General features: G+C 43.6%; 6 protein-coding genes and 1 long non-coding RNA gene across 12 annotated transcripts; 4 read left to right on the forward strand and 3 right to left on the reverse strand.

Annotated features, from left to right (window-relative positions):
• The first annotated feature begins 15,397 nt into the window (after positions 1-15,397).
• Positions 15,398-24,585, forward strand: calm3a (calmodulin 3a (phosphorylase kinase, delta)). The gene is made up of 6 exons (XM_023813772.2): positions 15,398-15,967; positions 18,247-18,277; positions 19,192-19,335; positions 20,976-21,082; positions 21,756-21,891; positions 22,795-24,585. The coding sequence occupies exons 1-6, from the start codon at positions 15,965-15,967 to the stop codon at positions 22,821-22,823; spliced, it is 450 nt and encodes a 149-aa protein (XP_023669540.1). The 5' UTR covers positions 15,398-15,964; the 3' UTR covers positions 22,824-24,585.
• A 657-nt stretch (positions 24,586-25,242) lies between these two features.
• Positions 25,243-38,207, forward strand: LOC111844889 (uncharacterized). The gene is made up of 3 exons (XR_002838494.2): positions 25,243-25,657; positions 29,667-29,735; positions 36,905-38,207. It is a non-coding gene; the product is annotated as an uncharacterized lncRNA (long non-coding RNA).
• On the reverse strand, positions 30,766-55,892 carry ptgir (prostaglandin I2 receptor). Of its 2 annotated transcripts, XR_002838493.2 has the most exons (5): positions 55,601-55,892; positions 55,427-55,481; positions 54,377-55,268; positions 32,963-34,021; positions 30,766-32,455 (listed from the first exon to the last, which is right to left on the reverse strand). XR_002838493.2 is itself a non-coding variant. In XM_023813780.2 (4 exons), the coding sequence occupies exons 3-4, from the start codon at positions 55,196-55,198 to the stop codon at positions 33,743-33,745; spliced, it is 1,101 nt and encodes a 366-aa protein (XP_023669548.1). In that variant the 5' UTR covers positions 55,199-55,268; positions 55,427-55,481; positions 55,601-55,892; the 3' UTR covers positions 30,766-33,742. The 2 variants fall into 2 exon arrangements, 1 of the variants encoding a protein (XP_023669548.1); XM_023813780.2 differs by having other exon boundaries at positions 30,766-34,021.
• Positions 55,893-74,990: 19,098 nt separating this feature from the next.
• On the reverse strand, positions 74,991-83,411 carry LOC111844833 (4F2 cell-surface antigen heavy chain). Of its 3 annotated transcripts, XR_002838472.2 has the most exons (10): positions 83,230-83,411; positions 82,153-82,558; positions 79,983-80,147; positions 79,093-79,190; positions 78,560-78,637; positions 78,321-78,376; positions 77,778-77,973; positions 77,495-77,602; positions 77,302-77,389; positions 76,744-76,864 (listed from the first exon to the last, which is right to left on the reverse strand). XR_002838472.2 is itself a non-coding variant. In XM_023813673.2 (9 exons), the coding sequence occupies exons 1-9, from the start codon at positions 83,311-83,313 to the stop codon at positions 76,496-76,498; spliced, it is 1,560 nt and encodes a 519-aa protein (XP_023669441.1). In that variant the 5' UTR covers positions 83,314-83,411; the 3' UTR covers positions 74,991-76,495. The 3 variants fall into 3 exon arrangements, 2 of the variants coding, with proteins under 2 accessions (XP_023669441.1, XP_023669442.1); XM_023813673.2 differs by lacking the exon at positions 77,302-77,389 and having other exon boundaries at positions 74,991-76,864; XM_023813674.2 differs by lacking the exons at positions 77,302-77,389; positions 78,560-78,637 and having other exon boundaries at positions 74,991-76,864.
• An 846-nt stretch (positions 83,412-84,257) lies between these two features.
• On the reverse strand, positions 84,258-90,396 carry ppm1na (protein phosphatase, Mg2+/Mn2+ dependent, 1Na (putative)). The gene is made up of 6 exons (XM_072701606.1): positions 89,911-90,396; positions 88,525-89,096; positions 85,197-85,314; positions 84,923-85,037; positions 84,584-84,647; positions 84,258-84,287 (listed from the first exon to the last, which is right to left on the reverse strand). Exons 1-6 carry the CDS (start codon positions 90,353-90,355, stop codon positions 84,258-84,260), a joined length of 1,344 nt encoding a protein of 447 aa, XP_072557707.1. The 5' UTR covers positions 90,356-90,396.
• A 4,014-nt stretch (positions 90,397-94,410) lies between these two features.
• rtn2a (reticulon 2a) lies at positions 94,411-108,825 on the forward strand. 3 transcript variants are annotated; one of them, XM_072701425.1, is made up of 10 exons: positions 94,411-94,608; positions 95,825-95,878; positions 96,671-97,219; positions 99,602-99,811; positions 102,815-103,022; positions 103,613-103,751; positions 105,554-105,623; positions 106,097-106,143; positions 107,716-107,774; positions 108,724-108,825. In XM_072701425.1, exons 1-10 carry the CDS (start codon positions 94,578-94,580, stop codon positions 108,803-108,805), a joined length of 1,449 nt encoding a protein of 482 aa, XP_072557526.1. In that variant the 5' UTR covers positions 94,411-94,577; the 3' UTR covers positions 108,806-108,825. The 3 variants fall into 3 exon arrangements, with proteins under 3 accessions (XP_072557526.1, XP_072557527.1, XP_072557528.1); XM_072701426.1 differs by lacking the exons at positions 94,411-94,608; positions 95,825-95,878; positions 96,671-97,219 and adding an exon at positions 98,952-99,009; XM_072701427.1 differs by lacking the exons at positions 94,411-94,608; positions 95,825-95,878; positions 96,671-97,219; positions 99,602-99,811 and adding an exon at positions 100,676-100,793.
• Positions 108,826-113,428: 4,603 nt separating this feature from the next.
• On the forward strand, positions 113,429-120,343 carry rhoub (ras homolog family member Ub). Its single transcript, XM_023813782.2, has 3 exons — positions 113,429-113,882; positions 115,977-116,035; positions 118,107-120,343. The coding sequence occupies exons 1-3, from the start codon at positions 113,666-113,668 to the stop codon at positions 118,560-118,562; spliced, it is 732 nt and encodes a 243-aa protein (XP_023669550.1). The 5' UTR covers positions 113,429-113,665; the 3' UTR covers positions 118,563-120,343.
• The last annotated feature ends 579 nt before the right edge of the window (positions 120,344-120,922 follow it).

Below are 120,922 nucleotides of genomic sequence, written 5' to 3' on the forward strand. Positions count from 1 at the left end.
TTGGGAGTTACATTTAATGTTTTGTGCATCCGTTTAGAATCATGAGCAAAATTCCAGAAACATAAAAGAAGCGCAAGATCAAAGGCTTTAAATGCATAGCGCACACACAGAATTTATCTTTCTTCGCATATGCATTCTACAACTGAATTCCAGCTGAGTATTCATACAGATCAAAAGCTTTATGGAATAATGGTCTGCAGTGTGTGTTCAAATTATGTCTGTCTTTTATTTACTGAATGAGACGTTTGTTTTAAGGAACCTCCCAAAACTCTTAAGCGGTGCCTTTGTCTAATTCCGGTCGTCATCTCCCTAGAGATTCCCAGATGGCTGATTTCGTAACATGGGCTGGAAGGAAAATGATGCAACGTGCTGCAAGACTTCAGTCAGTTTCCAGCAGTTATCATCTGCCCACGATGGTTTCATAGGCAATTTTCTGAACACCTGTGTAACCTGTTTGTAAATAAACGTGCCTAGTTGTGGCCATATCGACCACACTGTGAACGTTCTTTTCAGTTTTCATCAACACAGTTCTCTTTCATTTTATTTTGCTGTTGACCTTCCCTTTCCTCCCCTTAAAAATATGTGCTGTTTTTTTCTTCCTTAATTTCATCTTGCACTGGTAAGAAGCTCTGGGTGAAAATGTTTATGAGACTGAAAATACACAGTACGCCTTGTGCAGCTGCAATACCAGAACACTCGGGAAAGGTCCAAAAGGCCTTTATTGGGGATAAACAAGACAGAGTCCAAATAACAAGGGGAGTCAAAAACAAACATCAGTCCGAGCCAAGTGTCCAGCTCCAGAGGGGAAACTGAAAGTGTAGTGGAGCTGGGTGCAGATGAGTCGAGGTGCCAGGAGTTTCCGATGACACACGGGGAGCAGCCACGAGGGAGGACCAGGGCTGGGATGGACGGGGGCAGGAGGGTTCAGGAGGGAGCAGGAAAAGTCGGGCGGATCGGAGCTGAAACAAATACACAGGAAGAAGTTGCTCGGAGATTGGATTAAGTTGCATTGGGCAGTGGTGGCTTAATGGTTAGGGTAGCGCACTTGTAATTGAAAGATTGTAGGTTTCATTTCTAGACATTTGAAGGAGCTTGTGTCAGTCTGCTGTGGCATAGTCAGCCTTTGAACGCAACCTTACAATGGTGCAACCACTGAATTCAGAATTTGGCCCCCAACCCTAACAACAGAAGTACAGAGGACAGTAAAAATCCTTGTATGTTGCTCTTGCCTCTCCACAAATGTCAAGGATACATCAGTCGCATCCTTGCCATAAAAGACCAATTCCATAATTCATTGCACCCCAAGTTCTTTCTTAGAAGGAATGTTTGCAAGATGGATCTCGTCAAGACCACAGGTATTCTTGGTATTAAGAAACACCCTTATTATCCGAGGAGACGCTAAATTTTAAAAGAATTCCCCTAGCCTTTGGACACCAGACTGTTATTGTTTCCCACCTATTTCTGTTTTTATTAATTTTGTCAATTAAAAATGCCATTCATCCCCATTCCATCCTTACGACTTTTTCTTTAATTCTTAATTTGAGCTGTTGATATTGAAGAAATTGATCTCTCCCCACCCCATATGCATAAGAGCATCGAATGACATAAATTGATTATTATGGAATAAGTGGTGGACATACTTACTTCATCTGCTGAAACTTGATAGCAGCTTCAATTAAAATATAGGTAATGAAGCATGTGAACTGGATTAAGTATTAGCAGCATTGGATTAACTAATGCTCACCATCCGTTGTCACATAACATCTTAAAATGTTACTAAAATCTGGATTTTCTGGTACAAAATTTATGGTACGGAAGGGAGTCTGATTTAAATGGTCACAAACATAAATGAAGGAGCAAATTGCGGCTTCCATTCTGAAGTAAGGGCATGATAAATTGTAACGACAGGGGGCCCACGGGTCAGGACACGGTTCTGTTTGTGCGACAGTGACATAACACGAATTTTGGGTTAAGTCAAAACACACCCTTTTTCAGATCTCTTTACAATGTCTAATTTCACTTCTCTCGTGATGGCTTTCCTCACTCATACGCCGTGTTACTGCGTATTCTTCCGCCGCGTGCACCCAAACTAGTTCACCCATGTACAGTAGTCTGTAAGTATGACGCTAACGGCGTAAGTGAGTGTCGTAAACTCGAAACGTCGTAAGTCGAAACGTCGTAACCCGAGGACCCCCTGTATATGAACTCACACAGATGATTTGTTTAATATGCTTTATAATAAAGATTATTTTAACAAGTACCCTCATTTCAACCCACTTCATTCTTGTTGCATGAGGTTATTGGTGTTTGGTTTCTAATCTTTATTTAAAGAGCTCCTGGTTTGTTTTCTGTAATTCAGCATAAACATGTCCCAGATTTCTCTGACAGGATATCTGCTTTCTCGTCTTTGAGCTCTCTGCTACTCTTCCTGTAAATAAATGCTTTATTATCCAGTCATTCTTGTATGTCTTTTTTTCTAGGTGTGATTTAGAGGAAAGTGGGTGGATTGACGTGTAGCGCACTAGCACTTTAAGCTACCAGTGAACCTGAACTTTGGTTTAACAGTTACCTACACTTCCAGAATTGCAATAAAAAAATCTGCCTGGGCCGATTGCTCCTGTAATGATGGCTGACAAAACACATTATTAAACAAAGAGTTTCCTGTCTTATGGTTTCTATGTTTTTTTTTTCATTGTGGTGTACTAGTGTAATGTGGGTTGCCAGCCTGTAGGGGCAGGTTATTATTGTTTTATGGGAATGTTAAAGGAACCCCAGCACAGTGCTTTTGGGTGCTAATGGTTGTTCTTCACTTCGCACAGCTGCAGTATAGATGAGGGTGTAGTACCACAGAGGACTGTGAGGGGGCAAGGAAACCACACTTTCGTTTTGTGGGGGGGCATGCCCCATCTATGTGCCATCCCTATAAAAAATGGGGTCACATTTCTCGTGCCTGTGGAATTTCATCGTGGTGGCAGCTAAAGACGAGGAGGGTTGTTTGCAGGGGAGAACAACACTTATTGTGTCCTTAAAAGGACCAACGCAGGCACCAAACACACAATGGGACCACCACTGTGACAACACTGCCCACCATGCTGGCTGTCCCGACCACTCCAACACCACATGGTGGACACACACACACAGGTGCTATTCACAACTATTAAACTTAAGACACATGACACAGTCCCCCCACAGTCCAAAGACATGCTGAGGCTAATTGGAGTTACTAAATTGCCCATAGGTGTGCATGTGTGAGTGAAAGGTGTGTGAGTGTGCCCTGCGATGGGCTGGCCCCCTGTCCAGGGTTGTTCCCTACCTCGTGCCCATTGCTTCCGGTATAGGCTCTGGACCCCCCGCAACCCGATAGGATAAAGCGGGTTGGAAAATGAATGAATGAATGAATGAATGAATGAATGTAGTACAATGTTCAAGGTCAGACTGGCCATCTGGAACACTGGGAGATTTCTGGCTCACCAGTGAGGTTTCCAAGCTGGCCAACCCGCCATGCGCACGCTTTGAAATTCACAAATAATGGCACAAGCATGTAGTACTGTAAATCAGTACAAGTGGCATGACCCAGCTTTGTGTGCATGCATACATCATAAAGAGCCCTTAGGGTGGTCCGGGGTCCGGGCTCTGTCCGTGCCTGCGTGGCCGGCCTCCCGGGGGGGGGTCGGCGCGTTGCCGCCTGTGGCTGTGGGGTTCCTGCCTCGTGCTCGCCGGTGGGGGGCGCCCGGTGCCTCCTTCCCTGCCTTCCTTGGGTGGGCGGGGGCCCGGGTACCTGGCCGCTGTGGGGCGGCTGGTTCCGTGACCCGTCGGGGCTTTCCCGGCCGTCTGGGGGCCCCGGGGCGGTGTTGTTGTGGCCTCGCACACACACTGGGAATCATTCCATGTTAACCTGCACACTCATACATACACTCACAACACACAAACATACACACATACACATATGCGTACACACACACATACACGTATGCGTACACACACACACATACACGTACATATGCACACGCACACATACACACACTTTCATATCAACACACATACACTTAGAATGCGCACACACGCAGACATGCGCGCACACACAAACACAAGAGAGTCTAGGGCTCTCTTCCCCTATTTTATCCCTCTTTCCCCTTATCTGGGTGTGTGTGTGTGAGAGTGTGTGAAAGTTGGTGTGTGGCTTCCACTCCCTCCTCTCAGATGCAGATACGGGTACGACGATATTTAGACAGTGTTCCTGGTGGTCTGCTTATGCATATATATTTATTTTCTTTCATTGGTATTAACGTATTTAATTCCAGAAGCAGATACTGGCACAAGCACATTCCCATGTCATAATGGTACCACTGGTTTCTTTGTGTGTATACTGTTTGTGTGTGTCCCTGGGTCTTATCTTTCAGATACAGCAGCTGGTGTGATGATACGGTGTAAAGCAGCAAGATGCAGAAGCTGTTCTCTTATTACTCTTTCCTTTTTGTTCTACTGTTTGTTATGTATTATTTCTCTTCCCTGTCTCTCTCTCTTTCTGACCCCCCTCCTTATTTTATTTTTATTATGTATTTATTCATTTTTCTACTTCCTGTCTCTCACCCCTTTCACTATCTCTTTCCCACTAACCCCCCCTGTCAGCTCCGGCTTTGTGGCGCATTGACATAAAAATGATTAATAAAGAGTATACCTCAAGTAACAAGAGGAGCTTAAATCCGAAGCTCCACTTGTTAAAATAAAAGTGTTGGCACAATAAGGCACCCAGACTAACATCCTGCTTGCTAAACTGCCAGACACGACAAGGGGGAAAAAAAATAAATAAAAATAAAGAGCCCTTAGCGAAACTTTCTCTTGGATTCCTGTGAGGTTATGAGGGCATCTGAATGTGTGTGAAGATCGCTGGCATGATCTCTTTCAGATCTGCTTATCTAATCTCAGCATGAAGACGTGGGTCTCTAAATCTGTTACGATCACGTGTGTTGCCTGAGCAAAAAAAAAAAAAAAAAAAAAGTCCACATAATCAGGGGATTGCATTTAAATGCTGAACGGTGGGTGTAATTTCATCCAGTTGTTGCCATCATAAGGTTGCTTTATTTGTCACATGCACAGATGTACAGGTACAACATGCAGTGAAATGAAATTTGTCCCGATCTACCCGACCATACACATACAAACATTACAGGGGTTAGACAGGTCAGGTAGACAGGGGATATAGAAAAACAGAAACAGAATTACATTAGGAAACACGAGGTGAATAAAAAAAACAGCCCCCATACTGTACTCCAATAGGGAATATAATGTAGGAACAGAAAAAAACACCTCAGCAACATAAGCACATGGTCACCACACCTAAGAACAGACTCGTGACTTGCAACAGGGGGGGGGAATGGGGAGTTGGAGGTAGTCCAGCATAGACAACAGCCATCCTGTCCGGCGCCAGTCAACTAAGTCAGCGCCAGTCACAGACCCGCCTGTCCACTCTGGGGGTATGAAGCGGCGAAGGCGTTGGATTGGGGGAGGGTGTCCTTTGTGGTTTGGGTAAAATGATTATTGTTGATGTTGGCATCACACGGGTGGGTGTAATATGCTGATTCCTAAATAAGTTTTTTTACCTTGTGCTGACAAGGAACTGGTCCTCAGGTGGAGCTGACGTGTCCCTGCATTTTTACTGGTTTAAAACAAGATGTGGCACAGACATGGTGCAGGCATAAAGAAGGCGATGACTCACCTTGGGTTCCATGAACATAAGGGGTTTACAAACAAAGTAACCCACCCCAAAAAGCAGAAAGAGAAAAGAAGAAAGAAGAGGGAGGGAGGGAGGGAGGGAGGGAGGGAGGGAGGGAGAAGAAGAAGAAAAAAAAAATGCAGGCACAGAGCATTACACCCATACAATAACATAGAATGACTCTCTGGGGAGAAAAGAAAGGAAGGAACTTAAAAACACAAACCAAACTGAGATAATGAGGATGCAGGAGTGAAGAATTAATAAGACAACCAATCAAATAGAACACAGTAACAAGCAGCAGGTGCAACTAATGGACAGGGATTATCACAGAACAAGAAAGGTTAACAGACAAACAGGAAAACACTAATCTAACACTAGGAAAAACACAAAAACAGTGGACCACATGTGGGAGAACTAAGACAGAAAAGTCAAACAAGAAACCCAAAACACATGAGGCTGGACCTACATAAACAAAGAGTTTGAACCAATGCCCAACAGCAGCTCAGTTATGCAGGAGTCTGCGAGTCGGCATCAACATACTGTTGGTGGAAAAGTGTTACTGGTGGCTCAGTTTTTCTATCACGTTGCAGATGTACGGCCTAAACTTAGATGGTTCATTACAGATATGGCAAACAATCCAAATGGGCTAACAGCTCGAATGCCACGGGGATAATCCAGAGACATTCCAAAGGCACGCCAGAGTGAAAAACAATTTACCGCCCATTTAAATGTGTTCCACTTCATCTGGAATTGGGTGTGGGTGTGTTACAGTCAATTCATAAGGTGGTGCCTGCTAAATAAATATATAACTACGTGATTTTTGACATGTGTGTAATGAGCAGGAGAAGATCATTCTCAGACTGGGAAATCAGAGAGCTTCTGTTTACATAAACATCTAAAAACAACCTACAGCAGTGCAAAATAAGACATGATACTTTTCCTACATAGTAACATTTTGTTCAGCATTGAATTTCTCCTATTGTAATCTTACCCTTTACCTTATGAACAGAATTTCTGTAGTGGCCTTGACAAGATCCTGCCGACTTTAAATTATTAGTTTAATTCCCTCCAAACAAGCTCGATGGGCCGAACGGCCTCCTCTTGTTTGTAACTTTCTTATGTTCTTTAAATTTTAAGGAAATCACAGTTACAGTTCATATCCAGTTGAATGATAATTAGTCATATGTACTGTATCACTTATACAGTAGATCTGGTCTGACACTCAGCATTTTGCTATTCGAGTTTCCAGAGACCCAAAGAGGCTAAAGAGTGCAGAAATTTCAAATTCCCAGGGGGAAATTCTTGTGAATTTAGCAGTAATGTCTCGTCCCAATCGTGCTGATCCTTCTGTGCCACGTTAACCTCATGTTGATTCCCAGTGTTTCACAGCTGTTTTCGATTGTCTGTATTAGTTCGATGTATTTAAGTCCACGTCAGAGTTTGTTTCCCTAGTCCTGTCATTGCAGTGTCGTGCAGTGTACTGTTGTATTGTTGTGCTGTGGTGCCGTGGCTTCCCCTGTTATGCCCTTGCGTTCTCCCATTAAACCCTTTTATTTAACCCCGTTCCTGCTCTCGTTCGCCTGTTTCCCTGGTCCGTGTCCTACGCCGTATGACAAGTATTGCATCTAAAGTGGTCACAAAATAATATTGATAGTCAGGTAAGCAACATGTTGCCCCGCTTCTTTCTGGGATAGACTCCAGGTGCATCCCTGATCATAATACATGTTTAGAAGATGGGTGAATGGATTTATAGTGTAAATTACAGTATTACACTATATTGACCCCAGTGTGAGCCAGCTACCCTTCCCTGATCACCCTCGCTTGTGTATGAGGTCATCGTGTTGAACTTTTCCTGTGCAATTAGTTAAACAGCTCAGTATGAGATATTTTGAGGTCACTCTAATTTCTCCCTGACAGTTTGATTAGCCTTCTGCCTGCTTTTTGGCTTGTCGATAAGCAGCCACGGAACTTCCCACGCACACACTTGATTCGGTGCAACCATATTACATCAATAGCCGAGCCAGATGTCATCGTGTGGGTGGGCTGGCAGAAAATCAGGTGGTCCAGTCCCCTATATAACAATTCACTCGGCAACAAAATCACACCAACTACCATTTTTAATCGGTTTTTAAATGACACGTTAGATTAAGATTAAATGAACAAAAAGAAACACACCCATCTGTAAGACACAATCGTTTTATGATACTGTATGGCTCGCTGTGAATGCTGAATGGGGGGGCCTAGGACCACCCAGCCCCAGCTGTGCCACCCCAGTATCACATTTGCCAATATCTGCTTAATTGGCAATTTTAGACATATCCAGTAACTTCTCAGAGCACAGCACTCAATAAGCTTAATTGTGTCACAGTGCAGAGAGCTGAAACACCATCACACTAAGGCTATAATTCCTAAGTTAAATACTTCTCATTTCATTTTTATCATGGTTCTCCTGGAGGACCCAGATTTAAAACTATCAGGCTATAAGCAAATATCTTTAAACCCCAGCCTGTGTTCCACAATACAGGGTTAGCTACTTATCCTTTCCTCATCCATCAGACAGTTACTCCGCGTATGCTGATAAGCTGTGCTGCGTAATGGCTTTGGCTGTCCTTTACAGCCATCATATGGATCTCAACTATGAGTGTGATGGTTTTGTTACCCTGACGTATTTCAACACCAGTATTATAATAAAACAGAACAAACAGTCACAACATAAACAGATCCAGATCATCAACCATTCCCCTCCCATACTGCAGGCAGCCAAAATCAGGGAAATGGGCTTATCTTTAATTGCCTTGGCCTGATATGAAGATAGGTACAGTAGAAGAATAACCAAAGTCTTCAGTGCACTTTAGAGCTAAATGAAGCAATGGGCAGAAAATAAGTTGTTGTGAAATTCAAATCCTTAGCTTGAGTGATGTCACCACTGGGACCTTGGGAAAGACCCGAACATCCGACTGCTTTGTGAACACTGCCTGATCAGCAATAATTGTACAAAAAAACAGTAGCTGAGTATATTATTGTAAATGCGTCACGCTAGAAGGACAGAAGTGCAGGACGCCAGGAATCGGCGAAATGCGGGGTTGAAGCAAAGTAGAAACAGACGAACAGGCAGCAATGAACGTTGACAATACGGAACAACATATGGAGGTAGAATTGTCAAAACATAATGAGCAGGAGAAGATAATTCTCAGACTGGGAAATCAGAGAGCTTCTGTTTACATAAACATCTAAAAACAACCTACAGCAGTGCAAGTTCTAAGCCATGCATGCTGTGGCAGTCACACAGTGATAACTGCGCTATGATGTCATCACTGCGTGCTGGTTGAGTTCTTATCCTGAAAATCCAACTTTAAACAATATTTGAGTTATTTCAAGATTTCAAGTATCGCTTTTCCTGCTTAGTTTGAAAGTGAAACCTTATGTAATTAAAGGAGAACAACACAAATAATACAGAAACAGGGGGGACATGATCCAGGTATATAAGATTCTAACGGGTCTGGATGCTGTTCATCCAAATGGCTACTTCAATATTAGTTTAAATACTAGAACTCGTAGCCAAAGGTGGAAATTAGCGGAAGAACATTTTAAGCTGAATTTGAGAAAACACTTCTTTACACAGCATGTAGTTAGAGTATGGAATAGTCTTCCTGTTCATGTAGCGGAAGCTAAAACCCTGGGTTCCTTTAAATCAGAGCTAGATAAGATTTTATCAACTCTGAGCTATTAGTTCTCTCCTAACGACCGTGATGAGCCGAATGGCCTCCTCTCGTTTGTAAATCTCTTATGTTCTTATGTTCTTAACAGAATCATCCAGTTTCACATTATCACAACTCCTTGCACAATTAAATTATTAAATTACATTCATGAAATAAATTACCTGTTTTCACTAAGCTTCTTCTCTCACACACAATATTTTGGTTAGATTAATACCAATTGTTTTAACAAAAGAGAGATTTTGAAGACATCTAGATTTAACTTAACACTTTATCAAGCACGGATATATTTCCCATGGGAACGTTACTAAACATAAATACATGAGTCTGCTCAGTCTGGGGACTCTGCCAAGAGTCGTGAATGTTCAATCAAACAGAGTTAAAACCCACATCCTCCGCGTCACTGTCGGCTTCAGCTGATGTGTCGGATGGGTGAGGGTCAGACTCACAGTGCGTCTGCTTTGCCTGTATTGCCAGCAGTTTCTCTGCTTAGCCTTTTGTGGATTCTTCTAGAATTTCGTATTACCGAAGACAGACCAGTTGCGTTCAGATACAGTGTCACGTCACAGGGAATGACGAGGGATTGTCAATCCACCGAGTGGTGCTACAACCCCATCTAGAGGATGAACCATAACAGAATGGTGTGGTGGGAGAAAGGATGAGGAGAAGACAAATTGATGGTGATCATTGATTATGCTGTGATCGTATACTTTGTGTTGTGGCTGCAACAATCCCGGTTCGTATCTGGGTCACGCAAACCTCAGCCAGTAAGTAGTTACTTTTGCGGGTCAGTGGTAGCCTAATGGTTAGGGAAATGCACTTGTTATCCAAAGATTGCTGGTTCAGATCCCTAACCTGTAAAGCGTCCCTGAGGTACCCTGAGGAAGGTACCACCCCCAAGCACTGCTCCACCAGGTGCTGAATTCGCTGCCCCCTGCTAGGTCATGATGTCAGGTATGGGTTAAATGCTGAGGACACATTTCGTTGCTGTGGTGCGTCAACTAATCACTTTCATTGTTTATGTCATGTTAATACGAGACAGACAATAAGACAGCAATGCCGACTGTGGTGGTGGGAATGTCATGGCTTTGTGCTGCTTTGCTGCATCAGCGCACCATCATATAATCCACTATGATTCATTATACCAGTGAGAGTTAGAGGATAATGTAAGACCGTCTGTCATGGCAACCTACCAATGACCCCATAGATTCCAGTAAATCCACTAGGGTTCTGGAAATGTCAAAGCCCAGATCCCATCAAGATTGCTCATTAAAATAAAATTAAAACATTAATATTGCACATCTGACATTACATTGAATTAAGAGTTTTTTCTTTGCTCCAAGAAGTTGCAGATGTCTTGTTGGATAGATAGATGAACACGGCTTCAGTTCTCAATCCTCTCCTCAGAGGCACAGCAGCAAGTCCGTGTATTTGTTACATTTCACATCCAGCTCAATTAATTAAAAGATTGAATTATTCAAATAACTCAACGAGGTGCTGATTAGCAGAGTATCAACATTTGCTAGTGGTCAAGTAAAAAAATATATGGGTATATTGCATGGGCGTCGCCACCATTAAATCTGAGGGGGAAGTGTCCCCCTCACATTTCATAATTATTCGCTTGGACCCCCCGCCCCCCCACATTTAACATAAAATATTGATTCACCCAGTGCTGTTTCTATTGATTCGTGAAAGAATCAATTCCAATTGATCGATATGAGAATACATATACGGCATCTAATTCATTAAAGAAATTCTGGGTGAGGGCCCCAGACCCCCCGCCAGTGTGTGTCCCCCCCCCCACATTCAAAATGCTTCTGACACCCCTGGTATATTGGATGGTTGCAGCAAATACTGGGGTGACTTTTCGTAATATTTTTTTAATGACCAAGCCAACGAATATTGAAGGATCATTTAAACATAATTTTCTTTAAGAGGGCTGTATGTTAAAAAAGGAAAATAGTTTACATGGGGTGTACTTACTTTTTCAGATGATTGTGTCTCACTGCTGTATGCAAAAGAATTCCACCTCGGATCAATAAAGTCGTCTTCTATGGCAAAAGCAGTATCAGAATGGTGGTTTTGTAAGGAGATGCGTCCATCTAGTGGAATATACGTTGAACTACACCTTTCATCCATCTTCTAACTGCTTATCTTATAAAAATATAAAGAGTCAGAAATCGTGGAGCCTACAGGGCACAGCCCAGTGGAAACCAACATGGCATGAAGAGGACATATAAGCCGGAAATAGGGGGACGGCGGACCCCCCCCTCCCCTCCATCCTATCACTCTTAGAGTCTGACCTACGCCCTCTACATCTTTCACCACGTCCTCAGTAATGTCACATGAACAGATATCTATTTAGGGCTGAATAATTTAGAGGAGGGCGGGGGGATCACTTTGTGATATTTATGAATTTTTCGATCGCCGTTTCTGCTATTTGACGCGTTTCTGTCCTGATACGCATCAAAACGGATACGACTTATCTGTCATTATGCATCTGTGCGTGACTGAAGCCAATTAGAATTCACATGCAGGGCGATACACCTAAGGAAGACTGTAGTCCTATATCAGACAAAATCATTTTATCATATGGATCAGTTCAGATTTCTTTTAGTTACGTTATGTTTAGTTGTGAAATAATGTTCATCTTTATTTTAAAAATATTTTTAAATCATTCTTACATTGCATCCTTTGACGATGTAATTATTGCATGTCTGCGGGAAAAGGTAACCCAACCGTAGGCAGGTAAGGTAACAGGACACCACTGGGTCACAGCTGCACAATTGTGTAATCTTATAGTCCAGGGCCAGTTCTCCCTGCAGTGGATCTATAGGGCATATCATGCTAGGCTACCTCACTTCCATGACTCTGGTGGCCTCATACTTTGAATGTATATCTATATTTAGATATAAAGCAATATGGGAAGAGTAAGGGTGTAACTTTGGTTTGAACATTAGGGTCTTCGGCCATTTAGACTATTGGAGGGGTTGTATTAGCCAGTTTTGATTACTAGCCCTCCCATAATTTGCGACCATGGAGAAGAGTAAGATTTGAATTTTCACATAAATGCTTGATACAAATTCTACCACCTCCCCCCAGTGATGGGAAAAACAAGTGTTTTATAACTTGTTGAATTGATTTTGAATGTTAACAGGCTTGGCACCCCTAAAGGTCCAAGCCGGTTCCCTGTCTTACAGAGGTACAGCTCGCAATGCTGTAAAGGAAATGTGCAGGATCACTGGAACCACTGTACACCATGTGTTGTGGGTGATTAGGGGCCCTAGTAATTCATCAGTGGTTCTGTAATTGCACATTTTATCATTTATCCACTGTCATTGATCGTCGGACTGCATTTGTAATTTTGGTAAATTCCCACAGTAGGTAAAACTGGGTGCACCTTGTAATCAATTAGATTATATGCAAATTATTTTCGCTTTCACAACAATATGGTATTTTTTGTAGCATAATTGATTTTTTCCCCCATAGATGTGATCATTGACCTGCTGTTGCTTTTAGTGGCAAAATATTCCTAATACATAGCATAGTTATTTTGCTATTTTAATAATAATTCGTATAGTGGTTAGTAATCCCAGCTGTTACTCAGGAGACTGGGGTTTGATTCCCAGACAGAATTTAGAATCTAGTGAATTTAGAATTTAGTGACAGGGAGGGGCCAGTGGGTTAGGCTACTGCGCCTAAGACTGGACAATCGGCAACTCAACTCTCCCAGATGACAGAGTGATTTCATGTTGGACCCTTGAGTAAGACCCCTAACCCACAATAGCTCTAGGGACTGTCTGACCTCGCTTTCTCAAAAAAAAAATGTATATTGCTTTAGATAAGAGTGTCTGTTAAAATAAATGCAATCCATAGTATTGACCAAGCATGTCACGATCATAATGTAACAAATACTCAGCGATTCTATAGATCTGTCTGAGAAACTCGTCATAGCTGTTGTTTTACCTTATTTATATGGCCCGGGTAGTGGCTTTAACTCTTTCTGTAGAAATTGAACGTTTTGAAAAATGTTAACATTTTAACATGTTAACATCTGCGAGCCTCCATATCCCCCAATCAATCTCAGTGTTGCACTGTCTGCTGATTTTAATAGTTGTCTTATTAGTTTCTTGCTTTCTTTGGAAGATGTTGTGTGGCTTTTTCCTCTACTGTGAAGCTCTTCAGCTCTGGCCCTCAATTCTAGATCCAGGCCTTCTTTTCAGTTCTCCCAGGTAATTAGTTTAATAAATACTGATTCTGATTGGCTGGAGGCTTCACACCTGGCTCACAGGAAAAGGAAGGCTGGAAAACCAGCAGGGCTCAGCCTTGAGGACCGGGATTTGGGTAGCCCTGCCCTACTCCTTACATTTGTAACTAGACATTCATTGGAAGATTGTAATTGTAATTGTAAATGCATTCTAAGTATTCTAATATTCACTTCACAATTTCCCTGTATTGCTCTTACATTTATTCATATTTAAATAAATCAACACCATATTTATCATCATTATTTCAAATTTATTTCATTTTCAAGCAACACAAACTCTCCAATATTTTTATGTTATTCTGGCACTGATTCAGTCATAACAGTAATCCGAGACTAAGATACAATGATTTGCCTTTTTAAAAAGCAAGCAATGCATAGTGGCATTCAGCATTAAAGGCCATAGTGACTAGATTACATCAGGGCAGTTATGAGGAAGAACACAGAGTTATATATCAGTAAAATTATTAAAGTTTATTGTTTATTTTATGATGATCTCACCTTTAACAATTTGCCATAACAAAGTTGCAACAAAATTTGCGTGAATTAAACAGACCAAACAGTCATATAAATTTTATAAGACAATTAAGGGAAATTTCTGCATGGACTGTCATCCTCTAGCTACCATAACACTTGCTATTAAAATCTAGGAAAAAAATCTTACTAGCAACTGTTTTCTGAGAAATATAGCAAACTATTGTGTTTAACATAAAATTAAGCAATAAAAGTCAGTGTCTTTAAATTATGTGAAAACTGTTCTTTAAGATTCTGAAAGTTTAACAGTGTGATTCCAACACTAAAGTCTTAACCTTGATTAATATACCATATAGAATGAAGAGGTAATTCATAGCACACAACAGTGAAGCAGGCTCCTTTATTAATAATATTTCATTGTTTAGCAGCAAACAGCTTAAAATATTACCTATTTATACATTTGCATGGCTTACTGGTGTAATTCGGGTTAAGTACCTATTTCATGGGTACAGTAGCAAAGCCCATCTGGGATTTGAATTGTGATCCTTCAAGTTGCCCACCCACAACCTTAATCACCATGCTACCCCACTGGCCCAAATGTGCTCAAACCTGTATGTGCTTATCTTGCAACATGGTGAGATAAAGTGTTTATTATGGAGTCTGCAAAACATACAATTTAATGCAATTCTAATATGTACTTTTACATTCACTGCATGTAAGGCCTCACCGGCAAATGTAAGAGTAAGCAAATCTTGCTTCCCACTTTGCAATGTAGAATGTATAGCATGTCAGTACACCCGCAGAGTAATCTTCTTTTTTAGAAATGTACATTTAACAGGTTATAATATTATTAATATTACTATTCGTTATTTAGTCATTAATCAACAATTTATTACATTTTATAGTCACATTCGTTAAATGTCGCTTACATTCGTTTTATCTAAAGCCCATCGTGTAAAAACAGAAAAACAATATAAAACAGCACACAAAATAAATATTAATACCATACAACTACTATAAAATCTTTCGTTTCAGTTTCCGTTTTTTTCCGCAATGGTTGAACCCAATTTGACGCATTGCAGGTAACAAGTAACCAATTACCACAGGCCTGTCTTTTTCCACACATTCTGAACCAATAAGATGCGGCGTTTCATTTCCACGGTTAAATTCGTTTATCTTTGTTTTTCTTGTAGGAACTTAACGCTGTTTTTCTTATAGTGTTTCGTTAAACAGCTCGCCGGCCACAATTAACGACAGCTGTATAAAAAAGGTTTTCCTTTTACCAGCGTTAATCTACAAGTAGTGCGCAGTGCCGCTCCGCAGTGTGTCCGCCGATACATACATCACACACGTGCGCTCTTGCAGCCTCCCCACACCGTTTTAGCGTAGGGGGGCTTTAGAACGACTCGCAGTTCAGCTACCGGCGGCCTTTTTGCGCAGTCTGCAAATAGTGCAGCCCGGCGTTCAGTTATTGCTGAGCAGCGCGGCTGCTGTCGAGACAATTTAAATAAAAGAGCTGCCGAAGTCGGTCGAGGCGTAAATAAAGTGCGGCGTTCTGGCGCACTTTCCGGGCTGCGGTTTATGAACGGACTCACTCGCGTGGGGTAAATGATGTCATCGAGCGGAGGGATATAGTACAAATGAGACTACACAGGTGGTGAGGACGACGCGACGTACGGCAGCTTTAGAGGAGCCGGTCCGCATCGGGTTTTTATGCTTCGCACCCATCTAAGGCAGCAATAGATTGCATTTCCTTCTCTTTACGCGCAAGGCTTACGAACACTCCGAAGCAACACAATGGTGAGTATACTGTATATTGGCGACGTCGTTTTTTTTGCTTGATTGTTAACTGTGTCAGGATTTTGCACCAACTATTCACCAACTGCACTGGTGCTACTGTATAAATACAGCCGATTTCGTATTGCTGCAAAAAAAACGACTTGCATTCACTATATTTGCAGTTAACAAATACTGACTGCCTAAGCAGTGTTTGACTTCAGTTACAGTATATTGCAGAAACGGTAGTTACGGGAAGCGTTTGCACGGACAGATTTTAATTATTTCCTTTTTCTGAGCGAGTGACGGGAGGATTGAATTAATCCACTGCACGCCTTATCTTATCCGGCCTGCATACTGGCAACTTGACCATGGCGAGAGATGGATCTAGTCGACACCCTGTTTTTCGAAGCTCGTTTGCAGGGTCCAGCTTGGCTGGAGCGGGATCGACTCGTCAGGCTTAAATCTGAAACCCATTTTTTCGTTTCTCGGGCGCTCATAATGCGTTGTTTTATTATATTCGCTTATTTGTTTTTGCATATTGAAGAAATATCAATACACCGGGGCATTTTATTGAATGCTGATTTTTAGGAGGGGCGCCAGTCCGGCGATGGCACCGCTGCTCACTACCCTTGCATGGCGGTACATGTAAAACGCATCCATTCAGGCAGCTATGTTAATGTGTAAAGCTCTTAGGCATCTTGCATATGTGGTGATACTTTTATATAATATCAGTCCTGCATGGTAAGTTGGAGGATGTGGGGTAGCGTGGAGGGGGCGTAACTAGCGTTAGTCAGTGGTGTTAAAAATAGGCAAAACCATGCCGCCAGCAACTGCCTTGCTGTCTGCCAATATGCATGTCGGACTACAGAGTTTGTAACCTGCACATTTGAAGTAGCCAGCTGTATATTGCACACACGACTGCTTTTTGGAAATATACGTTGTCGCTGAAGTTTTGATCGGGCAAAGCCATTTTTCCAAACGTGTTGCTTGACAGGGCTTGTTTCCTCGATGGCCGCGGTCTGCTTTGAGCAACAAGCGTCACCCCCACATCATATGACTAGAAATTGTTCCGCACTCGTTTGTCAACTTATCTTATCAGACGTGCGCGCACGGTGCCGTTGCATATTGCACCATAAAAATACGACTGTACTGCAGCTTGTTGTTCATGAATGATCCTCACCTCCCCAGTCCCACCCCCCCGTCACATACTCCAACCCCCCCCCTGCATTGAACCAAATCATGGTTGCTGCAGCAGGCTGACAGTCAAACCGCAGTGCACGCATACAAGAATAATACGGCTTATTAAGAAACGTCTGGCTGCTCAGACATCTTGGATTCTTTGTCACGTGCGCTGCTGCATTGTGCACTTTTTTTGCGCTGGATGTTGCTTTTCCTTTTCTGCGTGTTTTGGGGGGGGAGGTCCCTCTGGCAATCTGGCGCACTGTGCCATTGCAGTCTTGCAGTTTCTGGTTAGCCACCAGATTCTCTAGAAGGTTCAGGGTCAAGAACGCAGGCAGTGAATGGTGAGATGATGAACACACCAGCTGCACAAGCAGAGTATGCATTTTTTTTCTTCCCAAGGCTGAAGTCTTCAAACACGCTGTGGTGCCACTCTCATATGAGGCTTTTCACTGCATGCACTGGCGCGGATTTGTAAATTCTCATCTTTTGCTCTGTGCCGTGTTCCTTAGCGATGCATGAATGCAGCAAGCACGCCTCCTTCCTTTTGGAAGCGTCCAGCAAACATCTGCTTCGACTTGATGTTTGAGCCGTGCTTGCATTTTGGACAGGAAGGATTTCATTTTTCCTGGTTGTGTGTGTGTGTGTGTGTGTGTGTGTGTGTGTGTGTGGATGCTCATTCCTATGGAAATAAGACCTGCCAGAGATCACTGCGGTAGCCGTGTACCCACACGACAAACCTGCACTGGGCATCACATTTCTTCAGCAACCATGCAGTTAAAAAAAAGGTATCTTTCAAAATATGGCAGAATACGGCAATACTTTTTTTTTATTATTATTAAATTGTGCCACACTTACAGCCCTGTTAATGCCACGCTAATTATATTCCATGCGCCTGTTCCAGGATGTGAAGTATTTATACCCGTCCTTCAAAGCATTCCCTCTGTCTGAAGTGTGTGACTGCAGCACCCGCAGAGGAGATTTTGAGTGAAAGCTAGGGAGAAGTCCGCACGCTTCGGCTAGGAAGGCCAAACACCTCCGTACCATTCAGCGTGGCTCCTTCCTTGAAATCTGTCAGTCATACTCATCTATTGTTTTTTTCTGCTCCCCCCCCCAAACAGGCTGACCAGCTTACTGAAGAGCAGATTGCCGGTGAGTAAGTTATTGCATTCACGCTCACAATGTGTAAACACAGTTTTGGGTGCAGCCACCTGTCTGAAGTTTACAATGCTGGAGAAACGGAGGGGGGGGGGGGGGGGATTCAAGACTGAAAATAGCTCAAAGGTTAAAGGTTTCGATCAATTCAAAGGTTTACTAATGGAGACCTTTTCATATATGTATATGACATTCAGAGCATATTTCAGCTGTATATTCCTGCCTTCTGGGAGTTGAGAAGGTTCTTGAAAGTCCTCTGCTGCAGATCTGTGTAGATGACCACGTTCTCTCATTTCTGACTGCTATAGATGTGAGTTATCCCACCTCCTACTAGTTTAGTGGGCGTACAGTAGCGGCAGAATTCGCATGCGGCCCCAGTACGAACGGGCTGGGGAAGGTGTGTGGAAACTTCACAATGACGTTTGTTGTGTAATAGCGGCTGTCAGCAGTGCAGGTTCCTCAGTGGTGTCAGCATAGATGCTTATCTCCTGTTCCAGCGTTTGTAGCGTTTGTTTCTGTACTGAAGCAGTAATGCCTTTGAAGCTATTCTAGGATAGGATTTAAAAAATGCTGTCAAAGTTCATGTCGCCCTCTTTATTTTGAACTTATTCTGCATCGAAAATCAGGGTTATTTGGCTTTTATTAGTTTTGTCATTAGCTAATTTCCTTGGACGGACATGCTAAATTTATCGGTGAACCATTTTAGGTGCAAATCCCTGCTGAGTACGATTAAACAGACTATACTTTTTCTTGAAGTGAAATTAACGTAATCAAATGTTTCCGCTAATTTCGTAGAGTCATCCGGCATCATTTGGATGAAATGAGCGCTTTGGCGTTGGCACTGCTGTGGAGTGCATCGCTGCTGTTGGTGACGATGATAATCAGTAGCGTCTCTCCTTACCCACCCCCAGAGTTCAAGGAGGCCTTTTCGCTCTTCGACAAGGATGGAGACGGCACCATAACCACCAAAGAGCTGGGCACCGTGATGAGGTCACTGGGCCAGAACCCCACAGAGGCAGAGCTACAGGATATGATCAACGAAGTGGATGCAGATGGTGAGGGGGGGGGTTTCCACTCTGGCTTTTCTGACGTACCTTTCTTGTAGATCCTGAGGTGACGTAGACGTAGCTCTAAGGCCCCTATACCTAACGAACATAGAACATTATTAACGGTGATTGTAATTTGTAATGCATGTAATGTAATTTGCCCACAGAAACTCACTGTCTGTGCCAGCGAGAGTCCAAACCCACTTAGCTTCTCTACAAAACTGTGAATTTCAGTTAAATATTTAAGTATAACCAAGCACTTACCTCTGACTTGTAACAAAAATGGCTGTCCGTTTAGTTTGTTTTTGGGCTTTATATATGTGTTTCATCAGCACAGCTGACTGCTGATATGGGGGCGGGGGTGGGGTGGGTTGGGGGGGAGGGGGTGACGTGCTACTTCCTCAGACATTTCTATCTTTGGTGGCTATTTCACTGATTATATTCATTTTCACTGCAAGGTTTTACCAGCAGTGGAGATGCATGGTAACAATATCAGAAGAATTTTAATTTAACAGGATCTTTAGTGTGCAAGTCTCAGTCTGAACACTGTTGACGTCTCTCTGCACACAATATGGAAATAAAACTTTTACTGCACAATAACACTTAGCTGAAAGCCATCTCTCCATTGACTAATATAAAACATCTACAAGAATAATGAAAAGTTTATTGGGATAAGATTATTTGCCAATTAGTGGAATATTACAGACATTACGACTAATTCAGAGTTTTAATGCCGCTAATGGAAAGAGAAATTTAATGTATAATATGGAACAAACAGCAATGTTTGCATTATTCAGGTTTTCCTGCAAAAGCTCTTATAAAAGGATTGCCTTTGATGGCTGATGTCGGAGATCATTTACCTACACAGCGAGCTACCTGATGGGGCACTAATCCTGAGCTGGGTTCTGTGATCAGCATCACTGGGAGCCAATGAGGAAGGGAGGGGAGGCTGGGGGGTCGATCGTATTACAGCAGGAACTGGTGCCACTGGGGGGGGGGGGGGGCTGTTGGCCAAGCCACTGACTGCATAGACTTGTAGTTAAGGTAACTGGTGCCTCTGAGTTGTGGGTTTGGTATGATTGTGTGCATGCATCTGTGTACCCTGCAAGACGGGGGTGTCTCATTCAATCTGTATCTCAGCCCTGTCCTACCTGGGATATACTGCAGGCACAACCCTGACCAAGATAAGTGGTTAGATGATAGATATATGGGTACATTTTCCCAAGAATTGGAGCCCAGCCCATGTGACATTAATTTTAAATGGCAAAACTTGATCTTGAGGTGCTGTGTAATTTTCCTTAATGCACATTGCAATGGCTTGAATGGCAATTAACTCTAGTTTTGCTTGTTCAGAAAGAGGTAAAAGTAGATGTTTGTCTGAAATTTGTTTCTATGGTGATAAATTTATGGGATGGCTGTGTTATGTGATTGCTCCTTATGTACTTTTCCCGAATAGTTTATATGTGGATTTCAAAGTCATAATTGTTGTAATAGGTTTTCGGTTTATTTGTTTGGGTTGGCTTTTGTTTTGTCTGGGCTGTTTCCGTTAGTGAGAGGGACCCTCATAGGTCTGTTCCATGTGCTCCTTGGGTTTGGACTACTGCCCACGCTGTAAATCTGTAAATCTGCCTTCCCTGTTCCATCCACAGGCAACGGAACAATTGACTTCCCGGAGTTTCTGACCATGATGGCCAGGAAGATGAAAGACACGGACAGCGAAGAGGAGATCAGAGAGGCCTTCCGGGTGTTTGACAAGGTGAGGGGGGCCACGTTGCCCCCTGGTGGCCGGGCAAGAGGGGTGCGGACGGGGTCTGGGTGTGGCGCTGTGTCTTAAGCGCCCCCTAGGCTCCGGTGAAGGGAGCACAAGCTTGTTATCTAGCCTCCCGGCTGCAAGGTTCTCTGATGTGATGACGTGTTCCGCGTGTAGGACGTGACCTTAGAGCGGCGCGTGAGCATTCAGAGCCAGTTAGCTCATCCGATCGGGTCGACTTGTTTGTCTGCACCCCCACCCCCCCAGCCAGGTCAGGCCTGCTGTTTCTGTGCCGGTGCCCAGCCTGGACCTCCCTTTGCTGCGTCTCTAGAAGCCTGTGTAGATTTTACTCCAAGGCTAGTTGGTTTTGCAGCGTCAGGGTGAGCGCAGCCCCTATAAACATCAGGATATTTATAGTGATAGCTCAGATCTGTGTAATATCATATTATAAAAATGTAATCTATCAGTTCGCACCTCCTGGTTGAGACGTGCACTCCTCGGGTGAACCTGCCGTGTTTGTTGACCCATCATGATGTCTTTGCTACCTTGCGTCGTGTTCCTTAAGATGGGGGCAGGAGATTTCCGGTGATTACATCTTTGGTATTGTTCCAGTATCAACTGTATTTGTGTTGATTGGCTCGACCATCCTGAGTACAAATCGGAGCCCATCTCCTTGTAGGACGGCAACGGCTACATCAGCGCGGCAGAGCTGCGCCACGTCATGACCAACCTGGGCGAGAAGTTGACGGACGAGGAGGTGGACGAGATGATCCGCGAGGCCGACATCGATGGGGACGGCCAGGTCAACTACGAAGGTGACTTTAAAGAACAAAGTTCCGTTTTAAATGCTAATTGCTCTTTAAACCGCCCTGTTCCACAGCTGCTAAATATGAATCTCAAATACCTGAAATCTTAAAGTAATGGAGACCTTGAAGACAGATGCTCTGTGTTTTTAAAGGCTACTTTAAAACCTGCCGATTTTGTGTACGCTTTGGATTCGTGAAATCGTTATTTCAAAAAAGCTAAGCATTTTTTAAATTCGTAGAAGCCAGTTAAGTATATTTATTTCGCCCCTCCCCATCATGCATGGGTAAAAGAAATGAATTAATAATAAAAATGTGTGTTTGAAGGGTGGGAAGGAGGCTCAGTGGGTAGCAGTGTTACTCCTGGATGCCACAGTCTTCTCCCCCATGCTCATGCTGGTTGGCTAATTGGTGTATCTCAATTGCCCATAGAAAATGATTGTGTATGTGAGCTTTGCAATGGGCTGACACTCTAGCCTTGCGTGTTACGCTGTCTGGGATAGGATCCAGGCCCCCCGCAACTCTGACCAGAATAAGCAGCTAGAAATTGGATGGATGGACGATCTGTGTTTAGCCAGACAGAAACTCCTAAGCTGAGAGACCTTAATTGCTGCCCCCCGCCACTCGGGAAGGAAATTCTTCTAACACAAGAAGGTCCACCAACCATCTGTACGAGGGCTTCTCCGGGATTTGAACCCGTGACCATTTGCGCCCTGAAAAAGAACCATATCCCTAGACCAGGGCTCCCCAGTTCCAGTCCTGGTGGGGGGGGGGAACTGATTAAGGTGTTTGAGCAGGGAGCCTTAGTATGCATTCAATGGTCTATCTTCCCTGAGCAGCTGTTGGTGTCATGCTATCAACTTGCATTGTTAGCTGATTCTCATTGTTTCTCCCCCCACCCCCCCACCCCCACAGAGTTCGTGCAGATGATGACGGCAAAGTGAACCTCGCACCAGGGCCCACGTGACGCCTGTCTCACTCCAGTCACTCTATTTTTAAAAAACCATAAAAAATACAATCCTAATAATAACCTTAACAAATCAACAGAAAAGCTATAAAAAAATCTTAAATGTTAACTCTGTAAATGTGGTTTCGAATTCAGTCTACTTCTGAGGCGTCTGTCGACCAATCGGCTGCGGAACGGCCCCAGTGGGTGTGTGAAGCGACGAAGCTGGGCTGCATGAGACCCCTCCAACTCTGAGAGAAAAAAAGAAAATAAAAAAAATACTAGTTAAATTCTTGCTCTTGCGGCTGAATTTTGAAGGAAGGGTGGCGGCAGAGTGCGAAATGGAGGATAGGAGACGATGAAACCCATCCCCCCCCCCCCCTCCCCACTCGTTGTCAAGGATTTAAAAAACAAACAAACAAACAAAAAAACAGCTTATTGTTGTCCATTTGTAACGTTCTTATCCGTGCAGCTTGCAAGAAAAGCAGAGCTGTTTTCACTGAGAAGTTACAAAAACAAAATTATGCATGCATACGTTTTTTTTTTTTTTTTTTTCTTCCCCTTGATGGAATCCCTTGACAATTGGGGAGTTCTGTGATTGGACGTCCTGGGCAGTGTACAGTCAGGAGGTTTAAACATTTATATATATATTTGTACAAAACGTATTATGGAGGGTTGCTATATGTGCGAGTCAGCGCTGGGTAGGAACTAGGACTCAGTCCCTCCCCCCCCAACCCCCCCCCCCCCCCAAAAGCTCTTCAGCAATGTGTGGAATAAACAGGAGAGTAATTTCTGCAAGTTTAACTTAATTTTTACCTGTTCTGTTTAGTTGCACTATCACTACCATCTGACGTCAACGCAGCGCCACGCTTGGGTTGGGCAGTGTGCCCGTGTTGTTGGTGTAGAACTTAAAAAGACGTGGATCACGACAACATCGCATTCAGTTTAGAGCACATTGCTGTAAATATCTAAACATACAGAAAAATATCAGTACAACTGTAAATGTTATGCTTTTTAAGTGTGTAACAGTCAATATTAAGTGTGTCGTAAACTTTGCATTGCCTAATCTAAATATTAGTATGGCCTGTGAATTCTGTTTAGTTTTCTCTTGGTTTTGAATTGTGCCATAATGTTGAGCCTCAGTTTATTTATTTTTTTGCAAGAAGACTTTTAGAAAACATAGTAGTTATATAAATATTTGCACTTTTGTGTACAATGACTTCAAATCTGTTCTGATTGAGGAGGGAAAAAAACCAAATTTTGCTGCTGTTGCTGCTGCTACAAACTGTCTCTTCCTCTCGTCGTGGTTTCAGACCCTCACGTCGTAGCGATACTGGACTTGTTCCATGCTCTGCTTTGCTGTACCACTAAACCGTACTGTTGAGGTTTGTTTTTTTTATTTTTATATTTTTTTTTGGGAAGGGGTTTGGATGAGAGAGCTGGCAAACGAATGTTACACATTTGAGCTTGTCAGCTTTTAAGCTTGCAAAGGCGGAGAGACATGCTGTGTTTGGAGAGATGATGATGATGATGATGATAATGATGATTGATGAAGGTTATATATAAGGGGGATGGCTTTGTTGCTGGAGAGTTTTAAGTCGTTTAACTTGTGGGTTAAAAAGCTGAATGGATCGTGGCTGCAGAGGAACAATGTAGAAATTTGACTATGAACTGTTGCTGTTCAAATTTGTGAAAGTTGCGTCCAAAATATAAGCTGTGAAATATCAATGTTTTCCAATAAAATAAAAACTATACTCACAGCATTTTGTGCATGGCTGTCCTTTTGCATGGTACTCAAAGATGCTGTAGGTTCTGAGTTAATCAAACTAAAAACTTTTAAGTTATATCACGAATAGGCCACTATTATGAAGATATTCCTTGCATGACAATGAAATCACTGCCAGATATGGGAATTGAACTAGCAACCTTCTGATCATTGGCAGAGAGTCCTAACATCACTTAGGGTGTCTGCTGATTAAACATAAATGGAACCTGCAGAACCACACATACACCCAGATACTGGCACATATAGGTTGGTTTACATAATGTATAATTGTAATTGCTTGAAAACATCTATCTGAATAAGTCTGTGTCTGCATAGAGATATGTCCCTTTCACATCTATATACACTTCTTGGTATTAAAAAATAAATAAAACGAGCAAGTAAAATGAAAACCATAAACTGAAATATTATCAGGGTTAACGGTGAATATCTACACGTTTCCTCTAACAACTATGATCGTAAATTCCAATTAATGACCAATTCATTTATCCGCCTTACCGGGTGTTTTATTTATTTATTTATTTATTTATTTTTTACTACTCGTCTCACCAAAGCACTGCCACGTTGGGCTGGAAATTATGCACGCCCACGTGCCCAACTATAGGTCAATGTAATGTAGCCTGGAGTAGTGCGCGTGTCTAAATGATAGTGGGCGTGTCGAAAGGTTTATCACATTTCCACTTCGCCGACGCGACTAAAGTAGACAAAGAGCGAGTACAAAAAATTCACGTCGTACTACATTTTTTATTGAATTTTACTGAAGTAGTCCAGTTGGTTAGTATCAATAATGCTCACGTTCCACCCCCGCTACCACGTTATCGCTGACCAGCAGTAAACGCATCAATTTCAAGAACAAACTTGTTTGAGGTTGTGCCCTGGCCTTTTGGCTTCCTTTCTCCCACCGTCGCCTCCGCTAACGGATGCTGTGTGTTTGTTGAAGTTGACATGAATCAGTTTGCACGTACCAATTGAGCTGTGTAAACTCTGCTCCCAGCATCCGCCATGTCCACCTGCCCCAGGATTCGGAAATGAGAGCGCGGCTGCTCCAGGTATGACGTGATCAAATACATGATTTTTTTCATTATTTAAAATGAAATGCTGTCTGTTTAAAGTAACTTTCTGAGGTTTGCAAGAAAAAAACAGCTGTAACCCGTTTCTGTTAGATGTGTTAATTATCAAAAATAAATATATGTTCTTCCCAAATTCATTCATCTTTCAGATAAATAAATGGGTTTTCATGATAAAATATAAAATACGGTGTGAGAGGCTTATGGCAAATACGTTTTGAATGGAATTTTTTAGTATGTAGCCGGTGTTGTACAAGACGTTGGTGTAGATTTAAATATCAACACTAGAGGGAGTTGTATATCCAACCAAAATACTGACTTTCTTTTTGAAACGGTGACCTTTTTTGTTTTTCCTAAATAGATTCCTATTTTGTCCACTAGGTACATGCTGCTATATAAGGTCGTGTTTCCCAGCTTGACCGATCCTTCATTTGCCCCAGATATAATCTGAAAAGATGCATATCCTTAACTACAACCAGGGATACCCTCCTTGACACCATTAAGACAATGTGACCTATAGGCACTTAGTGAGACAAAGCGGAGTGCAATTTAGTCGCTTGTGGACAGTAATACAGTAAGTGAAGTGAAGGCTTACATGAAAATGTTACAGCGTCTTAGCGATTCAGGAACCAGCCAGCCATACGGGAAATGAATCACTGCATGTTCTGTTTGCTCCCGGCCCATGTTTGAACTCAGTGTGGATTTGCAATGGAAAATACAGCATAGCCCCCCTCCCCCCGTGCCATGTAGGCTTCTAATCACTGTCTCAGTTTATCGCAACTAGGCATTAAATGGGGCTAAAATGGTTCTGATTTGATACAGTTCTACTCTTGGTACTTCACGCCCCCTTGGAATATCAGTGTGTTTATTTTATCTGGATATATTTGTCTGTTGGTGTGGGTGCTTCTGTTTAGTGGCCCAAATCAGCATTTGAAATCTCAGTGCCTAAGCAGAACTGGTCCAGCATACCAAAACGTCCAGATCTGATGACAAAGAACTCCTCCCAGAAGGCCACGTCTCCCTTCCTCATCCTTTACCTCTGCCTCTGGCAGATATTTACTCAGTGTTCCCTTCTCAAACCTCCTCCGGGGTACCCTTAGGGTCCCGTAAGCAAGCCTACATGGTCGCCCCTTGTGTGCCTGTTTTTCATCTTTCACTTTGACCTAGAACATGACATGGTTGTGTTTGGCGAAGCCTAAGCTACATGCGGGTGCCTGCGGAGGTGCATGCCGTTTGCAGAGCGGAGTGACGTTAGCAAAACACAAGCCCTGCCTCACAGAGGCTAGGACGTGTGGTTTGGTGAGTCTCGCTTTTGTTGCGAGCGGTGGAATCGCAAACAAGGACAAAACAAATTCCGCTATGGGTTGGATGGTGCTGTGTGGAGGAAACAAAGACACAGGTTGCCAATTCAGGCACCAGTACGTCTGTATTACAGTACCCCTGGAATAAGGTACTCAACCTGGCAAAGGTTTCTGGAAGGATCAGTGATCAGGCAGTTACAGGGGCAGCTTGAGGATCAGTGATCAGGCAGTTACAGGGGCAGCGTGAGGATCAGTGATCAGGCAGTTACAGGGGCAGCTTGAGGATCAGTGATCATTCAGTTACAGGGGCAGCTTGAGGATCAGTGATCAGGCAGTTACAGGGGCAGCTTGAGGATCAGTGATCAGGCAGTTACAGGGGCAGCTTGAGGATCAGTGATCAGGCAGTTACAGGGGCAGCTTGAGGATCAGTGATCAGGCAGTTACAGGGGCAGCTTGAGGAGGCCTTGTCCATGCAGGGACAAAACTAAAATTGACTGCAGCAGCTTAACTGCCGTCATGTTACACCTAAGGTATCTGAAGCTTCCTCCGTATCGACCACTGGATTGGTAGTCTCCGTCCGAGATCAGCGCACTGAACTTTACTGCATTGTGTGCTTCTGTACATCTTGTTCCATATTTATAATTTATAATGACATTTAATTGAGAGAGAGAGAGAGAGAGAGAGAGACAGAGAGCAAGGGAGCAATGCTGCAAATGACTGGAAAGAAACTGTACACAGTCATGAACTTCTGGGAAACCAACATAGCGTTACAGCCAAAGCACCGGTGAAGCGACTCGACGTCATCCCTGGTGCCCGTGAGGGAAAGATGCAGCTTTGACAATCGCATAAACAGTCGATCAAGAAGAAAGACTGTTTTAATCCCGGCAGTCACGTTTAACATAACGCAGGTCCCTCGCTCGCCTACAGATATATTCTGGGTCCCTGCAGACTCTAGCCTGCCCACGGACACTTAAATAACTTCTTAGGAAAGACGCACAGGTTTCTGCCACTCCAGAATAAATGAGGGTCTCTGACCTTTTCCAAACACTTCAGTGACGAGAAAGTGAAGACAGTCGTTCAGAGTAGCATTGCCAAAATGAACAGATACAGTCTCATGATGTTTTGAAGTGCCGCCTCAATGTTTGACATTTAAGGTGGACCACCAATCTATATAGGATCCTACTTGAATATCTGTACTGTAGTGGATGTGTTTTGATACGGAGACGGTGCAGAATCATTCACTCTCACATGTTGTTGGGGGTGTTTTATTGTTTTGTTTGATGTGGCCTGTTTTCTTGCTTTTTCACCTCACCAAGAACCTCTGACATTAAAAATACATTGAACATATGATGCATTAAGATATGGCTGAACTGTGCCTCCTGAGAAATGTAGCTTAGCTAAAGAATAAGCAATTGATTTATTAAGCACTGAACCAAAGCAACGCTCCTTGCCTTTAAATTAACTATGTTTTGCTTTTAAATCGGCAGTAAGGTTTGTAGGTGAGATAAGACTTCTCTTGCCACGTTGGGTTTTTTTTTTTAGCTTTAAGGGTACGAACACTATCCTTTGTAAGATCATAATTTGGTCAATATTCATGCAGTCTTATGACCAGTTTATCCCAGTGAATACAGGCATCCATCCATCTTCCAGGGCCACTTATCCAGTATTAGGCTGCACTAAGCCTGGAGCTTCTCCCAGACAGGATAGGGCACAAGGCAAGAGACACCGATTCATTGAACCGCATGCTTTCAGACTGCAGGAGGAAACGCACAAGTTCCACTTGCTCAGAATCACCTCCTCATGCTGCACTTATGTCGCAATAAATGCACACATAAACAAATACTAATTAAAGAGAAACAATTCCTTCTTGGGTTATCTGGTCACCAAGCACAATGCAAGGAAATGCATGCCCCGCTTATCTTGATTTGCATCATTTTTATGGCTACTTGGGAGACTTGGACCTATTCTCTTGTTAACGGCCGAACACATAGCCCAGCCTGACCACACAGTATGTACGGCACATGCAGATGTGGTGTGACACCCTTTCCCCTGTGCGAGGACCCTCCCCATACCTGACAAGGGCCGCACCTGCAAGAAGGTTCTCATGAAGTTGGCCTGTTTGATGGCGTTGGTGTCTCCCCCCCCCCCCTCCCCCTTGTAAAAACAAAGCAGTGAAATGTCAGTGAGATGGGCATCTCACCGGAGTTGAAAAAGGGCCCTTAATCATGTCAATATTTGACAGAACCTTCCTGATTGCCTCAGATGGTTTCCCTGGAAAGTTGGGCCACAAATTGATTTGTTCCTGAGGCTGTCTCCCCCCCCCCCATTCTGTCACCATTTCCTCTTTCCAGTAGAGGTGCAGGTGACCTTCACAAAATCAACTCATGCCCAATAAAGATAAGAGCGATCAATTTGCCTCTGAATCTGTTGCGAGTTGCCACTCTTCCCCTTGTAAATTAAATTTCTACAGAAGTGGCACTACAATAAAGGAATAGTTTTTGGTAATATTTAGTTTAGCAGATAAAGCTGCTAGCTGCTCGAGTACGACCAGGCCGCGATTCCAGATTGCAGTCTGATATCAGGCAGCGCCATCAGAAAACTCTCTTCCTGTTTTCACAGCAGAGCGACTTTCTCTCCAGTTTATCTATTTCAGCATCAATGCAGTGTTGTGCCTGTGTTACTCCCAGCAGACTCTTGCTACAGTCACACCAGCCCTGCCCAGAAAGAAGCGAGAGAAGGTGAAAGGTTTCACATCCCATGTGAGTTTAAGAAGCAAGCTGTGAATGAGAAAGCTGTATTTAACGGGAGTGACTGAATGCCAGACCAGTCTGTTCTAGGATGCAATATATATAATTTTTACTTTTATTTGCTAGTTTAACCTCCCGTTGACCTTGAAACAGGATGCATGTTCATTTTATGACTGAAAGTGATGTGCTCATGATTTTCTCTGGATCACGGAAGTGGTCGTATCATGCTGCCGCCTGTGCTCCAGATGTATCCCATGATTCATAGCGGTGTTCATCAATAACAGAGCTTCCCAAGTAATTCTTGACGTATCAGTTCTTCCTTGCCCATTTTGTAATCACAGAAAAATGGCCTTCCTTTGCTCACATGGCATTACATTATATGTTCAAAGACTTCACTGACTTTATATGTGCTTGTATGTGTTTTGCATCATATATTTACATTCAGTACCAGTCAATTGTCTGGACCTGCTTGCTTTTAATGCATTAGTCTCAGTTTTCAATGAAGTAATGCATATCAAATAATACAATGACCAAGTGACTTGATCAACATCTCAAAACTTTCTCAAATTATAGATTATTCTAATTAGCCTTTTTTTTGGTTTGCTGACAATATTGTAGACTCTAGGCATTCTTTCAACCAGCTTCCAGATGTAGCCACCTGGAATGCTTCTCCAACAGTCCTGAAGGAATTTCCACAAGCTCTGGGCACAAGTTGGCTACCTTGCTCTTACTTTTTGATCCAACTCATCCCAAACCGGCTCTGTAGGGTTTCAGTCGGGGGATTGTTGGGGCCACATCATCGTCACAGCACTCCACCTCTATCCTTGTTCACAAGATAGTACTTGCTACATAACCTCAAAGTCTTTCTTGTCCTTATCTTGCTGAAAAGCAAATGATTTTCAATGGGTGTTTCCAGACTATTGACTGGTACCATACGTCATATCACCTTATCTCATATCTCAACAAAGTCCTTCACATTGCTTGTTCCAGAAAGAAATTAACATGTCGACAGCTCAATCTGTATAAACAGACACTCCACCCATACTTTTCAAATTATTTATTAACATTTTACACCTGTATAGACATTCGATACAGTTCATGCGAATACTCTGGAAATCCATTATTATTCACAATCCTGTATGAAGCATTAGTTGAGATAGCGATCACCTGTAGTCACTGTCACGAGCCCATGAGGAGATTACAGTGGCTGAGGATGGTAACAAATATACACGCAGGGACATCCATGCACAAGCAATGTTGTGGCTTCTGATCAGACACAGGTACCCTGTAGGAGGAAACGCAGACATGGGTCTTATCTACCCTTATTTGCCCAAACACTGAAGCACTACACCTACGAGCAGGATGCACTTAGCTTCCAAAACCACTTACCCAACACAGGGTTGCATTGAGTTTGGAGCCTCTCAGAGAACACACTTCATCTCACATTACGGGCAGTTTAAAAACAACAATTAACTGCAGTAGGAAACTGGAGCACCCAGAAGAAGCCTACATAAGCTGTGAGACTCCCATGCTACCCATCAAACCACCCTAGGAAGACAGTTAAAGCTTGTAAGCAAATGGTCACATTTCAGGAGGTTAGCGAATGGTAACTTCTAAGGGAACGCCATTCTCTCTCACTCTCTCTCTCACTCTCTCTCTCTCTCTCTCTCTCTCTCTCTGATGCATTAGTCGGTTGTGCGAAGGGTAGCTTCATGTTTCCGCCATAGTTCAAAGCATCCTCCCCAACACAGAGTCAATGGTCACACAGGCCACCTTCATCACAGAAGAGCTAGGCAGAGCAGGAGAAGCCAAAATCCTCCATGGCATATGGACTTCACACGGGCATTCGAAAGGAAGATCCCAGTTCATGTTTTTTGTCCATAAAAATTGAGAACACAGAATCATGGTACGGGAAATGTATCAGAATACAGACAGGCTTGTACTGGTGAAGCACAATGTTATACCACCTTCACACTCTATTCTGCAAGAACAACGGAACGGACACTGACAACTCTGTCAATTGATTTCAGCTGCATATCTTCTGCCATGTGAAATAAAGAACGAGAGATATGACACTTTGATTTATAGGGAATGAAATGTTTACATTGTTGAACAAACAGAGCAACCATGAAGACACAGACTGGAGGAATATATTATCCAGGGGACCACAAATGATCTTCTAACATCTTTAACAACAAGTTTTGTCATCAGCTAAGCTAAATAATTCTCTAATTATTCTCCAAACTCAATTATTCTTTCTCTGGAGAAGGTCACTATGCGTTATGTTCACAACATAGTACCAGGCATCTGTTTCTCACAAATTCTTTAAGTTCTATTCATATGAGATTAAAGCTTTTCCTTTAACAGCAGGCTTGTCATTCAGATACTGAGTTGGGAAATTCACTTGTGAAGATGCTTAGTACTAAACAGGGCTTTCCACTTAAAATACTGCTATTTAAAAATCTATATCAGCCAGAAGGCTGGCATAATGCTATGAAATATGACATTGAGGTTTTCTGAAGTATCCTGTTTCACACTGACTCATGAGACGTTGATGACGAACAGTCCCTTGTTGAAGTATAGATAGCGCCGTTAAGTTAACTGAGGAATGGCACCAGGTGGAAGGTCATACAGTGCCCGAGGCAAGCGTCACTTCTGTGGCCCTTCAGAAGATGGCGTCCTAGGCAGCTGTCTATGTCATCTCTAGGGCTGACCGGGTCTGCTGAGTGTGTCTGGAATGCCAAGGGTCATGGGAGAACAGAGTTAAAGCCTTCCTCAGACTGTGCCCATGTCTCCCCTTCATAGCCACGTCCAAACGTTGCCTGATGATGTTTCAGGCAGCTCCCCAGTTAAGAGTGACTCAGGGAGTACAATCCTCCAGAACACAACAGAAATTCAGAAAATGGCTCAATCTGCATTTTCTGTGACAATTAATTATTGGTTTGGTTGCTTGGCCTGTCTTTCACACTGGAGGAACCTAAATAGTATGCAGTCTGTTAATAAAGGTTACTTTTATAGCTTACTTAAGTAACCTGTTTATAGGGTATAAAGTGAGGATTTCAGGGTCTTGTCGTTAAAAAAATATAGCCACACTAATACAACAAATCTTTATTATTTTATCATTCCAGGTCGGCTATAGAAAGGGGTGCATGAAACACAATTTGGGTTCTCAGTAAAACTGCATGACATTCATTACACCGCCAGCTCATCTCAGGCCATTTACAAAAAACACAGCTCACCAAACTTGGGAAGCTCTGTCCAGGTGTAATTTTTTTCTCGATACTCCCACACTGACGCAGATGGTGCAGACGGTGAGGGAGCCACCTGACGTGCCTGAAGTTCCATTCCCTGCTTCCAGAGGGCGCTGTAAGCAGGGCTGTTACAGTATGTCGCCATTGTGTTTTTCTCTGCTAGTGACATCCAGAAAAAGTGCTTTAGGGATGTCTGGAAACGTCATGCACCCCTCTGCCCAGTGGGCTCACATTTGGTCCTTGTGCAGTTTGATACTGCTTCTGTGACTGCCCCCTTATGGCTAAAAAGTATAAAAGGGTAACACTGCAAGCCAGGTGAGTCACTCCTCAGCCAATTAAAATGCAGTGTACCACTTCTCAGCCAATTAAAATGCAGTGTACCACTTCTCAGCCAATAAAGATGCAGTGTACCACTTCTCAGCCAATAAAGATGCAACACACCATCCCATATGGACATGGGATTCTGACTTGTTTTTATTTGCGATTGGTCGCTCCATTGCTCAGCTAGCTTTCTCATCTCTGATCCCACTCCAGCCTCCTTTCTTGGTCCCATATCTTCAGCGGGATGGGCCGCGATCCCTCATGTCTTGAAATCTAGGCCTTCAGCTTTACGACATGTGCCTTCCTGCCGTCCTTGGGGACTGACAGGCAGCCTTCATGCTGGCTTTCCTCCGAATCTTGGGTGGGCTGCCTCAGTTTCACTTTGCTGAACCACAGCCGCCCATAGCCTGTCCCCTCCTGGTCTGGGTCCAATCAGTCAGTCTGGGTTCACATGGGCATGCTGGGAAAAGTCTGTAGCGGGACCGTGCCAGAAGGCTGCAGAGGCCTGACCTGTGCGGGGCTGTTGAGGGTGTTGTGGGCAGTGTTCTTGAGCGCCCCTCGCGGGATGCGGCAGCGCAGCAGTGAGCGCAGTTGACGGAACACAGCCTTGCGGCAGATGATGAAGACCCAGGGGTCCACGATGGGGTTGAAGGCGGAGAAGCGGAACGCCATCAGGTTCTGCTGGTCGTTGCCGCTTGGAGACACGGCGCTGATGAAGCCACAGATCTGTGGAAGAGTTACGGGGAGAACCCATCAGCAAAAATGAGAAGGAAAAACCTAGACTTTAGACTGAGCTTCTACCAAACGAGGCATTAAGTACAAGAGTGGAACCATGACAAACTAATCCATCTAGAACTTTCACATGGGAAATAAACACAGCGAATGGCAAGTAGTGACCATTTAATTAAGGCCCAAAGACACAAGGAATAAATTGAAAAAAGAAAGACCAAGATTTATGAAATGGTAATTGGCCTGTAAGTTCTAGGTTGTTGGCCAGCTGGTACAAGGCTCTCATCTCTAGGACTATGTGCACAAGCTCATTCTTGCGTTTTATCCAAATGGTCCCTTAATGAATTATCTTTGTTGGTTGAATGTTATTATAGCGCATGTAAATGTTTACATGTTGCTATGGCCTGCTCTGAAAAGTAATGTAGTAACCAATGGATGGAGCTGGGGGTGCAGACGCGGAACGGCCAGGACGTTTTCCGTGCGGTGCTCCAGGCATTTTCACCTCACTTCTGGATTTCGCTGCTTTGGTGCATTAGCCTCCATTACAAGATGGAAAAGAAAACCTCTACATCATCGCTAATCAACATTTACAAAGAGTAATTAGCCCAGAGGCAGGAAGTGTGCTTCAGGTTACAGACTGAAACACTCCTGAGAGCAATTTTCAACCTCTGAACTGCAAGAACGCAGGTTTGGTTTCAGAAATACCGCGACACTAATGTACTAGCCAGCCACTTTCTTTTCCTGTTCTAAGCTCTCGCTCGTTGTCATTTCTCTGAAGTATAGAAACGGAAATATAGACTCATACAGTTTTAAAAAAAATGTACAGTGTACAAGTGAACAACCTCTTTCCTGACTGAGCAGAATAGTAAGACAGTAAGATGCAAGTAGTTGATTTTAACACATATGGAACTATTTGAGAAGGCTGAACCAAAAGCAAATCCTAAACCCATCCGAGCCAAACCGCTTCTACCGGTCCATTTTCGAACAAACATAGCTTTATGTCACTAATACAAATAGCTAAAGTTAGGTGGGCTTTATCGTCATAGCCATACGTATACAGTGGTAAGAAATAGCTTTGTACAAGTCACAGTGCAACATAGAGCAGGACTGGTGAGGGAGGCTGTTCACAGTGCTGTAGTAGGGTGACCAGATAATCCATGTCAGGGAGGGACACTCTGAGCTACTTCGGGTTTTACAAACTACTTTAAAACTGAAAGGCTCCTGTACTTGGCTAAATTGTTCAGTTCCTCTTGTGCACTGACTCGTTTGTTTCCTTGAGTGAAAGATTCATCGAGCTGTTTCCCATTAACATTAGTGACACATGCATGATTATTGGAGACTGACCAATCAGCACACAGCAAGTGAAATCCAGGTCCTTTTAAAGGTAATAGTAGTTTAGCCTGTCCTAGCTCAAAGTCTCCTCTCTGAGCATGGACTATCTGGTCACCTTAGCTTAAAACGCAAAACGTAGGACAGAGGAAAACAGCATGGCTGGACACAAGGGTTTATATCAGGGGTCTCCAACTCCGGTCCTGGGGAGCTATACTATCCAGTAGGTTTTCTATCCTACTTGGCTTCTGATGAGCCACACTAGGTCTCAGGTAAATACCAGGAGCAGGTGTGGCTCATCAGAAGTCAGGTAGGATAGAAAACTTACTGGATAGTAGCTCTCCAGGACCGGAGTTGGAGACGCCTGGTTTATATCAATAGTGCAGCATGTTTGCATGTAAACAAGAATTTGGCAGCAACAGCATAACAGGGTGGAAAAAATATAGTAGCTAGAAGCTAACAAAAAAGAGATGAACAAAAAAAAGGTTAAATAACCTGAATCATCCACATCCTTCCAGTATTACAGCAGAAGACATGTCCAGAAATTCCCAAAAATGGTCACATTTACATCCCCACCCAGACCATCAAACATCTGTGCTTCTTGGAAAGGCTTCAGACCGCCCCCCCCACAATACTGGATAAGTGGTTGGAAGATGGATGGATTTCTATTTATTAATTAACATCACACTATGCGGCCTCCCCCACCAGCAAAAGCACATTGCAAACATTCATACAGAAAAATTGCATCACAAACAGTAAGTGCTGTATCAGTCAGACATCAGGACGGCGTTTATCTGCAAATGATCTGCCACTTATGTCGCCATTTTTTTTTATCTTAATATGATAAGTCAGCATCCTTCAACCACATCAGTCATCAAGCTTGTGAAAGCGGCTTTCCCTAGGGAGTAATCTTTTAATGTGTTTTTTTTATTATTATTTTTTTTTTTTGGTTTACAAGCAAGCTGTCTCACTTCACTGAAGGCTTTGGCTTGCTGCAAATTAGACCAGTACATCATCCTCGAAAAAGCAATTAAAGCAAACGTCTTTTCCAAAGTTTTCGAAGATCTCAGCCAGATGGAATCTTGAATCATTCCGAATCCAGCAGGGTCATGTGACCCACATGGCAGCGAATGATGTTGCTACATTGCTCTCTTTTGGCAAGGTCAGCTTGGGGTTGATCTGCCTGTTTCAGCAAACCTGCTTGGTTTTAATTTCTCACACATATTTGCACATAATCTTCAATTTTGTTTGATATGTGCATGAGCAGACATTCAGTTTGAAAGCGGAACTTTGAAGGGGGTTTAATGCTTGTGTAATATCCATGAATATTAAGTAATGATCTTAAATGCGAGCCGTGTGTGCGATTTTGTTTTGACAACCACCCTACTCTCACCAGAAAACTCCCCTCTTAAATCAAGGTTATCAAAGGCCACTGTAGCAATTCAGTCTTAATTTCTCATCTAATAACTTTTTTACAGGCTGTTCTGACTAGCAATTGTATACCTTTGCAGAAGTTAAAATTTACACTGGTTAATGTTTATTCCATAACAGCAGGACAGAGGGCTCTGCGTTGTAGCTGAAGTTCCGACCCTGCGTGACAGATACTCCACCTCCTTGACGCAGATGAATATCATCTCATTATGTTCCGGAGCTCTGCAATAAAAATGCTAAAGAACAAGAATACAGTGCAGCTGGAATGGAGAAGAGAAAACCAGAGCATGTGACGTACAGAAGGCCTGGATGTAACGTGATTAGCCATCCATCTATCATCTATCTATCCATCTTCCATTTGATTATCCAGTACAGCCATCCAGAATGGTCTGTAAGTCCATCGCAGTGCATGCTCTTACACACTATGTGTAATTCGGAGATGCTTATTCACCTGCATGTTTTGCACCATGGGAATGAACCAGAGAGCACAAAACCTGTTGTTACTGCCCACACACAGAGCTAGGGGCAGACTGGAGTTATGAGGCCACAGAAGTACTCAGTGAGACGTCACAGCACCCCTATCAGATAGAGAGAGCATGTTTATAATGCCACACTGGTTGCGATCCTATCAGAATGTCTCACTGCACGGTGTCTTGGTGCACGTGTATAAGGATTTTAACTGCTAGGTCACTGGGCAGGATGTCTGTCCATGTCTGTGTGAGAACAGGGGCACGGGCGATGAATCTGTAGTATGACTGAAGGCCGTCTGCCGTCAGGTTCGCCTCTTAGACTGCTGGCGGCTGATTGGTTTGGGGGGGCAATACCGAATTTGAAGCGAGTTTCCTCGCTGTGGGCACTCTCACCTATCTCAACTATTTTGTAACGTTCAAGAATTTGGACAATTCTCTGCACCCCCTCCACAACCTGATGGCCATAAAACAGAGTGTTTTCAGTCAGAGACTCCTTCAGTTCCGCTGCAATAAAGACCGTTACTGGAGGACATTCCTGCCCATGGAAATTACCATTACCGATCTATAACAACTCCTCTCTGTGGCGGAAGACAACTTTCCTCATCTGAGGCAATACACAATGGACAATGCACATTTACATTTAATTTGCACACTAAAGGTATTTTTGTGTATTTGTACATTTACAGTATTAGTACATACATATTTTTGTCATTTGTAATTCGGTGTTACTCCTACCCTTATACCCATCTCGTGTCTGTACAGTATGTTTTTGTCATTTATGTAACACAAAAAATTTCCCCTTGGGGACAAATAAAGTAATCTGAATCTGAATTTGTGATTCAGCATGAAGTTATGGTTCCCTGTGCTGGTCACAGGTCACTGCTAAGCTGAAAGTTTGGGAATTTCAGTCACAGCTGTGTGGCGCTGCATCGAGGGGAAAAAAAACAGCTTTGATTAACAAGGAAAGCAGCTTCAGCTACAGCTGCAGCTCTCCGGGTCACACTCACTCTCTGCAGTGTTTCTATCAGCTGATTTTGACAGCGGTGTCCTAAGGTGGCGGAAATGAACACCATGCTCGCTCCTCCTCAGAGCTGGGCTCCTTTTCAGCTGGTGTCACGCTGTCTTGTGAGATTTATTGTCGGACAAACAGGTTTTCATCTCTGAGTTGCACGTCGTCAAAGCAAACTCCCCACAAACACCTCCGGCCTCCGCGTGTCAGGGCAATTTTCCTAAACACCACCCCTGTCGCATCTGGCCCTCCTTGAAAAGCCACGGCTGTGGGCCTGATACAAATATTTATTGATTGACAGATCTGCGTATAATTCCGCACTTTAAACTCCGACTTGGCGCCCTAGGAAATGATCCGTCGCATTCTGGAGCTGAAAGATCCTTCAGGCGCATTGAACATGTCGCATGGGAAACAGACGCGGCCTCGGATATCCAGGATGACGGTTGTGAAATACGACGGGCTCGAAGCGGTGTACCCTACGTGCCAAAATAAATAAGCCAAGCCTAAATGTTACAATGACAATCGAAAAGGACGTTTCTACTGGTGACAGGTATGTGACAGTGGTATGGACTCAGCAGGTTAGGACTTGGGCCTGTGATCAGGAGGTCGTTGGTTCAAATCCTGGGGCCTGAGCAGGACCAGAGCCTTAAGTGCCATTTCTAGGGGTGCTGCATGCTGCCTGACCCTGCTGTATGACCCCCCCCCCCCCCCCAAGCTTACTCTCACCTGCATGTGTGCCTCATGGAGAGCAAGATGAGGTAAGCAAAAATAGCATCTCTATTCTGTGATCAATAGCAACTAGACTGCACAATAACAGACCAAGTATATCTGTTGTACCTTAATTCTACCCTTTTGCATGAATTTATTTATTCACTTGCCTTCTCTGTATTCTTGTCATGTAATGTGGTATGTTTACTGTTTGTTTGCAGTGTGAGACGTGTAATGTTGACCATATGAATTTCCCCTGGGGGGATATTAAAGTTTACCTTGACCTAGATGCCAAGCACAGTATATAAGGATACGTGACTTGGCAAGAATGAGTCACATCACAAACCCCGGGTCAGGAAGCGGTGTGCTCACTCTGTTCTTGCCCGCGGCTCTGACAGCCCGGAGATATTAAAGAGCCGCCGGTGATGACTCCAGCCCCAGGAAACCAGTGCCGTAATGGAGAGCTACCAAGGGCCATTACTGAGGGTCCTGCAAGAATGTCCCCAGATCCTCTTTCAGCACACGCTCATTAACGATTACCCCCCCCCCCCCCATCTTCTGCTGCAAAGGCAGCCAAAACTAACACACTCTCAGTCAGCAAGAGAGTGAGTCTAACATGCCGCTGTTCCTCAGCTGACCAATGAATCATTCATTTGTTTATTATTAAGAATCACCGTGAGCAAAACTTCTTAATTTGTACATCCTGGTATCTTATGACCAAAAATGATGACAGATGACTGTGTAACACTGGAAGCATTTTGTTCTAAAAGGCACAAAGATACTTGCGGCTATAGTTACTCCTGGAGCTTTGCTCATGGGGGTGAGCTGTCCAGGACACAGGTGGGCTGCCAGATTCCAGGAGGAACTTTAATGGTCCTTAGTGCTAATGCACGACCCCTCTTATCAAGGTCTGCCATCCTGCCTGTTCATCTCTTTGCATCGACTTCTCCAAAATGCGGATTAGCAAAAGTGGTTGTGACATCTCCCCTGTTCCTCCTCTTCCCGTTTCTATTCCCTGTCATTCTCCTCTTTTTCACACCTCAGTTTCACTTCCTGCCCGTCGTCTTCTCTTCTCCACCTCCCGTCCAAGCCCCCCATCCCCCCCCCCCCCCCCGCCCAGGCATTGCGAAACTGGAATGATTCATCACGTCTGCGGGTGGGCTGTGAATGGAGATGCTCAGCTGAGGGAGACGGCGGTGGGAACCTCTCGGGGGGGGGGGGGGGGGGTTTAGACCCCCCAGACAATGACAAGGGCCAGGAACCAGGGAAGGAGTCAATGCATGGTCCATAATAGGCCTATGTGTGGGAAAGTGGGGGGGTGGGGAGTGTAGAGCTGTCCCCAGCTCTGGCTATATCTGGGCCAGGTGCATGTCGACGGCTACCTTCCCCGTGATTTATTCCATGATTTTTTTGGTGCTGCTGCTTTTAAGCTCATCCAGAGGATGGAGAGTGAGGTCATAGTCAACATTGCGGAAATGGAGTCTTTGTTAGATATGCATGGCAGCCTAGATAGCCAAGTAGCTCACGCTAAGGTGAAATGAATTCCGCTTTGTTCGCCTACACTTAATCCCACTAAAAACTGAATCGTTATTAACAATGAGGCAACTTCAGAACCCATCAGTATAGAGCAAACAGCTGCTCATCTAGTTTGACATGGTCCCATTTACTTTATTAATCTCACTTTCTTATATTCTTCTCCAGCAGAACATGGGTTAATTCACCAAGGCGTAGATTATAGTATTTATAGTGCATAATTTAATTCCGTAATGAAAGATTATTTCAAAGCAAAAGAGAATCTTGAATACATTCCTTGTATGTTATGTGAATACTGAGTATAAGCATTAAATATTGATTCGAAACCATTAAATATTTGATAATGACCCAAGGTGTTAATTCATTGTGAAATTAACAATGGTGCATGGGTCCAGCCATCGTGCACCGCTTCTCAAGTAAAGGCTCGCAGAGATCAGAACTTCTGTCCCATATAGTGGTGAAATACCTGGGAATTTGAACTGTCAGCATTGGGGTGAGGTACTGTAGAGAAGTGCTTACCAGGAACATGCCGGGGGGGGGGGGGGCTGGGAGTGTCTGAGGGTCTGGCTCTTTTCTCCAAGCGATTGAAAGTGTCCATTTCCATTCAACGACCATCACCGAATTCACAAACTTTTTTTTTTGGTTTGCTAAGCCGGAGTGATTTACAGAGCCCAATTTTACAGAGCGTGACCACCCCCCCCCCCGGTCAAGCACCTGCCCCTGCAAAACTCTCCTCACAACTCTGATGCTCACCCTTGCTACTACTAATATGGCAAGAAACCTTAAGATACTGCTCTCTAAAAATGCCGCATAGTTTTGTAACAATTCCAGCATTGCTTCTCGATGGTAGGTATAGGACCCTCTTTCATTTTGGACCTTAAAGTTGGGGGGACAGTAGAACTATGTTAATGTTGTAGAGCTGGGGTGGAGCCACTCTGAGTGCCGGGGTTTGGGAATGACCTCTCAGTCAGCCAATGAAAAAGCAGGGGTTCTCAACTCAAGTCCTGGGGACCCACTGTGATTGGCTGATTGAGAGTTTATCCCAAAAAGCAGGTCCCCCACCTCTGTTGTAGAGGAAAAACTGAAAATGCAAACCGATCATCTGCTTGAATATGGCTACATCTGACCAGGCCTGCTAGGAAAAAGCCTCCTGAATGATTGCGGTAACAACTGGACCTCTCCCACAAAGTCTTCAGAATGTACTACAGCTAACCCAAGTAAAATTCCCTTAAAAAGGTTCTGTATTGAATCATCTAGTTACTCAACACTGCAGGAGCCACAGCACAGAGATCATAGGGATGTCTGAGATGGAGACCGTTGGACTAATCGATTTACTCAAACCCTGCATCATCACTGATGGATTATTCAGGACAAAATTACCACGCCTAACTAAAGTCTGGTACACAGAATATCCTCTCATGTTGATTCTTTTCAACTGAAAGTAACAGCAAGGTTGGCCAGATTTTTAATCTCACCTCAAAGACATTTTACTGTATTTAACACATGTTCTTATACATAATTGCTGTGTAAGCACTCATTAGCGAAGCTCTAACGAGGCCTCGCACAACCAGATCTTGATTAATGGCTCATACTTTTTCACATCAATTACATCATTAACCCAGGGCTGACTCTTAAATTCCATAATGGAGAGAATGAAGGGATGTGGAAACTAGACACATCGTAGGCATTTGTTCTTAGTGACTCGGGGTGCCTAATAGTACACATCCTCCACTTTACAATTTTCAGTAACACTGTTTTTCTTCCTTCCTCATTTTCGACCATTTTCTTCAGCTTCCCTTGTGATTTTTCTCACCGTTTTCAACCCTATTATCATCTGCTGGCTGGCAGAACCAGAATATACACAGAGACGGCTGTGCGATGACTCAGCAGATGACGAGGGGCATTGCATCAGCAGGGTGACTGCTTGTGGAGCAGAAGTTTGCGACGCTGGTTGGACTAAAGCAATAGATGGTGGCTTAACCAGACTTTATTTCAAAGACCTGAATGAGAAATTGGACAAGACCCCTTCAGCAGACACAGCTGTAAGATAGCAAAAAGAAACTCTGTGACATTTAAAAAAAAAATCGGTGTTAGGTTCAGACCTCAATCTTTGAGCCACAGTTTGGTTAATTTTTTTTCATGGGGGGGGTGGGGGGGGGTGAAGTTTCAGTTACAATAAAACAGTATTTTATTTAATTTTATTTATTCATTTTATTATGTAATTATTTGTCTTATTGTATTTCAACTGTATTTATTGTGTTATAATTTTATAGTTATTGTATCGTCTATGAATCACGTGTGACAATTGTCTGGTGTGACATGTGTGTCTATGGATGAGGACTATTCACTGCAAACCAAATCCACCTGCAGGTACAAATAAAGTAACCTGAACCTGAACCTGAACCTAACCTGAATAAGAAAAAAAATTTGAGAAATTTATGGGTTTTATTAATCACCGATTTCAAAGACTAAACAGAAGAACGTTAAAGAACATGTCAGATTAACTTAACGTCATGTAAAACAACCAAAATGTATGTAAACAAAACTAAATTACAAAATAAATAGAATATTATACTATGCTGGATGACCAATACATTCTCACACTGCTGACGTGAATGTATCTGGGGACTTGGAGTTATTATCCACCTTGAGCTAATGAAACTAGCCTAGCTTTTACTCAAATATGATTGGCCAAAAATAGTCATGTGACACACAGTTGCATGACAATAAAATAGTCATAATGAGTCAAATTTACAATATATACAGCTTCCCCAAAGTTTAAGTTGAATAATAATTTAGTGATTTACATGTGTTGTAGTGTTAATTGCGAAGTTAAGAAAATAATTTTGTGACGTTAGTTATGTGGTTGGTAGCTGAACAAGCTGCACCTGCAGCCAGTTGGGCTTGGTTAGATGGAGTGAATATCACAGTTTCATCTTCCAGGGTCGAGACACAAGACTGTAAACGTTTGTATCATAGTTTCTGTTTCAGAACTGTTACGTCGCTAGTGTGGACCCTCTTCCACAAACAGTCAAAGCTTCAAACTCACTCAGACTTTATTTATGTGCCAGATGTGACCTTCTGATCCCAGACCAGCATCTTAAGCCACTAAGCCACAAGCTGCCCCCTCAAACACAGTAACTTCCTCCTGCTCACAGCAGTTGAAGGAGGAGCTGTGGCTCTGTTGTAATACTCACCATTCCAAGTTTGCTCATTTTCCAGAGTCCCAGATGGGGAAGTTTTCTGCAGCATTAATTATCATTATTTTTCTTAATCATTCCTTGCATGTTTATTATTAACTATAACTGTATTACTGCACCTCCCATTTTGGGACTTGTGTCTGGATTGGATGCCTGCTCCCCTCTGCACAAATGCATTCCAACCGAACCTAAGGATTGGGAATTTTATTTAAAAAATTTTATTTAAAAAATTTGCTCTGCACTTTCGTATACAAAGTGACGTCTATTTCCATGGCTGTGTGAAGAAATTCCACTTCGATTACCACGTTGCTCCAGAGTACAACAGAGACACTGACCACAGTATAGCCTCAGAAGAAAAGAATGTTTTCATTTATGCAGAACTGTGGACAAGTGTGCAAATTGTTGTTTTTTTTACTAAGTAAACACGCCAAAAGTAGCTATTCCACCAAATAAACAACGGGTTGGATAGACACAGACATTTAAAACAATCAGTGAACAGTGTAGAGACTGTTGAAAACTCATTGGTGAAAAATGAATACAGCTTGATACCGAAAATAGGAGGAAGGCAAACTGAAAGTGAAAACACTGACATGTAGACAGAGGAATAGGTAATGGCTGTGGACCTGGTGCACTTTACTCCGTCAATCGCTCATTCTGCTCCAAAAGCTCTAAAATATATACCTGTGTGGACATCTGGAGCCCTATGAATTTGTGGGAACCCAGAATGACTCAGTCGCCCGACATGAACCGTTTCCATGTTGAGCAAGAGAAGGTCAAGAAAAAGAATATGGTTCCGATAGCAGCCATAGGCCAGGGGTGAGCAACCCTGATCCAGTGCAGGTTCTCCATCCTACCTGCTGGAATTACTATCTACCTGAGATCAGCAGTGGTTGATCAGAGACCAGGTAGGATAGAAAACCAGCTGGATACCAGCACTGCAGTAGGTCATTCAACACAACCACCTGATGCAAGTGTCGCTAAAAACACGATTATTTTTTAAAAATAACTCCTTTTATTTGCTCTTCGCCTACCCCATCTTTCTCTCCACAGCCTGGGGGTGACGACGGAGGGTCATCCAGCGTGCAGCATCCCCGGAGCTGGGGGATCAGGGCCTTGCTCATGAGCCCACGAACATGTAACTATTCCGCCAAGGCCTGGGCTCGAACCGGCGACTGGCACAGCATCAGTGACTTCATCATCCGGTCCACGCCTTCGTGGAATCTGATCCACGAGGCTCTGATTTTTGCCACCTATGCAGCTGCTGTTCCTCCCGTAGCTCAACAAGTAGAGCATCGTGCTAATGACACAAATGAAGTGGATCTAAATTCCGGGCAGCATGCATGAATTGCAAGTCTTCCCTTTACTCAAAAGCATCAGATAAATGAGCGAATGTGACCAATCGGGCGTTTCTGTCCCTGGCAGGTCACATTCGCGTGTGCCGGGCGGAGCGTGCCGCTGAAAGAGGGGCAGTGTCTCCGGCTCTTTCCGCACAGCGCCTGTGTATCATTAAAGACGGACTTGTTGACATTAGCTCAACGTGAGTCGTGACATGTGCCGCAACTGTCAAGAACTTTCCGAGACTCCAGCGAGCGCAGGCCAGTAAACAGGCTCACCCCCGAAAACCACAGGGTGTCCGCTCCGCCCGACATGTGACCAATAGCTGCACGTTTGTTCTGCAAAAACAAAACTGCATGTATTATCAAAACTGAGTTTTGACCAAAATCAGTCTTTTGGGCTGTTTTATCTCGTGACAAAATATCTTAGCTCAGCTCAATTTTGAAGAAAATGATGATAATTTTCTCAGTTTCAGTGTTGGCATAGTTTTGCCTTTGTAGGTCAGTACTGTGGTCTGACATCCTGTTGTATTTGGGCTAAACTACAAAGCTTTAATAAAGCAAAAATAAAATAACACTGTGGGAGGACCGTGAATGAATATCTTTGGCCTCAAATCAGGTAAACTATATGGTTACACTGAAAAATTGCACCTCAGATTGTGGTATTTAACACATGCCATGCTTACCGACAGATCGCTGCCTGTGTACAGCCCCAAGCGGATGAACGCAACTGCTAGGCTCGCCTGACTGGCTTAACTGGATCAGTTACCAAATAAACTTAACAAAAAAGGGCTCCACTTAATGTGCTTGCTTTTGCCCCATTGATTTATTAATAGCAGTTAAGGTTTCTGCTCAAACAAATATAGGAGAGGTGATTTTGTGTACTTTGGAAAATTTCATGGGTGCCCAGGCAGGAACTTCTTGCGGGTCGAGCAGCGGCTGAGTGCCTCTCAAGGACAGCTGAGCTTTTGTTCTGGATTGTAGCAGGTGGGTTAAGAATCTATGCCCATATCTGGAAGGTTGTAGGCTCAAAACCCATGACCAGAAAAGATGATATCACTGTTGAGCCCTTGAACAAGGCCCTTAACCCCAATTGCTTCAGGGATGTTGGCTGGTCCTCACATTGGTTGCTTTGGTCAAAATCATCTGCAAAATATAACTGAACAGCAGGTCTACGGTTCATGACTGAGATAGGAACACTTCTGCAAACAGGAACCAGAACTTTAGGAGTAAGGGAGCTGGGAGTCACCTCGATTCTCTTTGTCCCATAAAAAAATCACTTTGCTCCGCCTCCTCCCATTCACCCTTCCTGCAATTTTGGGTCCTTCTTTCTACATACCTGATGTCTGTGAAGACCTCCAATCACCAAAGCTCAAAGAGCTCCTGAAATGAGCTAGGTGTGGCCAGGTGTGCATTTGTCTCTAAGATACAGCTACGGTTGAAGAGGGAAAGATGGATGTGGAGATATTTGTGACTGTGGAAACCAGCCAGTCTCCCATCCACTGTTCTTCTGCATGACTAATAGAAAGAAATGGGGTATATCTGAGATGGGCTTAGATGGTCTGGTAAGGATGAATAAGGTATAGAAGTTATGGACTGTTTAAAGCGCACACATCTTGTTCACTTGCATCTTGGTCGGAACCCACATGTCGCAGCCCATGTTTCCACGGTACCCTGTGGTCAAGAAAAGCAGTGCCAGCCTCTCCTACTTAGTCCACAGGGGGCGCTGTAACAGAACCACTCTGGGAGTTGGAGATGGGTGTTGGGAGGGTCAGGACTGGGCAGAGGAAATTGCTTTGGGAAGAGTAAATATTTCCTCACTGACATGTCGCTCATTGTTCCGAGAGTGCTGCACACCTGGGGAGGAAGCGGTGCGTTTACAGACACGCGTCTAGCGATGAGTCGGACATCCTCGACAGCTCACTGTCGCTAAGCCGCGATGCGTGGCGATGGCAGCAACGGCTCATTCCTGCAGCCTTTTCTAAAGGTCCCACGGATATGGAGAATGAGGTCACACTCACCACAAATCTGCGCCACAAATGAGCCAAGGCAGAGAACGTCGTCCTTTTTGTTGTTGTAGGAACCTATGTTTTTAAAAAATAGGGCTCGTAATGAAACCCTCCTGCGAACAGCACCCATGAATCACGCTCTTCAATAGCACCCCCCCCCCCCCAACCCCAACAACAGATTCATAGCATCTCCTGCAAATGGGAAAATGCTAAATAAAAAAAAAAAACACAAATATTACTCAGTTTTATGACTTTCCACACATCGCCACATATAATGAAGTCTATCCGTTCACTCACTGACAGGCTCCGGGACAGAATCAGGGCAACGGAGGTACTGGAAATCATCAACCTCCCCCTCAGCTAACAGGCTAATGTTAATCCCTATACAAAAAAAAATGTAAAGGTGCGACTGATCACTCTGTTTCGAAGCATAGAGTTTCTCAATGGGAGTAACGACAGAGGAGGACCTCAAATAAGCACGGAAGGGTTAAAGGTAACAGAGGATCAGCTGCTGGAGCACAAAACCAACACATGCGTTGTGTGAACTCCAGCTCAGATGAAAGGGGAACCCTGCGCCTTTTAGAGATGCGACATACACTCACCTGGTGCGTGGGAAGGGGCGGAGCCAACAAGCAAGCTAAAGGATGCATGCTGGGACCTACAACGGGCGTGACTGCAAGGATCATCTGTGCCGTGAGCATTTACGGGAACTCGCGCCACAATGACAGACTCACACCCATTAGTACCCACACTCTGCTTCTGCGTGACCTGTGTGTTTCTGTTTACTGAAAACGACCACCCCCCCCCCATTCCTAACGTGACCCACTTGTGTTTCCCATCCAGACTCTCTTCACCATCTGACTGGCTGGCACCCTCTGCAACTGGTGAGGGTCTCTCTCACCGTTGGTCATTATCACAAATAAAGATAATTTTGTACTGATAATTACTGTAACTAAAAATATAAGCAGCACATCACAAATATCAGATTCCATTAAAGTAATGTGAATACTGTATGTATGTGAGTATCCACTATGAGGCTTCACAATTCCACACAGCTTTGTCAATTACAAACAGATTTTCACGTTTGAAAAGCATTCAACGGCATTTTAAATGCAGATGGGTTACAATGTTGCAAGGATCCTTGTGCTGGTAGCCAGTGAATCATTCTGAGACAATTTATTGCTGTCAGCTTCAGAAAAAAAAAATCACCTTTAAAACGCCACAGGTGGCTTCAGCTTGTTATTATTATTAAAAACACTATTTGGGGCTGCAATGTTTTTAGATTGTTATAAATATTTAATGTCATTGTAACTCGTATTCTGGCTTACAGCTATACTGAAATACAGCATGATGACATCTTAGTTTCAAGTTAAAATAGGGCAAAAATAAGAAACGAATGTCTATAAAAATATGAACGGTTTAAAAATAGAATGATACGTGTTAACAGATTCAGTAAAATTTAATTTGATTTTATAAATTTAGATTGAACAAAGTAATTTTTTTGGAATATTGATAAATTTTAATCGTCTATGTCTGCATTTGACAAACTTAGGTGCCCAGAACGATCTTAACAGTTAACTTCCATGCATCAGCCTCAACCAAACCACCTCATCATTTCCAAAAACTGCTCCCGTACAGCAACCACAGGTAAATATCCCGCCTGTGACACACTTTGGGAAACAAGCGAAGGCGAGAACGTCTGCTGCCTGAATGTCGAAGACCATGTTCAAGCCTCCCACTCACCCCCCTCCCCCGAGGCCGTCTCTGACTCAAGGCATGCTGGCTTGCGGGTTAGCCGTGAGTCGGCGCACAGAGTCATGCTCCGCAGCTGTTCTGCAACGCCCGCCGGTCCTGATAACAGATGTGTATTCCGATAAGAGTATATGATGTGTCCCGTATTGGGCCAACACGGGATGCAATTTCTCCCGTTTTCCTGCGAATTTAATCGTGCTGGGAGTAATCCCTTATTTTTTCAATTTGAAAGATGCAACACTACTTCCGACTGTCTGAAAGACATGTGGACTGCAAACATTTTTGCAGTAATAAGGTCAGCTATAGCATAACAAATCACGGTGAGTCTGGAACCTATGCCAGGAAGGACAGGGCACAAGATAGAAACATACAACCACCCACTATGGACAGTTATCAGTTCATGAAAGTCTTTCTTAACGGTGAATGGTCATGACCTTGACATTCAACATGAAAGCCAGATTTTCCTTCTAAGCTCCCATACGCGTTTAGTCGGAAACAGTGGCAGGATGTCTCTGAAAACCATAACGTTTCCTATGACTTCTGACCTATGACCTATGACCTATGACGCACTTCTGAAAAAGACGTTCTCAGTAGCGGTTATAAGCCACAGCACACACACATTATATATGTGATACACTACATGAAACTTTGGTGGTCATAGTACAAAAAAACAGTAATAAACAGAATGTAATCACATAAGACATTTAAACGTGACATTCTGAGACACGACCATAAGACGTGTGATAATCCAATGGCCTGTCTGTCTATTTTTGTATTCCTTCCTTAATTTGGCATCTCCCAGCTTGTTACCTGAAGTCTACCTCACCCGGGTCGTCGTCTTAAAAATCTGTCAGGTCTGAACCAGGGGGGAGACAGACAGGTGTACTCAGTGGTAGTTGGTTGGTTGGATGTTCCTTATTCCGCGCTCATCCAAACATGCTCCAAATACTACTGACCCTACTGACTAATTCCTATTGACAGTTTGGCATTACTTACGATCTTTGACTATGTTTTTAGTTTTGCCGCTGTTAGGCTTCTTTAATAAATCTTTGAGTTTTCTGCGTTAAACCTGTCCTCCTCTTTTGTCGCTGCCTTGAGCCGGATCGTAACACAACACAAAAGTACAGCTACGCAGCACGATCCCAAGCACGACCAAGTAAAAAGGGGGAAATCAGAGAACTGGTTGGCCTGCATGGAGCAGATTTGCATCCCGATTGGATAAAAAACAGATTTGCTTAGTCAACTGCGGCCATTTCATCAGAAGCTTTTAAACAAAGGGAAATCCCTATTATTCTGCCAAACACTTCTTCCACTCCCTCATATCTCATGCTACACAGTTGACTCAACAAAGAGCACTGACAACAATCTATAATAAAATAGCAGAAGCTTTTCCATTCACATGGGTGCTTCTCTCACATCAACTGCCCCACTCCCGAACCCAGTATGGTGTTAAAATGGCGAGGTTCAAAAACTTTCAATTTATGTGGAATTTAGGTAGCTTAACAAAAAAAAAAAAAACGACATAGATGCATAAAATTATTTTCATTCTTTTCTCTAGTCTTAATCTCCCCTAGTGCCAAGGGCATAGGTTTGGTTTCAGTATTGGCAGGGACCAAATCAGCCCCAAACCCAACGCCCCCCCTTAACACACACAGTACTCCCACAGTATTGGTAGAGACATGTTTCTATCATCCATATCCAAATCTACACCCTAGTCTAATGTTGCCTGCCACATGTTATGCACACCAGTCCCTCTGTGTGAGGTCATAGACATTAGGACCTTCACATCATTACATTCTGAGGCAAGTTCTTCTGGCGCAGGACTTCCTGAAGCCTCATGCTTCAAAGTGCCTTTGCAGAGCTAACATGATTAACTGACCCTGTAGGAAATTCTCCGCGGAATTGATTTCGGTATTGATTGCTGACCCTATGCTGGCAGACAGCAGTTTTATGCGCCAGGGTCGGCTGCGGAGAGACGCCTGTTTCTGAAGCACACAAAGGAACCCAAGTGCCAGCTGAAAACAGACTTCCGGAGACTGGCCATCCCATGCCACAATCAGAGTGGATGATGCGATGGATTCCTGCAACCATGGCAACGGGGAACTTATGGAGTTTGAAGTTGGTTGGCTGCTGACAGGTGCTGTTGAGGGACTGACCCATACCAACCCCCATCCCTTATCAACAGATCGAGAACTTCCTGCATTGGTGACATGGTTTTCAGACTTGCGGAGATAGCGATTCCGCCCATTAGCGTGGCCTAAAGCGACCAGGCCAACAGCCAATGGAGGCTGAGAGAACATCATATCTGTACTCTTTAGAAGCTCTAATGTCATTTAGAAACAGCAACGTTGCCCAAACAGAGAATTCATTTGTGGGTGGCAATGATGGGGCAGAAGTGGATTTAATTCCATGGTTTCATCTCTCCGTGATTCCGGTGAAATACTTTGCATTCATACTTAGCCCCATATCCGCCGTACAAAGCTTCAGTTACACAATCATTTATACTAAAAAATTCTGGTGCTAAGCACCAAATAAGTGTGAACAACAAAGCTGTTTCCCAAACAAGCTACTCAAACCACCAATTAAACATAGTTTGAATCCAAGAACATGCAAAGCTCTATTGTCTAAGGATGTGAAAAACATCCAAATGTGTTCAGATGCTTAAAAATACATAAAACCATAGATCAAGGAGCTTGGCCCTTGGATGCTGAGGCAGCTAGCTGACATGTTCAGACAGAGCAACACCTTCGTGTTATTTTTAGTTGAGAGTGGATAACGTGACAATGCTAGCAGCATCGCCCGAGGTAGGATTTGCCCGCCCATTGGGCAACAGGCTAGCAGGAAGAAACCAGTAAATCTTGCTGACCTGTGGCCACAATTTGCTAGAAAATCCTGCCTCATTTTTACGCTCATTTGTATTTTCTCCCCCCAGACTTGGGATATACCAATAAGTAGGGCTGTCGTGAACCGAGACATTTCCAAGATGTATGGATTGCTAAATTTGTGTAGGTTGGATATTAGTTTCACTTTATCTTTTTTTATTTTATTTTATTTAAAAAAAAATAAAAAAAATTAAAAAAAAAACACCTAACGCTTTTCTTAGAAGATTAACTGTTCAGTCCCTACTGGGAACCATTGTGTATGTAGGGGTGCACTCAAAGAGAAAGCCAGAGGGCCTTTGGCAATTGGCTGAAGAGGATGAAAACGCTACGACTGGGCAAGTAAACAAGATCCCGTGAGAAGCACCACGGTTCCTTCGCTGGTAATTACAGTGTCTTGAACACTGGGTGGCGTTAAAACAAGTATTAGACTACATTTCCAGGTTCGCTGAGGAAAGAGAAGAGAAGGGAAGAACCAAAAAAATAAGCCATCTGCATTATTTAACAAACACTTTTATCCAAAAGGGATAAGATGTAGGGCCTTGATCAGGAGTTCAAAGGTGAAACCACTTTGCCCACAGGGCCACAAGCCGGCCCCAAGGTAAGTTAGTGTCTGAGTGTTAGTTGTTTATGGACACTATGAGAAAACATGAAGAGGATGCCCCGTGATACTCAGGATGTAGAATCTCAGCTCGTTTCACTGAACCACTCTTTGCGCGTGACTGATACACAGTGGTCAGCTCAGTCTGTTACACCCCCTCCCCCGTCAGACAATACACCCATCGTCCCTGTCAAACATTATAGCGGGCAGAGCCCACAGTAAACACAGAACCACCATAACTAAAAATAGGTTGCCAGAGGAGACCTTTGTTAGAGTCTGCATTGTGGAGTGGGGATTCTGTCATGTGAGCAGTCTGTTGTGTGTGGATGGTTCCCAGAAATGGCGAGATCCGCTGTCATCGGAGCTGTTCACTTTGGTGAGTGTGCATGCGTGGAACGTGGCAAGAGTTTCACCAGGTGCTTCACCAGTGCCATAATTACCCCTTTCCGGTCCACCTAGAGGAACCGAAGTCTGACCCTCAGATGTCATCGTGCCCCATCGCGATTGTCTCCATTCTAATCATTTTAGTCTTGACTTCACCTTCCTTTGTCTCTCTCCCCCTTGAGATTTACAGAGGTTATCCTGAAAGGCTGGGGGAGGGGGCTGGAAGCAATGCAATATTGTACTCCCTCAGGAGATAGCCCCCCTTGTCCCCCCACCCACCCCCGAGCAACTCATGGGGCCAGAGTCTCAGCCTGCACACCTTTGATTACAGGCTGCTCTACTTAAGGGAATAATGAGAGGCCACGGATCATATTAAATATAATCAAACTACAAACAGACGTATATCCCCCGTCTAATAATATAATGGGGCCTTGACAGAACATCACTCACAGAGACTTAATAAAGCAGTAACAATGATCCTTGTTATCCTTCTAAGGTGAAAAGGCATTGCGTAATAACAGACAGAACCTTAACCTATATCCAACTCAGTGCCTACCAAAATAAGACCGCCGGGATCCTCACAGTGCCGTGTTTGTTCTACCGAGCGTGTTCTGCTGGAATGGGACATATTAAAACAACAATAATGTCTAATTGAAGACAGCTCACACGACACACCTTTTACAGAGCAGGATTTTCTAGTATATCCTGCTCCTACCAGAGCAATCAACTGTCAGTCTTCAGGGCTAACACGCTGCACCAAGGACAGGAATAGAATCTAATCTGGTGCCGTGTTACTCGTGTGAGAACTTCATATTTATTGTTGGTTTTCCTGCGACGTGTCGGAGCGAGTTACCATTACGCTGGAGAGCAGAGAGCTCCAGGTTTTAGTTCCGGTCCAGGTTTTGACAAAACACCAAAAAAGAAGCTACTGGAAAAAGCAGGTGACCTATCTACCTTCTACAAAGTTCACATAACTCTACAAATAATCATTTCACCCGACCCTGTCCATGTAAGCATGCACTTTCACTTCAGAAGACCCCACCGCCACTTCTCTGTGAGATTCGTCTGAAATGACCACCGTCCAAAGCAAGATGGTTCACCCCACATAATGTCAAGCCTGAGGTTGCAAAACCAAGCAGCACTTCTGTGTTCTAAGCCGAACACCAAGGTCTACAAGACAACAAGCAAGTCTGAGCAAACAGTCCGTGCTGAACTTCAAGCAATATAAAAAAGATTTTAAAAAAACTGAGAACAAATGCTAACCCCGTATTCAGAATGGGGTACAAAAGTATGTGCCACCCAATATTTGTGTTATCTAAAACTAAATGGGAAAGAGGAACAGAAAACTGAGAAAGAACTGTGTATCTGCAGCCAAATATAGTAATAATATGTGCACATAAGGTATTACTTAGTCGCTGGAAGAATGATAATTTCCTAAGTGACTTAATATTATTATCAGGGTGAATAATTAGTGGAGCATTTCAGACCAAAACATCTTGTGCAAGCAGACGGTCCAGCCCATCCTTGAACTTGAACCAACAATACTCTGTCAATGCCCAGCCCATACTGCGAGCAACAACTATCTGGCTATGAGTTCAGCTGGCCAATTTCAAGTCAATCTCAAGGAGCTGGAAACCTTCTTGAGTTGCACATGTATAAACAGTGGGATGCGAGATTGGCAGGAGGGTATGCGAGAAAAGGTCAAGCACTCACGGTAAGAGGCAGAGAACAGATGACAAAGATGACAGTCATGGAGGCCAGTAGTAGCAGGTGGTCCACTTCCTCCTCGCCTTCTCTGTACCAGTCCGTCATCTTCTTCTTGCGTCCCGTCGACACCACGGAACCCCGGCGTGACATCTGGCTCCTGTGCATGTGGCAGAGGCTCATGAAGACCGAGCCGTTGCAGACGAAGACCACGACGATCAGGAGAGCCATGAGGGAGGCATAGGACAGCGAGAAGGCCAAGACGTAGCCCTCGTCCTCCACGTTGGCACCGGCCTCCATCTTGATGAAGCACCACGTGCCAGGGCAGAACTGTTTATACTGGCCGTAGCCTAGGAAGGGCAACGAGCAGAAGGCGAAGGTGAAGAGGTAGATGAGCGGCAGGACCACCTTGGCGAAGCTTCGATGGACGCGCTTGGAGTAGAAGTAGGGGTGGCTGATGGCCAGGCAGCGCTCAACAGCCATGGCACACAGGATGAGCATGGAGGCCAGGATGAAGAAGGTCATGGCAAAGGCGAAGAAGCGACAGAGCCCGGGGTTGCCCGTCAGGCCGAGGAGGGAGGTCCGCTGCTTGTAGCAAGCGAACACCACCGGGCTGAGGAAGCACGTCCCCAGCAGGTCGGTGACGGCCAGCCCCGTCACCAGGATGCAGAAGACCGAGGTCTTGGCCCGGTGTTTGTGCTGGTGCCAGCACAGGATTCCCAGGGCCAGCAGGTTGCCCACTAAGCCCGCCACGAACATCAGCGTGCTCATCACCGGGTTCCCCTCTGGGTTGATCGCCGTAGTGTTCTCGCACGTCTTGTTCTCCAGCATGTTGCGAGGGGGAGGGGAAGGGACTGGGGAATGGTCGAGAGACTGATCAATCACATTTAATGGAGCGGTCCTGCGGAGAGACAGTAACCCAAAAAGTACATGAATATCTGTAGTGAAAGTAACTTTGAAGATACAAGAAGAGGCAAGTAATCGCAATTTTCACATGAAAATGCTACCATGGCGTAAAATGTAGCCATTTAGAAGATGAACATCGTTACTGTGACCTACCTCACACGGTCCACACCTGAAGAAGATGTCTCGGCAGTTTTTCCTAATACGAAAGCTGAAAAATATGCATAGATAAATTAATCATACACGTGATATACTTGTTAAACTAACATGGAATTAAATACTTCCTTGTCCACAACTCCTCATCGTAAATCTTTTTAAAAAAATACTCACCAGCCTTCGGTCAGTTTCCAACAATCAGAAACGATAAGTATGGACTTATTCCAAGCACGCTTCTGACTTTCGTGCGGTCCTCCAGTTTCTGGCAATTAAAGCCGACGCACATGACAGCATAAAATAACTCCTATCTTTTACGTGGCTTCTGGTATCGTTGTGTCTCCACTGTCCGTCGTAAATTGAAATGGTCGGTCAGCAAGTCCGGTCCGCCAGGTCTCACGCCGCCGCCTCCTCCGCCGTTCGCGGCTTGACGCGCTCCCGGAAAAATAAGCGCAGCAGCTTTTAAATGAAGTGCCGAGCGTTGGGGGCGGGAGCTGCGCTTCATAAGACCGGCGTGTGAAGAGAGGGCGGCTATTTCGACGGCTGTTCATTGTTCAGCTTGCTTTCTGATTTTTTTTTTTCAAGGGTGGAAATTTGGACAAAACAATTATATATAAACATGCGATCTTGCATAACTTGCTTATAGCGTGCATCTATTTCATGCTGTAACAAAAGGAGCCTACACTATAGAGAATTAGCAGTTTCATTGTTACTCTTCTCAGTGCGCGATAGATAACCAACATGCTGAAAATATGGTAAGCAGGGAAGTAATAAAATCACGTGATTAATAACAAAATCAATTAATATGTACTGTACAAATTATAAAGGCATTTTTATCTATATAAGCTTATATTTTTCAGTGGAGTGACAACTTACTAGGTAAATTTAAGATTGTTACAGTCAATATAATTATTACAAAGTCAATTCTCCAGTACTTTCACTAAATCTCGAAGACATTCATTTTCAGTCACAATTAAGACGCGACGTATTTCGTGGGAAACAGGGATTTCGCCATCATGAAATGAACTGCAGTTATTTGCAGGTATGTTATTAATTGACTGTAAATGGGACGTGCGTTCTTGCAGAAAACCAAGTCTCTGAAGTGGTTTCTGCAAAGAAAAGCTTGACCTTGCATTCATTTGGTGTTATCAACGGAAAACATGTTTCAAAGTGGCAAAGCCGTAAGAAAGAATACTTTTGTGATAAAACGTCGTGTTTATATTATGTTTGTGTCTGAGAATTCTCATTTTGTTTTTTTCCCACTCATGTGAGCTTTGACCAACGAGAAAGATGTACGACTCAGACATCATATACCTGAAGCTGACAATAAATTATATTTTGACTTTGAATATACGATATTAAGTGATGAGCCATCGCGTCTTACTTCTATTTCACATCGTATTAAATTACGATTGAATTCGTTGAGAAAGTTGAGATACTTTTCATTGATTCTGTTTTCAGAACTCTTTATAATGATTCGATTTGTTTGTAATGTTATTCAATTGTGTTTTATATATAAATAAAAAACAAATAGAGGCTAATTGAATTACACTAACTGTTCGGGAATGCACAAATAACCACAGCAAAACGGCTCCCTTCTTAGTTAAAGGACTGTTTGTGCTCATAGGATTATAAATGTTTGTATGACAATAGAAAATAAGTGCAGAACGCTGTTAAGGCGCGAGGACACACTCTTTTCCAAAGCACGAGGCCAGTATACCTAGATGCACGGGCGGGTCCTGGCAAGGCCAAGACGGCCAGTTGCTCAGAGCAACATCGTTCAAGGGGGTGGCTCGGATTTAGCCCAGGGCACCAAGTATGGCAGAAACGCCACAAGCATACACCTTTCAAACAGCAAGGTAGGCGTATGTTCAGCTAGGCTAACCTTCCAGTGAGTAACCAGTAACAAATGCAAGTTGGCATTGGCAGAGGTGATTCTATGGACACCGGGGGCCTTCCAACTCATTCTCTCCCGACATGGTAACACTTATTTTAGTGTAAAAACTATATTAATAGCATCTACATAGTGAATTTAATAAACACAATTACTTTATTTCCACTCTACTGTGGAAAAACAGAATACACAAATAAAGCAGATGTGTCCTCGCATTGTCCCATGTAATAAGCCCAGCTCAGGGGCCTCAGGCAATTGCCTGCCTTGCTTAATTGTCCTGTGCATTCACCTCTGGGAATTGCAGTAAGAACTATACAATAAATTACAAAACGTTGCACCAACTTAACAAGAGAGCTATTTAAATCAAAGACAAAGACAAATGCAAAAAACATGAACATCCAGTGCAGACAAGTGATCAGCTAAAGTATTTATTTAAAATGTTAATTGCTGCAGGCCAACACGGTAATGCGATACATAGGCCTATATGGGCTTTTTCAGTTTAAACAAGTGCGGAAAAAGGCTTGCAGCCGAGTTAATAGGTCGGTACCGCATGCAAGGAAGGGAAAGTCTGTGGGTATGGTGTGTGATAAGAATCCCAAATTCATTTAATGATAATGATATCAAGTTATCAACCGTCACACATTATTTAGCCTTTTTGATCCCTACTGGAGTGGGCAAGATGCCGCAATTGAGTCTCCCACAACTTAATTGTTTACTGACGCTACATCGAGAATAAGATCAAAAGTTTTAGTGGCCAAGTAAGGTGACACTTACAATAGATTTGACTTGACGTTTACAAACATACAAACATGACAGAAAACATTTATATTTAAATTAAGTAACCATTAAAGATAATGCAGGTGGTACTGCGGGGCCGGGTGGGGGGGGGGGGGGGGTATAATAGTATGTTTACAAGATTCACAAGTTCTTCACCAACCGGAAAAAAAGTCTGGACCGGAAAAATTACCGGGAACAGCTCGAAAGGGCTGTTTATTTGTATGTTTAGTTTGAATGAAATGTTGCGCGAAAAGTATTTTAACATGAGCAGATCTACAGTAAATAACTGCTAAAGGACCGTTTAAAGCAGAAAACCGGTTTTAAATAAAACATTTCAATATATAATTTTTTGTTATTAACAATTGCACATAATTTTGTTATAGCATTGTAATTTATCAGGTGCGCACACATATGAAGGATATTATGACGCATTTTGACCGTAAATTTCTCAAATTACAGACGTGGCTGTAAGGTAGTGATTATCCAGTTTTGCATTGCAGTATTTTAATGCTCCAACATAGCAGAACGGTTTGGCTAGATGTGCTACATAAAAAAATCTTTTTTTTCTGATTTTACGTTTTTGCTCTCCTAATTAGTGGTGCGTTTCTAATTCCCACTGACTGGCCCAGCGCTACAGATTTGCGAAATTTAATACAACTGCGCATGTGCGGGAATGTAACCTATTCTGAAAAGTGTGGAAAATTGTAGGTGATTTTTATGCCAGTTTGACACTAAATTGCGTTTTCTTTCTCCAACCTAACGGCACCCCGTCAGACAAATTACTTTTATGAGGTTAGCTTTCTTTTGAGCAAGTTACTTAACGTAAACTCGTTCAATAAGATATCGACGTGTAGGCCTTTTATTGAATAAATAATGTATGTCTGAGTTGTGCGACGCCAGTCTCGTAAAGCATATAGCTAATACTGGGCTTGTTCTATTCACCCTATCGAACCCACTATAATGGTACAAAAAGAGGAATCGAGTGGGCAGCAAGAACTTGCATGGGTTCAATCCTCACTCCTCATGGAGGAGCCTGAAGACGCAGATGGAAGGCAGAACTTTTTTGAGGAAATGCGGTCTGTCTAATCGCCGGGAACTGACATTGACTTGGCAGCAGCTAATAACAACAGCAGCAAACAATCACAACAATACTAATAACTACTACTACTACTACTACTACTACTACTAATAATAATAATAATAGAAAAATATGGAAAGCATTTTAAATAAATAATAAGTCTAAGATAAATAATAATTAATGGATGTAATAATCAATCTAATACCAAAATCCACCACACCAGACCGTCCATGCTGGTCATTCCAAAACATTAAATCATTTAACTGCTGGAAACTGAGCACAGCAGCTGTGTGATTTATTACCTTGGGAGATTAGAGATGTGTAAGTCCTGTGAGAAACATCAGAAACAGAACACAGCAATAAATCAAATATCTATTTAATGTTAATCAGGACCATCGGAATACTCAGGATTCCCAAGCGGAAAGAGGCTGGGAATTTCATCGGAATCGGAACGTGAGTAACGGCCAGGCTGCTTTCAGGTGGGGGGCAATCAGGCACTCACACTCGCGGTAATCACAGCTACGCTTGATAATTCTATTTGGAAAATAAGAGAGTAATTCTGTGTGCTTTATAAATCGACATCAGGTCTTTCCAAATCAAATCAGACCACCATGTATGCCACATCGCTTTGATAGTGCCGGTGAGAGACACAAATATTGCAATTGCAAGGAGCAACAAATATTGCAATTGTAAGTGTACAAACAATATTATAAATAATATACAACATAGTAACAATGAATATAGTCCAACTTTACAGGCAGTTAAATACGATGGGCAGTAATACAGCAATATGCAGTGAAGGGGTGTATTGACCATGGTTCTGCATTCTGAGGGTAGTCCTGTGCATTTATAGTGTTAAAAAACAAAAAATGGCTCGGTGAGTAAAGAATGCAGACATTTAAGGGAGTGTTCATATTTATCTTGTTAAAAATAGCAGTAAAAACTATGATAGGAGTAGCTGACATGAACATAGAATAGGGAGTTTAGAATTTATGAAGCCTTCTGTTGCAGTTAAAGGCCATGGAGGTATGATACATTGCTGAAGTATTTGGGAAAAAACTGCTGGAGTGATATTTAATTTTAGAAGAATAAATTATGGGCGGGCGTTTGTAGAAGTTACATTTATAAGGATGCATTCAGGTGACAGCTGTCACGACCTGTCTGGTCTGCCCCCCCCTGCTGGCCATATATGAGTATAGCCCAGACAGGTCGTGACACCAGCTCAAATATGCAAAAATAGTTTTTCTTTCATCATGGGATTTAAACTAATCTACACCATTTTCATTAAAAAAAGTTTTTTTTAATAAGTGACTAGATTCTAGTACATTTATAATACTTCAACACTGGGACAAATGAGTAATAGCACTTAATCTACAGTTAGGCCTATACAAATACATTTACATAAAGACGGGGAAATTGTAGCACTATTCTGTTATACAAAAAGTCAACAAAATATGCAGTGTAGGGTGACTTCTAACAGCTTAACTGCAGACCTCCAAAGGCTTCTTCCATTGTAATTTAAAAGGTCTTTATTGAACGACCAGAATAGCAGTCGATTGAAGTCGATCACCTTCATGTTTCTGATCTTCATCAGGGTACAAGTCACCACCTCGGAGTCAAGCAGATGCAATAAGAAGCTTTTGTTATGCATGAATGCAGTCTTTATAGCAGATTATAAGGGGGGCAAAGTTTGGTGCTGGGAACTGTATAGGGTGACCACCTAATCCATGTCAGGAGGGACACTATGAGCTACAACAGGATTTGTAAACCACCATTTCATACAATTCAATTAAAAGGACCAGGATTTCACTTAAGCACTGGGTTCTTGCCGTGTGCTGATTGGTCAGTCTCCTATAATCATGCATATGTGTCAGTAATGTTAATGCGAAACAGCTGGATGAGTCTTTCAATCTAGGAACTAACCAAACATTTTAGCAGAGCACAGAACCCTTTCAGCTTTAAAGTAGTTCGTAAAAGCTGAAGTAGCTCATAGTGTCCCTCCTGACATGGTTTAGGTGGTCACCCTAGAACTGTAAGCTCTTGCTGAAATCCTATCCTGTGCTACCCGTTAGTGTTTTCTTGGAAAAAAAAACACATAAAGAAAAACTCTTATTAATCATCTGCAGATTTAGTCTAATCTTGAGAAATAGTGGTTCTCCAGAGACTCTTATAACTGGAGTCACCAAACATTAAGAAAATACTGAACCTCAAAATGAAAAATTGCGAAAAGCATATTTTAAACAAAGTTGGATGTTTATCTTTTAAATAGTCCTGAACTAAACTTAGTGAGGATTCAGTCTTGGTGTCAGAGTTAATTTGTAGCAAGACAATTTAAAGGACTGATAATTTAACTTGCCATTTGTTTCATAAACAATGCATCATCCATAACCAATTATACTGTAGAAGGTCACAGACTGACTGCACTGCACCTCGCTGGGATGTTAACGCACCAGTGGCTATGAGTTCTTCTTCTTCGTTCCTTCAAATTTATTTTTATTCATATTATCTTGACTGGACCCAGAGGCGTAGGCACAGTACAGGCAAGGCAGGGAATTGCTTAGGGCCCCTGAGCTGGGAGGGGGCCGATGAGCTGGGCCGATTACACAGTACATTGCAACGACAAATCTGCTTTATTTATGTATTCTGTTTTCACAGTAAAGTGAAAATGAAGGAATTGTGTTTATTAAATTCTCTTTGTCGATATTATTAATTTAGACCTCATGCTAAAATAATGCTCGTAAATTTTACCATGCCGGGGGAGGATGAAGGGCCCCATGGAGTTTTTCGCCGAGGGCCCCCAGTGTCCTTAGTAATGCCTCTGACTGAACCCCTTCCATCTTTGATTTGATTACAGATTTTGGGATTTCAATTTGGACTTAGATTTAGTTTTCTTAGTGTTGCATTAGTCTATTATTGTTACATCAGGTGCAGGCAAGCAGGTGAAGGAAGGATTATACAATATACCGCCTGTAGCCTATTTTGGAATAAGCCTGTTCTCTTTCCGCAATTGGATTTTCATTAGCATATTTTTTTTTTGGAGTCACACATAACCTTTGTATTAGGAGAGTAACAGTACACGTATTCATACCGAAAATTTTCTGGTAGGAATTTACCGTCATTTTTGTGTACTGTTACACCCCTACTTTGCATACCAAGTGTGTTTAGTATATGTGCTTTGTCGTAAAATTACAGTAGCGGGAGGATTTGCTAATTCTCATTGTAAAACGCGAAAACACATATATTACCCCGCAACCCTGCATAGGACAAGCGATTACAGAAAATGGAGGGATGGATGGAGGGATGGATGGAGGGAAAACGCATATTTACTTTTGTTGTGTCTCGGCCTTTAAAAAAAAACACTTAATCGTATTTCTCATGTAAATCAAAACTTTCTTGTTCACTTCCCATCGCAGTTTGTTGCTGGGTATCTGGAAAGTTTGGAAAATAAAAGCAAACTCTTCTACCCAAACAGGCACTAGGCCTTTTTAATGCATCCCTGCCAAAAATCCCTACACAGGAAACCTCTTACAGACTAAGAAATATGACCCTAACACACCAATGGCTGCCAAACGTTATGCAGCCAGCCCGCCTTTAACTCCCCAAAGCTGCTGAACACACCTCGCTGATTGTATTTAACTCCGGGTGATCAGTGTAATTACTATTAGCTATGTTTAATTATTTAGGAATAACCCCGGGGAACCCAGACCATCTTATCATTATAGGAAAAATATGTCCGTTGGCTAAAATGATCATACAGACCCAGTGAACTCAAAAACAGGTGTTTTGTAAAAATAAACACGGATGATCGATTGCCATGGTAACATTAGATTACCTAAATCCAGCCATGGTAAGCCTCCACCTCCTGCCAAATCACACCTGTCACTCTCACTCTCTAACTCATTTCCCCAAAACAAATTTTAAGTGTGGTACAAAATAGAATTTGGTAAACTGAATCTCTGCAAGGAGACAGATCACAGTGCTTCACTGCCGTGACATATACACTATGTTCTTGCCATATTAGATAAATGGATTTGGATTTGAAAAAGAGCGATATCTGAGTATAAAACTCAGGAAACATATTTTCAGAGCCAAATACTGGACTGGTCCTAAATATAAAGGATGCTGACAAATATAAATATTATTTATAAGTAGAAAATGTTTGAAATGTTTCCTGAAGCATGATGTGGTGTTGCAATGGTTAGCGCTGTTGTGTCATTTCAGAAATTGCGTGTATGCATATTTCCTGAAATGAAAGATCCACTTATTTTTCCTGTGAATTTCAGCAACAATATATTCATCTTCCACCAATGTATGTTACAAAATATGTGGCTCTGAATGTAGGGTCCATTAAACAGAAAAGGCTTCTTCCCTTGCTTGCCCTGTATGCTATGTATGTACATTTTAGTGTTGTTTAGATTCTGTGATATGTCTACTGGAATGTGATGAAATGTGTTGTTGATTTGAGCATTTTTCGATCTTAAGTATGGGATACCTCCCCACTATGGGGGTTGGGGGTGTCCCCCAAGATTAAATTTGCCGCTGAACAAATAACTCATTCAGAGCTGTAGTAAAATAGACTGAAATTGAGTGAAAAGGTAAATGTACTGTAAAACTAAGCAACTGATAAAGAACGTAGAATATGGTTAAATAATTGCCATGCATTTAATAATTAGTGAACCCTTTGCAATTCAGTTGTCTCAGTTGCTTACACAATGTTTCTGCATATTGGCACACATTTCTCAATACTCTAAACACTGTTGTCTTTTTTCTAAGCCAGTGGAACACGACTCTTAATACATTTGCGACAGTTTACGCACCTAAAAGTCCCTAAAACACACTGTGCAAAACACATGACACAGTGCTCAACCTCTGTGACAAATATTCTTGATAAACTCTCTCCTAATCTTCTGCTAATGCTAAGATAGAACATGCTTACGGTTGAAAAGCAGTGAAATAACACAGAGCTCCACAGTACAAACACTAAAGAGCTTTTCTTAGCACTCTTCTGCCAGTACTTTTCAGTTTGGAACGTGACATTTTCAGCAAAGAGGCATGAAACTGATATATATAAAACTTCACAGGAAGGTTGCAGCAGATGGAATCAAACCATTGACCTCCAATCCTATGATGCTCATAGCCAAAACTAACTACATTGTACTGTAACCACTAGGTTACATCAAGTGCATTCTACAATCTGCACAATATCTTTATAGTTTTTTCGGAATGCTTAAACACTAACAGCTTAACTTAAAGTTTTTCTGAATTGCTAAAACACATTACCTAAAATCTCCTCTCCATTTCTCAAAACACTAAGTACAAACCCTAAAATGCATGCTACACTCACAAAACCTTTGACTCGTCTTGCAAAATCAAACATTCTTCTCAAAACTATATTATCTTTGCTCAAAAGCAAACACTGCTTTCAGGTCATGCGTCAAGCCAGTCGGTACACAAACACTACTGAGCAGACATTGCACACTATAGCAAAAAAATTGAAAACGCTACCAGTCAAAACTGTTGCTGGCGTGTAGAGAAATATTTACTGAGGTTGTGGTCGTTTGCATGCTGAGCCATTTTGGAAACCAAAAGACTACAGTAAAAAAAATGGTTGTGTACCAAAAATTGTATACAATTATACTACAGTTTTTCTCGATTGCTAAAACACTAAACCCTATTGTCTGAACCAAATTCTCAGTTGCCTGAACCCACTTATTGAATCAGTCACTCTTTTGGCAAAACCATAAGCATTTTTCACCTGTTTAGACACATCTTGTCAACACATTGTCATTGTGATGCACCTGTGTTGCATAATGGTGAGCACAGGTGGCAAAAGTCAAACACAATTAAAGCTCAGATGTCACCGGTTGAACACAACAACTCAAAATTTATCACACTTGTGGCTAATGATGTGAGGGTACATATACAGTAAGCCAGAGCACTGGTTTGTGAGGCACTACAATGGATAGAAATCTAAGAAGAGGAGTTCGTGTGAGAGAAGGTCGAGCAGGTCAAGGTGGTCGAGGTGGTCAGCGAGGACAAAGAACAGTAATATCTGATGAAATCAGAGCTACTGTGATTGACCATGTTCTTGTCCATGGTATGACAATGAAGGAGGCCGGACTAAGGGTACAACCAAACATCAGTAGATTCACTGTGTCCACCATAATCCGAAGATTTAGAGAAGAGAACAGGTAGTTACCTTTTTTGACATTATAGTATGTAAATGTTGACAACAATTACATAGGTACAATGACTGTACTATATACTGTACCACAGTAAACATGTTTCAGTACATCACTGTGCCAGTGTATTGTAGTATTGTAATGGAGGGTTAGTCTGACTGTTTGTAGGCCTATTCCATGTATGTATTTTTGTAAGTGCATGTTCTCTTTTTGTAGAATTGAAAGACTGCCACATGGGGGTGGTAGGACAGGGTAAATCTCCTGCAAGCCATAGAAGTGGCCTGTGGTGACATGGGTGTGGAGGCATGTCAAGCCTGGATACGGCATGACAGGGGTTTTTTCCCCCGTTGCCTGGCCAGAGAAAATGTGGCCTGTGATGTAGATGAAGTCCTGTGGCCTGACCCAGTACGGAGAAATGATGCTGTGGCGGAGTAATGCACTTCTTTTCTTTGTACTTCATTTGTATATTTTTGTGCTTTATTTTTACGTACAAATGCTACATGTAAATGCACAGGATTTCTGTTTTTTTGCAAATTCTTTTTTCTATGTACAAGTGATAAAAATGCCCAGGTATTTAGTTTTGCAACATGCATTTAGCCTAAATAAACATTTATTTCTGCCGCTTCATGTCCTGAGCATTGTGTTTTCCTTTTTTCTATGTAGTGTTTAGTGACTACTCAGTAGAGTATATAATTTAGATTGACTTGAGGCATGATTTGACAGCATAGTTCAGTTTTGAACACAGATTGAACTGTTTTGGGGTGAAACCTTGGTTTTGCAAGAAGAGTCAGAGGTTTTGTGAATGTAGCTTGAAAATTTGGTTTTGTGTTCACAGTTTAGGGAAAAGGAGAGCAGCTTTCCAGGAATGTGTCTTAGCAATCGAGAAAAACTGTAAACTGATATGTAAAGTATTCAGTACTCCAAAAAGTTACTGTAAAGGACAAAGTAAAAAATCCAAATGAGAGGTATATTACAGTAAAATGTTGTACAACTGCAAAACCAGAGTCAAGGACGAATATTCATTCAGCCATGTCACCATGTCTCAGGGCTGGATCAGGACAGAGAGCTTTGTCTGCATCACAGGAAATGCTCTCCCTTGCTGGGTGATGCTGGAACCATTTGTACCCTGACGCTGAAATTCAACTCACCTCTGGCACTTGACCTCCCATCCTGCACGTATTATATGTTCCAGTCACTCTTTGGCTTCTACTCCTGTTTAGCAACATGCGTCAACCGTTTTTAGTCATTGCGTTTAAATGATGAATACTGTCTGCTGGCTGTGCTTAACTTTTGCTACCTGTGTTTTCTATTTCGCATCAAAGTTCACCACGGTGCAAAATGTGTTTTGGTGATTGAGAATCTGTTTAGGGTTTTGCAAAAAGGGTGACTCAGGTCTGAAAATTGTGCCTAACTATGTGAGCACTCTTTAAAGTTTCGCCAAATGAGTGACTGACTCATTACATTTTGGCAATTTGTAGTTTTGTTCCCAGAATGAGGTATAGTGTTTTAGCAATTCAGAAAAACTGTAATACCTGTAGGCAACACATTTATCAATTGTGCTAAACTGTTCTTTGTGTTACACTCAGTTTGTAATTTAATAATTTTTTATTTTTTTATTGTCCTGTCCGACAGCTTTAGCAGAATCATGGTCTGAATGCACTGCTGTGCCAAACATGTTTGCTTTACCATGAGGGGCTCTATAAACTCTGTATAGCCCCCTCATGTTGATCAATTTCTTTTTATTTTATTTTATTTTATTTATTTATGTTATTTTTAGCACATGTAAAATATTGCAGTAGCTGAGCTGACCGAAGTGGAGGGACAGATAGAGGGAAAAAAGAGAGAAAAAAAAGAAAAGGAGGAGAAAGTGAGAGAGATAAGCTAAGAAAGATAGAAGTAAAGTAGGAAGCACATAACAGGCCATCAACTGATGCATCGGTAAAGGAGAGAAAGAAAAGGCAAAAGATCAACAGCATCTGAAAGACACACAAAAATGGATAAATACATAAACACAAACAAAAATAAAGAATAAAGAAAATAAAACAGATATACAAACATACAAAATTGACTGTGCTTGGAGGGGTGCGTGCAAACGTATGTTCATGCGTGTTCATCAGTGTAGGCGAGGTGTGCAGGCGTGTGTGTGTGTGTCGTGTGCGTGTGTTTTCAACATGGAATGTACTTGATAGTGAGGGTGGGAGGCCGCAGCCATGCCCCACAAGAGCCAGAGGCCGGCGGAGACAGGCCCTGGAGACCCCGGACGTCCGCAGCCCCCCAAGAGCACGGAAGAGCCGGGGCCTCACATCCCAATGACAGCACATTTAAAATGATAAATGATAAGACTTTGATCTTTTTGTGGTCAAAAACCATGGGTGTCAAGTGCAGGAGTTGGAGAGAATAAAAGGGCTTTATTGAACTCAAACAGGAGCAAGGAAACAAAACAGAGCACTTTTATACATGGCTACATGAGGGAGCAGACAAGAGGCAGCTGGACCGAGAAACACAAGAGCAGGAACAAGAGGAAAGATGTAAAACGATTAAAAGGTGTAGCTCATTAGGGCCACGTTAGGGAGGAAACAGTAGGGTCAGATGAGCAGGGCGTGACAGGTCTCTACATTCCTGGACTATTTTGCCAATTGTCTTTCCACAGTGACACGTGAAAAAACCTTCAAATAATGAGTTCACTTACAAAACAGAGCTTGAGCTCTGTAAGTAGGCCACAAGTAAACGTTTGGTTTGCACAACAATGGAGGCTAATATTGGACAGAGAGTAATAGGGGGTGAGAACTGGAGGAGAAAGAGGAGGAGGTGAAGAAGTAAGAGGAGGAGAAGGTGAAGGAAGAGATGAAGTAGGACTGGGATGAAGGAGAGGACAGGGAAAAGGAAGTGGCATTAGAACGACAATAACTGATGAAACCAGAGTGACTGTCTATCAGAGTGACTGTTGTCAACCATGGGACGAACATGAGGGAGTCTTGACACATTATGATATGATCAGGGGCCAGAGCAGCTCAGGTATGTTATTATCAGGGACATTGTTAGTTTCCATCATTCTGCTGTGGTCTGCAATTAGTTCATAGATCCCCCACTTTTCATGGCACTTAGTCTCCCTTCCATATTCTCCCTTCTTGAATCCCATTGAGGAATTCTTCTACGCATAGCATTGGAAGGTGTATGATGGCCAGTCCCACCAATGTATACCCCTGATACAGGCAATGAAGGAGTCATGTGGAAACATCAACCAGGGGTCATGTCAGACCTGGACACGGCCCTCCAAGTGATACTTCCCATGCTACCTAATTCAAGGTAACATCGCATGTGATGTGGATGAAGTCTTATAACCAGAGACACAAAGAAGGCAAGATTTAGCCGTGATTATTTCTATTCCTTGTTTCTAGTGCAAAGGTTTAGCTAGCAAGCCTGGGTACTAGATGAAAGCAATAAATCCAGCCACACAAATATTGTTAGTGTGTTTTGACACAATGACTTCATGCTGAAATGGTTTGACTCCAGCAGACTCATTCCGCTCAGTCCCAGATGGGTTGAATGGTCTGTGGCAGATGAGACGAGTCCTGCCTCATCATGATATCCGTACATCAGTACGCCGTGGCTGCAATGTCTTTAATATCGTTTTATTCTCCCTTCCTTCCTGGAGTGGTTGCAGTGTTGTGCCCTAATTATTTTATGACATCTGCGAAACATTTATTTTTTGGAAATTCTAAGGAATACTGCCATGTGTTATCTGCATACCTGGGGGTACACTTAGATATAATATTACTGAAACTCAAGAAAAGTTGCTTGAATGCTTGAATCCCATAGTGTTGTTCTGCCTCTTGGGATGTCACACCCAAAAAAAAATACTCAATTATTGGCATGGAGCATCCAGAATTATGGCATAACTTTGTATGTAACTTTGTTATGCTACACAATGACTATAAAGTGCTTGAATGGCTGAGGCTTTCTGGGTTAACAACAATGAAAGCAGTGATGTTTATTGATGCTTATTGATGCTTGCAATCCAACGTAAGAGACCGTATCCGTAAAACACGATATCCGCAGTGAACATGTTTCTCTACATGCCAGCAACTGTTTTGACTGGGATTGTTTCCATTGTTTCGCTTAATGTATAATGACTGCTCAGTAGTGTCTATGTATTGATTGGCTTTGTGTGGCATCTGAAAGCAAGGATAAAGTAGTTTTGAGTGGATTGTTGATTTTGTAAGATGAGTCAAAGGTTTTGTGAATGTAGTTTGAAAATTGAGTTTTCTCTTTACTCTTTTGAGAAAGGGATGAAAGGCTTCAGGAAACGCACGCTATAAATTCAGGAGAAGAAAAAAAACTATTAATGTATTTGCACACTTTCTTTTAAGTGCCAGGCAGCTGTTGTGAGAGACACTATGTAAAATGAATGGAATTGATTATCGTGTTGAGATGCTTCATCTCGATATAAATCAGCGCGAATAAGCGTGGCTGCCTGATACGGCGCAGGTGGCACTCACTGAGACGATTCTGTCGGATGTGTTACGTGCCGCAGCTAGACGAGGGCGTGTGTCACACAAAATCACTGGCGCAGAGAACTGTGACACAGTATCCAGGCCTGCCAGTCGCTCAGAGGTGGAGGGTGATGAGGAGGGATGCTGGGGGGGGGGGGTCCCCCCTCCCCACCTCCCTTCTCCATAAACCATGTAATCGACAGTATTTGATAGACCTTGGAGTACTTGGTACCAGCTCAATGGCCTGGCTGTACAGCTTCATACCCATAACTTGGATAATCAGATATGTATTAATCGCATCACTGGCTCTAAAAGCCTCTAAAACACGTTCATCAAGTCTGGCTAGGTCATGTAGCAGCAAATGTCTTAAGTGTTAACAATTTAAAGCACGTCTAAGATGACAGCAATATGTTCCGGGACAGGGTGCGGTCAGATGACAGTCCTCTCGTCTGCTCCATGGCGGTGGGCCCCTCTGCCCCACCAGCGCGGATCTCACTACACTTCCACAGACCCAACATCTCCTCTGGCTTCTGCTTCCTCACAGGAGCAGCCATTTCGTGATCTACGTGGGTATCGCCCACTTCACCATCTGTGTTGGGTTGTCATGCACCATTTTTTTTTCAATATTAGGTTATATTCATCTTTATTGCTATTGTACAGAGTGAAGATAAAGAGCCAATGAAATTCAGTCATTATTTAACCAGGTGAAAATAAAACATATTTAGGTACAACAAATTACAAATAAATTACAGATAAATTGTGAATATAAATGCTTCTATAACCTGACTTATTCTATCCACTGCAGCCCAGTTGTCATGTATGTATTTAGCTCTAACTTTAGTCCCTGGTGGACGATCTGGGAGATGGGTGAGACAGGAATACAAAATCAGTTGTTTTCCATTTATAGTTGTATAATGTAACTTAATTCTGTGTGTGAATGAGATCGGGAGCAGTGACCCAAAGTCTTGTGCCTTGAAGCAAGGGCATGTTTTAGAATAGCAGGGAGGGTTAGGCTATTAAAGTTAGAGGACACACTCATGCTAGCTAGTCCTTCTCTCAGAAGGTGGACAGATTCATTAATTAGATTATTTTTTTGTTTAATTAAACAAGGCAAAAAAAAATGGATCAGCTTTCTGAAAGTTGTCAGCCGGCAACTATTCAGACATTCAACTCAAATATGGCTGAAAACTTCTCGTCTACTTGTTCCCCCTGTCACTGGTTCCCATGATACCTAAAGGGGCCCATTGAAGTGTTTATTTACTCTAGGTGGGAGTGAGATGCAGTGGAAAACCGACAGTAATGAGGGTGCAGTCCCATGTCCAGTGTCCCCTTTCCATCAGTAAGGCAGTGTCATAGATTTATGTGTTGTAGACTAAGTTGTATTCTCCGAAGGCAGTGGCCTCTTTCAGCCGGATAATGTGCCATGACACACTGTGAGAATTCGGGAATGGTTTGAGGCACGTTGGGGAAAAAGGGTCAAGGTGTTGACTGGGCCTCCCAGTTCCGCAGATCTCAATCCGATCGAGCGTCTGTGAGATGTGCTGGAAAAATACATGCGATCCACGGAGACCCCACCCCGCAAGGTGCACTTACAGGACTCAAAGGATCTGCTTCCAATGTCTTAGTACCAGATACCACAGGACCAGATACCACAGGACATCTCCAGAGCACGTGCCTCGATGGGTCCGAGCTGTTTTGGCAGCACAAGGGGGATTTGCGCAATATTAGGCCAGGTGGATTTGAAGTGATGATCTTGTGTGTCTACCCATTATCCATAATCACTTCTCCAGAACAAGGCTGCAGTGAGTTTGGCGTCCCAAGAAGCACAGGACACAAGAAAGGGCGTCACCTTGAATGGGAAGTCAGTCCCTTACACACACACACAGACGGAGATTTTGTGGAATTTACAGATGTCAATTCACTGGAGGTGATGCTGTTCTTGGATGAAAATTGATAAATATGTTCCATAGCATCATTGCATTATGTATGGATAATCTGGCAACTGACATCTTTCCTAATCTAAGATCATTAATCACAAATTTCCTTCCAGACCAGATCTGGCACAGATGTAAACAGCCCCACCTGTTTCTTTTTTTACTCAAATTTGTTTTGAAAAAATAATAGACCCACTCGGAATTCTTATGTATAGGACACAATGCCGGTTCTTTTTCATATATGAATAGAGGCACTGTAACAGAGCAGTAAGTGGGACACAAAAAGTAATTAAGCTAATTAACAACCAACGCAAGGAACTTCCTGTTCCCAAAAACTATTTTTTTTTTTTTTAAAACAGCAGTGAAAATCATATTCTAGAAAATATGGCCAATATCCCGCGGCAAAAGTGTTTTTTGGTTTCTGTTCTTTGCAGCTAAATTTTGATTAAAACCATGAATTCATTTGTACAAAAGGGAGACAAGCAAAAGGAATTTCCAAGGAAGGTTCAACTGCATGACCTTAAACCAATATACAGCACCGTGCTAATGCATTAGGCCATCAATGAATATTGTTTTTCTGTTGTTAAATTGCAGTTTTATGCCTGTAAGCAAACCTCACTTCAAGACAATCAAGCATTTACAGTCATACAACCATCCAAATCCAACCATCCAATATGCCTGTTTATCTGTATATGTAACCTTGACCACTAGCACAACTTGTTTGGCTAATCAATACCTCATGAAGTTAAATAATTCATTAAGTTAATTAAATGAGGTAGTGGTGAGATTTGCCAAATGCAAGAAATATTTGTGCACCAGCAAGGAGAGGTTTGGAATCCAAAGCTTTGCTATCCTAGTCACCCAAGATCCAAGATATCAGTTTTGGACAAATAGAATACATTCTTCTTACTTATAATTGAATTATTGTGTTTTTATATTCTGGAGCAAATACTCACCTACTGCCCAGATAAACACAATTTCCTTTGACTGCCTTCTGCTCCTTACTGTGTCTGGTTACGAGCAAAACAAATTTCGGGCGAGGTTTAAACCTGCAAGTTTAATACATGAATTTGTGCCTGTATTATATCTATATTGAATGAACATATGCTGTAGTTCAGTTCATTTCCAGAACCATACTCTTAAAGATCCAAATCATGGCTTAAATACGTGCCCCAAACGTAAGCAGCAGTCAATATGGGAAGGACGGGGCAAATAGCCGAATCCAGATCACTAGAGAGAGAAACCAGCACAGCAAGCAGAGGTGAGACGCAGAAAGCAGGTCATGAAACAAGTACTCAGCATGGTAAATCTTATTGCGGCTGTGTTTGAATAAACAGAAAAAACTCCATTTCCTTTCCCCTCTCTATTTCACATTAGAAACATACAAGAACACCCTGGTTGCAAAACGGACTTGAAACTGCTGAGCAGTGGTTTATCGCTTAATGTTTTGTCTCCGTGGTTTCCCAGCACATATACGCCTCATCTCCCGCCTCCGCTTCACAGCGCTGCTGGTAAAGATTACCTCAATAGACAATTCCTTCTAAGTCAGAAGCTTTGATTTATAGTTCTGCTGTAAGATGGTGGGTGTTTCTGCCTGACTTACAATGTTACTTACAATGTCCAAAAACATGCGTTCAATGAGCCCAATTTTTACTCATAATTTGAAATTTCATAACATTGTTCTTTCCATCACATCACCCCCGCATCCCGTCACATCGTCCCTCATCCCAACACGTAATCCCTCATCCCCTCACATAATTCCCTTTCCATTACTGGTTAATTGAGGATTTGGGGCCTGCGGTCTTCATTTCCTCCCTCCCCAGGAAAATGGTGACTGGATAAGCACTGTCAGCGCCAGTTATGGTGGTCTGTTTTTCTGATATCATGATCTGAAAATATCTTAAGGAATCGTGACTGTTTTTTTGACTGTTATATACAGTAATCCCCCAATCGTTATTTTTTTGTATTTGAACAATACTCCTATTATTATTAAATAGTCAGTATCCATCCGTCCGTCCATCATCCATCCATCCATCCCTCCATCTTCCACAGCTGCTTATAAAGAATAGGACTGCAGTGATCCCGGAGCCCATGCAAGCTAATCCTAAACACAAGAGATACTCAGGGTAGGATGATGGCAGAACATAAACACACATGCAGTCACACTCTGTTGGTAAGTTAGAGAAAAGAAGTTGAAATATTATCAAAAAGATGAATGAGCTGATGGATTTGCTTGGCTGTGTTGGTCTTATGCTAATGTTTTTTGTGATGCAACATGGACGGATGTTGCTTAATATCTGAGGAAGGGGGCAAAACATCATACAGTATTTGGTGAGCTATTCCTGACATGAGTGTTTTAACTGCATGTGATGATGATTTGGCTCCTGGATGACTTCTAAACCTGTCAGAAATTACTGGAACTGTCGGGTGCTCTTGCAGTGTTTGACAGGTGTTCCACATCCTCTGGTTGTTTGCCATGTAATTTTGGCATTTCACTAAAGAGATACGCTCACATTCATCTCTTGAGTAAAATCATTTTCACTCTCGGTTTCCCAAAACAAATTACTTCCAGCATAGAGGTAGGAATTATGTTATAAACAGGCACCTGCAGCTCTTGGCCTGAGAGATACGCAGAACGACATGATGTCATTATTTTTTCTGGGGTTAAGATTTAAGTTTAATGGCCTAGTCTGAGGCCATTAAACTCTGAGTCCCCATTAGGCTTGTTATCGATCACTATCTATGTGTCTGGTTTTCTGAATCCGTAGCTGTGCATTGCTATAAGAAACATGTAGGAATTTGATTTAGTCTCCAGGGTTATTTTGTCGACCCGTGACAGACCAGGAAATTTCCAGGCACAAGTGTGATTCAGGGCCATTTTAACATTGTAGCATCTTAAAAGGCGATGAACAGTACCAAATGCATTTTGGTGCATCTATGCAAATTTGACTGAATATTACTCTGTCATCGATCAGTACTTGAGTACTTGATCTGTATCTTGGTTCAGATGCCATGGCTTCGTTAGACGGATGTTAGGAACTTAATTGATCTATATGCTTAATGTGTAACGATGAAAGTGTTCACGTCGACTAAAAATATGAATTGCATAAATATACTTTTAAAACAATACTTTGAATTGCATTGAACTTACATTAATAAAAATGACCTAGTTATCATGCTGATGGAGGTGAGAACAAGAAGCCCAGATATAACTTACAATTGCATGTTTTTATTTTTAATTGGTTAATCTGTCTAAAAATCATAAAATAAAGCTGAAATCTCGAAGTACAATATATAATTTAGTAAACAACTTTGATTTGATTGTTTTCCTATCATATCAGACAAACATACAACCCCTAAGGATTCAAATAAAACGGAACCTGACTCATGACCACTTAGACGTTGATAGTTCATATGCCGGACGGCCAGCATACCTCACAGCCAGATGTGACATGTGCAAGGCTCTAGAAAAGAATGCTGTGCCAGTGATCAGATGGTCCTTGGTTCAGATCCCAGGGTGGGCAGAGTGATGTCACCATTGGGTCCTGAAGCAAAACCCTTAACCCCAGTTCCTCCAGGGACCGTCTCACCCTGCTTTGGATGAAGATGTCTGCTAAACAAATGTAATACCAGAGCTGATAAAAGGGACAAGCATCTTGTTGTGGAACGAATACTGTTGAGTCACTGCCTTTAACAAGCCATGCTGAGAAGCCCAAAGACAGAGCATCTAAATGAATTTATGAATTTATGAACACCCTAAATACGTTAATGATAATTCTTGAATAAATAACCTTTGGTTAGTATCAGCTTTATTAATTCCTAGAAACAGGGCCTATAGCTAGTTTATATGATTTAAGGAGTAAGAGATTTAATTTAAGCTGTTTGCTGCATGTCCAGCAGACAATTAAATAAACATTTAGGTAACCATTAAAAGAACATGCTCAATTGGAACATTATATACCAAGTCACATGAAAGCATTGCAATGGGCTCGGGTTTGAATAAAAAGTTAAACTGCCTGGCTCTCTGAAGTTATATTTTGAAGACAAAATATATGCGTGCGCTGAATTAATACCAAAAATGACATAAATATGCATCAATAAATGTCCCACTTACACAGCAAGCAATAAGCAGCTGATAACACACAGTTTTAGGGACCAGAGTTTTCAGTAATTTATGTGTCGGTCTGCATGATCCCACCCCCCAATACCTCAGGTACAATGTCTAACACATTTGCTTTTTACATTTACTTAGTATAGTGAACACTTATATCCAAAGTGATGTACATTTTTGAGAACAATGAGTCAGCCAAGGGCCTGGCTCAAGGGCCCAACGGTACAATCAGTCTGCTGACCCTGGGATCTGAACCAATAACCACTTAATCACAGCAACAGCATCCTAGCCAGCTGAACCACACAGCACCCCAATGCATTTAGCTGGGATGATGTTATATCCATTTTGAAGTTATGTGTCATCAGTCAGCGTATCTTATAAATATGTGACTGGATGTAATCACGCCGCAAATCTGCTTTTGTCACCCTCATCGCACAGTGGCACAAATCAACGACTCTTGACCAACATCTCATAGGTAAGTGCTGCCCCCTTGTGGTCATTTGAGGAACCAAACGTTTAGCAAAACATACGCAGCTTTAAATTTTAAGGCTCGGGTAACTTTGCTTCTTCAAGGAATAATGCAGTTTAGGTGAAGCATCCAAGCTAAAATTTAATTACCACTGCCTCCCAAGGTTGAAGCTGGAGTGTTTCTAGGACACAGGAGCCCAGGCGACCCGGTCCCGTGCTGAGTAGGAAAACTCCGGCGGCGGGGAGGCTGCGGACCCCTCTGGGGTCCAGGCGCTGGATGTCTGGACTCAGGTTGAGCAGCACCAAGATGCGTGTGCAGCTCCATGAGCACAGGAAAGCCAGGGTGGGGGGCGATGGGGGAAGGGCAGAGCCGGGGATGGTTTGGGATGAGTTACTGAGGGAGAGGAAGGTGAGCTTCCCAAGAATAAGAGCCTCCTCTCTGGAGCGTAACTGGCTGAGGGAGCGAAAGAGTGCTGAGTCTGAGTGTCCAGGTCTCCTGCGGACCTGCGGGAAGCCGAGCAGGACAGGGACAGGGACAGGGATAGGGACAGGGACAGGGACAGGGACAGAAGGCCACTGGCTTACAGACAGGCAGTGTTAGCACAAAAGATAAACTACCGCAGAAGCACTACATTCATCCCCATGGGGAAACTGGGCAGCTTCTCCATTTCCCATCCTGCTCTCTATGAAAGACATAGACACACATATACAGCCAGGGCCGGTCGATCCTATAGGGGACGCAGGCGGCCGCAGGGGGCACAGACTTGCCAGTCACTTTGCTTCAGATGGGGGGGGCGCCGGTGGCCGAGCAGCCAGCACCCAGTAACTGTGGAGCTATTGGGGTTAAGGGCCCAAGCTCAAGGGCCCAAAGTTGACATGACCACTCAGGCTAAGGAAGGATTCCAGATATGGACTAAACAGAGACACTCCTCAGAACCTACCCGTGTGGATACTTCTCCTGTCTTTGCCAGACTTTCCTTAGGCCTCAAACCCCAACTCTAAGGCCCATCCTCCTCACAGGGCGTGAATCTGGCAGCATTGTCATCAGAGGGCCAGTTCAGTCTGAGTGGGTGGGTCCATTAAATAACGCACGGATCTGTACATCTATAGCTAAAAAGTGACAGAACCACCGACCTGCGACGGGCTGATGTCGATCCCATAGCTGATCACCGGAGTCCCAGGCAGCGTCATCAGAAGCACCATGAGAATATTCTGCAGCTCTCCAGGCAGCACCCCCCCGACCTACAGCCAGAGCGTCACCTCACTGACAGTTCGTACCCATTACCTGCTAATTCCATTCATCCATAACTGCTTATACAATTCCTCTATCCACTTATTAAAAAGCAGAAATCATTTTCTGAGATGCAGTGGACCGTGCAGGAGTCAAAGCAGGGAAGGGTTTTTAAAATCTCCCCACCGTCCAGCTGGGCCATTCTCGCTGGGGTCTTAGCAGGTGTGTCTCCATGGCAACCGCGACATCCTGCGCGGATAGCGGCCGAGGCGACCAGGGAAGGAAGGCTCTTGTGATCATGTCCACCAGTGAATGGTTGCCCACGGGGTCAGACACGTTGCGCCGTGGTCCGGTCTCCTCTGCCTTGCTCACCACCAGAATCCTGAATGCAGCAAAAACGGAGGGATGTCCACAGCTGAAGGTGAGGGTTTCCTAAGTAGCAGAACAGCTGCAGCACCGACCAACTGAAGGCCATCCCTCTGTTCTCCCTACCTGCACACTGCTTTGGACAAACATCTGACAAATATAAATATTAATGTAAAATGATCCAAAAAACCAACAAAGATTTCACGCCGTATTTCTTCTCTCTCTCTTTCCTTTCATTTTCTTGGTATCGGCCACACCCTGTATTTGTTTACAGTAAACACATTGAAAGTGCCCGCATTTTTAACTGCAGTGCTTCCAAGTCAATAAATACACTCCCTAATTAAAAGGTCATTATACGAGTACCTCTCATTTTCCTCTTGACTTAAGTTCCGCATGAGATCTCTCCACACCAACAGCGTCTGTGTGGGGGTGGGGGGGGGGGGGAAACCAGAAAACCTGAACTACACAGAAAAGACCCTCATGCTGCTTCTGAACGCTCAAAGCGAACTTGATTTCGGAGGCACTGAAGTTTCTGCTGTTTGCTGCTGCAGCTGATGCGTGAAAGACGCTTGATGCTGTGCCGTTTTCCCCTGTAGACCCACATGCACTGAATAAGCCGCATCTGTGTCGCATATGCTGAATCCTCCAACGCCTTGTTCCAACCAAAACCGCAGGCCAGGCTGTGAACAAAACCCATGAACAGTTAGCGCTGCTGTTGCGGAATATGGTGTGTTAGCTTTCATGTGAACACGCTTCATATGCCGATAAAAGCTGCCGGTTTGCCCTGCCAAAGATTCGCTAAAAGAATCGCTATGTTGCAACACTTTATTGAAGAAGAAATAGGCATCCAATAATACAAGTTGCCGATTTAAATATTGTAAACATTTGTAAACATTATGAACCATTCTCCCTCCCTCTTACTGGTCCCCCCCCCAAAATAAAACACACCCACACAACAGACAGGCCCGTTTATGGAAACCTAGCTTGTGCAGCAATCCATCGTCAAATCTCGAAAAAACAAAGCTAGACTTTGTGTATGCAGGGGAAGAGAAAAAATATACAATAAAAAAGTATTAAAAGTGATTGTTAAACATTGTGATGTTTATTACATTTCTCCTGACAATTTTGCAGTTACCAGTACTGGGTTTGTGCTCTCTTCTGTCTGGTCACTTGAGTTGAGGGTGCTTGAATCTCTAAAGTCCAAATCACAGAGGTCCAACAAGATTCTCATATCTGAGTGAGAAGATGGAAACCACTATGGGATTTTCTCGAAACTGAAACACACAAACATATTTGTGCCACTGTCTGATGGGACATTCCGTGGACTGTAACTACAATGGGTTATTTCTAAATCAAATAAAATGCTCATGGGAGTTTTACTTACACATAAATATTCTGAGGGCAGAAGGAAGAATGATTGGTTCAGAGAGATAACCAATCTGATTGTAGAGGAGGTTGATCCAAGGCAGGACCAACCAATCAGGTGTCTTGGCCATGCCTCTCTCGTTGCTTAGATCCACCTCTTCTACAATCTGATTGGTTATCTCTCTGAACCAATAGTTTTTCCTTCTGTCCCCAGAATATTTTTGTGTAAGTTAAACTCCCACAAGTAAATAAAACTCAGTATAGTATGATAAATGAAAGGTGTTTATATTTTACTTTCTTCAAGGGCAGATTGCCCTAACATCAATCAGTTTCATGGCTCTCATTGCCCACAAAATAAATATGTGTCCAGATTTTGGTTCAGGCTCCGGCAACCCCATTCTGACACCCAAAACATTAGTCCAGAATGTTTTATTCTTGTTCACCCGACTTCTGGATTTTGAGTTCTGACCATTTGTGAGGGTGTTCTCTGAAAATTTGGCAACCACAAAATAGAGTAAAATTTATATACATACCCACATGTACACAATATACTATCATTTTTTATTTATATCCTTAAGCTAAACAGTGACAGCCGGTACTGGCACAATGAGCTATTTTAATTCCCATAATGCAATGCTTGTCCCAGCATCTATCACTCACCTGTTTTATGGCCCTCGGCAAGCAGTTGCTGGAACTGGAGAAGTGTGCCCAGGGACTCGTTCAGCTTCGTGATGGCAGGAGCAGGGAGCCCCCTGGGAAAGAGGCCTTCGAGTATGAGGGCCCCCACTCCCAGGTTGCGCAGGTACGGCAGGCGGTCACGCACCTCTGCCAAAATAACACGACATTTACGCACGAGGTGCTTGCTAACCCAAAAGCCAGTTGTGATTAGTGCACATGTGTTTATGTTCATGTGGCAAGCATGTAATATGTTGAATTGTGCAAAAATATTCCTGCAGGGCTTCCTGTCATTTGAAAGCGACAGCAGCCATGGTCTGTTTACTATATATACCAGGACCCAAACTGATGTCTTTTTAAAGGGAAATTTCCATAAAAACAATTTCATATGCTATTCCATACTTTCACTCTGCATTTATTTTTTATAATTTGGCAGACACTTTTGTCCAAAGTGATATACAAATAATACATCACAAGCATACAGCTGACAAAGAGCCAGCTTGCTACAGAACCAGTCCAAACCGGTTTGATGACAGGTGTAAATGTTAGCTTATCAGTTCATTACAAACCTTATATGTATATTATTTGATTATTGCCTTTAGTGTCACTGCAGTTCATTTCATTGGTGACCGAGAACATAGTGTGTGAAATGTGGAACATAATCATCTTCAGCAAAGCCATCCATTCCAGTCCATGGTTCCTGTAGACCTGTCATTTGCAACAGCTACTGAACATCTAAGTCCAAAGAAACGCCAAAGCATCACCCAAGTAAGTTTGGGCCACAGTTAGATCAGGTGCAAATTGAAAATGAGGGATGATCCCAAAAGGAGAAAATCACAAATAAATCAAGAGGTCAAACACCAGAGAAACCAAAACTAAAACTCAGACCGCAACTCCTACCACAAAACTGACACAAGACCTCACAACAAGAAGAGTAACCAGGGGGTTTAAGTAGTCATGGGTAACATGGCACGAGTGCATGTAATTATGAACCGGAATAGTCCATTATTACTCAGGAGAGGGGGATCCTTGGTGTTTTCAAGGGAATTCTGGGAGATTGCGTGGTCTGAGATGGCATGAGAGCAAAAATGTCACCAGGCAAGGAAATCCCCACTTGTGTGCTAGCTGAAGTGTTTCCTGGAGTTTCAAATAGCCGATATCCTAGAAATCCACCCTAGGCTTCCTCAGACACGCTCAGCGTAACCTACTTTCCCACATCCAGATACATTACATCAGATGTGTTTTATAGTAAGGAATGGCAGTTTGCAAGGAAACATGAGGAGGATTCATTTTACTCTTCTGTACCACATTTCACTGGCGTATGCAATCTGTCATTACAATTCTATATTGTGTAGCCACAGACTTAAATGTCATAATGGTTCTTCTAAATCTATCTCTTAGAAGCAGTTTATTAGCTGGTGACGTGATGTGATTCTCTTGATGTACAGTGTCCATTAATATGCCAGTGACGAGAGGCCTCTCCTTACGTAACGCTGCCTATATCTGCTGTGTGACTTCCTGGATTTTGCAGTTGGTCTCGAAGGAGCGATCTGGAGCGACGCCAGCACAGAGTTCCCCCTGAACTCTCTTACCTCTCTGCTATTGTTCAGTGAATTAAAGTAATTCCTTTTCACCGTAGATCTCTCTGTGCTTTTGCCAGGTAGGCCTCTGCTAAAATGGACCTCATAAAGGGGGCTTGCTTTTACCATCGCCCCCCCCCCCACAGGTCAACAAATTTTTCCATCACCCAGGAGTGCTGTAAAGGGGGGTGGAGTTAAGGGTCCCTGAGGGGCCCTAAAAGATTTGGAGCTTAATTAGATTGCTCTGGGCTGGGGGGGCCAATATAATGTTTTTATGTGGCTCAAGATCTCTAGCGGCACCCCTGCCTTCACCAAATTAGCAAGGGGGGGCCTCAACATATATATCCCAGGAGCCTCTGACCGCGTTAATGAGCCTCTTCTGATAGGTATCAGTTATTGTCATTGTCTTAGACATCTGAGTTTTTTAAAATGGGGCTTTGAGGCATCCCAGGGACAGTAGAGTAAAGCAGGAAAAAAGAGCCAGTCATGTTTGCTGTCTGGCATATGGTGTGTGATGTGCTGTGCTGTGCTGTGCTCATTCCCCCCCCGACCGACGCACAACGCTAGCTACTCACCGTTAATCGCCCTCGCGCCCGTATGCCCAGAGTCTAAGAACAGGGCTGCCTGTAGCCGGCAGAAGGGCGCCTTCTGCCACCAGCGTAGACGTGGCGCCGCAGGGTTGGGGCTCTGTGCGATGACGACAATGGCCACGCCCACCGTGGCCAACCAGCCGACCCAGAAGAGCGACCCGAGAAGGGCGTGCAGCTTCCGCCATCCAGGGCTCCCGACCACCGACAACAGCTCCTTTTTATTCATGGGTGCCAAGTGAAGCCGAGAATTCGACGCGATGCCTGATATTAGGAGGGGGACCGTCTCAGACCCCCCCGGACCGCATGGGGTCGAACCTGCGGCTCTTCTGGCTGCCATGCTGCCGGAGCTCGGGTCACCTTCTGCCCCCAGTGACATTTTCTCTGAGTGAAGCTGGTAAGAGAGCCAAAGGCAGTAAAAGCATGTTAAAAACGAATACTCCACGAGGGCTATTAATTACTCATAATTAATAATTATCATTCATGATTTGATTGATTGTTATTAATATTTGTTTCAATTAGAAACACAACAGTGATTTGCCTGCAGGTAAATTTCAATATTTGATTTTTAATAAGCATTTAACCAGAAATTGAAACTTGTAAATACATTTTAACTTTCTACAGACTTTGCTGCAGTATGATATTGTGATTCTTATTATGGAACGTATTATCCATACACTACATGATCAGAATTTTGATTTTTATTAAATGAGTTTCATTCATATCAAGGAAAAAACTATTAATTGTTACTTTAACATAGTATAAATTAACAAAGCAAACGAGGTATATCTAAATGTAAAATACATACATATTCGTATATTCAAAGGACACGCGCTTTTATCTACTAGCAAAGTACAGAACGCAACTGTCCACTATCTTTTCATTCAATTAAAATTTCTGATCACTCTTTATTCTATTTTTTCTGCCACAGTGCAAAATTGATTTTATTCCGTGACATTTTATTAATTACGTAATAATTCCTAGAGACACCAAAGTCCCAGTAGCACAAAACAGGGTATAAATTAGGGCCACGTATCCATAAACTTTACAGTAATTACTCAGTACCTGATTCTTCTGGTTTGCCCTCTTGTTTTGCGCTCTCTGATCTCGCCCTCGTCTTTCTCTTTTGTGATCAGCGTGGGCTTGCATTTGCCTTTTATATTAAACATGAGAGTTAGCACGGTCGTGTTAGCGGCCGCCACACTCCGCTAAGACATTCTGCGGTCCGCGCGCTTCATCTTGCCCGATCGGCCAGAACCCTAATCGGGCATTAGCGGCACGCGGACGTTAAAACTGCCATCTGCGGTGTGGTATTCATCTATGATGACCAAACAACTAATTACTGTTCAATGAATGAAGTGACAGAATCCGACAAACACATTTCAGTGATTTATTTCTTTTCTTGCAATGAATATACATGTAATATATAGTACAGGAGTGTGAAAGAAAAAAAATCGATCATGCCGAGAAAAGTCCGCTTGAACTTCCGGGAAGATCGTGCATCTGACTTGCCTTCGTCAGTGTATGTCGGATGCAAGCCTTAATTTCATTTTTGCATTTCAAATTATACTAAGGAGTAAATTATTGTCATTATTATTGATGTTGCCAAGGTGCTGTGTTAATTCGGGATTTATTTTATAACATATTGTAGCTAAATGGCTCCCTGCTAAAGCATTGTTGGTCTGACGCTATGAAAATAAATAAGAAAACCATATAAAGGCCAGACGCATATATTTTCGACATAGTTTTTGTCAAAAAGTTTTCTAAACTCTGCTGGTGTTGTTATCGCTGTGCCTGTATTTATCTCTTTAGACACATTAAGAGAGATTAATTTGTGGAGAAGGTTTTCTGCTTAGTGAGCATTACAGAGTCAGAGTCCAGGGGCACCTGTAGTACTCAGATGGAACAACAAACACTTAACATTTCGCACATCGATTTTGGACCTTCTCCTCTGGTAGGGCTACCCTTTGTTCAGTAGGTCGCATACAGAAAATCCATCGTTGTTGCTGACGAAGGGTCCCTCTTTTTAGCAAAGTCAGAGCTGTTGCTAGGGAGATGCAGGGCTGATGATTTTGTTTCCATGGGAACCGCATCTAGCAGGAGTCCTCAGGACCGCTGATGTCCTGGAATGACAGGTGGGTCAATGGTTTGCACTCCAGGAGTAAATGGATCCTCTGAGTGGCACATTTATTTAATTACTTTACTGGCACAATTTTAGAATTACGATTTTGCAGTTACAAATAATTACAAATATGAATTTTTAATTCTGAAGCAGTGCATCTCTGGTAAACATGCACATATGAGATGTTATTTTTAACTCGTACACAAACAATTATCGTAACGTGTTTATATATTTCTCATTAACCTGCAAGAAAGTTAAGAAAAGTGCTTGCAGTAACTGTCGCTTCTGTTCCCTTACCGTGAATTTCCGCGCCTTGCATTTCAGCACCTGTTTCTGGTAGGAGGCTATGATGCAGTCTCGTCTGCAAAAAACAGATCAAGGAGTCAAGCGAGATAACAGGGAGCCGTGCAGGTAAGGAGCCTCACGTTATGCTGTTAATAAGCACAGCGCTTGACTGATCTGTTTCAGTAATATGTAACAATCAATTTTAAAATCATATAATTGACATTTAATCACTGCCACTTCTAGTATTCTAATTTTCTGTCTCTACTCAATTGAATGGAACATCCGTTCAAGTGGAACATGAATCTTGTCACAGCTACCCCCTGCCCACCCCACCTCCCCGTGCTCTCTCACTTGCTGGTTATGCCGCCACCTGGTGGTAGTCCGGGTATGTTCTCCGAGGTCAGGTGCTTCATCACCTTCAGGAGGTCAGGGCCCTGGTCTTCTGATCTTAGCTCTTGGTAGATGTCTGCGGAACCAGAGCAATGTATCCTTATGTGGAAACCAAATGTTCTACACTGTACATGGCTTCACACTAAACCTAGGGTCACACACAATAATACTATCCAATAACAAATTCTATAATTATTATTATCTTCACCATTCATCCAGTGTAATCCATCTCTACCTGCTACTTTGCTCTCAATCAGCTGTTCCAGGGCAGCTTCCCGTTGCAGTGCCTCCGGTGACACCTTGGGGGCGCCAGAGAGGCGGATGATGATAATGCTGATATTGTCCAAACTACCCTGCGTGGGGAGAGACATGTGTAATAAACCTACAATAGCGTCGGAGGCTGTAAAGGGAGAATAGACCACCACAAGACTTCAACTACGATTACAAAAAATTATTTTATTCAGTACAATTCATGCAGCGACCCATCGGGTCGGGTCTGGGTTCACAAAGGGTTCGGCCCCGCTGTCTCCCCGTAGCAAACCAACCCTTCCAAACGTGTTAACCCACGTTACCACACAGTGGATCCCACAGCACACAACATCCCTATCAGGGCACGGCACACCAATAGCACTGCAATACCCAGTAATCCCCACACTTCGGGCACAGACAAGCGTTAGGGGACCAGTACTGCCTCTATAGTCCCGCCCTGACCCCTAGCGGGCTACGCTGCTCACTTAACACACACAAAACAAACATACAAACAAGGACAAGATTAAAACGTAGCGTCCCCCCCTCTCAAGACCCTCCCCTGGGGAGGGAACGCTCACACAGGTCCGTAATCTAGGACACCATGCGCAAAGGGAATTCCACCACCGTTCCGTCACTTTGGGGATGCCGCTGTTCACATCTATCAAACACCCCGGATTAAACAGCGATCATGCACTCCTAACCACCCCCCTTCCTAACTGTCCTCCCCCTACCACACCGGAAGCTGTCCCTGCAGCCCGCGATCTGGCTTCACCGCCGGCAGCCCGAAACGGCATACGAGCGGTACCTCCCTCCCAGAACCAACGAGCGCGGTTCCCCCCCCCTCGCTTGCACTCTCCGTTCTCCCTCTTTTAACCCCACATCCCTAACAACCCAGGTGTAGCCACTTAATTAACTATTACCTTCCACACCAACCCCTCCCCCCTCCACACACACACACACACACACCATTACACATGATTCTTGTTACTATGTGCCTGAAGTTCCTGTAGGAAATTTTCTATAGAGGGGCTATATTATTATTATTATTATTATTATTATTATTATTATTATTATTATTATTATTATTTGCATTGTATATGTGGGGTAAAATGTTTAGTGCTGGGAACAGGAAAAACACAAACATAAGCACAGTTTCTTGACAGACTCTTAACGTGGCTGTGCCGGGGGGGGTCGAGTCGCTTCAGTTGGTGAAACGCGAAGTTAACGACGGGAAAAATAAACAAGTCTAAACAAGAAATCAGAGTTACATGTCTGTAAAAACTATAACATGAAACTGCAAAGCATTGTATAAATAACTTATTGGTTTTCAAAATTGTCTTTTGCTTCTTAATGCTGGCAGTCTTGTATAAGCAATACTTGGAGGACATTAAGGTGAAATGCATCTGATCCCCTTAACAGAACAAGTGGTCCTAGTCTGGCCCCCAACTTGAATTGGTCTAGAACCTCCACTGTAGTGATGATTAAAATGAAAATAACAACTGGAACGATTAATCGCTATTTTAATATTATTGGGTGCCGTCAAGTCATTGTGGACTCCTGGCTACCAAAATCCTCCAGAACATCCTGTCTTTTATTCAGGTTCTCAAGCTTCCCAGGAGCACGGCTGTTGTCATGGTGACTGAACAAAGGGAACAATCTGGACCACACCTCTGCCTTTGCCAAATGCCTGGGGCACCTACCCAAGGACAAGGTGTGAGACTGAAAAAAACCCGACCGAAGGGGTTCTTGTTCTGCTAATGTGTGCATGGAGTCTGCAGGCAGCTGCAGTCGGCAGGTTTATTTACAGCTTGGCATGAGTTCGTAGCTTCGCTTGATTCGAGCGGCGCCGCCGTGGGCCTGGACAACACTTCAGTCAAGGTCAGGGACCAATTTGTAATGAGATTGGGTTAATTTAGGATTCCCATAAGGAATCTGTTGGTCTTGTCTGTCGTGGTACTGAATGTTCAGGCTCTGGGCTGAGAAGGAGGGTGAGATTGTCTTAAGCTTTTGCAAATGCTAGCATGCATTTCTATTGTTGTGTTTCAGCTTGCACAGAGTAATACCTGAGTAAGTAAACTAACAGTGGTACAAAGCAGAAGGGTAGAGGCCGATACTTTAGTAATATTGAAGGGGACTGCAGACATAACGGCTCATTGGGGATTAGAACCCAGGACCTCTCACATGTGAAGCAAGAATCATACCTCTAGATGAGGTTTTGCCAACCAGGTCCGCGAGGACCCCCACAGTCCGCGTTTTTCTCCATTGCAGCTCCCTGCTAAACAGTCCACATTTTTGCTACCTACTTGGAGCTAGGAAGGAGCAAAAACGCGGATGACCTGGGGATGCCCAAGGACCCGACTGGGAAAAACAAGATCAGCAAGCCAGTTGTAGGGGTTAGGGATGCTTGGAGGATGCAGGATGGATGGAGCGGTATGATGAGGGGGGTTATTCTCCCTAAAGCAGGGGCCGTTTCACTGATAAACCAGGTGGCTCCCTGAAGAAGGGCAAGCAGTCACCTCTGTCAAAGCAGCTTTGGCTTGCATTTGGTCACAAATTCTCCCCTAATCCTTCAACTGCATAGCCTGCACTTGTTTGCTAATCCTGCTCCTTAGAGGACAGAAGATCAACCTTCACTTAATAAAAGGGGCTTATGGACACAACAGCATGCCAGTGAATGTCACACTGGATGCAGGGTTCAGCTTTGGGGCTTTTTTCTGTGCAATGTTCCCCACAGCAAGTCTCTGCAAGTACCCATTTCCTGAAGGCACACTTGCGTACACATCACACACTCACATCCCTGAAATGGATTGTGGGGATGGGACTGTTTCTTTCCTGCACATACTGTAGATACTATATTTGGGATATATTAGAAATTCTGCCCCCCCCCGACATAATGTTTCCTCTGGCCCCGCTTGGATTAGCACTTTATCAATGGCCCCCATCCTATAAAGTGCTGAGGCTCTTGTATCTGCCAGAGTATCCTTGCCCCTCTGATGCCCCTGGGCTGATGTGAGGCTTAGTGGGTTAAGGATGTGATTGGATGGTTCAGTTTTCATGGTTAGCAGAGTGATTTCATCATTGGGTCCTTGACCAAGGCCTCCAATTACTCTACTCACTGTCTGACCCTGCTCCTCACCCCCCCTCCACAAAATAATAAAGTATAAGCTTTGGACGAATGTGTCTGTTAAATAAATGTAAAGGTATGTCGCCTTGAGCTGGGACCAAGTACTCCAGGAAGTGTAAAATGGGTGTCACGTGCATTTCCTTCTAAAGGCATTATGGGTACATGCAGGGTGTCGTAACCCGTCACTGACCTTGTAGAGGCAGAGGTCTATGACCTGAGCGCAGACCTCCCGCGGGTCATCAGTGACCTGCATCCGGTCGCGCACAAAAGCACAGAGTTCCTCGTTGTCCATGGCATCCCACACGCCATCGCAAGCCACCACTAGGAACTCGTCTGCGGGTGAGCGCTCCAGCTGGAACACCTCGGGCTCGGGCGAGACCAGCTGCTCCGTCTGTGACCGCCAGGCCACCTCTTTGAAGTCGAAGTCGCCCAGGGCCCGGGAGACAGCCAGCGAGCCGTTGACGCGCTGCAGGGTGACGGAGCCGCCGGCATTCTGGATGCGCGCCTTCTCCCGCGGGTTGCACGGCTTGTGGTCCTCGGTGTAGAAGCAGACCAGGCCGTGACGGCACAGCAGCACCCGCGAGTCGCCGCAGTTGATGAGGTAGATGCGGCGCGGCGAGAACATGACGGCGGCGGCGGTGGAGCCACTGCAGTCCCAGCATGCACTGCGGGCCAGACTGTGCATGTGCCTGTCGATGTTCAGGAAACCCTCTCGGATCCCTTCTTTAACCTCCGCTGGGTCATCTTCCGCTTTAATTCTGCCTGTAGGGGGAGAACACTACATGAAGAATTTGCATATGAATATGATGAAATCCCAAACCCTACAGGTGTGAGGTAACAGTACTGCCCACTGAGCCAAGGCCGTAGATTTGGGTATGGATGGCAGGGTGCATATCCCTGTCAGTATAGTGCAAGTATTTAGAGGGGTGGCGGTTTAGGGGCTGATTGGGTCCCTGGGTCACTATACTACCTTGTTTTAGGCATAATTCAACTAATATTGTTCAAATAAAAGATATCAACCAAATATTATTAGGGAATTTAGGCCTACATACTTCTCATTTTTTTCACCATGCAAATTTTAAGACATTTTTACAGAGTAAACAAATAGCTGATTCCAATTTCTGCTGTTTCAGTGTATCTGACCATTGACAGTAGGGATGAGACTTTGTTTTAACATTCAGTTTGATTAGCAGGAACAACAATAAATATTATGCAGAAATAATAAATGCAACTATATACCTATAAATGTAACTATATACCTATAAATGTAACTATATACCATACTGTGCTGTACCTCGAAGTTCATGAACCACTGAGGCAGCACAATGTTTTCATGAGCGTCACAAAGTAGTGTGAGCATTCGTTATTATGAAACACTGTATTAAACCCAAATTTTTAATATAATATACTGTATGGCAGTCTGTTTGTAAGTATGACGTGTCCTTAAGTCGGACCTTCTTAACCCGGGGACAGCCTGTATGATTTAAGAGCGTCGTGTCATGGATACTCCTTCACAAATCTGACTAAAGATTATTATTTGCTGTGGACCAAAAGCAGCAAATGGAGGCGGTGTAACCTGTGGCCAGTATGTGATCCAGCAGGTGTCTGGAGCAGTACTCGGCTACCATGTTGCCGGCATGCCCGTCGTACACGGCGTAGTAACCCCAGCCGGACATGTCTGCGGCCATCTCGGGGATGCAGGTGTGCGCGTCCTCCATGCGTGACCTCCAGCCCTGCATGCTGCCCACCGCGTAGCTGATGCCGCACCTATCACTCCCCTCCTCCAGGTGCTTCTCCAGGACGGGCCGCTCCAGATAGGCACTGGACTCTTCCTCATCTTCCCCCTCCTCTTCCTCACCCCCATCTTGCCCCTGGGTCCCCTTAAAGAAAAATGCGACCATCCGCTCTGTCTCCTTGATGATCTGCCGCAGGAAGGAGGGCACCTCCGCCTTGCTCGACCTGCGACTCGTCCTCATGGCTGTCGTAGAGTGTCGCTTTCTTTTGCCCCGAAGTAGCACCATCTATGACTTTCCAAGCCGCGATTAATCCATCTATTCCTGTCCTCTTATCCCTACACAGCCATCCCCTCCCCCATTTTAATCTCCACCTTCTTTACTGAGCTGGATAATGCACGGCACCCCGGATGCTGCTGTTCCATGACCACCCAGCAAACTGCCATGAAAGCAATATATTGTATTAGATAATACAGGAGAGGTGACTCAGCTATTGGTCAGCACTACTAAGCACTACCATGACACACTGAGCGCGCTCCGACCGTAATGCACCTGACCTCTCACCGCGCTATTGCGTTCATGTCACTTTTTGTTCTGAATAAGTAGCAATTAAAATAATTCTTTCAATGACACAGCAAAGAATGTGTTTAAATCTTTAGTACCTTTAGGAATAATAAACACATTCAGTTATATAGGAGTAACTACTGACTGCTACTAATTCATGCAAATTGTTATAGGTCCACCTGGACACAAGAGGGCGACGTGATACACTTATCATCAACGCTGCCACAGGGAGGAAACAAAGTTCCTTATTAAGACAGGGAATATCTATTAATTCTGCCTCATTGGTTTCATCTTTAAACAGCATGGAGTTTTTTGATGTAAGCACAGACCAAAGCATGGGTGTCACCACTGTCATCCTTACTCTTTCACTCTTTGCCTGTCCCCCTCTGATCAATTGCTACTAGCTACTACAATGTCTGTTCTTCTGCTTACCATCCCTGATCCCTGACTGAGGTCTGTGAGCTCTCTTTTTCTCTTTCTTTCACCGATCACTCAATGGCTTGATTTTTGATCTTGTTCTAGTATTCTTCTCTGCACTTCAGTCTAGCCGACCTCTCCAGACCACCTGTGCACTAGGTGTTGACAGTTAGATCCCAAATTGGGGGGGGGGGGCAGCTGACTGTTCAGCCAGAAGCAGAGTAGACAACTTTATCAAAGCTGTGACTGTTAGTCATGAGCTTTTGATGTCCAGAGAACTAAAACCAGAAATGCTCCCAGGGCAGCAGATGAAGGCACTGACCCTGCGATTGGACCCCAAGCTCCGCATTCACCTGTACGGTACCAGTCAAAAGTTCGGACACACCTACCCATAGAAAGATTTATTTGTACTATTCTCTACATTTTAGAACAATTTTAAAGACATCAAAACTATAAAATAAAAAATATGGGTTATGCACTGGCCAAAAAAGTATTATTATTTGTTGGGGGGCAGCTCTATGGGTTGGGACTCAGAAGGTTCCTGGTTCAAATCCCATGGTTGGCAGCGCGATCCCACCATTGGGCCCCTGAGTAAGGCCCTTAACCCAAACTGCTCCAGGGACTGGCTGACCCAATGGGATGCTTTTCCTGCTGTCCTGAAGGAGGCCCCACATATGCTGAGCCTTCATTCTCTAGTTAGACTCCTCCAAAACAATTTCTACATGTGGGTCATGTGATGTGACACTATCGTTCTCCTTCGTAGGCAGCTTGGCGTGTCCAAACTTTTGACTGGCACTGTACATATAAGTGTGTTCATGTCAAAGGAGAGCAAGATGGGAAATGCGAAAAGAAGCATTCCAATGTATCTGTACTTGTGCTAGTGCAAATGGCAAATAAAGCATTATTTCATTTCATCATAAATTCTCAAGTCATATACTTCACTCCCAAAACAGAGTGGCCTGCACAATTCACACCTAAATAAAAAAATCTATAAAAACTAATAATTTTGCTCAAATACTCATGTTCTAACTAAACTCCAAAACTGATGTGGATGGAGTTTATATAACTCAGATTAGGTGAAATCACAGTAACATTTATTTCTTTAAGTGGACATTCCTTTCCACAGCACCATACAGTGCAGAAAGCTTGGGCACAAAAGACGGGGTAAGCCAGTGTGCCTTAATGGCCCAGCAGTGACACAGTTACTCTGCTGACCATGGGACTTGAACCAACAACCTTCTAGACAAGGGCTTTAACCCACTGAGCTATATCCCAACCTACACCAAAGTGTCTATACCAGGGGTGGCCAATCCTATCCGCAAAGGGCTGGTGTGTATGCAGGTTTTTGGGATAACCTGTAGATCAGCTGTTCAAACCCAGGTGTGAGGACTCTTCAGCCAATCAGTCCTCTTATTAGTAATCTAATTAAGGAGTTGCAGTGAAAACCCACATACACACCGGCCCTTTGCAGATAAGATTGGCCACCCCTGGTCTATGAGGTGTCTTTGTGATTTTATTTGCCCTTTAACAGACTGACAGCTTGCATTTGCGATATCACTTGTCTTGTTCACTTTACGTCCTGGACGAGGTTGTGGGCCCACAACCCTGAGTAGGCACTTATGGAAGATGGATGGACGTCATACCTGTCATAATGTTATATGAATGGATCCTTGTTACTTTATATCAAAATTATTTGAATGGCATGAAACTGTGAGTTATCTTCTTGACTGAGAGGTGTGTTATGTTGCAGGCTAACATTTAGTTCATTTTGAATCAAGGGTAATTCATCGGGTAGATGCTCATTTCTGAATATTAACCCAATCAAGAAATTTCCCCCGGGAATCTATAAAGTAAGTCTGTCTGTCTGTCTGCCTGTCCATCTACAGTACATGTGTAAATATAGCATGTCTCTCACTCATCTTAAAAAATAAAATAAATAAATATACAATTACATAAAAGTGACACAGTGAATATATTACTTCACGGTATGAATCCTTTGGCTAAACCCACACAGATGTAAGAAAATAAGGTTGCAAAGTGACTCATCAGACCATATTGCCTTATTCCACAGATCAGGGGCGGCATTTATGCTCCATCCACAATGTTACACCTCATTGTACTTTGGCCTGGATGCAGGCAATTTTCAAATGCCGGCCCAGCCGTAAAATCCAGCTCGCTGTAGGTCACAACGTGCAGATTTTATTCCAAGACTGAAACACAGAGCCACTATCATGTCTTACGTTTCTGTATACCTTGGTTCCTGAGCTTTGATGTATGACCAATGGCTTTAACTGAGAGGTGTGTTATGTTTGCTGCTGCAGTTTGTCTGTTTTTCTATATCCATGATGGTTTCAAAGACTATTTTTAAATTTTCCCATGGGATCAATGGAGTATCTTATTTTATGTTGTCTTATCTGTATTTCAGGTCTGCTTGGCCTCTTTGGAACTCAGTTATCTCATGTTGAAAACTTACGTATTAAAGTGCTGATTGTCACACCTGCTTTATAAGTAGTGCATATTGTTTATTGGCATTCAACCTAATATACGACCCTTTTGTAATTGTGATTTAGTTACTTCAAAGTTAAAGTCCTTTTTATACAGTTTCTCCATTATCTTGTCCACCTCCTGTATATATATGCTGCTTTTGGTCAACAAAATTTCACAAAATGTTTGATCAAAAACAACAAAAGAAACATAAATCAGAATGATGTTGCATCAGGAGTAATGCTCATTTGATTTTCAGGATATCAGTCATTAGTTCATTTTTGGCCCATGTCAGCCTCTGTAGTGACATGTGGATCAGCTGACACACCATGTGACTAAAAGCACTAGGCCTCTGGTGCAGTTGCCAGTTGACTCATGATCACATGTGTGTTATTTCCCCATCTGTTTAGAATTGTGTTGATTATAAGGGAATTGACTATAGGATAAATATTACTTAGTATTTGGGTAGTATTCCATTTGCTTGCCTATTTCTTAGCAGGTTGTAATAGCATTTACTATAATGAATCTGGGCTCCCTTTGTTTACAGTGAGCCTTGGAACAATAAAACTGGAGTAAAATGGTCACTTAATTAAAATTCATAAGAGGCAGAGAGCATGCGCACATATACAGACAAACTGACAGGCTTCACACATATATGTCCAGAATAAGAGGTGTTACATATCAATACACACCGACAGTCGTCCTTGAATGAATAGGGCGGAGTAGCACATGTGCACAGAGACACAAACACACTCCCCCCCTCCCTCTCTCCTGTGCCTCTCCCCTGCATTCAATACACAGAGCAGGAGGGAGGGATAGAGAGAGGGAGGGGCCCGGGGGGAGAGAGAGGGAGAGGGAGGGAGGGTGTGGAAGCGAGCGAGCAAGAGAGAGCCTGGGTGACGGCAGTGCATCGAGGGAAGAAGAAAGGAAAGGAGAGAGGGGGACGGAAGAGGGAGCCGGGGGAGAGAGGTCCACAGAGAGGAGCGACCGGCCGGCAGCGAGGGGAGCGCCAGTCTGAAGGGGCCCCAGAGAGTCTTAATGGAGCATGGGCCAGGTGCTGGGATTCTCCCACTGCAGTGCGTATCTTTTGTCTTTATTGCCGTCTTCCTGCCTGTTGGTGTAGCTCTTGGTGCATCCGTGCTACTGTTGATGGTCTACCCGCCGCCCCCCCCCCTCCCCCCCCATCATCTCGCCGGGAGCATGGCTTGCAGTAAACACATCGGGATGGGCGGCAGGGTGCCGAGGTCCCGCCTTCCCTGCGTAGATGCGCCTGAGAACCCGGGGCACCGGTGCATTTGACAGAACGAGCCCCTCGCTCACCGGAGGGGTCGTAGAAGGGGGTGGAGGTTGACGCTTGCATGTGGACGTGTCGCTCGCATGGTATCCTGCGATGCTGCACCGCCGCTGCTGTGACCCCCCCCCCCCCCGGCGAAACCGTCCCATCCGAATGCATCATAGTCAGCTGGATCTTGTCCAAGTGCCGTTTCTGGGGGTCACTTAGCCGGTCGGTTACTTTCCGGGTCTCCAACCGGCGCAGGAAGTCCAGAGTTTTTGGAGTCCAAGCCGGAGTTGACGTTAATTACAGTTAATGTCCCACATGACAAAATGGTTCATTGACCCTCTTTCAGCGACCAGAACTGAAGGTGTCGATAGAATCTGGGGAGTCCAAATGATAAATAATGTGTATACATTAACAATGCACACTATTCTCTTATTTTATCATACTTTTACTGTTTGGTCCAGCGGCTTTAGAGAGGCAACCATTTTGTTTCTTCTTCCTCAGCTTGTAAAATGTTTTGCACGCAGTTTAAGGGGATAGCTGGCAATCCGTGCTGCGATGGTGTTCTGTCACCCTGCAGCGCACTATTGCAGCTTGCTGATTAATGGGTGGCTCTTTTACCTTCTCTGCTCCATGCAGGCTGGAGCTCACCTAAGAACAGTCGCATGAAAACATCTGCCTGTGTGGGTTGTGATCCGAAATGCTATTTTCGGCTAATGCTGTTTTTGCGACCATCTCTGTCATCCATAAATAAAGCTTTGTGGCACTGAAGCATATTTCAGCATTGGAGTCTATGCCCTGTCTTAGGAACTGTAGGGCAGTGTTTCTAAACCCGGTCCTTGGGACCCCCCATCCAGTCCATGTTTTTGCTCCCTCCCAGCTCCCTGCCAAATTCCTGCCACATTTGTAGGGAGCTGGGAGGGAGCAAAAACATGGCCTGGCTGGGGGAACACTGCTGTAGAGAATGAGGAGTGAACACAGTGCTGATCCTCTCTGCTTCTGACTCGTTCCAGAGGAATTTGGTTCTGTCTCTTCGACACCTGACTCCACACCTCCCTGCACCGATGGTAAGGATCCACCCACCCTGGCTTTGTCTTTCAGCTTCAGGAAACCGTCAGCTGCCGTTTCCTCAGGACTCCAGCTTTTAGCACAGAGATTAGTGCTGTTTTTCTGCTGGGCCAGGCAGACAGTCAAAAATGTTCTGTGGGAAAAAAAACTTATTCTATGATTTTGACTTGACACAATCAGCTTCTCTTTCCTCTCATTCTTCTTCCTGAAATAACAAAATAATGCCACAATTTAATCTGTAATTTTACATTCTGCCAAACTGAAACAATAATGCCATTTTCTCAGTTAATACTGCTGCTTTCCTTAGGTTTAATATAAGTCTAGGTGTTACTATCAGGAATATTTTAAATTGCAGTGATGTGATGATGTGATGATGTGATGTCTCCTGCCTTCTGCTCTACGCTTCCTGGGATGGGCTCCAGGCTCAGTGTACCCTGTGATGGATAAGTGGTTATGGAAAATGGATGGATGGATGGAGGGATGGATGGATGGATGGATGGACAGGCTGATAGAAGTGTAATCTACGATGTAGCACGTGTAATATATTTTGAAATGTTTCTGTTCTCAACTTTTTTTCAAATTTTTCTCAAGAAAAATGGATGGATGGATGGACAGATAATAATGTAATATGTCATGTACAAATGAAACATTTTATAATATCTGCATAGTTCCATGTCCTCGATGTACCCTGTACTTATTATTCAGTATGGAAGAAAAGTGTATGGATGGATGGATGGATGGATGGATAGATAGATGAACAGCCACAGTAACATGTTTCTCATTGATTTCAGGTGGCAATGAAGAGTCAGACTTCCCAGAGTTGCAGACAGCGCGGGAGTGGTCTGATGACGACGACGGTATCGATGATGAAGAAGGCGGAGCCAGCAGCCCATCGGTGTGGGGAACGCCCCGACAGAACTCTTTCGAACTCACTTTCTCATACATAGCCTTCTCAGAGCCGGACTTGGGCGGGGCTTCTCGATGGGACTCGGTGGGGGGGGGTCGGCGCAGGGCGTGGGGTCGGGGAGGCCGGACAGCCCTGGCACGTGCAGATACCTCAGAGACACTTCCCCCTCTCGACTCGCCTCAAGAGGAATGGATGTCTGACTCTTTTCTACCTGAGGAAATGGAGATGGAGGATGAGGCAGAGATGGAGGATGAGGCAGAGAGGACACCTGGGGAGGAGTCTGGCCCGTCCTCAAGCCTCCAACTGACACTGCAGCCTCCATTCTCACCTCCGCCTCCGAAGGACCTTAAGGACGAGGAGACTGCAGTAGAGGGCAGTGAGTGGGGACAGTCCTCACGATCCCAGCAGCTTGACTTTTCAGACAGCCACCAAGGTAAGCAGCTTCAGAACAATGTTACACTATAAAAGAACGTAAACACACTGTACAGAACCATACTGCTGCCAGAAACCATGCTGCTCGGTTCCTGAGAGATCATAGCAGGAGTTTTGGACTAGGCCAGTCAGCATTTTCCACTGCCTCCATTAGCAACTCGACATTTCCATAATACTGTATCTCCACGTTTAATCATGGCTTGGAGCAATGCTTTGCGGCACACCAGTGATGGATCTCTATGAGGCTGTAACTCAGGAATGAGCTCTTGTTTTGCATTTGTGTGGATTTAACTTGAAAAACACAACCAGTTCAGTAATGCCAGATGATTTAGTGACCAGAATGAGCAAGGTTTGTAGCGAAAAGTCCTAAGCCACCTGACAAAATGTCACCTTGCCCCCAGGAGTACCAGCACCTAGTACTGAATAACAAGGGGAGTACCGGCACCTGGTACTGAATAACAAGGGGAGTACCGGCACCTGGTACTGAATAACAAGGGGAGTACCGGCACCTGGTACTGAATAACAAGGGGAGTACCTGCACCTGGTACTGAGTAACAAGGGGAGTACCTGCACCTGGTACTGAATAACAAGGGGAGTACCGTCACCTGGTACTGAATAACAAGGGGAGTACCGGCACCTGGTACTGAATAACAAGGGGAGTACCGGCACCTGGTACTGAATAACAAGGGGAGTACCGGCACCTGGTACTGAATAACAAGGGGAGCACCTGCATCTGGTACTGAGTAACAAGGGGAGTACCTGCACCTGGTACTGAGGAACAAGGGGAGTACCGTCACCTGGTACTGAATAACAAGGGGAGTACCGGCACCTGGTACTGAATAACAAGGGGAGTACCGGCACCTGGTACTGAATAACAAGGGGAGTACCGGCACCTGGTACTGAATAACAAGGGGAGCACCTGCATCTGGTACTGAGTAACAAGGGGAGTACCTGCACCTGGTACTGAGGAACAAGGGGAGTACCGTCACCTGGTACTAAATAACAAGGGGAGTACCTGCACCTGGTACTGAGTAACAAGGGGAGTACCTGCACCTGGTACTGAGGAATAAGGGGAGTACCGTCACCTGGTACTGAATAACAAGGGGAGTACCTGCACCTGGTACTGAATAACAAGGGGAGTACCGGCACCTGGTACTGAATAACAAGGGGAGTACCTGCACCTGGTACTGAATAACAAGGGGAGTACCGGCACCTGGTACTGAATAACAAGGGGAGTACCGGCACCTGGTACTGAATAACAAGGGGAGTACCTGCACCTGGTACTGAGTAACAAGGGGAGTACCTGCATCTGGTACTGAGTAACAAGGGGAGTACCTGCACCTGGTACTGAATAACAAGGGGAGTACCTGCACCTGGTACTGAGTAACAAGGGGAGTACCTGCATCTGGTACTGAGTAACAAGGGGAGTACCTGCACCTGGTACTGAATAACAAGGGGAGTACTGGCACCTGGTACTGAATAACAAGGGGAGTACCTGCACCTGGTACTGAATAACAAAGGGAGTACCGGCACCTGGTACTGAATAACAAGGGGAGTACCGGCACCTAGTACTGAATAACAAGGGGAGTACCTGCACCTGGTACTGAGTAACAAGGGGAGTACCTGCAATTCAAATGAAACCCTTTTCAATGCTTCATTTAATAAATAGCTGTATGCGTGAGCACAGCTGTCTTTGAGGTAGTAGTTGTGAATCAGGTGTGAAGCCGTGTCGTAGCTGAAAACCACGAATGCTCACAGCGTGGCAGCTCCTGAAAGGTGGTATGCAGACAGGTAGATGGTGTAATCCTGAATGGTGGTGCTTGTTTGGCACCAAAAGTACCAAGTATTATAGTTTTGTAAGTCAGTCATTTCTCAGTAAAAAGAACTTATGGAAAATATGTCCTTTCAGATGATTGCAGTTGAAATGGGTATTTTACTCTGTGTTGATAACTGTGTTTGTTGAGTTTAAGAAATACTATGTTTTTAAGTGATTTATAGTATGACTGAATAATTACTTAATAGTTACTCTGTGCCTTTGTGTGGAACACAAAGGCTTCCGGAGGGATTGGATATTCCTCATTAAAATTTTGACAAATTTACAAGGACATTGTACAGGTTGATTTGGATTTGAAACACATAGGTACATACACCTGTGTTTAAATTTATTGTTTTATTGATTTTTTAAATGATCATCACACTTTCATCTATAAAATGATCACAACACTTTAATCTATAAAATTTGTCAGTCCAAAATGCATTTCAATATTGCTCTTTATTGTAGAAATGACATACTCGCTTTTGTGTTTTATGAAAGTTTTCTGAAAAGTTTCTTTGTGTTGTACTTTTGTTGAGAGTTTGCTATGCTATGTGTTCTGCTCTGCAGTTTTATGTGCTGGAGAAAGCTCTCCTGTTGCCATGGAAACCATAGACACACTCCTCGTAGCTGAGCAACCAGGAGGTGGGATCACTGACGTGACATCATCTACTTCATCTTCTTCTATTGGCCAAAGCACTCAGGAAGAGCCGGGGAGTGAGCACTTGTACTCAGAGTTAAGCCTATCAGAGGACATAACACAGTGGATGCAGACAGAAGGTAGAAGGCCATTGTACCTACCTCTTTGATTATGCTTCTAGATTTTCTAAATTTGTGCATGCTTCTCATAATGACGATGGTTGTGTCCTAATGTGTAAAACAACAACATTATTATAGCAAATAATGTTAACTCTCCACAACTTCACATTTTTACTATCAGTGGTGGCTGTAAACAGCACATTGTGAAGTTCTCAAAATATCCAGAATTGAAAGCAAGCTGATAAAATCATAGGCATTTGCATTTGTGTGGTAGAGATAGAACAGCAGAACCAGAATCTGCGTGACCTGTAGGTTCAAGAGGATGTAGACAAATTAGCCAATTTATAACACAGGCCTGTCTTTCAGTTTTATTGCAGTGAAGCAGTGGGCATCAGTTTGCATATCTGTTACCTTTCAGCAAAGTGTGACTAATTGCTGAATCACTCACTGCTCTTGCAGCACTGCACTTTTAAATAGGCAATTTGTTATTTTGGTATCTATGAGAGTTCGAGATTTGACAGGTTTGAGAGATGGTACGAGGTGAGGCTGTAAATAATGTCCCCCACAATGTAATAAAATCCAGTTTTTTTGACGTTGTGGGGACCATTTTTCAGGCCCCCACAAAGATCTATGAATGCAATCAAACGTAAAAGCAAAAATGCCAAAAGTCTCATATTTAATTTGGTTACTTATGCTTCAGGGTAGGGCTGGGTAGCGGTTAAGGTCATCATGTTGGGATTAGAGTTTTCCCCATAGAAATGAATGGAGAGTCCCCACAAAGATTACAAACCTGTGTGTGTCTGCGTGTGTCTATGTGTATGTGTGTCTGGGTGACTCCTGGGGGGGTGAGGGGGGGGTGTGTACAATTGGCCGGATATAATTAGGCCAGCAGTACTGCTGACTGGGCAGGAGCGACCAAAAACAGCCCAGAGGGCCTTAGCCAGTCGGGGGGTCTGTGACGAGAGAGATCAGCAGGACCAAGCGGCCAAAATGACGGACAAAGGTGAGGGAGAGAAGCCCGGAAAACGAGATTAATGCCGGAACCACGAAGAGATGGGAGTCTGGGGGCCATTTGGTTGGCATCTAAGCCAGGAAGTAGGCTTTAGTGATGGCCGACAATGAGAAGTCATCGTGTTCTTCTGCCTGTGGAGCAGTGAGCTTGTTCTACACTGACTGAGTCATGAATCAGGCCTTGGTGGGACGACGGATCTTTCTTGCAGAGACACCGATATTACTGAGATCTTTTGGATCTTCTGCAAGAAACAGAAGGACTCCGAGGGTGATATTTATTGAAGTTGTACGACAGGTGTCAGTGGTACTTAGTCTGTAGTTGAGTGAGTCGTGAATCTGGAACATGCCACATCAGATCAGATGGGTCTATCCATTATTTCGACTTGGCAAACATGAGCTATCTGTTCGCATTTCTTTTTAATAAGCTGCTCTTGGATTTGTAGGTCACCAGTTACCGAGACGCCGTGGTTGTTTACTTTAAAAGGCCGTGATTTTAAGCAGAGGCTGTGACTTTCAGTGGCTGGAAGGCAGCTTCTGTCAGATCGTGTGCGGCTGCCTGCTATCGGTCTGTGTGTTTGTGTGCCTGCCTACAAATTTCTGTACTTAAAATTCACAACTCACCCATTCAGAATTATTCAAGACCTGGGAGTCACTGCTGAAGGGCCAAAAATAGCTTGTCGATCACACTACAAGATTTTAAATCCAATAAAAAAAATTTAAATAAATATCAATAGTGTATTTAAGCAATAGTGGATTTTGATACATTTATATTTTTTCCAGTGTGATGATAATGTGGTTCTGGCTTTGAGCGTGGCGGCTCTCGCTGGTGGAGAACCCTGCATCCATCTGTTCGAGGGACAGGTGTCATGTTTTATGAATAGCGCTGCAGTTGGTCTATCCTTTGTCATGCCTACGGGCACCAGGTGCTAAGGGAACATCTCTGCCGTCAATGTGGCCCCCGCTGCCCTTCTGTCCGAGTGCCGGCAGCTTCAGGGGAGAACTCAGCAGTGACCGAATACGCTGTGAGCAATATGAGGGCTGGCGAAGCTTCACCGGATGCTGGTTATGTTTGAAACTTAGCCTGACGCAGACAAATTGGCTGTATTTGCATTGAACACTCGGTCCTCCGGGCTTCCAGGATATATGTAAAGCTGCCCATGGCTGAAAGGTGAAATGATATCATCTGCAAATATTTCAGCAGCAAAAAATAATCTATGTTACAGTGAAACTCGAGGCCGCATTTGAATTGTGTGGGGAAAGCTCTGATATGGGGGGGGGGGAGAGATGGGATGGGGGAGGGCAGATGGATAACCGCTCTGGCTGTATCTACTGTTACAGCAGTCCCAGCGGGGGCTGCTCAGAGCGAGCCAGTGGCAGCTCCTGCTGTGCATGGGGGAGGTGGGAGAGCCAGACTTGGGGGGGGGGGGGGGGGGAATGAGGGCTGTCAGCAGGTGCTTTTAGTGGCAGCATTCAATTTCTGGGTCTTTCACCAAGCCCCCCCCACCCCCTCACCCTGACCAGCCATTCCCTTCCTGCGCTCTCTCTATATTTAGCCAAGCCGGAATTCTGAAACGCTCCCATCGTCGCTCCCCCCCCCCCCAGCAGGCCGAGGGCCTTCCACATTTCCGAGGCAAGTGGGGGCAAGAGACCCCCGCCTACAACCCGTGCTTCAATAGCTTAAAAACATCCCACTGAGGGGTTGCTGTAATTACTGGGCAGGAATGAGGTGATGGGAATTGTGGGTAATATCCCACGTTCACCTGATTCCTCCTTGACAGCTTTAGTGTAATCATATTTCCCCCAGCCTTTTAAAAATGGTTTCTATGCTAAAAGGCCACACTCTGCCAGAGGGTCTCTCTCCGCTTCTGCCTCCGTTATTCTCTTGCTTTACTGTTAGCCTTTCTGGGTCGTTTTCATTTTATCTGCCGATTTCAGATAAATTGGCTCCACTCCTGTTTCATAACACATCGCTCCATCTTTGCTGTTCCCCCCTCCCAACCCCCGCCCCCTCAGTCCTGGACCTGATCTACTGGAAGGACATGGAGCGCACAGGCCTGCTCTTCACCGGGCTGGTGGTGGGTCTGCTCTCCCTCTTCCAGCTCAGCATCATCACCGTGGTGTCCACCCTGTGCCTGGTCACCATGTGCTTCACCATCTCCGTCCGCATCTACTACCACGTGCTGCACGCGCTGCAGTGGGGGGATGGTGTGCACCCCTTCCAGTGAGTGGGCTGCCTTTTTGGGACACCTAATTCTGGGACACCCCCCAGTCACATGCTCTGGGGGGGTCTCTGAATATGCTTCATAATGCTGCCTCTTCTGATGTTTTTATGATATTTTGGAAAGTCTGCAGCTTGATACTTTGTTACCAAATGTATGTATAAATATGTATGTTTTACTACTGGCATCCCATCAGTCCCGTGTTTCCTGCAATAGTGGATGGATGGATGGATGGATGATTAGATATTACTCAGCCAAGAATATTTTTCCTTATGGACCCTACATAGGGATACCCACCACCAATTCCAAACCTTTGGTTACTACCAAAAAAATATTGGATGGTATTAACTTAGCAAATGGATTTTTGGAAGGTCTGAAAAGCAGGCCTACCTGTAACTTTCAGCCCCTTTGGTCCAGCTGCTTATGTGAATTTTATGTAATGTTGGATAATTACCCCCCTTAGGTTGAAAGCTAAAGGTTTATGTTATGTCAGTATAGTGGTGGGCATGGCAGTGTTTGGAACGGAACACGGACCCGCAGCACGGAACGTGTGCTCTCCGCTGTTCCTCCCGGACCGTCTCTCTCTCTTCAGGTGGTATCTCGACTATGACATCAGCCTGACTGGGGAAAAGGCAGATCATTACATGCGGCGCACCATCGTCCTGTCGTTCTCCACGTTCGCGGAGATGAAGAGTCTCCTCCTCGTCGCCAACCTGGTCAACTCTTTGAAGGTATATTGCTGATATATATACGCCAAAAATTTTGCAAGAGTCACGCAAGGCCTTGTGTGATGTAGATACCCAAAACATACCCAAAAAACTTTTGTGCTTCTCATTGAGTACCTGCTCATCTCTGTCCCTTGATCTGCCCGCGTTTTGGTTGTTGGGCACATGGTGCACCGATGCACAGCCCCACCCCGCAGCCCAGCCTAGCCCCTCCCCCTTTCCGGGCTTGCCCACTCATCAGGGGGTAGCTCATTAACTCATTGGCTGAGCACGCTGGCTGGCCGCATTGGCATCATCCGGCTCATGGGCGCGCTAACCGGCATAGCGCATTAGCGAGAAGCGGCCCGGACATGGCGATGTCACGCCGATTGCAGCCCAGCTGAAAATGCCGGCTTTTGTAAGGATAATTGCAGTGATTGCACACGCTTGTTGGGAAGGAGGCCAGGTTTGACGAGAGCTGGACTGTCAATGTCAAGAGATTACAAAGTGCAAAGTGAAATTTGTGTCCTTTCATCCTCTCGCCATCAGTGTGTCTCTGCTACTTCTCTCACATCCTTTCTTTAATCCTCCTCCTCCTTATGTCATTTTTTCCTTTTTCTCTCAGTGCTAATTTAGAGTGGAAAGAGTGTCCAAAGAGAACAAGTACATGCATTTTTTCAGGTTCTGTTTGTGTCCATGAATTGCCGGCTAAACGTGTGATAATCATCCCCACTAAGCGGGTTTAGCCGGGATTGTGTCTGGCTTAGCAGGATAGGGATTTGAACTTCCGTATAGAAGGTCATCGGTTCGCGTCCTTGAGCAGAGTAATCGGGTCACACCTGGGTCCCTGACAAGGACCCTGATCTTTTCAATAAAATGCATCTGCTGCCTCGTAAAGTAGCATTGATGTGCCATTTGAATGATGCAGCATGCTAACATACGTGCCTCTCTAGTGCTCTTATTGCCTGGCTATTTGATCCAGCCATTTGATATCAGCTATGATGCTGAACTCTGAACTGACAGTTATGTGACATGAGACACACGAGACCTTTAAGGGAGTGAGAGGGAGTTCAGGAGAGAGGCAGGCGGACTGCGACACAACAGAGGAAACCTGAGCGGTCGCAGAATAAACCTCTGCAAGACGTGCCGTGCTATTTTTTTTATCCAACTGTCAATGAGGAGATACAGGACTGTGCAAAAGTCGTAGTCACTCAAAGCGGGTTGTGTCTGAATGATCTTCGCGTTGGTGTGAGACTACGCCTGCCAGGGTATGTCAGCTTAGCCGTTTCAGAACCTCTCCTCAAGCCAGTATTTGCAGCAACCGTCCAAAACGCCCGTGAAATTGACACAACCACTAGCACGCCATCAATACTGCATCAAATTATTTCATTAATTACGTTAATTAATTAAGAGAGCTGGTGGTAAAATTAAACCAACACATGGAAAGGCTGCGGTGCCCAATTAGAGGTTTGGGAATTGAAGCAGCGTTCATCTAGCCATCCAAGAAGATATCAGTGACTTTTAGAGAAAAGACGAAATTCTTGTTATTTTTTGTGTTATTGTTCATTTGCATGTATTCTAATGTTAAGTATTTTCTTCTGAGTAAATATTTTTTTGCTACACAGATAAATAGCTAAACATTTAATTCCTGTCCATAGGGGCTGCCCTGTTGTTAATTTTCTTCTCAATTGCCAATTGATTTACACCTGGAACAAGCTGCTTTCTATCTAAGTAAACTGTCCAGTTACAGGTAGCTAATTATCTGATACGTTGAGTGTGCGATAAGCACTGCAGTAGTGTGATGCATTTTGTGTTTTTGCTTTTAATAGTTCCTGGTGCTGGCATATCTGCTGACGTACGTGGGAGCCATCGTCAATGGACTAACCATCATGATCATCGGTAAGTCCCTTCTGATGGGTGTGTCCCATGGCAACCGTTGTTATGATCTCTCTTCTTGTCTTTCCTCGCACGTCACTCTCACCCTACTCCCTATAAAAAAAACACACACAGTAACTCTGCTTATTCCCTCACTATACTCACTCCCACCGCTTCTCTATTAGGTAATTTTTATTTACCGTTAGCTTTAAACTTATTTTTCTACTAATACTACACTCATACTGTTCTCCTACTACATTGTCCTGAGTCCTTTTACACGCCACCATGTTATTTCTTACAAACTTAACAGCCTGTTCAATTGTTTTCCCAAATTTAGCTCACTTGAGCCACCTACAAATTCACAGTGCGAGAAGTGTTTGTAAAGAACTGTGGGAAAATCAGAACAGTGGGTATTTTCCAATCTGTGTTCCCTGAAGTATAAACAGGCAAACTGTGCATCACCTCCTACATCTTTTGTCCGTCTGTTGCCACCTCAGGTGTCATCGCTGTGTTCTCAATCCCGCTGTTCTACAGACAACGCAAGGTATGACCCTCCCCTAGGCTCAAGCACAAACATGTGCTTATGACTTATTAATGACTATTGATGGGCGGAACGAATGTCAGAGTATGACATATTCGCTGCATATCTTAATACATATTTTGTTTCACAGTAGTTCTACGCTGTTATGTATGTTTTCATGACTTTGCTTTGGTCAGGAGTGACAAATCCACCTTTTGTCCTTATTGCAGTTGATATTCAGGCATAAAAAATTATATTTTAAGACTAATTGTTTACCAGATCTAAAATAAACCCCACAGTCAGTTCCTGGACTGCTGCTAAGTCAATTCTTGGGAGACATTGACTGATCTGAACCACACACTCCAAATGGAAAGAGGGTGAAGACGTTTAGCCCACTATTGTCCAACCCAGTCCACAGGAACTCCCAGACAGTCCATATTTTTGTTACCATCCAGCTCCCAACACGCCCACATTAGGCATTCTGAGTTTTTGATTGGCTGGAGGCTCAGAGGGAGCAAAAGTGTGGACTGTCTGGGAGTCCAGGAGTACTGGGTTGGGAAACACTGGATAACCTTTGGAGATAGGTTGGGGGTTTGGGCTTCAAAAGCCCAGCTCTATCAGATTATTCAGAATCTTTTTTGTCACATGACAAAGACCAGGATACATTTTTGTTGGCACAGGCTGTTACTGTTGGACACACTATGTCAAAAGACCACTGACAAAATGCCACTCTGAAAACAAACAAACAAACTTATTTTTGCATAGCGCGTTATCACAACATTACATTGTCTCTAAGCGCTTTACAGCATCCCCGCCCAAAGCCCCCAGTGAGTAAGCCAGAGGGGACAGTGGCAAGGAAAAACTCCCTAGAAGGAAGAAACTTTGGGAAGGACCAGACTCAGAGGGGGAGCCCATCCTCCAGGGGGCAGCAGAGGAAGCCCTAACCCTAACCAGACTCAGAGGGGGAGCCCATCCTCCAGGGGCCGGCAGGGAGAGACAAATTGGAGTGATAGACAGTGCGACTTGGCACTTAGCCAAGTCATAAGATTTGAGACACAACTGGGGAGCAGGGAGGCGATGACAAGCCGGTGCCAATGCGCCTAACGATCGCCAGGCAAAACATTACTGAGAGATGGGACATGTGAATTGGCAATAGCCTTACCTAAAACACGGGCATGGGCCTGGCAAGGGCTAGATGGGCAGTTGCCCGGGGCAGCATCGTTCAAGGGATGCCCGCACAACTGCACATCCGAGCAGCTGGGTCGGATGTCGCACAGGGCGCCAAGGATACCAGAAATGCTGCTGAATACAGAAAATCAGAGTGAATAGGTGGCACCGTGGCTCGTGGGGTGGCTCACGCTTCATGGCCTGTGGGATTGACCCCCATCCTGGTTCTCTGGGTTTGGCATCAGCATGTTCTCCCTGGGATCATGTCTCTGTTTTCCTCCCTCCTGTGACAAACTGGCTTTCTGTCCAGCCCAATTACTGGGATGGGCCTTTTTGGAATTTAATATTAAGTTTTGAATTGGATTTAAATTTCACAATTGCACTGCTTTGATATTTGTGACTCACACAATCTTCTCTTTATAATAACAGGCACAGATTGACAATTTTCTGGCAGCGGTCAAGGGGCATATATATAATGTCAAAGATATGTGAGTATATGTGGCATATATATAATGTCAAAGATATGTGAGTATATGTGGCATATATATAATGTCAAAGATATGTGAGTATATGTGGCATATATATAATGTCAAAGATATGTGAGTATATGTGGCATATATATAATGTCAAAGATATGTGAGTATATGTGGCATATATATAATGTCAAAGATATGTGAGTATATGTGGCATATATATAATGTCAAAGATATGTGAGTATATGTGGCATATATATAATGTCAAAGATATGTGAGTATATGTGGCATATATATAATGTCAAAGATATGTGAGTATATGTGGCAGTATGTGGGACAATATTCAAACAAGCCTGATAATAAGAGTCTGAAAAATTACTCTTGTCGATATTACAGTTACTTTCATGCAAGGAGACTGGAATATAAAGAGCATTCCGGTAACACTTAGAGCAGTCATATAACTGCATTATAGATACCTTCATAATGCATTATAACACATTCATAAAGTATTGTAAACACGGCTATAACTATTTATAAAAAGGTATAATACATTATAAGCATGTTTATTATGCATTATGAATGCTCTCATATATACTGTAAAGCACTATAAATACCTTCATAATACATAATAATCATGGCTATATTATACCTTTTTATAACTATTTGTAGCCGTGTTTATAATACTTTATGAATGCATTACAATGCATTATGACGGTATGCATAATGCAAGTTATATGACTGCTCTAAGTAAAGTGTTACCATAATTCCTTTATTAAAACTATGTTACGTGAAAAATATGTAGCAGATTGTAAAAAATACTCATTTGACTTACGCCTTTTATAAAGCCAGTTGCTCCCAGCAATTAACTCACTAAGTTTCTGAATGACCCCTGGTATAATTTCACCGAAATGTTAAATAATATGACTAAAGCTGTATTTTCATTTTCTATATTCTCCTCTGACAGTTTTCACAGGTTGTGTCAAGGTGGGAGTCCCGGGTTGGACCATGACCCCACCCCCGGTGGAGCCAAGCCCAAAATAAAATAGGGGGCCGGGGTGAAGCCACAGGCTGCCACTCACATGTCTTAATCAGCAGCCTGTGTCCGCATGGCTTGGGGGAGGAGTACATGTGGGAGGGAGGGGGGAAAGGATGAGCCTCATAGAAATAGATGGTTGGGGGGGGGGGGGGGGGTGTCAGAATCTTTGGTCCTGGAGTTTCTGGTGGGATCCAGTGGGAATAAGAAGTTTCACTGGACCAGTGAGACAAAGAAACACTGCTGCTGATGAAAAGGGCAGCTCCAATCCTTGGCGGAAGGTCAGAACACAGGCAGGCCTGCAAGGGACCTTCATCCAATCAGAGAAGCCACGACATTATGACATCATTCGAAGGCTAGCCGGGAAACTCCCTGAGCCGACGCAAGACTGGAGTCGGCTCATGGCCGGGAAGAGGGACCGATAAGCAGGCGAACCATCAGGCTTCCGAGCACAGAGGTGATGGATTCCAGTGTGAGGCTTGGTGCGTTGGCCTGATGTCAAGTGGGAACCTGCAGCTCTCTTAGTCTGTCACCCAAGAGTGCAATTAAAATACATAATAGTCTCCTTTTACTACGTTTCCACTTCCTTTTCCTGGAGACAGTCAGGCGTGTGAGGATCTTGGAATGACTCACACTCCCAGTTCAGCTGACATGAGTTCGGGAGGTTTCATAGCCTTGTTTCCGGGGGGCTAGAAAACAGGCTAAGCTCATGAACATGAACACAGGCTTTAACTGAATTATGGAGGAAATCAGTGGGAATGGGAAACAGACATAGCAGGGTACACAACCAGGCATTACATCGTTATATCAGCTTACATCATTTTCTTGGTTGGATTCCCCCCTGTATGTGTCCTACTGGCCATAGCAGTTACACTTCAGATTCCAATTGGATGGGTTCATCATGCAATATATGGAAAAATCAGTCATGGCAACACCCCTTATTCTTCTTCTTGGTGTTTTTTTTTCGTTGAGTGATGCTTCTTTTATCAGATCTGGCTGTGTGCAGTGTCACCCATCGTGCCTCTAAGGTAGAGAGCTCGCCCTCTACCGCTCGCTTATGCAGCCAGCAGCTGGCCAGCTTACACACTACCCCCTAGTGGTGGAATGATGTCACTACCACTCAACCGTGGCTCTCAATAACGAGGTGACACACAGCCTGGGTCCACAGCTGCGGTGAGCCCGCGGCTCCATTGATCTGGATCTTTTCAGCTTTAGCTTCGACTGTATGAAAATATGTCAAGTTCAAAACGGACTTCACAGCTTTACTATCAGGGAGGCCCAAACCCACGAGTGCTGATCTTAACCCCATTTCAGGATTAGTCTCTAGCCCATCATCAAAGTGCATTTATTAATTATAATCAGGCTGACGTGGGGACGTTCAGTGTGAGGAACAGAAGAATCAGTAGCAAAGTTTTAAGAGCTGCACAAATATATGTCCGGGGAGTGTAGCTGGTGGGTCCAGAGCATTACAGAAACTCGTCAGTAGCTGCAAGACCAATCGAACAGTGGATTTAGTATTTATATATGATAGCCTACTATAATGTTAGAAGTACCTTTTGAATATTTTAAGACTGCAATGAACAGGTATATAAAGTTGTTACTAAAATTTAGTGATAATGAATGTTAAATCTCATTTTAATATTTCCCAAACATTGCATAAATATCGGGCACTTAAAATTCTTAGAAATATATAAAAAAATTGATAAATAAAGCATACATAAATCAAGTAATATTTAAAAATGTATCAAATGTATTTAGTTTGTCTTTAGGTAGCCTAAAGACTCGAAACCGAGCTGCACCCAAAGGAGCGGAGTCTCCCGGTACCCCTTTAACGGGCGCTTGCGTCCAGTGGTCTGTCTTGTGCATGTATTACATTATGAACTGGTAATACACGATGAAAGTTTACTGGAGCTATGCTGGAGAATGTCATTTAGAGGTGGGCTGATTTTTCGCTTGCCTTAATGTTCGTATCTTATTCATTTGCTTTAAAAAAAAAAAAACTTAAACTTTAAAGAAATCTGGTTCCGTATGTATGCTCAGATGTATGTATGCATGTACATTTGTGCACAAAGGTACTTTTGTGTGTGCCTTTGCGAAATGAAATAGTACAAAAGGATGGGTTACTCCGGGTTTTGCCACGCCGCAGTGTCCTTGCACGTCCCTCGCGCGCTCAGATATGCAGCGACAGTGGTATCTCATCCAGATCACTTTTACCTGAGGCTGGGACTGACTGAATTCCTCCTTGATCAGAAGAGAACTGTTCCGATATAAACTTAAAACATCCCACTGCACTAAGGTTCTTTAAGAAAAGTGCGACTACCTGGATGTGGACTAAAGAGACGAAAATTCTGACTATAACCGAGAGTATTTTGTAAAAATGACGTCCAAAACGTAAGCTCCCCCTGGTGGTGCGGGGATTATCTACTGTAGCCTTATCAATGGTGATCGATGGAAGGTACATGAACATGCAAGAGACTTTGACTTGACTGAAAAAAACAAGTATGATCTAACAAACCTTACTGTACTGTGATGAATTTATGAATAATCTGTTTAGGATTTCTTTTTGTAATTACACATAAATAATATAATTGATTCTTGCAATAAAGAGATGAAAAATTTTATGGATAAAATCATTTTTATGATGCACCATCCATTGTTGTTTTTGCAGGAATGGTTGATAATACATGGATTACACTAAGCAATATTAAGAAGAGTTCAGCTGAGTACTTGTGTATGCCATTTTATTTCAAACAAACTCCACAATGACCAATTTTGGAACGATGGCAAGGGCAGCCACATATACACACAGGTAACTGGGACTACACAAGAAATAGGTGCGGGCCATTGACAAAGGTGCAGGCTAGGAATAACAAGGCTCGGGTGTGGGTCTTAAGCAGTCAGGAAGGTTTCAAACGCTAGGAAAGGGATGACTAGCGCCACCTGCTGGCCAAGCAGGTAAATGACAGACAAGACAGGACAGGACAGGGACTGATCCTAACAATTCTCTCCCAATACCGAGCATATCAAGCTTAAATAAACAATTCTTGCCCGAGGACACATTTAATATTTCGTGCAGCGATGGTATAGCTGCATTAAATTTAACCGAAAGATGGCGCTCGTTGACAGTGCATGTCATGGCTGACAAAAGTCTGGCAACCTTCGCCTGCCAGAAATGACGTATTACTCGCGTCTCTATATTAAGCTTTACGAAAATCAATGCTGGGATCAAGTGTCATAATATTTTTAAATATTGTTTTACATTCACATGTATTTACTTTTGAAATTGTACAGCTAGAAATTTTACTATTATTGAATCAAAATGGCTTGTTTAGTAAAATCGTTGAAATCTGATTAAGAGTAGCGGTTGTGTTTTGATCCTCGTGGTTTTGCTGTAAGCAAGTAAACAGCGGGGAAAAACAAATCCATGATGAAAACACCCGGACTTATTGTTTGCTTAAAATTATAACATATATAAACTATTAATATTAAAACAGATATATAACTTTCAAGGTACAACTGCCGTGTCCCTTGGGGGATACGAACCCTCTGGGCTACTCTGCCAATACATCATACTCTTATTAACAGATAGGCCTACTCATGTTTGTAGTAAAGTAGACAACTGAATGAACAATATCGAGAATTCATGTCGCTTAAAAAACAGCTAGGCCTATGTCAGTCTATTTCTCAAATATAGCGTGCTGATGAATAACTAATGCAGTCGGCAGTCCTGCATTTGTGATGACTTGAATAGCAAACCTTTTGTTTCATAATTATAAACAGCAGCGTTGGAGTTGACTGAGAAAGCAGCCCCTTGCAGGGTGGCAGGCAAGTCCGGTCATGTTTTTAAAATAACTAGTGTATTATTTTATATATAGATTAAGCCTAAGTGAATTGGACCAGTTCGCATTTTCTAGTTTATGTTTTATTAATATGTCAATAATTTTAAACAGATATTTTAAATTATTGTTACCAGGGTTATTTATATTTTTTTCACTGACCTTAAAGCTTGTGGTATTCTTGGAAAGGTCCCATCTATTATTTTCTAAAGAATGTCGCCTTTTACGGGGGATTATATTTACCCAGTATCGCTATAGGCAGCGATTCCTTAAAATGGTGGGTTAATTACGGATGATAGTTTTTCATTCATTTTTACCAGCGTTTGCCAGCGATATTCGCGTTTGCCCCGATCTATTAATTTGTTTAATTGGTTATCTAAAACAAAGTTTAGTTTTTATAGCGTAAATTGAACATTAGATCTAATGTATTAATTTTAAATTGACGTTTTGTGGTGCTATTTTTGAAAAATGTTTTCAGGTATCAAATTCTAATTGACAATTAAAAAACTACTTCAAAACAATATACTACATATTACTTAATAGGCTATACACATAGCTGCGATGTTTTTATGTAGGCTAGTACACGCATATTATTCCAGATGCTTAAAGGTTTTGCTACTACGTTAACAGAGTGGACTTAATCGTCTCTTAAGGCTGTCGGAATATATAATTCATAGTTTTTTATCAATGATATTTCGAACATTTGAGCTTAAGCCGGCCCCGTGTGCGCACGCTTGGAATCAAACACGGAGGCAGAAGGGGAGGGAATAGGCAAATCAAGCCAGGGTTTAAATAGCAAAACCTTGGTAAAAATCAGTTTGAGAACCTGGAGGACTGATTACGAAGTCTGGGAAGTGAGACAGTGAAAAGAACTGCTTTCATTTTTTTTTGCATGAATATTTTAAGCTGTATTGAAACAATTCGCATGTAATTAAAAGGGGACGGTAAAGCGGTTGTTTCGCCTGATAGTTTTTTTTGATGGTAAAAAAAAAAAGTTATTTTTTCTCGGGTGAGGAAAAGGGCGTGAAAAATCAGCAATGCCGTCTCCGAACTCGGTGGATTACAGCAAACTGATGGCACCGCCGGTGCCGCCGCACAAACCCAGAGCTGCGCGTCCCGCGGAGGCCGGTGAGCGGCTGCTGAAGTGCGTGCTGTTGGGCGACGGGGCGGTGGGTAAGACCAGCCTGGTGGTCAGCTACACCACCAATGGCTACCCCACCAAGTACGTGCCCACGGCTTTCGATGACTTCTCAGGTAATTTCTCCTCCGACAAAGAATCACTATTGCTTAGTTGATTTTTTTTAAAACTTAATTTATCGCTTTATCACTGGCGTACAACTTGAGCGCTTATTAATGGGATATTTAGATCAAGTGTGCGGGTATACTTAGATACTTGCCAATTTTAAAATATCCTGATTATGGAGTAGTCAGATATGAGGTTGGGATGTTAGTTTGTTTTGCCTACTGAGGTCAAAGTTCTGGACACGCGGCGCAAAACGGATCGCGGTGACTTCTGCACAAAGTACTTCATAAAACAGTTGTGTAATACCTGTACCATATCATAAAACTAAAAGACCTTTTATATAAATATTTTTTATAAATTTTATATATTAATGTATTTTTTTTACTTGTTAAATATTGGGAAGAATTTGATTGAATCACGTAAAGCGATGTCAGAAAAAAATCTAAAGGTGATGTGGCTGCAGATAAGACGTAATGATTGAGAGACTCGATTTTTGAGAGGTTACAGGTACGGGTCTTCTTAGGGGCGTTGCAGTCCCTTCCCTCCCACCCCCCGCGACAGGGTAGTTAAGTTCATTGTCCACCTGTTTGTGTGTGTCACCTACTTTCCTATTAAAAGCAGCTGCAGGACAAAGTAATAATGTAAATAACAGCCCAGAGGACAATTGCATCTCGCGCAGCCCTTTGATCCGGGGGCCACCCGCCGTACTGCTGTCTTCTGCTGTCTCTCTGCACAGCTGCAGAGTCACCGCCGGAAAGCAGGCCAGCTGTAAAGCCTGTTATCCATGTTGCCAAGTCAGAGTGCAGATGTCCTTTCCAGGTTTTTCTCTTAGGTGTTTTTTTTTCTGGAATATCGTCCTAGATACGCATTTCTAACAATGAGAAACTCTTTCACTTCAGAATCCCCTGCAGTCCTTTTTGATTATAATGCTGATAATATAGTAGGTTGGGGGGCGGATGAGACACAAATTCAGTCCTTGCAGAATAATTTTTCTCCTTTTAAAATCAGATTGAAAGTTCCCCTTTTGTTTTCCTATCTGGAAGTAGACACAGTGGTGATTTTGATCCTTGTAGATATGTCACCTGTTCCGGGTGACCGCCTGCACACATGCCTGTGGGCTCCTAATCTCTGGGTGGGGGTCACCATCATCCGGTGTTTTCCCACAAAGTAGGTTCTAGAATCCTAAATGAGAAACAGAATTTTTTTTTTTTTTATACCAACAAGTGTGCTCATTAAAAGAATCAATAAGGGTTATAAATTTATAATTTTTCTTATGTTGCGATATCGTCGGTTAAGCCGACATGGCGCTGAATCGCAGCATCTGTCAGGGAATCGCTTCCAATGGATTCTCCTTCAGGTACCATGACAGAATATCTATTTCACGGTGGGCTGTGCTCAGGTATGTGATGTCATGGCTCTGCTGCTGGCTTGTGTGTGAGACCAGGCCAGACAGAAGGATTTGCATTTCTGCATTTTGAAAGCAAATCTTTTTTCTTTTTTTTTTTTCTTTTCCCCCACCAGCAGGTGCGAGCGGGAGTCGTGATTGGTTACTTGCGCGTTCCTTGTGTATACCCAAGTTTGCGGTCTGCTTTCCTATGGCCTCAGCTGAGACTGAGGAGCCTGGCAGACTGTATGAGGGACATGGGCAGATTTTTTTTCTCCCTTCCTCCTGCGGTGTGAGTTACAGGCTGCCCATCCTTATAAACACCCCTGGCAGAAAGACGTAGAGGTGGAAGCCCCAACTGCTGATGACTGTGGCCTTGTACAAAGAGAGAAAGAGAACATGCATGGAAGGGACAAGGCCACCACTTATGTGCTCCTTGCTATATAGGGGTCATTGAGGGATTTGGGTTTTAGTGGGACTAGCCTGGTTGCGTCAACAGCCTTCATTCCTGAGCGGGCCGACTCAATTTCTGGCCGCGATGACGTCCGTTCGTATGATGTACGGCAAAGTGGATTTAGAAGCCGGAAGCCCGGTCTGACCTTGGAGAAACTATAGGCCATTGTGTTTGCAGACGATCATGGCTGGTAGTGGGGAAAGACTAACAACCCCTGAGCTGTCTGGGTCTGACATTTCGAAACCCCCCCCCCCCTCTCTCTTACAGCCGTGGTGCAGGTGGACGGGAACCCGGTGAGGCTGCAGCTCTGTGACACTGCTGGCCAGGTGGGTGCCGGGAAAAGCCGACTAGAGGCCTGTTTCCCAGAGCATGATATCTTGCATGGCCGGAAAACTTTTCGGATTTAAGGTGGTCTGCGCTAAATAGAATGTATCTTTGTTTACTTAGATTTAGCTCAGACTGCTTAAATCCAACAAGTTATCCAGCTAAGTAAGAAATCCCGCTTTGTGAAAAAGTCTCCTGGAGATGCACACTGGGTGTTTTTGATGCCACACTCCTGAAGATCGTAGTTGTGTTCACCATCATGGCTCTTATCTAGAACCACGGTTTTACAAATTAAAGTTTATCAAGTGCACAACAGTACAGCAAAAAGCAGTAAGTGCAGGCAATGAAATGAGTTTGGCGTGCTCCGTATGTGCATGCATTTTTAATATCCTTGTGTAATTAAATCTTTGAAGATACATTTAGAGCTAAATTAACGCTACGGCTGTAATTAAACATCTGAGATGGGGTACACCCTACTTTCTGCTCCTTTGTTATGGGTAATGAGAACAAATTTTGGTCAGAGATCCTATATTTCCTTATCTGAAACGTTTTCATGCTGGTAATATTCTTGAACAACTTAAGACCCTGTTAATTGTCACAAATGTATGTGTCTCCACTTATCCGCTGTAATAATCCACTGAGTGTGGAGGACCGTTCTTAAAACCTATTGAATCATAGCATTCTCAGGCTGATTCTGGGCCTTCCTGGATTGTCTTGCATCCTTTCTCTCTGAGCGGTTCCTGCATCCCTTAGGGCTCTGACATCACTAGGTCTGCTTGCAGGTGCCACCATTTTTTTTTCTTGGAGTAGAGACAAGCGCTATCAATTGCCACGGCTCTTTGGAACAGAAAGGGGAAAGAAGAGAGCAGACTTCTGTGCTGCTTAGATACCATGTACCAAGATCAGTTGACCTCGGTGCAGGATTTGCGCCGATGGCAAGGGAGGGAAGAGTAAAGAGACCCGGGAACAGTCAGTTCTTGCCGTCTCGCATGAGAAACAACACGATCTGCCCTCGAGTGTAAATTCTAGCTCCTTCTCCTTGCCTGTTGCGTCGTCGCATTCATTCAGGAGGAGAACAGTTTGGCAACTGCTGCTTATGCAAGGCTCTGGTCGAGTTGGCAGGCGACGTGACGCGATTAAAAGCCTGGAAGGGCCCCCAGGAGGAGGCGTGGAAGGGGGGTTGTTTTGTCTCAGGGGAGACACGCTCCGTGGCTGCGGTTGGGCCCGAAATGCAAGTCGTCGTGACCCTTTATCACCGTTAACATGACAACGACGAAGCTCCGCCCTGTCGGTACATAGGGATAAGCGCTCGCTCCTTTGTCGGACAAGCTAGAACAAACACGAGAAGATACGAGCTCCTACACATCCCCAAGCAGCACCACCAAGCTAGATGTGCATCACACACTAATAGCACGTAGGAGAGGTGAAGACCACGGTCACAGTCTAGAAACATGTCTGTGCTGAGAACCTTCCTTTGCCAGGTTCAGGGAGGTTTCTGCAGATTTAAGTGTGTGAGAGGCGGGGGTGGGGGGGGGGGATGATTTTGTCTTGAGATCCTGCCCAACTTAATCTGCGATTCTGAAGGATTAGTGAGGTCCTGTATTCAGAATTGTGTGACTCTGTGTCAGCGTCTCCAGTCTGGCCAGACGTGCCCCAGGAACGGCAGGCCAACAGGAGGGGGGGGGGTGGAGCGCTTGGGATAAAAGCTAATTTCGACATTTCGTAGAAACTTCGGGGCTATTTTGTTCCCTAGTAACACCCGACCGTATACCTGTGCTGACATGTTAGGGGAAATGCATCTGTGCGTATGCGACGGGAGCTGCTTTGCTGCTGTGCCTCTTGATTTATGATTTGCTGCAAATTGGTCATATCCATAAACTGCTTGTCTTCATTTGTTGGAGAGGAAGGTTTTATTGATCTAATCCACTTAGCAGAGGGAGTCAGTAGTCGTTTGGATAGTTTATCTGCCCTCAGATTGATCGTCTGTGAACTGTAGGCTTGGGCATTGACTATTCATTTGGAGAAGTTCTTCTGCCATTTGTCTCTGGCTCACCCGCGTATTTCCCTCCCCAGGATGAGTTCGACAAACTGCGCCACTTCTGCTACCCCCGCACAGATGCTCTTCTGCTCTGCTTTAGCGTGGTGAGCCCAGCCTCCTTCCAGAACGTGTGGGAGAAGTGGGTGCCCGAGATCAGGCGCCGTTGCCCCGGGGTCCCCGTTCTGCTGGTGGGCACGCAGTGTGACCTACGGCAGGACGTCAAGGTGCTGATCGAGCTGGCCAAGCGCCGTGAGCGCCCGGTGGCCGAGGAGGACGCGCGTGCTCTTGCTGACAAGGTGGGCGCCGTGGCCTACGTGGAGTGTTCAGCGCTGACGCAGAAGAACCTGAAGGAGGTTTTCGATGCCGCCATCGCGGCCGGGCTGCAGCACGCCGACCGCCGAGCTCGGCGGGAGCGGAAGGTGAGGAGCACGGCGGACAAGATGAAGACCCTGTCCAAGTCTTGGTGGAAGAAGTATGTCTGTGTACAGTGATGTGGTTCCAGCCCTCTGGAGCAACGGCTGAAGGAGCCAAAGGCTGCAAGTGACTCACACCACGACACGTCTACTTCTGAACCTCTTGGGTCGAGTCATCCCCAAATCGAATGCTCAGGTCATGAATCTCAATGGCAGATGGAAGCGAAACCTGATTGGCTGACTCCTTCCTGAGCACTCCCTCACCCTCCCCTGCCCACAAGAGCTTGACCAGTCAGTGTTTGCCAAGTGGAATCTGAACTTCCATTTTAAAAGACACTGGGGGGGGCGGTGGCGAGGCTTAGACTGGAAACCTATTCACAGGACTTGGGACTGAAGGTTCCCATGCGGTGTAACGTCCAACTACATTCAAAGCTACAGTGATCAGATCATGACCTCCTTTGGACAATGGTGAGGCTTCTCAGATCTTTATGGAGCCGGGGAGGAGGCTTCTGAGTTTGTTTGTTTGTTTGTTTTGTGCCCTTATGACTGGATATGCTAGTCCTTTGTTTTCATTTCCTTTTGCATATCACATATTTATTTCCCCCTATCCTTTTTGTCTCTCTGAATGTTTTTTTTCTTTTGTTTTCATTTTTATTATAAGGATGTCAAAGTGACCTTAGACGACGGTACATTGGATTAATAATGGGTTAATCTGTGACCATACTGGTGTGATCAGTTATAGCCCACCAGGAGAACCATGGCTCAGCAAAGTGTTGGTTTACGCAGCTGTGTGCTCAGGATAGAGGTGTGCGGTTGGGTGCTTTCCAAGGCCTTCACGACCTCTGACCTTTTTGGTATCTGTAGCCTCAGCTGTCAATAGCCTCAGCTGCAGGAGACACACACTAAACTTCTAAGTCTGTGCTTACTTTGCACCATAATGTATGGGTCTGTTACAGACAAAATCCCAGAATATCCCGCGCCAGGTAAATCTTCAGACTGCAGGGTGTCATCTTGCCATATTAAATAGCTACTTGACCGTATCGCCACAACTGAGTTCAAATTGATCTGAAACGCCAACTTCTGTCTCGGAGCACAACCTGGCCCCAATGCTACTGCACTTTTGTGACTGTTAACTTTTTTGGCTGCACAAAAACAGCCCTCAGTTTGCGCAATGTGGCCCCACAAACATGTCAGAGTTTATCGGTCTCCTTTTGCATTGATGTTTACCACTGATTCATGCTCCGCCCCTTGATTATCATGCTCCGCCCCTTGATTATCATGCTCCGCCCTCTTACTATTATATCCTACCTCCTACACCAATACTGATCTTTACCGCCACTGCTTTCCAGCTGTCTTTATCCCTTTGCAAATGAGTTTACTGGTCGGACCAGCGCTGGATCTTTCTGGAACACAGTCACGTTCTGATATTAGATGCTTTATAACCTGCAAAGAACAAAGCCCTACCAGGGCGACTACTATAAAAATAATATAGAAAATGTATTGCTTCTCATTTTTAAGAAGCCGTAATGTCTCTTTGTGTTTTAATCACATGTTTGTAAGGCAATAAACTGTAACCACTGATCAAATCAATGGATAAATAGATAAGATTGACAAGGATTTTTTTTGTTGAATTCATTTTCATGCAATGATCTCTCTATTACATTATCACTATCAGGGTAATTAAATGTAGATTTGTTTAATAATGACATATCTTCCATTGTGTTCTCGTTTTCAAACTCCGAATGTGATCAGAAATAAGTGAGTTTGTCACTGCTTTGTAAATCGTGCATCTCGTCATTCTGGATGAGAATACAAATGACATGATGATCTCTAAATAAATGTGAAATCCTTCTCCTGTATCCCTTTCCTTTCTGGGATTATTTGGGTTCTGACTGTTCTCTTGACTAAGACGTCCTATTTAATGAGGCGTTCCTGGGACAACATTGAGCTTTTTCTACACAACTCATTACAGTGGACAGATGCAAATCTGCGTGTGTACCACTTCGGAGTTCTTACCAAGGATAGCAGTGTGTGATGTTCACATACAGTAGCTGCCTTGAATGAAAAGTGACGAAATACATTAATATTATCTGCCTTATCAAGCACTTAATCTCAAAAACACGAATGCAGTTTCAGTTTTCAGGTGTTTTCTTAAAACAACTATATAGGGAAAGGTCAAAGAGAGAAAGTACAGGAAGCTGAAGATATCTGCCAAGACCATCTGGTTTGATCAGCTCAAGTTTCAAGGGCTCAAAAAGCCTTCTGTGATATGGGAAATATGAATAGTACTGATATATATATTACAATTATGGTTCATCTCTATTTGAGGTCAACACATGAGCTTGTGATAAATGTTGAGTGAATTTAAGCAATACAAAAAGTCAAATAGCAAAATATGAAAATATTATTAGTACTTGTACTCTGCTTTACTTTATCTA

This window comes from Paramormyrops kingsleyae, chromosome 17, assembly GCF_048594095.1.
Source record: "Paramormyrops kingsleyae isolate MSU_618 chromosome 17, PKINGS_0.4, whole genome shotgun sequence".
NCBI lineage: Eukaryota > Metazoa > Chordata > Actinopteri > Osteoglossiformes > Mormyridae > Paramormyrops > Paramormyrops kingsleyae.

Bases quoted from the DNA above. Each gene is read 5' to 3' on its own strand.
- calm3a (XM_023813772.2), top strand. The intron at 21,083-21,755 runs GTGAGGGGGGCC...ATCTCCTTGTAG, and splicing joins CCTTCCGGGTGTTTGACAAG to GACGGCAACGGCTACATCAG. The intron at 21,892-22,794 runs GTGACTTTAAAG...CCACCCCCACAG, and splicing joins CGGCCAGGTCAACTACGAAG to AGTTCGTGCAGATGATGACG.
- ptgir (XM_023813780.2), bottom strand. From the start codon at position 55,198: ATGCTGGAGAACAAGACGTGCGAGAACACTACGGCGATCAACCCAGAG. The intron at 34,022-54,376 runs GTGAGTGCTTGA...ACTCTTCCACAG, and splicing joins TCTGTTCTCTGCCTCTTACC to ATCTGTGGCTTCATCAGCGC.
- LOC111844833 (XM_023813673.2), bottom strand. From the start codon at position 83,313: ATGCAAGCCCACGCTGATCACAAAAGAGAAAGACGAGGGCGAGATCAG. The intron at 78,377-78,559 runs GTGGGTCTACAG...ACCCCCACACAG, and splicing joins ATGCGGCTTATTCAGTGCAT to ACGCTGTTGGTGTGGAGAGA. The intron at 77,603-77,777 runs GTGGGGAGATTT...CTCTGGCTGTAG, and splicing joins GAGAATGGCCCAGCTGGACG to GTCGGGGGGGTGCTGCCTGG.
- ppm1na (XM_072701606.1), bottom strand. From the start codon at position 90,355: ATGGTGCTACTTCGGGGCAAAAGAAAGCGACACTCTACGACAGCCATG. The intron at 85,315-88,524 runs GTCAGTGACGGG...CTCCCCACGCAG, and splicing joins TAGACCTCTGCCTCTACAAG to GGTAGTTTGGACAATATCAG. The intron at 85,038-85,196 runs GTAGAGATGGAT...CTGGTTCCGCAG, and splicing joins GATTGAGAGCAAAGTAGCAG to ACATCTACCAAGAGCTAAGA.
- rtn2a (XM_072701425.1), top strand. From the start codon at position 94,578: ATGGGCCAGGTGCTGGGATTCTCCCACTGCA. The intron at 94,609-95,824 runs GTGCGTATCTTT...GACTCGTTCCAG, and splicing joins GCTGGGATTCTCCCACTGCA to AGGAATTTGGTTCTGTCTCT. The intron at 107,775-108,723 runs GTGAGTATATGT...CTCCTCTGACAG, and splicing joins ATATATAATGTCAAAGATAT to TTTTCACAGGTTGTGTCAAG.
- rhoub (XM_023813782.2), top strand. From the start codon at position 113,666: ATGCCGTCTCCGAACTCGGTGGATTACAGCAAACTGATGGCACCGCCG. The intron at 113,883-115,976 runs GTAATTTCTCCT...TCTCTCTTACAG, and splicing joins GGCTTTCGATGACTTCTCAG to CCGTGGTGCAGGTGGACGGG. The intron at 116,036-118,106 runs GTGGGTGCCGGG...TTCCCTCCCCAG, and splicing joins TCTGTGACACTGCTGGCCAG to GATGAGTTCGACAAACTGCG.